This window comes from Cupressus sempervirens, chromosome 6, assembly GCF_028749045.1.
Source record: "Cupressus sempervirens isolate cs-2001-9-10 chromosome 6, ASM2874904v1, whole genome shotgun sequence".
Taxonomy (NCBI): domain Eukaryota; kingdom Viridiplantae; phylum Streptophyta; class Pinopsida; order Cupressales; family Cupressaceae; genus Cupressus; species Cupressus sempervirens.
Window position 1 is genome coordinate 306,701,931 of NC_143123.1, and position 144,179 is coordinate 306,846,109.

The 144,179-nt window shown below is 36.2% G+C and overlaps 1 protein-coding gene across 3 annotated transcripts; it reads left to right on the forward strand.

Annotated features, from left to right (window-relative positions):
* The first annotated feature begins 13,597 nt into the window (after window positions 1-13,597).
* Window positions 13,598-118,020, forward strand: TRZ1 (tRNAse Z1). Of its 3 annotated transcripts, none has more exons than XM_089787977.1 (9): window positions 13,598-13,786; window positions 13,878-14,205; window positions 50,030-50,192; window positions 50,293-50,363; window positions 50,480-50,575; window positions 50,721-50,834; window positions 108,975-109,043; window positions 117,313-117,387; window positions 117,483-118,020. In XM_089787977.1, exons 2-9 carry the CDS (start codon window positions 13,978-13,980, stop codon window positions 117,555-117,557), a joined length of 891 nt encoding a protein of 296 aa, XP_089644103.1. In that variant the 5' UTR covers window positions 13,598-13,786; window positions 13,878-13,977; the 3' UTR covers window positions 117,558-118,020. The 3 variants fall into 3 exon arrangements, with proteins under 3 accessions (XP_089644103.1, XP_089644104.1, XP_089644102.1); XM_089787978.1 differs by having other exon boundaries at window positions 13,676-13,809; window positions 13,934-14,205; XM_089787976.1 differs by having other exon boundaries at window positions 13,676-14,205.
* The last annotated feature ends 26,159 nt before the right edge of the window (window positions 118,021-144,179 follow it).

The following is a 144,179-nucleotide window of genomic DNA, read 5'->3' on the forward strand; positions in this document are numbered from 1 at the left end:
AAATAGGGTAAAAAAGTTTTAAATGATGATTCAATGCTTGAGTTTGAAATCAATCAGTGCCAAAATCTCAATGGATCAATTCGATGAATTAGGTGTTTTAGTTTGAAATTTCTTTTAGTCGAACCCACTTTAGGGTCCGACTAATTTCTTCAGATTGACAAGAGTTGGCTAAGATTGAAGTGTTCTTAAAATTGTTTTAAATGATCCTAATCATTAAAAAATTTCAGTATTGGTGCATGTCATTCCTCTTTTGCAAGATAATTTTTATGATTCCTCTGTCAAAAGGATGGGATTCAAGTGTGTGCATCATTACTTTCAATACCAAATCCCAAGTGGTAATTCACCAATGTGTTTCTTACAACTCATGTTTTAAGGGAGGAAATGAAGTTTTGTTTTAAAACACTTTTCCTTGAACATAGTTTTTGTATTATAAGTCCCTCATTAGTGGATCACAAAATGAATTTCAATAACACTTTCTTTTTCCTTTACCTAATAATCAAACCAAAGAAAGGTAGTAACATGGAAATGGAAGATGTGGAAGAGACTCCTAGTTCTAAGAAAGCTTCAGTTCAAGAGAACATGTCAAAAAACCCACAACTCCCAGTGTAACAACACTATTTATGAGAAATATTGCATTTTCTATACATGAGGAACATTGCTTTCTTCATTCTTTCTTGCAAGGGGGGTACTACTCTATTTCATATGTCTATGGCAGAGGTTGGAGGAGCAGGCACGATAGGGGAGGCAAGGGCTGATGCTACAGTCCATGGAAGAGTAGATCTCTGGCATGAAGGGGTTGCTGCTTGCAGGCAAAAATCGTTAGGAGGGAAATCATGACCAATGTGAATAGCCCACTAAGTGCTTGTGAATGGTTGAGGAAGAGCAAGCATCCATGGAATTGGAGTAGATTCCACAATAAAGACAAGGTGCAAAGCACCCACGTTAAAGGCTGGAACAACAATCAATCAGAAGGTGAAGGGCAGTTCATGGCACAACACTTCATAATATTCATATCATATAATGATACCCAAATTAATAGTAATAGACTCTTGGAGGCATGACATGTGGATAGGGCATGACAATCTGGGCTTTACCTACCTCCACAAATCATTTCCTAGTCTTTATTCATGAAAATGAAGTGACGGTTTGTTCCACAAAGTGAGAAGAGATAAAGGGCTAGGTTTAGAAATGTTGGTAGTTTGGTGTGCAATGCCTTTTCAACATGCCAATGCGGTGAGAATTAGCATTAGTTTTCAATGATGCAACTGGATGAGGAGCAAATTGTATGATCCCATATGGCTTGTGGGATAGGAGTTTTCAGTATATAAAAGACTAAAGGTGAAATGGTTAAGTGTCTTTAAGGCATGCTTATAGACAATCGCAAGCATATGTGGTGGGGTATTGGCTATCTTGACAGGTGTGAAAACCAATATTTACCACACTTGAAGGAAGAAATAAGGAGGATGATGTTAGCAGGCACCATGTGGCACTTAGTCGTGAGGCTAACTACATAGTACGAGGTTAACTATGCGACGACACGAAAAATGGAGATTTAACCATAGTTAATGGGTCACCAACAATAAATGTCAAGAAAAGTGTTGCAACCACGTGAAAAGCCTCACTTTTCCTAGTCGCAAGCGTTAACAACAATTAAGGGGATGAAGCCATGATGTCGCGAAACAAGATTAGTCACCTGGTCACCAGGGTTAAGGCAAAGTTGGTGGTTAAGGTTGCAAACTTGTGAGGAGGCAACATGTGACAAGGCATCCAACTGGGAAATGATGAGGTGGTAGGAGCTAGCAAATCAGGAGTTGCCACATGGTGATCAACAAAGGGTTGACTCAAATGCCAAAAAAAGAGGGAAAATATGAAATTAAAAAAAATCAATATTCTGTTGTTTTTTCCTCCAAAATTTGAATGTGCAAGCTCTAAAATGAAAATTTGAATTTTTTGAAAATTTAAATGTTTTAAGGATTTTTCTATAGTTTAGACTATAGACATTTTTCATTTTTTCATTTTTTATACTCTATTCATCAATGGGCCTAAATTTTCAAACAAGCACTAGAGGGGTGATTTTTATTGAAAATGTATAGTGTAGTATACCGTTGGAACCAAGAGAATATGATCTTTTCATTTTTTTAGTTAGATTTTTGACAGGTCTTCAATGACAAATGCTACAAGTAGTTTTGTGTTTCCAAGGCATCCTTAGTGTTTTTGTAGATTTGTTGTTTCAAAAGGAATAATATTAGATTATGATCCAATTTGCATAAGATTTGATCCATTGAAATGACAACCAAGAAGAATTGATTTTTTTGGAGGTAGTTGCAAATGATAATGTTTTGTCAACGGAGGCAATTGGAGATTCACAGTAAGGGCATATGAAGACAAGTGAGATCAAATTGAAGGCTCTTGTACCTTTTGATGTATATCTATTTTTTCATCAAAGAGGTTTTTTATTATTATTCTAAGGGGGTATTTCTACAAGTCAGTTGTCCATAACATTGATGAGATTTGATTCATGGTTGATGAGAGAAGAGATAGTTCTACAACAACAGAAGGAAGAGTTTCAGTTGTACACTTAGCAGTAGCAGATCCAATATGGGAGCCTCTTCCTTGTCTATATGTCTCTCTTCTTTCCTTATTGTAAGGATTCCAATTCTAGAGAAACTTTGTCATTGTTGTGATACCATAGTTGGTTCTAGTTTTATGACTATGATACCATATTTTTAGTTTTTCTCTCTATATATGAATAGCTGTAACAAAGTTTTATGTATAGTCTTGATATATTGAGTTGTTTCTCAAGCTATTTACATGCATCTTAAGTGTATTGTTTTAAAGAGATGAATACAATGAACAACTAATTTCTTAGTTTCCTTTTGATTCTTGTCTCTTTCCTCTATTATCTGCAATGTTTTGTGGTTTAGGAACAAAGAGATTAAACTTGTTTGCAACTCCTTAAAGTTGTATGTCTTGTTAGGTTTTTCTATTGGAACAAAGAGACAAGTAAATGCTTACTTACCTTGATAAGGTTGCAAGTTTCATTAGAAGGATATTGCATAAGTATGAGAGCTTTCATGAATATTGATGTCTGATTCACAAGGTGATAGGATAGATCCAAGGTCCTAATACATAATATGTGTTAATGATTTCTAGGGATGTGTATTTGTAAGTTGTTGGGTTGCCCAATAGATAAGGCATTGATCAATTGTACGATCAACAAAGATCAACTTGTTCTTGTTGTTGCATATTTGGATTTTGTTGATATCAATCTTTAATCAAATATCTTTTCCCTTTCAATTTTAGAGTTAAAAAGAAGTTTCCCTCACTTAGTTTATAGATTCATGTGTCCTATTATTAGCTATTTCATGTCCATGAATGTTTGCATAAACATAGAAGATTTAGGGGTTTTATTTGTTGTATAGATTCAGTCATATACTTTAACATTGGTACCATATAAAGAATCTAAGGTCCACCAGCCTAGGTCTTGCAAAGCCTAAAGAAGAAAGAGAGTAAATTGTCCTATAGTTGGCCCTGGTGTCTGAATAGGTGCATTGAACATGGGAATTAGCTACCCCTAGGTGTATGTGTTCTTATCACTGGGCTATTAAAAAGCTAATAATTTAGGAGCCAACAAGGTTAACATTGATGACACTAAAGATATCATTGAGGCTCTATTGAATGAGCTTGTGGATCCTAAGGCAACATATTTTGGCACTTACAAAGAGGCTAAGGCCAAAATTGAGCTTGAGATCAAGTTACCCCAAGTAGTAAGAAGAGGAAGGAAAATAATTGAGAAAATAATGAAGAATACTAAGCAATCAAGATCTCCTCTCATGCTTATTAAGAGCAAAGGAGATGATATAGCAGATGACGATGAAGAGGAAGCAAAACTTGAGGAAGAGTAGCCTCGGAAGAAGAACCAAACCTACCAAGTCTTCCCCTATTGTGTTTACAAGAAGATCTACCAAATCCAAGAGGAAACTGAGGTTGGGTGAAGAGGATGAAGCTAAACAAATTATCTTTAAAAGGTTTGGCTCTACCCTTCAAGAAAGATTAAAGAAGATGGAACAAGGAACACGTATGGCATGTTTCAAGTATCTTATGTATGAGACTAGGAACAAAGAGGAGAAAAAGAAAATTGAGGATACCCTTGTGACAAAATTGGGTAAGTGGAAGTATTCACTTGATAAGCTAACACAACAAGTTCCTGATGTACTTTTGAAACCAATCAAACCTTAATGGGATAATGCAATGAAAGTTTCTAAAGACATTAGTGAACCAACTTTGAGACATTTTATGCTGAGTCTTAGTGAAAAAGAGGCGAAGGAAGCATTGCAAGCAAATCAGAAGAAGCTCACATCCAAATTCAATACATCGAATCAGTGGTGAAGTCTACTACTACCACATGGAAAAATATCTATGGACTACACAAGCCTAGTGACTTTGTTATGCATGTTGATGACAAAGATGGTGAAGATGATGATGCTGAAGAAGTAGAAATCATAGATGGTGAGATAGACAATGTTGATCTTGATGATGAGGAAGAAGAGCAAGAAGCCAATGGAGGAAGTCATCCATAAATATAGAGTATTGAGGAAACTAATGCAGAAAAGATTGTAGCAGAAGTTATGACTTCCTTTCCTTATTCTTTGAGCAAAGTCGTAGTGCAATCAGGCTTAGAGAAGGCTTCGACCGAGTTGGTTGAGGTCAAATCTGCAATACTAAGCACACAACCAATCTCTAGAATTAGTCTGCTGAGTATTTCAATGACTAAAGTGCCTAACACTTCATCTACCAATCAACAAGCCTTGCCAGAATTGTGGTTGATTGAGCAACAAAAAGGTATTCATGTTGCCGATGTTATTTCTACTATTAGTACATTTGGTGCAATTCCTACTTTTTCCACTATTATGTCCACTATGGCTAGTGCAATGATAGTTGAGACCTAGTCTCAACCAAGCACTAAAGTTTTGATTAAGGATAAAGAAGAGGAAGACATAGATCTAGATGAGGATATTGTTATTCCAAATTGGGATATCTCTAGCCTCACTCTGGAAGAGATGGATACCATTGGAGAACTTTGGAAGAAAAGGGCTAAGAAATAGAACTTAAATAAGAGAGGAAAAAGATTAATCAAGTCCTTGAGGACATCAAGAGCATATTTTTTGATGCTTTGAATATTGAGGTTGATGGGAAACAACCTATTTTGGATCAGTTAGCTGAAATTGTCTACAAGTACAATGAAGAATTAAATGGAAAAGAAAAACTATTGTAGAGAGTTAAGATAAAATTTGAAAATAATGTTTTGAGTAGGTAGCACAAAAGATTGTTATTGATCAAGTAGAGCTGTCTACTATTCTTACTTCACTGGAAACATCTATCAATAATGTTCTTTCTTTATATGTCAAGTGACATATCTATCTTCACAAAGGAAATCAAGGATAAATTATCCAAGTTAGATGAGGATATGAAGGGAAGTGCATATCAACTGTCACTTGATTCTAGTTGTAGTCTTACACACTTTACAAAGATAAGATGCTTAACAGATTTACAAGCATAATTGTTAAGGGAATAAGCCAAAATTAGGGCTACACTTGCAAAAATTCAGGGAATGATTCTTCCAAACATGGATGCATTGCAAAAGTACATTGCACATGCAAAGACACTCATCCATGACAACAACTTCTCCATAGCTAACCACATGATGGAACTATCAACAAAGGTATAGATAGTCTTGCATGCAAGTAAGGTATTGAAAGAGAATTGGGACAAGACTATGTCAATCATTTTGAAGGTACACACTAATTTCTTGTGACATTTTGGCATTAACTTGTATATATTATACATCTTTGGAGTTTATGTCAAAAAGGGGGAGAAGAAGATTATCTGTATAAAGTATGGAGAAGATATGTTTATTAATAATAAAAATCAGAATATTATTGATAAAGGGAGAGAAGAAGACTATTTGTATAGAAAATATTATCATGCTTTAGATATATGTATAAAGGAGAGACATATGTATGGGGGAGTAGTAATATGCATATATATGTATAGCTAAGCAGGTAAATATGTTTACAAAAGCAAATTAGAAAAATTAGAAAAATAGAGTAATTTATTAAGCTACAATAGCAATTAGTCAAAATCGAGTTGAAGACACATAATGTTGATAAAGGAAGTTTTGACTTGTAATTTTGAGAATGCATATTTTGGTATGGTAAGTGAATTTGTCACTAATGCCAAAAGGGTAGATTGTTGACATTAAGGTCAATTTGTCTATTAGTAACTTAACACTTTGTCACTTGGTTACTTTGCTATCAAGCTTTACAATTGCTACCGAGCTTATCATTCATCTAGCACTGTTAACCAAGTGTTTTAGTTGCTACCGAGCTAAGTAATTAGAGTGCAGTTCATGCCAAGCTTCACAGTGTCTACCATGTATCTGAGAGAGTTTACAATATAGCTTGAGTGTAATAAAGTCTACCAAGCTATCTAATAGAAGTAATAAAGATCTTAGTGTTAACCAAGCTCTGTAGTGTTAACCAAGTTCTATAGTGTCTATTGAGCTCGTAGTGTTAAACGAAGTGAATCCAGTGCTAATCGAGTCATGCATTGTCAATCAACTGATTCTGTATCTATCGAGTTTCTCATTGTTCATTGAGTCATACAATGTTGATCGAGTTTGTGCTACTCAAAGTGATAAGTATGGATCTAGCTTCAACTTCAATCGTGTGCCAGAGTTTGTCGAGCGGTGACAATGTTTGCCAAGTGTTAGAACATCAACGAGCTTGTCTTTTGAACCTGAGTTACAACAATGGGCTGACTTTGTGAATTATGATGAATTTGGTATTGTAGCCGGCTCCAGTAAGTATTTAATTGGATTGATATATATGTAATGTATTGTATCATATCCAAAAGTAATCAAGTATGAGTATGTGAAGAAGTAAGAGAAGATGTGTGCTAATTGAAGAAGGCTACAAGTAGTATATGGTAAAGCAAAGACTTATCTATCATAGTCAAGTGATTATTACAATACAAGGAATCTCATTCAGTAAATCAAAGTTGCAGATCAGAGATCAACCACTAATTCATTCTAATAGGTTCATTAGTCAAGTCCTTTAACTAGGTGGACTTAACAACCTTTTGCTAAATCTCCTAACATAGTGCATACTTCACTATATGTTTGTAAATCTTTTAACAAGGTGGACCTAATAGTTGTTAGAATCTGAAAAGATTAATAACCCAGAAAACTAGTGCAAAGAGTAAATATCTAAACTATGAATGCAAATGATACAAAATCAAAATAGCATCATAGAGTTAGTCTCCAAGAGAGTAATGCAAATGCTGGAAGCAAAATAGCATTAAGAGGATGCAAAAACAAGAGATACAAATACAAGCCAGGTAGCATGCTTATATAGGCTAAGAAGAGGGAGGAGGTGGCAACACCAACCAATGAGGAGCAACCATCTATCGGACTAAAGATAGCAAAGTATCTTCCCAAGATAGCTAATGGATGCTCACATGTAGGAAGGTGACACCTCACAACCATTCACCTAATAAGACATGCTTTATTAACCTAAGCGAGATTATTAAAAGTGTAGGAAAAACCTAGCAAAATAGAAAAAATAAAAAAACTACACTAACACCCCCCCATAAGCGAAGCTTAGGTGGATGTAGAAATGGGTCCCGGCAAGTCAAGCCTGATGAGGTACCCATGTACATAAAATTCCCCCAAAAGAGAGAGAAAAGAGACTCCCCAAAGAAAATTAGGACTCCAAGTGAGAGGAAGAGGCCCCCCCAAAAGATGTAGCATCCCGCACCTCCAGCAAAGCTTGCAAATTTTGTCCGGTAGATCCACTTACATCGAACAATTTTTCTTCCCTTAGAAAAAGGGACAAGATCCCAAGTGTGGTTCCTCATCAAGGAACTATACTCTTCCTGCATAGCTGTATCCCACTCAAAAATACCAGAAGCCTCATGAAAGGACTGTGGATTTGAGGCAGTAGCAATGAAGATATGTAGAGCATCCTGGAATTGTGAATGAGTCTGCTTGGTGTCTGATGGATCCCCAACCCAATCACCTGCAAACTGCAAGGTCTGTCTAGCCCAAAGTGGACTAGAAGATGGAGAATCTAGAGGAGAATCATCAACCTGTGAATGATGACTAGGAGAGGAAGGAGGTGAGTCCTCTGAGTCACTCTCTGCATCAAAAGTGGAGGTAGAAGACTGCTCAAGTAAATCTGACCCATCAGGAGATCTATCATGTATTCCAAGTGACTCCAATGTCAAAGTAGAAGGCAACCCTGTGACCATGCTCTGCTGGTTAAGCTGATGCAAGTAGTGGAAGTTAAGATGGCCAAACTGCTCATGCCATAATCTTCTCACATCATTAGAGTGAGTGAGAAAAATAGTCAAAGGAGGATCATGAACAAGGTGAGAAAACATATAGAGTCTTGACTGATGATCTGCTCTCCCAACTGCAATTGTAGAATCATTGTGCAACTCACGTATCTCCACTGAATCAGGAGTGAACTCAACCCGCTTGCCTAAACCTGTGTGAGTGATCTGGTGTACCGATAGGAGATTAGTTGACAATGAGGGTACATAAGGAACATCATGGAATGTGCCATCCCCCACATCAACAGACCCTCTCCCGCACACCTCAATAGGAGCGTTGTCACCCATCAACATAGAAGGCATAGTACATTGCTCCAAGGATGCAATTTCTTCCTTAGATGAAGCCATGTGGTGTGAAGCACCCGAATCAAGAACCCAAGTGGATGGTGAGGAAGCAACTGCAAAAAGGGCCTTGCCCTTTCCTTTCCCCTTGCTGTTTTCTTTTTCTTTGTTAGACCCTTCATTAGAACTTTGTTTGATAGACTCAGGAACACTGATATTATTCTTCTCAAGAATGTATGTCAAGTGATCAAGTTGTTTCTGCAAACATTTATGTTCATCATGACCAGGTCTTTTACAATAGGCACATTTGACCTTTTCTTTCTTAGGCTTATCACCCTTGGAAGATGGTGTATCAATAGTTGCTTTTGAAGAAACCGGCATCTGATCCTTCTTCTCCTCGCTATTCTTTTGTTTCTTGTCCTTACTATTGTTGTTACTACTTTGTCCTTGTTTTTCTTTTGTGCCTTGGTTAGCAGCCAAGGCATGTGACTTAAAGGACTTAAGAATGCCCATCTGGATTAGCTTGTCCTGTTCTCGAGTGAGATTGACAGCAAAATCATCTAAAGACGGCATGGTGAATTGAGTACCAAGTGCACCCTTAGTAGCATAGAAGGTAGAAACAAACACAGAATATTCTGAACTTAGCTTAGAGAGAATACTAAGAATCAGTTGTTCATCTTTCTTTTCAATTCCACATTGTTTTAACTGCAGCCTTAGTGATTTCAATTTGGTGAAGAAATCTTGGATTGTGTTGAAATTTCCTGGACTCAAACTAATTAATTCATTTTCCAACATATGACCCCTCATTGAATCTTGTGTGCCAAATAGTGTCTCTAGCTTTGTCCATACTTCATTTGGTGTATCCAAAGACTCAATGTGAAATAGAAAGTCAGGAGAAATAGACAAACACAATGTTCCATATGCCTCATCACATTTGTTAAACCACTTAGGCTTGTCTTCATCTTTAGTAGGTTCAGTTTCAAGTCCCATAGTTATCCTATTTAATCTAGCTTTCTTTAAGTGAATTGTCATGCGTGATTTCCACTCAAATTAATTGTATGGAGTTAGGATGGGCATATTTTTTTGATCCATGATGAAGAAATGCAGAGAAGAAATGCTAAAAAGAAGAGAACCCAACCACGACAATGCCCCCCCCTCTTTACTCAATCAAAGAACCCCCCCTCAAAGAAATATGATTTGGCACTTTATTTTAGTGCATTTACAACTACCACTAGAAAGAATTACTTAGTGGTCTTGATTTCAATGCATTACAAACCCTCATGAAGAGCATATGCTAGAAGTGAAACTTGGGCACAATAATCAAGAAAACAAATAGTACCAATGTGATCTACTCAAAAAATCATGCACTTTCAAAAAAAGAATCACCTCGATACGAGGTCGTATGAGAAAGTTATGATCCTCTGAAATTTCCAAAACGAGAACTGTGCACAGTCACGGCTGAGAATCTACAATTTCTGAAGAATTCATGCATGAAAATCAAAAAACAACTCCACTAGTGGATAGAGCACAAAAAAATAGCCAAGTTCATAACAAGAATCATCAAAATCGGAGTCCGTATGAGCAAGAACGAGACATTTGAAAACTGCATTCAAATCTGCGACTGCCAACAGAGAGGGGTATGGCTGTAGCTTTGCATGCTCGATTTTGAAAAATATACAGCTTGCATGCAAAATCTAAAAGATACCCAGATGGTTTTTCGGGGCTGCGAACAAAACCCAGAAAGCGTTTTTCTTGCTGATGTACAGAAGATGTTTCCATAGTGTAAATCGGACGCCTTTAACAGTAAAAAACGGCTCCAAAAATTAAAAAACGACCCCAGCAACCAAAATATGACATGCAAATGCTGGATCAGCTTCTTAAGTCCGTCAATGGCATGCTGGAACCTGCAAAACTGATTGAAAACTCCAAATATGCAAGTTGGTTGTCAGATTTGAGATTGAAACCCCAGAGAAAAACTGTTTTTGTCAAAACTTTTCTGATTCTCAGGATCATCCAAAGATGCAAGAGAAGAGCATACTTCGTTTTTCAAAAAACTACAATAAATTTTATTTGCCCCTCCCAAATCTCTCAAATAAGGAAACTAAAATCTACTCTTGCACATAGAAAAGCTCTGATACCATGTTAGAATCTGAAAAGATTAATAACTCAGAAAACTAGTGCAAAGAGTAAATATCTAAACTATGAATGCAAATGATACAAAATCAAAATAGCATCATAGAGTTAGTCTCCAAGAGAGTAATGCAAATGCTGGAAGCAAAATAGCATTAAGAGGATGCAAAAACAAGAGATACAAATACAATCCAGGTAGCATGCTTATATAGGCTAAGAAGAGGGAGGAGGTGACAACACCAACCAATGAGGAGCAACCATCTATCGGACTAAAGATAGCAAAGTATCTTCCCAAGATAGCTAATGGATGCTCACATGTAGGAAGGTGACACCTCACAACCATTCACCTAATAAGACATGCTTTATTAACCTAAGCGAGATTATTAAAAGTGTAGGAAAAACCTAGCAAAATAGAAAAAATAAAAAAAACTACACTAACAATAGTCCTTATTGCTCCTAACAAGGAAATTCACCAAAAGTGGTCAATTGTAAGCCTTAATAGACCAACTTTATACTACAATACTAAACTTGTCAGTATCATCCCCACCCCAATTATACTTTCTAATTGAAAGGTTTCTAGGTCACCATTTCTTGTGTCAAAGTGTTACGAATGTTTTATTGCTTTCATTCTTTCATGCATGAAATTAGATCAAAACAATATATGAAGGATTAATTGGTGAAGTGAGTTAAATTTTTATTGATTTTTGATTCACCTCTCCCCTCTCAGTAACCTAGCCTACCTTACATTTCCAATAATATATATATTTCCTTTTTATGCTCATAGATGAGTTAGTTTCAAACCTATTATTCATGAACTCGGATAGTTGAAACATCCATACAATTCTTGTAACTTTTCATGCATTCTAAAATACTATTAGGTGTAAGAGTATTGGTTGTATAAATTTCTCCATGAAAATGGTTCATTGTATAAATTTCTCAATTAAGCTTTTCAAGTCATGTACTATATGTGAATATTATAGCATCTTTTGGGTCTTTTTTTTTTAATGTACTAAAGTTCTTTCAACACAATGAAATAAGAATAATTCTCATCTCATGATGTTAGGTATTGTGGTAAAGTTTTATACAACCACCAATGACATGGTTATATATTTAGTTTAAATCGAAAACTTGAAATTTCATATTTTATTCTTCAGGTTGAAACTTGCTATTCATGAACATTTATGCTATTTGTATTCCTAATTACATATTGATGACCTCTATTTTATACATTATTTCCTTGCTCCATGCTTCTCATTTTTTGTTGTTGCACGTATGGAATATTGTGTTCTTTAATTGAAGATAGTTGATAAGATGACACAAATATGCTACTGACTTTTGAATTTTCCGCTCTTACATGTAATTTGCTATTCATCAATGAAATAAAATGTTTCTTTATCTGTGAGAAATGTGTGTTAAATGATGAATTTTATCTATATCACAAATGGATAGACTATTATTTCCACAATATCCACTATCAATTGAGATTATACAAGACTCATTCTTTATTGATAAAGATCCATTCTTTATTGCACAATATTCATTCTTGCATGCCATTCTGATAAGTTTTTACGATGCATTTTTTTTTGATATAGGATTCATGGCTTTGAGAGTTATGCCAATTCATAAGCGCCCATGTGGTGTTGGGCCATGCATATTAAAAGTGTCGCATATGAAGAAAAATCCTGGGCACCAGTTTTGGTGTTGTCTTGGGAGTAAAAAGGTTATTAATGATATGTTATATATTGTATGTTTCAAATTAATAACATGTAATCTCTTTAGTATGAACTAATATATATTTTATATTTTGGGGAACAATGGTTGTGGATGTTTTAGGTGGGTTGATGAGGTTCACTCTACACTCTAGGTGGCCACGACTGATATTGCTTCATCAACCAAAGTTGAAATATATGTTGAAGGACAAAAGTGTAAAATGTGTATGGCACGAAAGGCTGAATTAATATTTTTACACTGCCTTCTATGTGTCATTATTGGCCTCTTATTCAGCTTTGTATATTGGAACCTTATGCGACAATGACCTTTACTAAAGATAAAACTTCACTACATGTTTTAAGAATGACCTCAATATGTTTATTTTGTATACCAACATTTGACAAGTTTTTTGTAATGTCATGACAATTTATATAGCAATGTAGTTTTCTTTTTTTGGAGTACATATTTCCCTCCTTTTGGCTTTTTTTTCCTTCCATTGTTTTGTCAACTTCATGTTTATTAGGTTTATACATTATCGATTGGGTATTTGTAAATTTACCATCATAATTTCATACACATCCTAAGTATTTTGACTATATTTTTCTAGATTTGAACAACAATATTATTTTAACCTTTAATTTCTTTTAACAATTCCTCTAGACTTCTCATAGACATATATGTACCATTTTTTAATAACTATTTTCTTATCAAAATTTGAAATAGATTATATAACTTTAAAATCTTATAATGTGTAAGGTACATTTTAAAGAGTTTAAATCACACTAAGATCAATGTATTAAAAACACATTTCATTTATTTTAAAAAATTATTAAAAAATAATAATTATTCATGTTGATATTCCAATTTCAAGAAACGTGCAACCAAATGGAAGAAATGCATATTCTCATAATGAATTCTTGGTGAACCCAACGGTCTTAAATCAAATTCCTAAAATCGTAATGTGAAATTCGAATTTCAGAATTCCAAATCAAAAATTCCTAATGCCAATTTTGAAATCATATTCCAAGAACCAAAGAGCCTTTAAGTCTCTTACTCAAGAGAAGGGAACCTCCAAAAGATTAAGGAGAATCTTCCTAGCATTCCATTCCCCAACCCAGATTTATGTGCATATCTTGCGAGTCCTCTCCGTACCAAAGTGAGATCGATGTTTGGAAAATTTGAAAACGGTAAAAACCGATGAATGGCTGTGACCCATTACGCCGTGTTGCAAATATCTGCGAAGTACCACACCGTTGATATCTTTAACCAGGTGGCTTGCTCTCATTAGAAAATGTGAGTAGTTCTTGCATGTAATGTTCTTTCATAGTTTATATAATTATAATGAAAAGTTGGATGGCCAGAGGAACCATATTCAAGACGTGTTGCCATCAGCCATTGCCTTTGTTGCTGTTTCCAGCAAAGAATCAGAAGTTGATCTCGAGGGGTATCAGGTTTCGCAGCATGCACAGCAATGATAATAATAAAACACAAGAAAAGAAAGAAACTAAGGTCAAGGACAAAAAAGGCCTGGAAATTGCAGGTTATTCCATTGAAGGAGTGTCTATTGGGGGTCAAGAGACCTGTGTGATTGTGCCTGCTTTGAAAATGGCGTTCGACATTGGGCGCTGTCCGCAAAGGGCCATCTCCCAAGATTTCCTCTTCATTTCCCACGGTCATATGGATCACGTTGTAAGCAATCTATTCATGTGTTTCAAATCTGATAGAATGCCTCCCTTGTGTTGCTTGCCTATAAAAATTACTTTGTTCTAATAAATTGTTTAAAGTTTATGCAGTTTAGCATTACTAAAATACGTAGAACTTTTTAAACATATATATGAGGTCAAAGGTATTTTAATGGACAGCAGTGGCTGTCACTATATTTTCGCTTCCGTTTTGAGTCAACGGTGCTGCTAGCCTAGAATTTTCCCCATAACAGACCACTGGCATTACTACTAGCTCAAATAGAGCATACCATTTGCCAATCCCATGTCTCCGCCTCTCTGATTCTATTTTGCATTGTAACATGTGCTCTCTAATTTCCCAAAAGTTTGTTTCCTACTGTAAGTTTTCGAAGAGAGCAAGCTGTCCACTTCAATTCTAGGTTATTTGTACTTTTGTTACTTCTCCTAGAATACTCCATGTAAAATAAAGTTTAAATTGATTTTTTGTAATTGGGAAAGCATGATCTTTTAGTATTGCTGGTGTTAACTTCCTTCTGTAGCCTTTGAGTGGACCTAGCAATCAAAATGAGATAATTGACGTATGAGAGTAGTCTCACAGCATTCTGTCGTAAACGAACAACATCCCCTCCTTGTAGCCTTAGCCATTTTTGAAGTTTGTTAATGTATAAGCCAAAAACGAGTAGAGGATAGATGACTTCCTTGCTTAACTTCAATATCACATCAAAAGTTTTTTGAAATCCCTGCAGGAATTCTGATTTTTTACCCGAATCTCTTCATGTTGCCTATGAACAGCCACTCTATGGTGCTCTCTTCCGTTCTGCACCATAACTTATTCCTGGGAATCTGTCGGAAACTTTCTGAAGCCAACGAAACTGCAATAAATGCCTTTTCCATTCCAAACTTTCCAATAACACGCCCCAAAGTAATTCTATGATCTATTGTTGGGTTTTATTAAATCTGAAATCTGCTTGCCTCTTGGCCTCTTATTTTTTCTCTTTGCCTTAAATGATTCTATGCTCAACCATTCTTCTAAAATATTCTGTCTAAGCAATTTTGCAAACAAAGGATTGATAATGATGGCTTCTAATGCGGAAGGATTGTTGACATTTCTACTCTTAAAGAGAAGTATTGCTTCCTTGGTAGTCCAATCTTTTGGGAAACTCCTGCAGATTGATCTTGTATATTTTCTTAACCCGATGGGTGGAGATTTTGATCACTCATTTTAGGTTATTTGCTTTCATATTTTTGATGAATTGTATTCTTATGAGTAGTCATTTATTCCGTGATCTTTCTATCATGCACACTTATAATAATCACAAATAATGAGCTTCTACAAAGCACGCAACATCCCAAGCCATGTTAAGTGCTTTGAAATTAACACAGGAACTGGGGGACTTCTGCAAAAGTTCAGCTTCATACTTTATGGAGCAAGATGGTTTACCCTCTAGGATATAGTGTTTTGATTGTAAAACAATATAAATATGTTATGGGACTTCCATGTGTTTATTGATCACAGTTGCCCATGGGCAATGTACAAATGTTTACCGGGTACCTTAGAGCATGAAAAATAAGAGCAACCACATCGCAAGTTGCGAACTTGTTCATCACATTGCTGTTCAAGTGTGTGACAATACTTGCTTAGTATATTTAATTACATATTGGGACGTGGATGGTGAAAATTTGACATTCTGACTTTATTTATATATGCTCGAGTTATCAATGCAAAATCCTGGCATTTCTGACAGTATTTATGGTTGAAGTGTTGATATGGGTTTCATAAATGGTGAAAAACTTCTGAATTTTGGGGGCAATGGGAGATTACTATTAAAAAAATATTAGAATTTTAACATAAGACAAATTTCAAATAGCAAAGTAACTTAAGCAAATCAAAGGAAGCTGAAATTCAAATTTATAAGAGTAAGTACAATAACAATTTATTAATGTCACAATTTAAGTTCATCTGATACACAATCCTGACAAACATAGACGTAATAGAAACAAAATTTACTGTGACAAATACAAGAGAAAAAAACTGTTCAATCACGCAGAGCACATAGGTAATAGGTTTATTGTGCAACAAGCTCAAAAATTGGATTCATTATCCAATTTGTTGGATAAATACCCAGAAATAAATAATAAACAGCAATAAGGAATATCCAAATAGATACAACATACATCAGAAGTTATCCCGGGAAAACCCATCAAAATTGAAGGGAAAAACCCAGGCACACAACAAAATATCACTTCATTGATCAGCTTATCGCTTGATACGATATGTATAACAAATAGAGAAACTCTTCACATTACAATTGAATGTCTCTTTAATTTTCCAAAACATGACTCTTCGTAATTCCATGTGCATTTTTCAATGCATGTAATAAGACACATGTCTCAAAATTTAATATTACAATTATTATCATAAATGTCCTCTTCAGATGAAGGTGACCACAACGATAATAATGCCCATATTTCTAGAGATAAAGATCTCTATCGGAGCTACAATCTCCAACATTGCCTCTTAGCAAGAGAGAGATCTTTAGCTAAATAGTCACAGTAGGCTTGATGTAGGAGCATCCTAGGGTAGTTGGCAATCCCACATGTTGAAGGGATTTTGGCTTTGGAGTTGAGGACTCAGTCACCAAAGGAGTGGTGCTCGGTCGTTACTGAGTGTAGTGTTGTGCTCGGTCATTGAAGGAGCTCGATATATACTGTTGCTGGTGGTTGCTGATGCTTGACAGTTTGAGCATGCCGAACAAAGTTCTTGTGGATTTGATCAATCAACTTGGTGCATTTAATGCATGAGGAGTGTGATCATGACGTGGAGCAATCATGGGAGTTTGTGTGGGCCTATTTGGGCCTTGTTTGTTTGTCCTATGTGTATTTAATGCATTGTGTAAGCGTTCTAAGGCATTTGGTATTTAATATCTGTTGTAGGCCGACTTGTGGCTTAAATATGTATTTAATGTAAAGGTTTATTTAATTTGTAACTTGCTAGGTTGACTTATGGCTTAGTTGGGTATAAGTAGAGGGTCTTGTGGAGTCTTGAAATCACTATTTATCTAGCATGGAGGAAGCAAGGAGTAGCTAAGAGAGCAAAGTTTGTGAGCAGAGCTAGTAGTTGTGGCTTGGGAAACAAGGAGTGGCTTGCGAGCATAAGTTTAGATTTTTCTTGGGGTTTCTACTAGATTGTGGGTTTGGGCTAGCTAGTGGTTGGATCGTGCAAGGTCTTGTAGAATTATTATTGTAATTTGCTTTGTATTTGGCCATAATCCGGAAGGACTTATAGCTGGGCATGTTGGATGAAAATCTTATGATAGTATTATAAGAATTGGCATTGTTGTGGATCTTAATCTCTGTGTTGTTTATATTCTGTTGTGTGGTTAATTGCTAGGGGCTAGGACATCTCCTTTGGGGATTCTCTTACTTGCATTGCGTTAGGTGATATGAAAGCAAGTTTTCCTGAGCATGTAGACATATCGCCGAAGTTGAGGCACTAGGACCTGGGGTTAGATTAAAGGTTGGATACGGTTGATCTTGTGGATTTGTTGCAGAGGGTTTGCGAAGATCTTGGAAGATTCCTCCGAGAAGATTGGACCCTTGGGTGATTGAAGATCTCTGTGATGCTGTGGAAGCAAGGATCTCAGAGAAGGTAAAACAGATTTCAGATCTGCGATGGAGTTGATGAAGAATGAGATTATGAGGTCTATTGCTGGTGTACCTAGGAATGTGGGTACTGAAGATGGTTATGAGGAAGTCGCTGAAGACTTTGAGGTTGTTGGATCTAGTGGTGAAGATAGAACTGATTGAGTTGAGAGATCTATAGAAGATAGAGCTGGTCGGCTAGATAGATCTGACACTTGGTTGAAGCTGAAGCATAAGATGGATGTTTCTAATTTCTTAGGTACTTTGAATCCTGAAGACTTGATTGATTGGATTAGTGAGATGGAAGACTACTTTGAGTTGGAGGATATTAGTGATCCGCTCATAGTGAGGTTGGCACAAACTAAGTTGAAAGGACATGCTGCTCTTTGGTGGAAAGAATTGTAAAGAGATAGAGAAGAGAAAGGTGAAATGAAGATCACTCGTTGGAGATTGATGGTGACAAAGTTGAAGGCTAAGTTCATACTTGCTGATTATGAATTTGAGAAATTGAATTGTTTAAGAGGTTACAAAACTTGAAGCAGAAGGATATGACTGTGAAGGACTATACCGAGGAATTTTACAAGTTGACCATTCGGTCTGGACATAGAGAACTTTCTAAGGAGAAGGTGGCTTGGTAAATTAATGGCTTGAGTTTCAATATTCAGGATGAGATTGGTATGCTGAATATTGCTTTGGTTGAACATGCTTATCAGTATGCTCTAAAGGCAAAAGATAATTGAAGAGGAGAAATCAACGTAGTTCTCGAGGGAAGGAGAAGTGAGATCACTTGGCAAAGGATAAACCGAGTGTAGAAGATGAACCAAAACCTATTGACCCAAGGAAGAGAATGAGTAAGGTTGCCTTTAAAGGTAATTGTTTTCGTTGTGGTGAAGGACATAGAGCTTTTGGGTGTTCACAGAAGAATGATGATGGGAGAATTGCTGTGGTGAATGAAGCTAAAGATTGTGTCGATGAACCTGAGCAGGAAGGGGAGGATGTGTTGGCTCGACGAGTACTATTTGGTAACAAGGCATTGGAACATTGTCAAAGGAGTAATTTGTGCAGGACTCGTAAGTCTGGTGGTAAAATCTGCAATGTAATTGCGGATGGTAGTAGTACGGATAACCTAGTTGCTGAGGAGATGGTTCAAAAACTTGGTTTGAAGAGAATGAGACACCCTTGTCCTTATAAGATTTGGTTGGTTACAAGATGAACATGCTTTGGAAGTGAGGGAGCAATGTCTTGTTGATTTCCAGATTGGACAGATTGGACAGTATAAGGATCAAGTGTTATATGATATTGTGGACATAAGTAGTTGTCACATATTGCTTGGTATACCTTGGCAGTATGATTGTAGGGCTATGCATGATTGTGTCAAGAATGTGATTACTGTTGAGAAAGGTGGTATGAAGCATTCTCTAATTCCTTTGCAGAATGAAGAACTTGGTAGGAGGAACCTAGGTATTGGTAGCCGACTTGAGTTGAAAGATTGTGAGAGGGTTAGAGATCAAAGTGGAAAACAAACTTGTGGAACACCAAAGAAAGATGTAAAGAAGCTGAAATGGAACAAGGGAAAGAATGTACAAGTTGAAGACTTGGAGGATATATATGTGAAGAACCAATTTGAGATTTGTGTTGAATCCCATAAGATGTTCTTCCAGATACTAAGAACATCTTTTCACACTTGGGGTGTCTGATGCAGGGGCATTCGAGGGTAGTTGGCAATCTCGCATGTTGAAGGGATTTTGGCTTTGGAGTTGAGGACTCGGTCACCAAAGGAGTGGTGCTTGGTCGTTATTGGGTGTAGTGTTGGCCGAGGTGCTCGGTCGCTGAAGGAGCTCGATACATATTGTTGCTTGGGGTATACTATGTTGCTCGGCATGTGAAGAACTCGATGATGTAGGAGCTTGCTAGTGCTTGGTTGGTGGTTGTTGATGCTCGACAGTTTGAGCTTGCCGAATAAAGTTCATGTGGATTTGATCAATCGACCTAGTGCATTTATTATGTGAGGAGTGTGTTTCTGACGTGGGGCAATCATAGGAGTTTATGTGGGCCTATTTGGGTCTTGTTTGTTTGTCCTATGTGTATTTAATGGGTTGTGTAAGCCTTCTAAGGGATTTGGTATTTAATATCTATTGTAGGTTGACTTGTGGCTTAAATATATATTTAATGTAAAGGTTTATTTAATTTGTAACTTGCTAGGCCTACTTGTGGTTTAGTTGGGTATAACTAGAGGGTCTTGTGGAGTCTTAAAATCATTGTTCATCCAGCATGGAGAAAGCAAGGAGTAGCTGAGAGAGTGAAGTTTGTGAGCAGAGCTAGTAGATGTAGCTTGGGAAACAAGGAGGTTGTTTAGTGGCTTGTGAGCACAAGTTTAGATTCTTCTTGGGGTTTCTACCAGATTGTGGGTAGGGGCTAGCCAGTGGTTGGATCGTACGAGGTGTTGCAAAATTACTATTGTAATTTGCTTTGTATTTGGCCATAACCTAAAAGGCCTTACAACCGAGCATGTTGGACGAAAATCTGATGATTCTATTATAAGAATTGGCATTGTTGTGGATCTTAATCTTTGTGTTGTTTATATTCCATTGTGTGGTCAATTGTTGGGGGCTAGGACATCTCCTTTGGGAATTCTTTTGCCTTGCACTGCGTCAAGGTTGTAACCAAAAAATGTCAATAATAATTTCTGATCACATAGATCCAAAACATAGTTCATGGAATCACTCAACATGAAAACCTTGCAAAAATCACATTCAACTTTCATCACAGACTTTCTCAACGTGATCCTATCATGGAATCTCTCAACATGACAAACCTACAAAAATCACAATGGACTTACTCAACATGATGCTGTTAGGAATCTCTCAACATGGAAAACTTGCAAGAATCACAATTAGCTCTTATCACAGATTCCTTTAGTGTGATATTGTCATTTTGAATCTCTCCACATGACAAGCCTGCAAGGCTTACAACTAACTTACATCACAGACTCTCTCAACGTGATGTTGTCATGGACTCTCTCACATGACAAGTTAGTAAATTTTACAATCACTATTCTATCACAAACTCTCTCAATGTGATGTAGTCATGGACTCTCTCAACATGACTTCCAATTCCCATTACAGAATCTCTCAATGTGATGACATCATGGACTCTCTCTACATGATGGTCACTATGTGTCTTTCATAAGTGAAAGAGTTATCAGGTTGTCCTTATAATTTTAATAATTTCACATAAATAAAAAAACACTCATAATCGACAATGAAAATTACAACTAAGGCTTGTTTCCAACTAGAGTTTCAAATTCCGCAATACCACAAACATTAAAAAACATGTATAAGAAAGGCAGGGATACTATAAAGACCCCCTCTGAATCTCATGCATATATGAATCATTAATTTAATTAAGTAACCAACATCCTCATGTAGTCTACATAAACATCTTATTGCATCCTGCAATCAAATAACTCATAAAATCAAATAGAGATCAATGCTCTAGAGTCCACACTATTTATAGTGACGAAATAAGAATTCAAGAAAATGAAAGACTTATCTCTGATTGTCTGAAAGTTATGAGCATAAAATGCAAGAATCAGAAACACCCGAAGAATAGATCCTTTCTGTTTGACATCTACTCCCAGTCAATCAAAAGCCATACTGCAAAAGTCTCAGTTCTCAATAACAAAATTGCTTACAAAACATTTGAATTACATTCACAAGGACCGTGCATATGCTCTGCAACACACACTAATACAAAATGACTCTAATAAGCAGAATAAGTGAACACCTCTATCACTGCAACTGCAAATACACAAGCTCAGCTTCTAAAAGAATGAGTCTCACAAAAACCAAAGCTGTCATATATATACACAAACACACACTTATTCACAAGGACTGTGCATATGCTCTGCAACACACACTAATACAAAATGACTCTAATAAGCAGAATAAGTAATAAGCAGAATAAGTGAACACCTCAATCACTGCAAGTGCCAATACACAAGCTTTGCTTTTAAAAGAATGAGCATCACAATAACCAAAGCTGCCATATGTATGTATGTATGTATGTGCGCACACACACACACACACATATAGACTCTTAAGATAATTAAAACATAATTCCAGAACTAGTTCTGACTACACTCTATGATATGCAAAGCACAAAGAGATTGAAATCGAACAATATCTGAGAGAATGAATGATACTCAAATCAGCAGGCTTTTAGAAGACAAATAGCACTGCAATTAAGCTATAGGAAAAATACCTTTTAGTAAACAATCGTATTAAATAAAACTGAATTCTGAATGCACGCGCTCCAAAATGATATTAGAAATAATTATACAAAACTCATACGATATCACAGATAAAGTCTGAAACCCGATGATTTCTAAATACTCACACATGGGTTGAAATTATTGAAAAACTTGAAAGCTGATAAAACATATGAATCTATTAGGCCAAGATGCTATAGATTGGAAGACCAAAAAAAGAAAAAAAATAGATACAAAATAAATTTATAAATAAATAAATCAAGAATTTGAGAAAAATGCTCAAACTGCTTGAATTAGAAATAAGTAAATCAATCCACCGAAGAATGGTAGATACAACTTGAGCAAGAGTGAACGGTAAAGTAACCGAACAATGAATGAGGAAGAGAGACGACTTATATTCACATGGACACGGAGAATTTATGAAGAAAACATGAATTCACATACAGAACATGAACAAAGCCAACAACAACACACCATGCCAAAGGGTGCGATACAAACTAGAATATGAGTGATGAAGAACAATTTTGCACCATCACTCCAACAATGAAAGACTAGACATCGATCCTGCTCCAAGTATGAATGAAGGACAACAGGCATACCTCAGATCAAAAAATAAAAATATCATCAACTTCCGATAAATTACATGAAGAATAATCTTTATGCACAGGTACTTAAATCCTGGGAAAGATGTCATAATTGTTGAAGATTGTAGTTGCAATAGAGATCTTTATCTCTGATTTTATAAAATAGAAATATGTTTGTTATGATTGTTACGGCCATCGTCAATTGAAAGGGACATTTTTGATAATAGTTAAAGATAATTTAATGTAAAAAGACATACGTCATGCAAAGATGCATGCATATGGAAATAGGAAGTGTTGCATATTTAGAAATATGAAGGGTCTTGTATTAGAAATTTGAAGAGACCTTTATGAGTAATCTGAAGAGTCTCATTTCAATCTATTTATACGATTGCTCAGTTTATTGTAGGCAATTAAGTGAAAGCATTATACTTGAACATTCTTATTATCAATAAAAGAGATATTTTGTTGGTGTGGCTGGGTTTTTCCCTTCAAGTAGAAGGGTTTTCCTAGAATAAATTTATTGAGTCCTTTGTATATTTGTTTATGCTCTTCTTTATTGCTGTTTATCTTTACTTCTGGGGTAAAAAACATTAACATAGTATCAGGGCCAAGTTAGATAATAGCAGTTAGAGTTTGGGATGATCAAATATACTTAAGAATATGACTCCTATGTTAGATATGTGTTTGAGTTGTGCGTATTTTTGGAGGATGTCTATGAATTCAAGATGATTGAAGATGTGATTTCTATTTGAAGAGGATATTATTATTTTTAGTCTTGTTGGAGTTAGTTCTTCAGCTATTTCATGCCAGCTCATGTTCATGCATTGTTATGACAGTGTTGGTTCCTTCTTTTGCCTTGTCATATGCTGAGCTATGTTCCCTCTCCATCTCAAGTGTTATGTTGTTTCTGTCCTTCTTGTGCAATTGAGAGTTCCTCCCAGGAAAGTTATCACAACTTCTTTGAAGATGTCTTATATTTAGTCATTTTGGTTTCTTGTGTGACTTATATGTAGAGATCTTTGGCGATCAACACCTATGTGTTGAGGATTGGTATTTTCGTCAATCAATTCTTGTGCCTTCTTTGGCCTCTCCAGAAAAGTTGTTATCTTTCATTCCTCCAAATTCTAGTGCCTTGCATCCCTTATTTATTTTTATGGTCTTTGCACCTGCATCATCACATTATCTCTTCAAGCTTCTGGCATTAATTGGATCATCTTTTAGAGAGACACGAGTAATCGTGTTACGTGTGTGTTGAATGGAGTATGCACGCATTTCTATCCTCAGTTGTGTTCTTATCTTGGTTCAAAATTTCTTAGCGGACTCTCGTCCAGCTCTTCATGTTTCGGAGAACTGTTTTAATTGTCGGTAGAAGCAACCTTTCATTCGCTTTCATTCTCCATGGTTTAACCTTGATATAGCACTGATGGACGTTTAAGCATCTTACTTCATCATTGTTGGGTATATGGAAAGGTATTTGCAGGCATAATTTGAAAAGCCTATGAAGAAGCGAAGCACGATCAATGTGATAAATCTATCTGTTTCTCTCGAGTGGAAAGGATGGATAAAAAAATAAAAATTGCTATGCTCCACGGGGACGCGTCCCCTGCCTCTGTACCCTAGTACCCGTACCGGGTACGAAACGGGGACGCGGGTACTGATTTTGGCCGTACCCTGCGACATCCCTTTTTTGAAAAATTCAGAAACGTCTCCGAAACAGCCAATTTTTTTGGGCAGGAAACTTGGGGACGGCCAGCAGTATCGGGGACAGTTTTGCCGTCCCCTATCCGTCCCTGAAACTGCTGGCCGTCCCCTTTTTTCCAGTCAATCTGGTAAAGGCAAACCATCCCCAAAAAATTTTTTTTTCCTAATTTTTGTTGTTCGTGTGGCCCCTAGTCATCTTAAAGACATAATAACAATATGCAACCCATATTTGGTCCATTAAAACACTAACTCTTCTACTCATTTTTCGATTTAACATACTTGATAAGAGTAAGGAAAAAAACATAAGAGCAGTAGCAGCAATGAGCAAAGATTGTGTTTAGTGAGGCAAGACTGCGTTCGGTATTTACTATTTACTAACAATTTTAGTTGGACTTCTCTTTATTTCATTCTGATTTCAGCATGATACTTGAAGCCTTTAGGCATTTTAATTTTTGCTATATATGTATGTGATATTGTTATAATGGAAGCACTTAGTATTTACCATTTGATAATATTCCATGTATTTATCTTCTAAAATGTCTATGGTGAATGGTTTATCAATGTTATGATATACATATTTGAATTTTGTCTCTATATTAAAAAAAATCCCCTATGTTTTTAATCGCCGTCCCTTGATGTCCCGTCCCCTAAATTTTGGCTTCGACCCGTACCCGTACCGGAAACACGTCCCCGTCCCCTAAAACGTCCCCGTCCCGGAAACTCTGTGGAACATAGAAAAATTGAGAAAGTGGTTGATGAACAAAATGCTAAGTATGAGTATATGATTTGGCATGACATATTTGTCATAGTCCCTTCAATGGCATTTCTTACGAAATGCAATCTCCTCTAGTGTTAACTTCAGGTTCACCTTCTAACCCTCTTAATTAGATAAAATTCCAACAATCGTCTTTTCCTTTTTATTCAATGCACAAGTGTTTGAATTGTGTTATATTGGTTTATAGCGGGGATTATTATTCTTCCGTATCCTAATGTGCAAGTGTTTGAATTTTCGTCTTTGAGAGATCATTGTTGCTATTGCCTCATAGAGATGGTGGACACCACTAGTAGTGGAAGATGGAAATGACATTCAATGGGCAGAGAATGGAATTACAATATGGAAGAAGTCAATAGAGCTACTTTGTGCAGTAGGCAAGGGGGCTTGCCTAGAAAGCTTTTACAGTTGGTAGATTGGTATCCAAAATAAATATTCTTCAGACTGGCGTTTGAAATTTCCCCATCTTCCTTTTATGATCTCTTATTTTTGGTGATCATATTTGGACAAGAGCGAAGTTTGATAAAAATTGTCTGAAATATATATATTTTTGTTGCATATTTTTTAATCTACATTTCACGCAAATGATGATTTGGTGTCATGTCTATTAGACTTACATGGAAGTCTATTTGAAAGAGATAAGTATTCTATGATTATGAATCTCTGTTATTAGGTTGACTTTAAGAGTTATTAATTTCTTTTGGTCGCAGTATGTAATGGGATGATGAGAGATTATATGCAAAGCAATACATACTATATGGGGATGTTGCTTGCAATCTTGGACTGAATTGATGTTGTGGGAAATGTTATTTAGAGGGAGACCATTTGGATTCAGAGGGAGGTTACATCTAATGCTTATGTGCCAGTATAACTGCTAAAGATCTCTATTTGGTCAAATTTGAATCAATGATCTTATTTTGGCTGTCCCTACCAAGAGAGTCTCTATTAAGAGAAAATCTCAGTTATTAATGCATTTTTCTTTGTTTGAGATGAAAGCCCTTGTTCCACCCTTTGCGAGTAGGTACGGTGGACCACCCTCTATGAGCAGGCATGATGGAAATGCATTCTTCTCTAGGCGAAGTTTGAGGTGCCAACCCTTGTTCCACCCTTTGCGAGTAGGCACGGTGGAAATGCATTCTTCTCTAGGAGAAGTTTGTAGGGAAAGCCCTTGTTCCACCCTCTACGAATAGGTATGGTGGACCACCCTCTGTGAGTAGGCATGGTGGAAATGCATTCTTTTCTGGGAGAAGTCTAAGGTGAAAACTCTTGTTCCACCATCTACGAGTAGGAATGGTGGACCATCCTCTGTGAGTAGGCATGGTGGAGGTAAACTCTTCTCGGAAAGTCATGTGTATGAACTCCAGTTTATGTACTTATGAAGTAACTATGGTGAATTATGTTATATTGAGATAACATATATTATGTGATGTGAATAAATCATCTTTGGATGCAGCTATGTGTGCCTTCTTGAGTAAATATCGCTCTCTTGCTAAGAGGGAGTATTGAAGATTGTAGCTGCGATAGAGATCTTTATCTCTAATTTTATAATATAGAAATATGTTTGTTATGACCGTTATGGTCATTGTCAGTTGAAAGAGACATTTGTGGTAATATCTAAAGATAATTTTATGTAAAAAGACATATGACATGCGAAGAGGCATGCAGATGAAAATATGAAGTGTTGAATTATTAGAAATATGAAGGGTCTTGTATAAGAAATTTGAAGAGACTATTGTATGTAATTTGTAGAGTTTCATTTCAATCTATTTATATGATTGCTCAGTTTATTGTAGGCAATCAAGTGAAAGCCTTGTACTTGAACATTCTTATTATCAATAAAAGAGATATTTGTTGGTGTGGTTGGGTATTTCCCTTCAAGTAGAAGGGTTTTATCAGGATAAATGTACTAAGTCCTTTGTATTTTTGTTTATGCTCTTCTTTATTGTTGTTTATCTTTACTTCTAGGTAAAAAACATTAACAATAATCACCAGATTGTTAATAGCACATTTCTAGAGAAACGACAAAGTCCAAGGATGAACAGCGTTGGAGAGACAGTGTCAACAGGTAGAGACGACACCTCTTGCATAGTGTCGGTAGGAAAAAATAAACGAACATTACAGATTTAGAAGGGCAAATAACAATTGGTATAAAAGGATATATGAATCGATAATTTTCAAATATACTATTAGGTGCTCAAAAAGAAATAATAAACCAAGGTTTCTGCAATACAATATGCAGAAATAATCCTAAGATTCCTCAGGACGGTATATAAAAAACTTCTCTAAATCTTTGCATCAAGATGGAGCCAAGAATAAAGAATGAACTGCTTGCTTGCCCAATACATGCCCGCACAAATTAACACACATCTCACAAAAGACAAAAGACAAAAACATCAACCATATTCAAATATATCAAACCATTAATGGCAATAGGCGAGCATCATAACTTTAAAAGAAACAAATGAATATAAGAAAAACAAAAATGATGATATGGAACACTCCTCGGCTTGAATGACAATCATTAGAGGTAGATTCCCTCATTGCTGATATAAAAGCTTGCTTTGATACCATGTTGGATAAATGCCCAAAAATAAATGATAAACAACAATAAGGAATGTCCAAATAGATACAATATAAACCAGAAGTTACCCTGGGAAACCCCTTCAAGATTGAAGAGAAAAACCCAGCCACACAACAAAGTATCACTTTATTGATCATAAAATATTCTAGTGTACAATGTTTATCACTTGATGCGATATATATAACAAATAGAGAGACTCTTCACATTACAATCAAAGGTCTCTTTAATTTACCAAAACATGACTCTTCGTATTTCTATATGCATGCCTCAACGCATGTCATAAGACACATGTCTCAAAATTTAAAATTACAATTACTATTATAAATGTCCTCTTTAGTTGAAGGGGATGACAACGATAATTTTGCTCATATTTCTAGAGATAAAGATCTCTTTCACAGCGACAATCTCTAACACAATTGACATACTGATTGCTACTAATCATCACTAAAAGTTATAGATTCAATTGCCTCTTGCAATGGACCACATCTTGGTTCTCATCGAATTGTGTCATCTACTCTAGCTGAACATTTACCATGTTGCTGGGTTCTTTGTATATTGAGGTGTTTCACACTCAATAAGACACAAAGGCACTGTTTACAACAAGAAGACTCTCCACTCTCTTAGTGGTGAACCTACAAATGCATGAAGCTATAGGTGAATTAATTCCTCTCAGCAATAAAAAGAGCCATCATATAAGGCAAATGGCACACAAACATGACTATTTTGGAGGCTCATATAGTAGCTGCAAACTGTTTATTCTCCCATGCTAAAGTAGTTTTTTCTCTTTAGTATTTGTGATCAACTCTTATAGACATTGCCTGCGCTAAATTCGATCCACTTTACTCCAATCTTTGATGCTTCATGTAGATTGCATATTTTCTTGAAGGCCTTAATGAGTGCCTTCTCAACCTCATCGACGCTGATGAGGATAACTCTACTTGGTCTTTATACATACCATTTTTGAGTTCACCACACATATGACCATGTGTAAAGGTTTGTTCAGATTCTCCCACCTCTGTTGAAAATGCTTATGATTGAATGCTAGAGGGAGATCTCTCTTAGGAACGACCTTAATCAAGGCTAGGATTGTCACAATCTCCACATTTGGTGATCCCAAATATTGGGGATATAAAGGATGTGATATGTTGTGATATGTCTCACATCCAACCAAAACACACCACTGAACACAATCTTTTTTACCCTCTTCATGTGCTCTGTCTTAGACTTCGTCTACCCCAACCAGTTCACTCCTTGTATCACATTCAGGAGTTTCTGGGGTTTCTGACTCTTAAGAATAATCTGCAGTAGAATAACATATGAAGCGAATTGGGTCTCAAGTGGATTGAGGGGTTACTTTCCGTAAAAGGATTGAAACAACATTGAGAAGGTCTGATGGTTGAATTGGGTCTCAGCTGGACAGAGGAGTTACTTTCCCAAAAGGGATTGAAACAATATTGAGAAAGGTTTGGTGTTTGTAAGTTAATATTTGCACTACTCTTGTGTTCAACATAATGTTTTGTGATCCGTTTGATGTCACATCCCTAGGGCTGACTTGCAGCTCCTAATACTTTTTAATATTAGCTTTTAATAATGAACATATATTATTAATAATAATAATTTTGGGCCAATCAGGCTGTTGAAGATTGTAGCTGTGATGGAGACCTTTATCTTTGATTTTGCTTTATGTTGAAATAGAGATAATATCTCTTTATTGTGTCAACAGCTGGAGAAGATATTTATGATAATATTATATGAAGGGACGTCTCATGAGAAGAATCATGCATTTTGAAATATGAAAAGATTTGTTTTTGGAAATTAAAGAGACCTTCAGTTGTGATATGAAGGCTCCTTCAATTGTATATGATTGCTAGGTGTGCATATGTATGGCATCAAGAGAAAGCATTGTATTTGAACATTTAATATATCAATAAAAGAGATTCTTTTGGGTGTAGTTGGGTTTTCCCTCAAAGGTGAAGGGTTTTCCTAGGATAAATTCTTGTGCCTTTTGTGCCTATTTTGTCTCTACTTTTGTTTATTGTTGTTTATCTTATGGTTGAGGATTGTAGATTAGATGTCGTATGATAGAGAGGGCTGCTACTTACAATAGTATTGTAGTGTTTTCCAATATGTTCTAAAAGCAACACAATGAGAATAATATATATTATATATGATTCAATGGTGCATGTCTCTTCAAGAGACGTGCCCTATCACAAGTGTATTGTTTCATAACACATCATGTGATTATATATATTTTATTCTCTACACAATGTATATTTAAATCTCTTATTAAATATATACGACACACACACTTATGAAGTTGTGTACATAATGAAATGAAGAATCCTTATATACATATATATTATCTCCAAGTTTTGTCGTATCCAATTAAAGCTATAAAACATGAACACTCTTAGCTAGGAAGGATAAACACATGATATATATTACACCATTGGTAATATTAGGAATGACAAATTTTAAGGATATTTTTGTTCAAAAGATCTCCACCGTTTTGTTATCACATTTGATATCATGAGTATTGGCTTCCAAAATATTTACATATGATATTTAACCAAATACTTCGAGTAATGGCCTATAGAATATGTTACAAATTAATTGGTAAAATACTTGCTTGTTATATTAATAATGATCAATAGATCAATATATACAAAAAGAACGAACAATGTTTCCTTAGGAAACAATTGTAAAGAATAGAAACATTCTATATTAGCTATAGAAAACTAACAGCTAATTACAGGCTAACTAAATATTAGAAACATTCTAATATTTACAATAGATTACAAATAGATAAACGTTAAATAATAATTGAAGCTATCTATTATCATAATACTCTCCCTTAATGGTTAATCTATCCACAACACCAAGCTGTCTTTTGAATTTGACAAACTTATCAGGACCAAGAGGCTTGGTGAGAATGTCTGCAGTTTGATCCTCTGTAGGAAAATAGTGCAAGTCTATTGTCTTGTCTTCAACTAGTTGTTGCATGTAGTGATAGTGAACATGTACAAGCTTGGTTCGTTCATGGAAGATTGGATTCCATGCTAATTTGATAACACCTTTGTTATCAACAAACAAAGTGGTCGGTCCTACTGGTGATATCTGCATATCCTCAAGCATTCAACAAAGTCAAACAGCTTCACAACCTTCCTTAACTGTCCCTCTGTATTTAGCCTTCATGGAGGAGAGAGAAATTGCTTGCTATTTCTTATTGCTCTATGTGACGACACCGGATCCCAAACTGATCAAATGTCCAGAAGTTGACTTTTTATCGTCAACAAAGCCTGCCCAATCTTAATTTGTGAATCTATTGAATCTAGGATTAGAACTCTGAGAGTAAAGAAGTTCATAATCTGTAGTGCCCTTCACATAACGAAGCACACACTTTGTTACCATCCAATGATAACCTTGGGAGCAGTCATAAAGCCTGAGATGTAGCTGACTGCGAAGCTAATATAAGACCTGGTAGCAGAGAGGTAGATGAGGCTGTCTACTAGTTTCCTGTATGTAGTATCATCAATGGGAGGAGAATTAAACTTGGCTGATAACTTGAGACCTTTCTCCATGGGTGTAGATGCAAGCTTGCAATCTTGCATACGAAATTTGTCTAACAAAGCACTAACATATTTGGATTGAGAAATGAATATACCAGAAGACTGTTGCCAAACCTCAAAACTTAGTCAATAATGCATGAGCCCAAGTTCAGTCATATCAAAAGATTGGCATGAACTTTGTTTGATTCCCTAAATCAAAGATGCCAAACTGCTAGTGATGATCAAATCATCCACATAAATAACCGAAAGGATGATGTCACCTGTAGTAGTCTTGATGCACAAATTTGAGTCTGAAGAACTCCTTTGGAAGCTTTGATCACTGAGGCACTTATCATTTTTCATGTACCATGCCCTAGGGGATTGCTTCAAGCCACAGAGAGCTTTCACTAATCTAAGAACCTAATGTTCTCTATCCACAACCTTGAAACTAGGAGGTTGCGTCATGTAGACTTGTTCGTGGAGGTCACTATTCATTAAAGCACTCTTGACGTCCATTTGATGGACCTTCCAGCCAAACCATGTTGCCATGGCTAGGACTAATTTGATTGTGCTCATCTTTGCAGTAGGACCAAAGGTCTCGTCATAGTCAATGCCCCGACATTGAGAAAAGCCTTTTGCAACTAAGCTTTGTGCTTATCCAAAGTACCATCGGATCTGTATTTGATTTTGTAAACCCATTTGCACCCAATGGGTTTCTTCCCTGGTAAAAGATTGGAAAGGACCAATGTGTTATTTTTCAGCAAGCTCTAGTGTTTAGATGTCACGGCTTGTTCCCACTCTGGAATTCCTTTAGCCTTCGAATATGTTTTGAGTTTCAAACACACTGTGAATATTGGCCATAAAAGAAAAGTTAATGGACTCGGTAGGTTTTCTCTTATTCCAAGCAACTCTCCCATCAATAAGCTCATCATCTCGAAGATCAACAAGTGTCTTAGTCCACCACTTAGGCCGGAGAGGAGAATGACCAACATCAATATCAGGAGATGCTCTATGATCAGGTTCCTCATCAGAAGATTCAAGATCAAATTTAGATGAAGCATCTGCTTATCTAGGTGATCTTGCAGGAGAAATTGGAGGTGTGTACAAGAATCACTGGTATAACAGGAGCTGTAGGAGCCCTCCCATCAAGTGGACCTAATGGAAGCTGAACTCCCAAATCATGAGCTTTCATAGGTTGGTCTATTGGATCAGGAACAAGAGAAACAAGCATGAATGGTCCTTATCATTCATCAAAGACTACATCATGTTTGTATAGGAGACAAGATGTCTCAATGTCGATCAAGTGGTAGGCTTTGTGGAGACTACTATATTTGGCAAGCACGAGTTTTTGACTCTTGGTATCCATCTTGGTGCGTGATGCATCAGGGATCTAGACAAAAGCAAGAAAGCCAAAAACCTTCAGGTGATTGATTCTGGGCTTGCGACTTGATCAAGCCACTTCTAGAGTCTCACCTTTGACCGCCACTGTGGGTGACCAGTTCAAAAGATAAACTATAGTGTTAAGTACTTCTGCCCAAAACTTCTTCAAGACATGTCTGTGTTCGAGCATGGCTTGAGCCATCTAGGTGATTGGTCTATTCCAACGTTCAACTACGCTGTTCTATTGTGATGTGTGGGATGTGGTTAATAGGCACTTGATGCCATGAGTATCACAGAAGTTAGAGAATACATTAGAACAAAATCACCCGCCCCGCCCCCCACCCCCCCCTATTGTATGACCTAAGAGCAATAATAGATTTTTGAGAAACATTTTCAACTAAAGGTTTAAGAAAATATATAGTAAAAAGTTTTGATTTCTTTTTAAGAAAATATATTCACATTTTTCTACTGAAATCATCAACAAACAATAGAAAATACCTGGACCCAAGAATAGGAGCAGCCATAAGCTATAGATATCATCATGAACAAGTTGAAGTACTTGAGAAGCTCGCCATGAATTGTCATTGGTGAAAAGGTGTGCGATGTTGCTTCCTAGTCTAGCATGCATCATGAACTCCAAGCTGTCGAGTATGATTTTTTGGCAATCTGAGGGCAAGCTCTTCCCGAGCAAGTTGAGAGAGATAATGCACATTTAAGTGCCCATACTGTTGATGCCAAAGTGTGTTGATAGAAGACTACCGAGCAACCATAGCTAAGTCCCGAGAATCACTAGAATCAGTAAGTCAAAAAAGACCATGATCCTCAAGACCTTTTGCAATAATAGATTGAGTCGCCCTATTAGTGATGGTACACTGATGTCGACTGAAGGTGACATCCAACTCTAGAGAGTGTCGCAGCAACTGACTGACTGAGAGTAGATTTAGTTCCATTCATGGAACATAGTACACATCGAGGAAAATGAGATTCCCCCCAATAGTTTGAATTTGAATGTTGCCTTTGCCGACAATGGTGTACTCTTCTTTGCCACCAAAAATAATAGAATTTGAATAAGGCTGGTAGTTAGTGAACTAGTCTTTGCAGTGGGTGAAATGATGAGAGGCACCTGAATCAATATACCAGGCAAACGACTTCACATGATCTGTAGGTCTTTTAGCCATGAAGGCATGAAAGGACTATTCGGTCTGCTCAGTGTGCTCTGCATTGTTCGCCTTGGGCAGCCAAGCATTTCCGACATTCAAACTTCATGTGACCATATTTATGGCAATAGTTGCATTGAATGGTCTTTTTCATGGTGCCTTCTGAAGCTAGAGCACATGACTTCTGCTGAGAGGATTGCTGTGAATAAGACTTGCCTTTATTCTTCTGAAAGGATTTAGTAGTAGAGGCTTGGCTGGAACTACTACCGAACTTTTGGGTCCACTGATCTTGGTGAAGCAGAAGTGTGCGGAGATCTGTGAACTTCAAATCAACACCAGTAGAAGTGATGTTGAGAATTGATAAAATGCTTGTAGGAGTTGGGTAAACACTTGAGGGTTATGACAACAATGTCCTCTTCCTCCATCTTATGTCCAATGGCAAGCAATTGATCACGGATTTCTTGAATCCTATTGAGGTGTTCTTGGAGCAATGTCAGCTCATCCATGATAATAGAAAACAAAGCTTGAGAAAGAAGGCTCTACTTTTGTTGGAAGTCTCATGAAGTTTTTAAAGATGCGTCCATATCTCGACAACCGTCATGCTAGATGGATTCTGAGGGAGCTGATCATCAGCTACAGATAATTTGAGAAGCATCACCACCTCCTAATTATTTTGATCCCATGTATTTTGATCAATATCGGCTATAGTTAGACGTTGTGCAACACCCACAACAATTTGATGAGTATTTCAATATTCAAAGATTATTAGTATTCACTGCTTCCATCTGCCATAATTACGACCATTGAATTTCAAATTACCCTCGAGCAGAATTTTACTGAGAGATGCCATAGCACATTTTTCAGTGAAAAAGCGTGAAAATCTGCGAAGGCATGTACTTCGAGGAAAAAAATAGAAAACCCAGAAAAAATGAAGCAGCACCCAAAAGAGGGCTTGAAAAACCTAGAAGGAATATGTTGTCGGATTTTGGATCCATTGGCTAAAAGATTGAGGCACAAAAATCGGGGCATCCTAAAAAAATGACAACAACCCAATTAAGCTCTCGAAAAACCCATCAAGAATTTGTAATAAAAAAATTTTTGATCCAAAAAATTAGGGTTTTCGAACAAAACCCTTGTCGGTAGCCATGGAAGGAAAAAACTTGCAAAATATTAACATTAATTATTGGCATTCACATTGTGTTACAAATCTTTGCAACATTAACATAGAAATGAACCACAATCAACCCATACCTTTAGTCGTGGTGTGTGGCTCCCTATAGTTCCAAACACATAATATGCTGTGTGCCCAACTTCTGTTCTCTTTCGACTCTCAAGCATAATATTCATGCACCGTTCTTGGTCTATTATTGTTCAGACTTGCGACTCCAAACCAACATTCTACCATGTATGGCATCTACAATATCCTCCATCTTTGATGACAATAACCTTCACAATCCCAATTGTTGGCCTCCATCTACAATTGCAAATGGCAATGTCCCTCCCCAATTTGCATTCTCTATCTTGACACTTCACCACAAGGATCGTTCATAGCCCACCGTAGAGTTCCTTCATAGCCTGACATCTCCTCTTACAGTGCAGGCTCAACTTGGTAAGTGGGTTTGCAATCCCATTGATGGAGTATATGTACATAGTAAGCCGCTATTATCAAATTTTGGGTTGTATTTAATATTAGCACATAAACATATTACATTATGAATGATCTAACAAATGCCCATACGGAGAATGGGCTCATCAGAGACACAAAATATTCTGCAACTTAAGAAATCGACCCTGATCTTCTAGTTTGGGATTATTATCACCAATTCCAATTTAAAGGAAATACTTCAATGATTAAGAATTGTTGTTCCATATACAAACTTCATCATCGTTTGATTCCTATGAGCTTACTATCAAAACAATCAAGATATCAACAAGACACAGATCGAGATAGAGGAAAACATAAACTTTCACTATTAATATTCTTCTCAAAAATACTTCTGCAGTTACACTTGATCACTTTCACTTCATACTCGATCGATACCCATTTATCAGGCTTCGTACATCCCACTTTTCTGGTTTAGTTTCATGATGATTGTCTTGAGAGAGTTATTTCTCACTTAGAGCACTTCAAATCAATTTACGACAGTTGAGGGTAGTGTCTTGTTTAGTGAATATGTTGGGTTGTTCTGTACAGTTATCGTCACCAATATTAAGGGAAGTCTACATTCTTCAAAATTAAATATTCCGTAATAATATCATTATTTCAATCCATGCGAGTACAAATGATCAATCACGTTGTCCTCAGCCCATATTGTGGAACACATAGTTTCAGTAATTTGATAAGTCTGCAGATTATGATGTTTGCTCGATGCAATTTCCTTCTTTTCCTTTGCTCTATGTTGTTCAGTTTTTGCAACTTCCTAATCTATATCTAGGGTCTTCCTTCTTGTCTTTTTCGGTTCTTTGGATGTAACAAGTCTTGACCTTTGATTTTCTCTTATATATTTATTTCATTGCATATGCAGTCTAGCTCTGATACCATGTTGAGTATTATAAGATCGTTTTCTGCAAATATAATAACATTGACATCATATTGATATGTTCCAAATACAGATCTGAATGACTTATAAATATGAGAGGAGACATGTCTCTATGGTTAATCATCATTAAATGATATATTAATAATAACATGTGTGTGTATATATATATATATATATATATATATATATATATATATATATATATATATATATATATATATATATATATATATATATATAAGAGTATTATCTAAATGATGATTTACCAATAACCACAAAAGATTTATCTCTAGGTCAATTCAATCGGATTGAAGCTACAACCTTAACACTCACTCTTAGCTAGGGACGATTGTTAGAGAACACAGTATGCTCTCAAGTATATGGACAGATATCATCTCAGTATGATATTCCTAGAATGGCATAATTAAGGATATCAACATATATCCATCAACTTAGATGTTTTCAATATAATCCGAAGTATGATTTGACAAGAAATATCAATCATATGCTATTCATCATACTTACAATATTTTGGTATGTGCATTGGCATCAAATCCTAGATGCCTACCAAAAGAATATGTTATATATGAGAAAGATGCGTGTTATCTGATCTTTGACACTCCAGGACAACAATTGAATGTAGTCTATCAAATAACAATCTTGATCTTAAGAAGAAAGAACTAAGAAAACCCAATTGGATAATCAAGTTGGGAATATTCCGAAGAAACTGAGAGAGTATGAAATGGAACTTCGGCAACTGGTCAAAGATAGTGGGAAAAAAATGGAGATGGTTACTTCTAGCTTATGCGCCATGGTTGCCAGTTTAGGGAAAAGAGAAATGAGGAGATCATGTCTCTTGAGGCTGTGGTGGCAAAGATCCCTAGTGGGCCAAGTAAAAGAACAAGACAGAGTACCAAGAAGGTGGCTAGAGAGGTTCCTGGTTTTGCTGTGGAAGAGATCATTCAGAGTACAACGAAGGCTGGCAAGGAATTAGCAAAGGTCATTAAAGAGCTAATCTAGTTGCTGGTTTGGTTTGCAAGTGTCTGGTCTTTGGTCGGTGTGCTGGTTTTGTGTTTTGTTGTTACTGTTATTTCCAGCTTTTTACAATTTACTCTAAGTTCCAGGTCCTTGTAAAACCTGGGTTAGAACTTTGTTTAATTTCTGGTTTCAGGTCCTTGTAAAACCTTGTTTTTTTTTTTGATGTATTGTTTTGAACTTCAAGTTTTAGGTCCTTGTAGAACCTAGTCATACTTCCCGTATATCTTTTGTTTTTGTAAGTGGTTTCAGGTCCTCTCAAAACCTGTTTTTGCCTCAATCTAAAACAATCATGATTTTAAGGATAACCACTTAATGTAGTCCATCATGACAAGTATCATGACCTCCGACACACTCTGGGACATCAACTTAATGTAGTCTGTCATGATATGTTTATTATCACTGATGTCTTGAATCGATGAGAGAAACTATCTCAGCATATATATTAATATATACAGCCCGATGAGGGCATGGTCTTAAAATATCGAATAGCATGAGATGTTAGTATGTGAAGTAAATCAAACAGATACATATATGTATCTATACGTATTTACATATGCATGCATATACATATACATATGTATATGTATGTTCCATATGCTGATATCAGATCCAACCGAAGCTATTACATTAACACTCTTCAAGCTGGAGGGTTTTCCCAGGATAAATTCTTGTGTCTATTGTGCCTATTTTTTTTTCTACTTTTGCTTATTGCTGTTTATTATTATCTCTGGGCTAAACATCAACATGGGCTAAATAGCAACGGTTGTATGTATTAATGCTAGCTGACCATACTTTGCCTAAGACAGAAGGCCTATGTATATAAAACAGCAAATGAAAAGCATTATTGCCAAATAAGGTTAAGTATAAAAAGGCAGCGATAAGTATGTTTTAAAGAGCTACATAAAGTACTTCATAAAAAGCAGGGATGGAAGATAAAGGGAATAGTTAATCAGCAGTGAATCATCATTAAGACTAATGCAGCAATTATTAATGAAGGGCTGCAATCAGTTTGTAGTGACAGTTATGATTATTTAGAAAGGCCGTCACTCTTTTAAGGGATGCCTCTCTTCATAAGAGATGTGATTCAAATGGTGATTGTAAATTGTGAGGAGAGGGAAGGTTGGAAGATAAATTATAAATACACCATGAGAGGTTTATGTAGATACAAAAGATATAAGCAGTTCTGAAAGAGGAATAAGCAGATTTATTCATTAAACACATCATATCTGTCTACAGTGATTTCATTTAGACATAGATAATCTGAATATTATCTGCAGATTGGTACAAAGTATCAGCTTTTGTAATAAGCAGTATAGTGGGTACTATTTATAGTTCCTTTCTTATGAATAATGTATATGAATATGCTATTATTATGTGATGTTATATTCAAAATTTTCAAGAATACATGCAGCAATATGTATCTCTTTATACGTTTTCTGTAATCAATCATGGTAGGGATTTTAGGGATCACAAGTAAGGGATGCAATTGTTTACCGCATAGGTTAATTAAGAATTGCACACAGACAATGAACCCGAACACGAACAGCAAAACTCCTTTTATTATATTCGCATATGTAGACATTACATTATGCTTGAATGATAAGATCTGATGATTACAATGCTTCCCGAAGGGGTTATAAATACTTTCCGAAGAACTTTCCTGAAGGAGTCTATCGGCCACATACAACATGTCGCTACATAACAAAAACCTTTCCGAAGGGACCCGTCGGCTACATAACAAGAACCTTTCCGAAGGGACCCGTCGGCTGATACACAGTTTCCTTTCTGAAGAGACCCGTCGGCTGATACACAATTTCTACCGACGACATCATCCCCCCCAAAAAGAAAAGTAGTCTTCTGACAACTATTACAAAATCTCTGAGACAAATTAACAACCAAAATACATTGACTGATTAACTGGTCTTCAACATTGTCACCTTAGCTAATCTGACATCTGACCCTGATAGCCACTTGTGCCGCTTTCTGCCTTCCAATTCGAGTACACTGAACCAAGTGTCATTGCACTGCCTCCAACTGGATGATCAACTCCTCCCAAGCTCTCTACGCATCCACCAAGACAGCCTCACGGCCAACACCTACTCTCAGTGCCTCTAGTACACAGACACCCATGCCTGCAACAGCTCCAAGTCTTCTCAACTGGTCAGACTCCCACGAATGATATCTGCAATGACTGGGGGTCTAGGGGGCTCCCTGTCGCAGTACAAAGCGGTGTCAAGGGGCAGCGCCCCTCGCCGCCAAGACCAAATTAGCACTTCGAAACTCACATAAAACTGCACGGAACACACCATTTCTATCATTTTTTGCCAATTCTACACTCTTTTTGGCAATCGCTGATGCTTCCCCTTCCCTGTGACATCATCCATTACTCATTCTGAGCATTCTTGATTTGTCAACTTTTTTTTTTTTTTTTTTTTAAGAAAACCTCCTGTCACCCTGCTGCGCTACCAAATAGCAGGTAGAAGCCGTACGCCAAAACCCCACTCTTCAGAATTTGTAATTTTGCAATCCAAATCCGTACACATGATATGCTTGAAAAATCCGTACAATTACCTCGCATTCCAAATTGTAATTTTCGTACGCTATCTTTACTTTCAAATTCAAAATCCACAGTGTCAATAGCTTTCTCAAAAATCTGTACAGAGATACCGTACGGTAATTTCCATAAAAGTCTGTACGGTGCATGGTTAAAATAGCTAAAAATTCGTACACTTCCAATCCCTCCAAAAATTCCGTATTGAGACTCCTAGTTTATAAGATTTTTTTAAAAAATCTGTACGCTCCAAGTCTTCATAAAATCCGTACAGTGAGTAGTGAAATCCTCTCAGTGAAAAAAATCCGTACATTCCCAGACTATTTAAAAAACCGTATGGTGGTCTCAAATTGATGTTACAATGTGCAGCTCCTGAAAATCGTACACTGTCTTCAAATATTGAAACCCGTACACCATAAAAAATCGTACACTTGTTGGAAATCCATACAACAATCTGCAAAACTGTACCCTTCCTCCAAACTCCGTACGATGAGCAGGTTAAATCCGTACGGTGCTTCAAAGTTTAATTTCAAACCGTACAGCAGCTCCCAACTTAAAAACCGTACAACTCAAAAACCAAGTGAAAACTGTATGGTGAGCAGACAAAATTTGTACGGTACTTTTTTCATTTTATTTTATTTTTAACTCTTCTTTCATTTTTCATTTTTTTTTTTCCTATTGAACAGCAGAGTCAGTTTTCCCTTCGACCGTCGGCATCGTCGATCTGCAATGACGTAGGGTTCGCCTGAAGGTCATTTTCTGACACAGAAGTCTTTCGACCGTGGTATACCTTCAGCTTCGAGCCATTCACCGCTTGAGGCACTTCCTGTCCATCCAAAGTCCATAATTTTATTGCTCCATGTTCTCCTACTTCCCGGATCTAATACGGCTCGACCCACTTAACTTTGAACTTGCCTAGTTTGATCTCATTTTGGTCGTCGTACTTCAACACCCACTGTCCGAGTTGAAACCTGCTACGCCTGTTCTGTGTCATCTCCATATCGCCCAGTTTGTTCCCGAGGCTCGCTACCATGGACTCCGTCAGCTGTCCCTTCTGTTCGTCAATAACACACACTCTGTACTGCTACAACTTTTATTGAACCCTTCCTCTTTGTTGCCTGTGCAGACCGTATCGTGTGTCTTCCTTGCTGCCGGTACCTTTCTGCTATATCTGTAGTTCGACGTAATACTTTCTTCTTGCGCAGTCGTACAGTAGAATCTTTCCTTCTTTTGGGTTCATACTGTATGTTCTATCCTTCAGCTTCAGGCATATCTGCGTTTCCTTCTTCGACTTCTCTGTATTGCTTCGAACATTCATTTCCTCCTTCGGTTTCTCCATGTTCCTTCAGACATTCATTTCCTCCGTCGGCTTCTCTGTGTTCCTTCGGACATTCATTTCCTCCTTCGGCTTCTCTGTGTTCCTTCGGACATTCATTTCCTTCTTCTATCTTACCTTTGTCGATGCTTAGCATATTACAACTTGGAAAGAGCTCGTAATCCTCTATTTGCCAGTGGTAAAGACCATTTATTGAATCCAGATCGTCATCTCCTTCCAATCGTAGGACTCCTTCCTGATCGGGTTCCATAGTCTGCCTCCTCTTATCGTCTTCTCCTTCAGAATCCGACGATAGAGCTTCTTCTCCAACCATTTGAGTGTGTAGATCGATGACATACTTGCGGCCTTTGCTTTCAAGTGATAAAGTATTTTTCTTCCAATCGTGTTTTGCCTTGGCTTGTATCAACCACCCCCGGCCCAGAATGGCATCATATCCTCTCTGCTTCAGTGGGATCACGACGAAATCCAACAAGAATGGCTGTGTTCCAATCGTCACTGGTTGTGCTGTCAGGACTCCCAATGGCTTGATTCCATGTTGATCGGCTGTTAACAATTGGAAGGTAGGTGGCCACAATGTTGGCTGTCCCAACTTTTTCCAGGTATCCTCTGGCAGCACATTGACACCAGACCCTCTGTCCACGATCGTGTTCGTTAGCACACTCCCGAGAATGCCCATTTCAACAACCGCCGGATAGCGTCCGGATGAAAGAGCTAACAGCATCGGATCTTCTGCACTTGCGCCACTTTCCTTCTCCTTTTTGTCCACTGTACTTGCTCCACTTTCCTGCTTCCTTCCATGTTCTCTTGGTAGTTGAGTAGCGGGAAGGACGTTTGTGAGTGCCGATCGGAGCTGAGGCATACTGAGCAACAGATCACTTATCCTGACGGGTATCTCAGCTTGCAATATTTGCCGTACAATGTTCTGTTCTGCACAGTTCCGTACGGAGGTACTTGCTGTGTCCTTCAGGTGTGCTGTTTTTATCTGCGTTACTTTCTGGATTTCTGCCTGTGCTTCCTCCAGTCGCTTCTTTTCCTCTGTCGGATTGGGGTATAGTCTTGCCTGCTTCCGAGTGATTGCCAGAACTTCTTCCTCGTCCATCTTGACGGTAATCAAGTTTACTCCGGACATCAGACACTTAGCATTCGTCATGATCGCCGGGTCCACACCATCGGCATAGCAACTTCGGTGTGTTCGCCGTTGTGCACTCTCGGGCAAAGTGACCCCACAGATTGCATGCGCGGCATTGAACAATTGGCCGACCATTCGCATCGTACTAAATTCGAATCCTTCCGCCATTATTGTTGTTGCCGCTATTGTTGTTGTTTTGACTGTGCCGGTTGTTTCTGTATCCGCCCGATGTGGCACCTTTTATACTGGTGTTCCCGTTCCCTCTTGATGGGGATGCCTCTTGCGTGAGGAACACTTGCTGTGGTGTTCTTGATTTTAGGTTGAAAGGACATTCCTTTACCGAGTGTCCTAGAATCTGGCAAATCTCACAAAATTGATCTTTTGGGCAGGATCCCTTCGTATGGCCTTCTTTCTTGCACTCCGTACACCATAGGTCATTGCCCTTAGTCTCCTTGTTCATGTTTTTGAACTCCTTTATCATCCGAATCATGTCCTTCTGAAGAGCACGGACTTTCTTGCTGCTGCCTTCATCGTCGCTGCTATCTTCTCCTAAAGGCTCGTCGTCATCTGAATCGGATGAGCTGGTCTTCTTCTTTTTTGTCTTCTGTTCACTTTCGAGGTTCAATGCCCGATTGTATGCTTCAATATATGTTGATGGTGGCACGATCTTCATCTTTTTCCACAGCTTCGGGTGAAGGCCTTCAATGAACCATCTTTTCTTGAGCCCATCTGCCGGCTTATTCTCCATTTTACTGATTAAGTCCTTCAACCTCTTGGCGAAGACCCGTACTGTTTCATTCTTCTTTTGTTTGGTATTGAATATCTCCGCTACAATTTCATTATCGTCGCGCAGAAGTTGAAATTCTGCGATGAACTCCTTCTTAATGTTATCCCAACTGTTTAACTTTTGTGGATCAGTATCAGTAAACCAATCAATCGCAACACCACGTAGGGTAGCGGGAAATTGTCGGATCCATTCGTTTGTATCTGTTATGCCATTTGCCCTCCAGATCGTTTCACATGTTTTACAATGTCGAATGGGATCAGCTGCTTCATCACCATCAAATTTAGGCAACTTTTATTTCGGACCTACCATTATCACTGTATGTTGAGGGTTTTGTTGTGTACTTGCATTGTTTTGCACTCACACTGTTTTGAGCACTTGCGTTGGTTTGAGCACCCGTGCTGTTCTGGACACCCGCGCTGTTCTGCACACCCGCGCTGTTTTCGGCTTCTGCGCTGTTTTCAACACCCGCGCTGTTTGGTGAAGAAGAGGGTTCGTCAACCGAAGTTGTTCGTTCCGAAAGTATATCTCGGACGAAGAGGTCACTCCACGCTCGTGCTCCTTTGGCACTTTGAGCCGTGCGAGTCGATCTCCTTCCGTCAGGATTCTCTTCCCGTGGCATATGCAGGTTCAAAAACTCCTCCCTCGCTTCTTCCACCAAATCGAGCCGCTGTTGAGTCCCTTCCAACAATGTTTCAGTGCTTTTGTGTCCGTCGGTAACTTGCTGAAATCTCCGTCTGCGTTCAGCCTATTGTGCCAAAATTAAATTTTCCTATGCTACGCGTAATTCATCCTTTTCCTTCAATTTATTCTTATTCTTGTTCAACTGATTCGGCATTTAATAGTCATTTGCCTGTCACCGTACCAGGTCCATCGGGCAACGACGCCAAATGTTTACCGCATAGGTTAATTAAGAATTGCACACAGACAATGAACCCGAACACGAACAACAGAACTCCTTTTATTAAATTTGCATATGCAGACATTACATTATGCTTGAACGATAAGATCTGATGATTACAATGCTTCCCGAAGGAGTTATAAATACTTTTCGAAGAACTTTCCCGAAGGAGTCTGTCGGCCACATACAACATGTCGCTACATAACAAAAACCTTTCTGAAGGGACCCGTCGGCTACATAACAAGAACCTTTACGAAGGGACCTGTCGGCTGATACACAATTTCTACCAACGACAGCAATTATGAGGTCCTCTGCTAAACATGCAACCTTGTAGTGATGAGGGATAGCCCCATGATGCCAAGGGAGTTCAAGGAGTGTCTGGCCCTTGGGCTTTTGGAAGGGAAGGAAGTTCCGGACACCCTATTCTAGTCTCCTTAAACCTTTACCATATTTGACCATTAAGTTGAGGAATGGAGGATAAGGGTGACAATGGAAGAGGTGCATGGCTATGGGATTCTTCACTAGGTACCCCCTCATATGGATGGGAAAAGAGCCACATGATGGCCAAGAGGGATATCTGCTCTTGGGCCTAGGGATGGTTTAAGGCACCTCCAATTAGCCTAGCTCTCCTATGGTTGAACTCCAATAAGCTAAATATATCTTATTATTAAATTAATGTTCCTAACCCTAGTAGGAAAGATCTATGCTAGTAATGTCTCTAATAAGGAAGATCTATTTTGTGGATTGTGCTTTAATGATTTCCTAACATGTTGCAGGATCTCAATGAGGTACGTGATGTTGCTAATCTATTTTTCCTTTTGTCCTACTTGGAATCTGTGATATAGGACAAAAACTAGGGCATGTACAAATAGGCACATTCAATGTGGTATCGGAACATTGATCCTGCCAGCCTGCAAGGTAAAGATACATCAATAGATGTATTCTCGTTTCTAAGGATCTATTAACACAGTCCATAAATATGAAAATTACTAAATGACTGTTGCAAGGTATGAATTTATTGTATGTCATGCCTATAAACCTCATCTTAATATAAATTCTTTTTCACATTGTTGAGAATTATTGGTACACCTAAGCAAGGAGTAAAGACAAAAGCATATCTTGCTTTAGATTTGCAAGTTGAGTTAATATCCGAGTGGCACAGCGGAAGATAGATAATGAATTAGATTTAATGATTGCTTAATCTTTGCTTGAGTATAAGTGAAATTTGAGTGGGGAGGACTGTCATGTTCCTCAGGCCAAACTGCAGCTCCTAAAATGTTTAAATATTAACATGTAATAATAAATATACTCTAATAATAACATTATTAATAATTTAATATAATTCTTCTGGGCTGACCAGGCTAAGGGCAGCAACTGTATATATTAATGCTAGCCAACAAAACATGCTGTTAGCCGACCATACTTTGCCCTAGACAAGAGGCCTATGCATATAATACAGCAAATGAAAAGGATTATCATCAGCAAATGTTAAATGTTAAGTTTAAAAAGGCAGCAATAAGGAAGCTTAAGAGAGCAACATTAATTTTTTTATCAAAGGCAGTGATGGAAGATAAAGGGAATAGTTATTAAGCAGTGAATCATCATTAAGACTAATGCAGCAATTATATTGTGAAGGGCTGCACTCAGTTGTAGGGACAGTTATGATTATTTTGAAAGGGCATCATTCTTTCAACGGATTTTTTTTTTTCATAAGAGATATATAGTATAAATGATGATTGTAAATTGTGAGAACAAGGGGGGAGATTGGAAGATAAATCATAAATACCATAATACACCATTCAAGTTATATGCAGTCCTGAAAAAGGAATAAGCAGATTTATGCATCAAACAAATCATACCTGTCTACAATGATCTCATTCAGGCATAGAGAATGTGAATATTATCGGTAAATTGACATGAAGTATCAGTTCTTCTAATAACCAGCATGGTGAGTCCTGATGCAGGAGCATCCTGCCTGCCAGTGCCAGAATGGGACTATTAAAACAGGGTATGAGCATCCATGTGCCAAGAAAATTAGATTTTGAACGTTTATGCTTGTGGAGTGGAGTCCTTTATGGATTCTATTTTAAGAAAATTTGTAAATGGCTGTGAAAATAATGGATGGAAGTGGACCAGTGCATTTAAGATTTTTAGAAGTGCTCTTTAGGAGGCTGGGCATCTCACTTATATTTCTGCTGTTAGGAATTATTTTGGAAAAAATACCATTGAACAAGGTGATTATTATAAGCAGACATAATCATATGGTTTCTTTTGGTGGAGCAAAGTGGCAAAAGAACAGATGTGGGGTTATTGTAACAGCAGAGAATTGGAATTTGGATAGCAGCAGAAAAAGATGGAGCTGTGTGGAATGGAAAATGGGTGGGGGATAGCAAGTGGAATGATTTTTGGAAGAGAGGTGTGTGGAAGATGGAGGTGGGGGCTAGAGTGGTAGGGATCTTCTTAATATTGAGAATTAAAGGAAAAAAATGGGCAAATGGGCTGTGTTAAAGTGTTTGAATGTTTTGCGATGCTACAGAGTGTGAAAAACGTATCTGAAGGAAAAGAGAGCAACGCTGAAGTAAAATAAATGAGAAGAAGAGTAGACAGGAAGAGGTCATGAATTTTGTTTGTATTTTTTGAAACGAAGAAAGTTTACTTTGAGTCTCTTTTGTTTCCATGATTGATATCTGAATTTCTGCTTGATGAAGGGTTTATGTTTTATTTACATCTGGGCCTATTTATAATTTCTTGCTTATGGATAATGAATATGAATATGATATTATTATGTGATTTTTTATTTGAAGAATACATGTAACAATGTGTAACTTTTTTAATGTTTGCTGTAATTAATCATGCTAGGGATGACAGAGGAATAAAAGGAAGGGAAACAGTTATGAGGTCATCTTCTAAGTGCACTGTGCCATGGTGGTGATGGATAGTTCCATGAGGCCAAGGGGGTGCAAGGACCGCCCTGCCCTTGGGCTCAGAAGGGGAGGATTCCAGACACCCTATTATAGTCTCCTCAAATCCTTACCATCATTGACTGTTAAGGAACTATAATCATGAGAAGGAGGATAAGGGTGACAATAGAAGAGGGAAGTGGCCATGACATGCCCCCCTAAAATGAATGGTAAAAGGACCACATGATGGTCAAGAGGAATGATGTCTGCTCTTGGGCATAGGGTAGGATTGTTTAAGGCATCCTAATATGCCCCTTATCCTAGCTCTCCTATGGTTGAACTCCATCAATAAATTAAAAATGTTTTATGATTAAATTAATGTTCCTAATCCTAGTAGGAAAGAGCCATGCTTTTCATGTCTCTAATAAGGAAGACCTATTTTATGGGTTATGTTTCAATGATTTCTTAACATGTTTTAGGATCTCAATCAGGTACATGATGTTACTAATTCTATTCTACGTCTTGTTCTACCTTGAACATGTGGTTTAGGGCAAGAACCGGGGCATTTACAAAAGGGAATATTACATTTGATTTTGCCGATGTCTTTCTATCCAGAATGGTTCATGTTCGACTCAACCAATTTATGTGCTGCTCTGTACACATTTGTTGCACCAATAACCACTTGCACTACACTTGGAAAACCAATCTTCTGAATGACATCTCTTAGTGTTAGGATTTAGAAATCTGCATCCTTGCATTTTCTCAAGTAACCACTCACTTTAAGGAAGTAAGGCATATGCTTACAGCAAGCTAACTGCAGTGAAAGGACAGGTGGTCTCTCAAGGATGCATTTTTAGCTGGCTGAGACCTGAAACTTGGTGGCTAAGGTAACAAATAGGAATGAACAATCGGAAAACACACAAAGATGGAGGCCAAGTTCAGTTTGATCAAGGGACCAGCAGACTGCATTCAGGGGAGTGACAGATGAGAGGCTGAAGAATATCTTCAAAAGACATGACCCTATGATGCTGCAGGCCACTAGATGCTTTTGTGTGATGACTATTTGAACCTAGGTTGTGATATAGCATGAACTTGGTGTTAGAGTGGGGTTGCCGTTGCACCAAAAGATCGATCTGTCAATGCAGTACAACCACTCAACTTATAGTACACAGGAGGTGGTTAAGCCCTTGTCACGAATCCCAAGGGGAGCGCTAAACAAATTTCTAACAATCTCCCCCTCAGCATTACCCGAGAGTTTGAGGATTTGAACTTGTGAACAAGCTTTGATACCACTTGTTAGAGTTGGGTTGCCGTTGCACCAAAAAACCGATCCGTTGAATCCCAAGGGGAGCGCTGAACAAATTTCTAACACTAGGAACAAAGGAGGAAGCATGATGAGCAATCACATAATCTGTTTGGGAAAAATGGAAGGGCGGAGCAGAGGCTTTCATTGCAATGGCAGAACCAAGGGCGGGTTTCAGCTCAAGAGGTGGGTGTTGGACACAGGTTTATTATCAGTACAATCCTCCTTTGCAATCAGTCATCCTATGGGGAACAAATTGGAATGAAGACCAGCATTGAGAACAAGAACTTGAGGTGTGGGAGTTTATAAAAGTTATGCTGGAGGAACCTAAGGCAATAGAAGTGGAGGAGGATGAACCAAACTCTGCAAAATGACATTCATGACCAAGCTGACCGGAATAGTTAAGGAGTTACAGTTGTTTAGTTGCAGTTTAGATATGATATTTGCAAATATAGTTGCATTGTGTCTAGCATAGATGGACAACAAGATCCTTTTTTGAAATGTTTGGTTCTATATATATTTTATGATTTTTGTTATCTGCAGAACTGAATTCAATTGTCAAATCTTTTTAAGCTAACAACAGAGTGGGTGCAAACCCCTAGTCTGCTATGTACCAATAACAAAAATTAATACAGCAATTTATTAAGCCCTTTTTATTTACATTTTGAAGCCTATTTATTAATGTAAAAACAATATTTAAAAGAATTATATTACTTGGAATTTAAAAAGAAAATTGTTCTTAAGCACATTCAACCAACAAAATTGAGTTTTGCATTTGGAAAAGGAAAAGAAGGAAAACAAAATGTCATACAATAAACAAAGTTCTTACTTGGCTTTGCAAGATCTTTCTCGGTTCCTTCCTCTTCTCTTTTTCTTTCTTCCACTTCTCCTCTTTTGGTGATTGAAAAAGAGCTAGGGGAGGTTGCCTATAAAAGTCTTAGTCAATTTAGATTTATTTTTAATTTTGTGTTTTTACATCATTGATGTAAGCTGTGCCCTGAGGTCCATGGGAATATTGCTGAATGTTAGTACATCCTCTGACTGCACTAGGTATCCTTGTTTGCTTCCCCTGCACAATCAAAACCAGGCCATGTGACCTGTCTTAAGGAACACGCTGGGGGTGCCCAAAACTCAAATATTTTAAGAGAGGTGATGGCTTTCTTCACCCTCAATAGATATTGGGGATGGGTTTCTCAGATCCAGGGATATGTTGCTAGGGAAAGCTGTATTTTCCTATCTTTTGGCTCATCTGTGATACTTCTTATTTCTGTCTCTGGTATTCCAAAGCTCTCATCTCCATTTATTTCCACTTTTCTCTTGTTTTCTGTCTGTTAGCTTACGACCTTATTTGGTCATTGTCGAATAAGGTTTTGACGTGTCTTATATCCTGGGGGCTTAGTATTCAGCTTCTTTGTCATACAAGGATTGTGATTTGTTTGTCTAGTTATAGAATTTTGATGTCCTTTTCTGTGGTCTGATAAAGGTTATAAAAAGGTTATGTTGTATTGGTCTAGTCATAGAAACTTGATATACTTTTGTCTGGTTTTGTTTTCGGTTACTGTTATTTTAATTATTACTTACATGAAAATTGTTGTTAGAAGATAAATATTTCTAGTAAACAGGTGCTGAGCCATTTTGTGATACTTTTCATTTTTTCTTGATGGTTACTCTTTCCCTGGCTTTAAATCTAAGCAAATTTTTTTGTACAATTCAGGGTGGACTTCCCATGTATGTTGCAACTCGTGGCCTATACAGAATGAGGCCTCCAACAATTTTTGTCCCAGCAGACATAAAAGAACACGTTGAAAAGTTGTTTGAAGTTCACAAAGCAATGGATCACTCAGAGCTCAATCACAATCTAATAGCTTTGAATGTGGGTATGCTCTGATGCTCTTTCCAAAATTTTCACTTTTGAATAGTAGACCAATATAGTGGCTTGTTAATGACTAGGCCTCTAATCATCTGTTCTACTTATAGGGGAGGACTATCAAATAAGGAAGGACTTGATTGTGAGGCCTTTTAAGACATATCATACTATACCAAGCCAGGTACACTTTCAGTTATTTGGAGAATAGGTTATGTGAGATGGTTTTAAATTATCTTTCCTCTGTTACAATGCAGAAAAACAAAATTTTCTGAACTCTTTCTTGTTGATTCAATTCAGGGATATATTATATATTCAGTTAAGCAGAAATTAAAGAAGGAATATCATGGTCTGCAAGCAAATGATATAAAAAAGCTGAAGTTGTCAGGTGTGGAGGTGTGTCTATGTGGTGTAGAATTCGCTAGAAAGATCTCTGTTGCATTAGATTTTGGCTTATGTGAATTTGCAATAGGTAATAATTTTTCTACTTGTTACAAGTGAAATGATATATTTTGAAAATTTTGTCTCTATATCATAACAGATCACAGACACCATAAAGTCACCAGAGATTGCATTCACAGGAGATACAATGTCCGACTTTATATTCGATCCTAGTAATATTGATGTATTGCGAGCGAAGGTTCTTATTATGGAGGTACACAGTTTCTGTTTTTCCTTCCAGATCTAAGCTAGACAATATTTTTCAAAGACTAGCTTTTCAGAATTGAAAAACACTATTGATTCTTGTGCTTCCATTCACTTTAAAATTAAGACGTACTATAGATTCTTCTGCTTGGGCTTTTTTTTATAAGTAATAATGTAAATGGAATGGTGTATTACTTGTACTATGTATCCTACTCTGTCAATAACCCCGATCTAGCAAACCATTGATACCTGACAAAGCTTCTGTAGTTTTTCGAACAGTGCCATTCTAATTCTGGTAAACAGACTGATCAGGCACAGATATTTGATCTATATGCCTTGATTTTGTATGTGGATTCAATGCTTTAGAAGGTTCATTAAGGAAACAATTACCATCAGATTGGTGTTTACAAAAAGATTTATTTTCTTCAGTGTCTAAGTAATTCCTAGTGGAATTGTAGTGTCCCCTTTTCGGGAAATTAGGAATCCTAAAGTCAAATTCATAAAATATTAATTTTTCGCTTGAGGGAGTTTAACGGAAATTTATAAAATGGATCAATTTAATATTATAAAGTGGGTTAAAGGTGACAAGAAGGAAAAAGACAAAAGGACAGGAGAAAGAAATTGAAGGGTCACCTTTTTGAACATAAAAGAGGGATGAGGAGTTCATTTTTAGCTTTCTTGGATTATTGTTTGTTCGGAGAATTTGAGTTTCTTTTGGAGAAACATTGGGAGAGTTTACATCTTTCATTTAAGACTTGAGGATGCAAACCTTTAGGCTATCTTTGGTGGATTAGACGTAGCCTTGATTCATCTTTGTGGTGAATTTGCGATGAAGTTCACACTTGCTTTTTAGGTTAATTTTTGATTATCCAATTTGACTCTTATCACTATTTATACGATTGGATTGTTATTGTATTGCTACTTTATAATGCAGTAACAAATTTTGGAGTATTTATTGGTCAATTGTGTTGGTTATTATTGTATAAATTCTTGTTTATGATTTTGATATTTATTTGAGAAAAAAATGGAGAAAATATCTACTGGGATGTTATAGGGAGTCAACATATGTGTGTGTGTGTGCATTTGTCTATTGCAAAACTGTGATCTGTATGATACTTAGTTACCGGTTCGAGTTTGATTTGATATATGGGTTCAAAGAACCGGTTCCCTAGTATGACAAAATTTTGGAAAGGGTTTTGGGTTCGTTTAGGTCCATTTGTACAAAAACATGTAAAAATTAATACATACATACATACATACACATATTTATGAAGCCTAGAAGCATGGAAGCATAGAGTATCATAAAATCATATGATCGAATCATTTAAACAACAAAAACACCACATGCATAAACTTTAAACATGAAGTTGTAATCATAGCACCATATATTTCAATTTTCAAGTTTAACATCAAAGATTCAAAACATTAAAATTAAATCATGATCCAAGAATCATAACAAGTTCAAGTATCATTGTTCAAGTTCAAGTTTCAACTAATCATAATGTATTAAATTTTAATATTCATCATATTCATCATTTTCAACTTCTTCTTCTTCTCCTAGTCCTTCCGCATTAGTTGACTCAACAATAGAGCTAAGGCCAATGGGATCAGCACCAACAACAATAGTATGGGCATCAAAATCTTCAAATTCTTCACTTGCAAGCTAAGAAGCAGAAACATCCAAGTCTGCCAACTCTGCATCTACACCCCACCTCATTGTCTCCCCTTCTTTGTATTTTTAGTCTTGTGCGAGATGAGACAAGTTGTAATGCACAAATACCAAGTTCTCTGCTCATTTTGATTGCAACCTATTGCACTTCGTTAAGTGGATGAAATAATATGTGCTCCAATTTCTCTCTGAAGCAGATGAACTAGCAACCTATGAAGACATGACCATGTAAATAATTAAAATAAAATTTAAATTATTTATCTTGTATCTTAGAATTTCTAGCAATATATGAAAACGAAGGAAACTAATAACAATTTTTTAAAAATTAAACTTAGTTGTGATATCACTTTGATTGCGAGGGGTTGCAATGGTTGGAATTTTTGGCCATGGAGGTACCACCAACTATGAGCATCCTTCCTAAACTAATGAAGAGCATCCTAAACTAATGAAGAGCATCATTACTTAAGTTTATGCATCCAAAAACTGTATGAACTCATCCATAATTAAATCCCACATTTCATCATCAAGAAAGAGTCTTTGAAATGCTGCATGGTATCCATCAGACACTTATATATCTCTATAGGGTGCTAGCCTTCCCGGTAGATCAGTTTATTGGGTGTTATAGTATTTGGGCATCAATACATAGGTAAACAAATGTAGAGGAGTGGTCATTTTGTTCCATCTTTCTACAACAATTCTTGCAATTGTTTAAAGAAGGTCTATCTTGAATCTTGCTTCTTTTCATTTACAATTTGCTTGATCTTCTCAAGCATTGAGTATATGATTATGCCATCATAGATCTCTCCAAGGCAAGGCCTATCCATGTTTGCGCACCTAAGCATGATCATAATGGGCTTGATGAGCTTAATGAGATATTCAACATGTTCCCACCATTGGTCATCCAATATCCTTTTCCTTATTTTGGTTGCCCTCTCATTGTTGCTTTACCTTTATATAGCCCAATTGTTGCTGATTACCATTTTGGTAAGTGCCTCATTCACTTGCATAAGTCGTTTCAAGACGAGTACATTTGATGCGAAACCTGTCTCAACAATCTATAACATAAAATAGAGAAAAAACAATATAATTATTAGATACATACTTGATCAAAGGATACTTTTTACATTACCAAAAAACAAAAAATTGTAACATACTATTTAAAAAAAAAACTAAATAACTAACTTGAGTTCAAGTTTACTTACCTTCAGCAACTCCAAATGTGAGAACATTCTGAATATCCCTTGAGTCGTGTAGTGGTTTGTGATGAACATTTGGATGTCCTTAGCTTCTGTACTACATGTCCTTGATCCACAAAATACTCTTCCCAATCTTTTGTAGCATAAGATTGAGTGAATGAACTGCACAAGGTGTCTAGAAAATATGTTGGTATCTCTCTTCAACCAACAAACCAGCACCTCTACAATTCTTTGCATTGTTTGTTACAATGTGGACAATGTTTCTAGCACCCACTTCTTCAATGAAAAAGATGAGAATATTAGCAGTCAACTGCCCATCTTTTAGTTGCCCCTCATAATCCACTACTTTCAAAAACATTGCCCCTTTAGGGGACACCATTGAAACATTGATCAATGGACTATTTCTAGCATCATTCCACCCGTCTGAAACAATTGTTACCCATGTCTCAATCCATGAATTCTTGATGGGCTTCAATTGCTCCTTAATCAACTTGACCTCTTCATCCAACAAGGTGGTTCGTACTCTCTCAAAACTGGGCCTAAATTGTAACAATCGGTTTTTCCGGGTCTAATTATCATTCAACATACTCAAGGAATACAGTTACTATTTCGTTTCATAGGAAGACAATTATATCATTTAGGTTCATGTGAATAAGATTTACTATTAAAATCAGTTAAACAAAATTTCTTAAATAAATACTAGAAGTACCATCAAATTAAGTTTTCTATAGAAATTGAAAACCACATACCATGGAAAACTAAGTTCGAATCAAACTAGGGATGCTTCTGCAACCACCCGGGTTAGTCCACAAATCCACTATAACAATTTCATCTAAAAACTGCTATCTTATAATCAGATGATAATTACAATTAAATACTTCTATTAATTTTAAATTAGGGCATCACATACCACGGTATCAATTAGGGCATCATTTACCATGGATTCAATTAGGGCTTTCGCGACGACGGATACAATTTAGGACTTCCGCAACGATGGATTCAATTTAGGGCTTCCGCGACCACGGATTCAACTAGGGCTTTCGATACCACGGATTCGATTAGGGCTTCCAATTCCACTGTATCTTTTAAGGTTCCAGTTGTCACACAATCAATTAGGGCTTCGGATTTCTTTTCCTTCCGATTACTTATCTGTGACAGTACTTATATTCGTTATTCATATATATGAAAGTAAAATGATGATAACAATTAAATACTTCAATTTAAGCTTATCTCCTCATAATTAAAAATGATAGTACTTGTTTTTGATAAACAATTGAATGCATGGCTTATCTTTGTTTGATGCATATCCAACATCTTTAGAGAGGTGAAACATTGTTATGGGCTTAACCACCCAACCTCAGACCACAATATATCTCCACACGATCTCTAACGAGAAAGACCCTCCCTACTCGGAATCGACAGGGAACATCATTCCATCCACTGGGCATCATGATATATAACACGCCATACGACTTGGTAGTAGTAGATCACCATAACAGGAATATGCATGAGCTATTAGTTAAATTCATTTTAATTGGTAATTATTGATTGTCATAACTGATATTGATTCATACTATTAAGGATTCTTTTCTCACACTTCATCACCCATCTTCTCGGCTACACAACCGGGTGAGTCCCAGGTATCCGGAATTCTCAGAGCGAACGGCTCCTTCATTTATTCATCCGTCATTTCATATTCTATGATTATGTTCTTAAGAGTTCTCAAAATGTCAACATTCTTGTAATTCTTTTCAACAGGTTCATTTACACCTCCTCACCATAAACAGGCCATTAGGCCGGTGACTCCTTGGTTCTTGAACAATTATCCTTACTATTATGTCTTGTACCTTATTTACCTTATTTTGGCTCTTAGCTTGGTGAATTTCCTTGATACTCTGTTTTTGATATTCAATTCAGATTTAAACAATATTCCATACTGTATTATAACTTTTATCATAGAAGAAGGTCATTCAAAGACTTACTGATTATTACATGTTCTGTTATTATGATAATAACAATCTTATATCTAAACAATATTATGGCAATTGATTAAACTTGAAAGATTAAGATAATCTTGAAAGACTACAATTGGCTCTATCCAATAATCCTGCATCAATTATAAGTATAAAGGCAAACTGAAAGAATTACGTATGGCTCTATTTACTGACTTAAACAATATCTCATCTATGTTTGATCATTAATTCCATATCTCATAGTAAATGCTATCAAGAAATTAACTCCTCCTTAAGAAAAATTCAGGGAGATTGTCCATTCGGTTATCAATCCAATTATTTGATTTGAATAGCAATTAAGACTCTAAGGTGTTTGACTGATCTTCATCAGTTTATAATGATTTTCGAAAGATTTAATATGGACGTCCTCATTCTGGTTTTACAGCAAGAAAACAAGTCAATCTAGCAATGAAAGGACAAGCTAGAAATGAAAGGACTAACTGGAAATGAAATACGATGGGTTTATGTACAGTTTGATAATGCAAAATGACAAAAATAATTGCCAAGATGTATATGAAATCCTGTACGTCTACCTACAGAGATAATTGCATATTTTAATTCAATAAAAAAAGGAAAAGTAATTGTTTCTTTTGTGGAATCCTAATGCTGTCTTATGTGACTTAATGCTGTGATGATGTGGCACGGGTTCTTGAGACAACTCTTCATCCGGCAGCAATTTCCTAGCCGTATGCTCCTTATTTACTTGCTGCTTCCTCTGTGACTGATTCTGGATGCTTGGTTGAAGGTTTCAAAATGGAAATATGGTTCGCAGGGCTGAAAACAATAATGAATGCCAAGGCTTGGAAAAGGACAAGGTACCGAGTTACGTTTGAAATTCTAATAATATAGACGTGAGCTTGTCTATACAGCTTCCATCAGTGACAAGAAAACCATCCGAATACCAATCAGTCAAATTATAAAAAGAAGAAAAATAATTAAAAGATTAGAAAAGTTGAACGATTATAAAATTCAAATTTCCAAATATTAAATTGATTGCTAAGCCAAGTGTTATCAAAGAATATTAAATTGAAAGGGAATAAGTTATAATAATTCTAAAGTTATTATAATTCGAATACTATTAAAATCTTACATGCACTTATAAACATCACTTAATTGATTATTAAATTATAATGGTGCTAAATGATTTTATATTTAAATATACGCTTTTAAATAGTTATTAAAAACAATATAACCAAAGATAAATTAAAAATCCTTTTAAAAATTAAAGTCCTTAAGATATATTTTATATTTTAACTCAATTATTGTATTTAAATAACTCATGCAATTTCACAGATGTGTCCTGTTTCAAATCGCTAGGTCCTTTACTCGTCTGCTAGTGATGGTGATGCCCTGCCTAATTCTTTTCTGACAATGCTTCCACTCCTTTGATAAGCTCCCTTCAAGGAATTTCTCTGTAATTAAATTATAAATTATAAATAATCATATCAGTTAACCTTTCATCTTAATTCCATGAATTCGCGATTAATGAATAACTAGCATGTCATTTTCACTTGAAATCATAACGGCTAACTATCTTACCATTTCGCCAGATTATATCAAATTAAATTCCCAACTGACTTCATGTGAACCTCAACGTCTATATTTCAAGCTAGGTCAAAACTTGAGATGTAACATAAATACCTTGCAGGTGCTGCAATAACACTTCTCAACATCTGCTTGAAATATGGAGAGTGAACAAGATTAAAAGACAACCCACTTGTATACAAGCATCTTGCTGCATCAATGTTGGCAATTTCCCTACTTTGATTTTGAAATGCAGTTTCAAGTGGTCCCCTTCTTTTGTGTGTAATGGGTGCTTCATTTTGAGAATCAGGGGCAGCTGAGATAGTATAGAAGGGGTGATTTTCTATCACAACATCTAGGGCGGATTTCATTCCTTTTGCTCTTTTCTTATATTTATTATCATCAATGGCATTTTGTCTAAGTTCATCTCTCTCTTCTGCTCACTCATGCTCTTTAGTATATTTTAATACTAATGAATTTGGAACAAGTGCATTTTTTTTCTAGGTGATTTCTCCACTCCTCTACCAAGGCATCCACACAAATGGCTCACCACGCGATAATATGAACTATTTCTTTCTACATCACAATCCCAAAATTGCCAACGGAAACCACCACCTCCTGGAAGAGGATGTATAATATCCACATACTTCCACAAAGGAAAATCAGATGGGGGTTCCATTCTTTGTGGGGAATTGGCATTGCCTTTTGAGGAGGATGTAGATCCCTTTGAAGTTCTTCTTCCTATGATAAGAAATTGTATACATATTGACATATTGTTATTGAGAATAAAACTTTAGGGAATAAAATAGCTAGATCTTATTGGCAAAGAAAGATAAGTGAAGAAAAAAAAAAAAAAAGCTTAATCAAAACATTGAAACAAAAGGAAAGTAGAACAAGAACTTACCTCTTCCTACCATTGTAAGCTTGCAAAGATGTAGCAATGAGACACAAACACTTCAATAGAGCTCACAACCCAATCTTCCAACTCCTCCTTGTACAAACTTACTTTTGCTCAATCACCTATTTGCTCACAAAATCACCTATTTGCACACCACAAATGATGTTAGAAGCCAAAATAATCTATTTACATTCACTTTTTAGGGCTACGAAAATTAAAACAATAGCAAAAATGTTATAAAAATCACTGGAACGCCACCTGTTGCCGGAAAATCGCCTGAGTTCGATGCAAATTCGAATTGGACTCATTGAATTCACTTGGGTTCGAACTTCCAACCTGCGGGTTATAATCACCTCCCTCAAAATAGAACCCTGCTTGAATTTTGCTCAAACTGGACCAAAACCCCATATTGGCTCGAAGTCAGATGTGGATCTGAGGACAAATTGGTAAACCTAGGTAACTAAGGTATGATATGATGCACAGCTGTACAAAAACTTCTTACCCAATCTCACTATTTTTAGTAAATAACTGACAACAAAACATGGTAAATTCTCTTAGTCAGCTGCTCTAGACTTGTTATGGAAAGTTATGATTTTATCATGTTTAGCTTTTCCATATCCTCTTTCAGTACCTTTATATTCTGTATGACAATATCAGCTTTCACTTGATTTGGGGGCCTAATATGCAATGTGTCATATATCATTGCCCATTAGTTTTCTTCATTACACTGGACATTGGAGCATGCGATGGAAGTGTAATGTCCCTTTTTTGGGAATATTAGAAATTTACAAGTCCCAATTACAAGACAATTAAAAGTGACTTTGGAGTACAAGTAAAACTATTTAAAATGTCTCTTTTAACTAAAGAAGGGGAAAAGGTGAGAAAGGAGATAAGACGAAAGTCGAAATAGGAATCTGAAGAGTCATAATTTATTAATGTTATAATTCTGTCGATAAATTATATTATATATATGAGATATATAAATAATAAATGGCAGATATTATATATGGAATTATATATATATATTGAGAATATATTACTTGTATTATAACTATAACTAATGTAGGTTAATATATTAAAGAGACATGTCTCTTCAAGAGACATGCCTCTTTATTTCATATATATATTCATTCATATAATAACTTGGAATACACGTAAATATCTATAAGTGCTATTACAAGTTATAGATAAGATTTAATGGATCCTATCACTATCATGGTATCAGAGCAGGCAACTCCCAAGCCTGTTAGTAATAAGGTCAATAAGTTGATATGAAAAATTGTCTATTCGTTGAATGGCATTGTCATTGCAGAGAGAGACCTTCAGTCTAAGATCCGCCATGTGAAGTGCACATTGATTATGGTGAGGACATTGCAGTCAATGACCAATGAAAAGGCCGTACAAGGGTGTGGTGCCGCAGTGAACAACACAAAGAAATATTGTGCCAAATTCATTGTGAACTACATTGAGGAATATATGGATAGAAGGTGAGTTGATCATGGTAGGAGCAAGTATTATCAAGACCGTTATTGTTCCTTAGAATTACTAAGAAATTTTGATGTTCTGATTGTGTGCATTTGGTATTATATTGGGCTGCGTAAGATGATAAAAGATCCTACGATAAATTAGAGCCAGCATAAGAGAAAGATCTGATTTATATAGAGACTTACCTTTGCTATAATGCTAGGTTCCGCGCTCCTTGGATTTTGAAAGGATGTTGATGGGTGTGATCATACCAGCGGTTGAGTGCGAGCAGTGGAGAACCAAAGGGAGGTCCGCTTACATGTGAGTGTATGGTGCGTTGAACCTCAAATAAGAGACCGCAGCTTGCTAATCTTATGTGTCAAGGGTGTCATGACTTGGCGGCAATGGTGGAAGACCATTGTAGGAAGTCTGATCTTCCAGATGTTGAACTACAAGTTGCACTGATTGGTGAGAATCGATTCAAATATATATTTCAGACAAGTTTATGACTGAAAAGGGGAGACGTCCATATATTTCACCATTGGAATTAGAGGACATCAAGATGAGGTGAATCTAACGAAGGATTTATACTATTTTTTCATGTTCTTGGCTTGGCATTCAAAAGAAATTAAATATAGTTTCTATGAAGGCATGTAAACTTATTAAAGATAAACAACAAATCTTCCATGTATACTTGCAGCGATGCGTGAGACAAGTCTACCATATATAACAACCATCTCAATTTAAATTATGCAAGCCAGAATTATATGCTTGGCGAAATTTCCTGATTTATACAGCCATGTCCGCAAAGACTACAGGACGTCGCTGATCACATATTACTATTGAAATAATATGAATCATAACACTATACAACTAATTGTCAATCTAAAATCATTGAATTCGCAAGTCGCCAATTTTTCGTGAATATGTGAGATCTGGTATTTCTACACAAAATAGATGTTATCACAGCTCCTTGCAATGATGGAATCTCGGTGCAAATTATTTTTCATACAAGTGTTCAATGGTAGTTATCGGTGAGCATTTCCAAGGTAAATAATTGATATTACAATCTTCAAACCATTGTGGATGTCAATCCCTTGACAGTGCCACGAGTGGTATGATATGTGTGATATCAATCGCAATTTTGAGGTACCAAGGATGAGTATTGAACATGAAATCTATGTGATGTGATGCAAAATTACTCGACGATATAAGAGTGGGAATCTAACATTCTAAGGGGGAATGATAACCAATGTTCTATTCCCATTTGAACCGTCCTTATATGGGAGTAAAAAAAAGACGTACTCAAATTGTTTGACAAATTCTTACATGGAGGCATTTCCTGATTTGATGCATATGGACCTTCATTGGAGCAACTTATATTATTATTGTAGATAAGTATTTATTATCCTCGGGTATTGCATGTATCTACTCATTGTAGTCTCTCTCTTATTTTGTATTTTTATAATTACTATAAGAGCTATTTGCCTTGATCTTTTCCTTTGTCTCTGAGGATGTTCTTGCAGGAAAAGAAGATTGGTTCATTAGGCATGCTACCAAATATTATGCAGACTCAATCTTATGATAGTAGCTTCAAAGAAGCTGTGATTTAGGATTCACGAATCATCTAATGATTAGGGTGGATAGTGGAGTTTCTTGAAGCAAATATCCTTGATTAAAATTATGAGAGGGAGTCTAACAATTCATTAGAGGCAACCTTGGAGAAAGAGAGGGAGCAAAAAATAATAAATATTTAAATCAAACTTTTGATGATCTTGGTTCAGAAGGAGTAGACCTTGATTGATGGATTCTCCACTAGTCAGAAACTATAACAGCTAAAGGACTATGATTCATGGGATAAATTCTCATGTATGTAGGCTGGAAGGCCTTATGCTATCAAGATAACTATTGAACTAAGGAAGCATGACATGACTTGCTACCAAGAGGTTAGAAGGATGATAACAGATTCAGAGGAAGTCTGATACTTCATCAGAGAGAACCTTATGCTAAGAGGTCAGAAAAGTTGATATCAAACTAAGAGGGAGAAACTTTATTCTCTGATATGTTTTTATGGTGAATGTTGTGACAACACCACATGACAGTATTCGTGGAGACCTCATGCGGACTTTCTCATATACGTATGAGTTTGTTCCCTGTGTACATCATGAAGAAGTGACGACTTCTAAATGATTATCACTTGTATTAGGAGAAGTTGTTGTAAAGTGACGTCCTTACAATAACTTGTAGCATGATTCATTTTTACGAAATTGTTTCATGTAAAGGCTTTATCTTATAAATTAGCAACTAGATGGTTGATATCATTAATTTGATTATCTACAAGTTGCTTGTATAGATATATTTTCGGTACTTGGTGTATATCTTGCCTTGATATTCTGATAGGCCAGTACCGCATTGAGTACTTGGTGGATATCATTTAGTTGATGTTCTAATAGGCCATTACTCAGAGTATTTGGTGAATATCATTTGATTGATATTCTGATAGGCCAATGCTCATGTTACCAAATATGATATCAAATAGTAATTGGTGAATATCATATGTTGATATTTTGATAGGCCAATACTTACATGATATCATATTCTAGAAATCTTCTGATCAAAGATTTCCTATATGTATTATTTTTGAAATATTACCTATGGTATAATAGCTATGTGTTTTATCCTTCTTCATTAAGAGGGAGTGTTAATGTTATAATTCTGTCGGATATATTACATTATATATATGAGATGTATAAATAATATATGATAGATATTATATATGGAATAGTTAACCTATGTTATATATATATATATATATAACCATTATAATATTGAGAATATATTACTTGTATTATAACTATAACTAATGTAAGTTAATATATTAAAGAGACATGTCTCTTCAAGAGACATGCCTCTTTATTTCATATATATATTCATTCATATAATAACTTGGAATACACATAAATATCTATAAGTGCTATTACAAGTTATAGATCAGATTTAATGGATCCTATCGCTAACATAATTGAGCTTTAAAAGAGGGAGTCTCGTTCTTTCGTAGCTATGCTTGGATATTTACTTCGTTTTAAATCTGATTATTGATCTCTCTAGGAGAGTCAATTGGAAGCTTCGGCTTCAGTCTGCTTGGAGGACGAAACCCACAAGCCAGAAGACGGTGGATGAAAACCCATCGTTGTGGAGGCATCATTTCAAGTGTCTCACTTGTACTTACATTGTATTTGGTCTAGTGTTTCCTATTTGACTGTAATATTGTATTTAAGGTTGAATTATGGTGATAATAAGTTATTGTATTGCTGATTTATAATGCAATAACAAACTTGAGGTTATAGAAAACTGTTATATTGGATGAATTGCTGGTTATTTTGTTGAAAACTGTTAGATTCAGTTCCATGCATTATTGTTCAATATTTTTTGAGTTTTCACTTGAGAGTTTGAAGATAATACCCAGCCGAGGTATTATAGTGGTATCAGAGCTAAAAGTCCTACCATCGTGTGAAGTTTATGCAAAATTATAGGAGTTTTGTTAGAGTTAAAATCCTTCCATCATTTGAAGGTGATTTGGAAAAATTGTCAGAGACAATTTCACTGGTTTTATATTATATCTTGAAACTAGATTCTGAAGTTCATGCATTAAGAGCATCGAGTGACCTTTACTGTTATTACTGTGTGAAGTAATTGCAGAGATACAATATCTATAGTTCATAGTCATTTTCTTTGAAAATTATGGTACAAATATATTTGTATCCATTTTAGAACTATTGTCTTGACTCATTTGAGTTGCACAATTTAATGGTCACATGGTATTGTTCGAAAATATATATGGAGCTTTGAAATTTCAGGATTCTCTATCTAGCGACACATATTATAAATTGGATAGTTTGAAACAAATTTCCTCCTTAACCATCAAGAGTCTAGAAGGAATTTTTGTTTTTGCAACTGGTATCAAGTTTGGCGCATAGAATTTTTAAATGTGAGTTGAATTGTCATAACACCTTCATTTGGTAAGACATCCCAGTATTACAGATATTTCTTTGTGTTGAGGACAGCTAGGGAAAAGAAATTGAGTTGATTGTCATGATTCACATGGACCTTGAGACCTCCATGGGCGTTGGCCCCTGAGAAAACAATTGTGCGTAAATAAGAGAGATGGAAATTTAAATGACAACCATTGTCGTGCATCTGGAACATGCAAGTGTTCATTGTGGTCATCTTATAGAAGCTTGAGATTAATGTTGATTCAAACATGCCCATGGGGTGATTGTAGTAGAATACCTGTCCAATTTTTTGCTCATCGATATCACAATCACACAGGGAGTTGGAACGACAAAGGTAGTAGGAAAAATTAATTGCTGGTTTTGGCAATTTAAATCTTGGCGTTACTTATCGACAGAGGTAGCAGATTGGATGTACTTGCTATTAAAAACGGTTTGGAAAAAAAGACAACTCCAGATTTTGCGATATGCTATTGGCGTGTGTCATCCAATAGTAATATTGCAGTCCCAATGTGCGAACAAGAGTAGTAGAATTTGTAATGGGCAGGGAAAAGACAAGGGTACTTCATCTTCATTCGATAATTAATGGGAATTGTGCAAGATTCCCTGAGTTTGTGGTTACAAAGGCATGAAGTATCCAACAAGAGTTGAAGAGGATTATACAAACTATTTTGACAAAGCTTGAATATTGATTCCTTGGAGTTATAAATTAAGAGGCTTATATTCTTTGTATTGAACTGTTACAAGTATTTGTTTTAATATTTGTAGATGTGTCATTAGAACATAAACTCCTTGAGCATTACATTAGCCACCTGGAACTACTGTCACTAGTTTCTCCTACATGTTACAGGCAAATATTTGAGGTTAACGGTATATTTGGCAAAGGTTCGAGGTCCTCTTCATTTGATTGACATCCTGATTGGTCGGTTCCCTGCATCAAAACTCATCTCCAGCTAAATCGCAGTTGCACACCAAAATGTGACCTAACTACTTTGATACAACCATAGCAGAACTAGCATTGCTAGTGTTGTATTTGAGCAAAGATAAAGCAAGAGACAAGATTTGTATGGCTATTCAATATGGCTCTAAGTTTATTAGCAATGGTGAGCCTGGTCCTGCACAAAATGTTGACAAAACAAGAAGCCTGGCAAGGAAAGTTTTTTGACTTTTGAATTATGTCAATGAATTGCATGCTCTTCTTTCTCCATCTCCAAAATCAACTCCTCTTTCTGTTATACTTATCGGGGAAGTCAAAAAAATGCTTTGTTGGGAACCTTTTTGTTCTTGGATCAAATTGTTTGGGCTGGAGGGACTGGCATTGTTCTACAAGAACAAGGGGCGAACTGATTTGATTTCAAAGATCGCTTTCTATTGTTTCTTTGGTGCAAACGTTTGTATTACATTGGTGGAGGTTACCAAACTTCAGAGCTTAGTCGTCTGAATGTAGCTATAAAAAAGTTGGAGAAAGAGCTTAAGAAGCAAAAAATACTGGTGAAGAAACTAAACTAGAAGAAGAGCATCTTTTACAATTGAAGCAGTCAAATGCTAGGAAGTTAAGTTTAGCAAAAGCTTCTATAGATATAACCGTTGCAAGAATCTTTAGGAGACCTATCATGGAATTTAGCTGTTGGTATTATGTTGGCAGAAACGACACAGGTTATGCTGTGTGTGGAATTTGAGAACTCTACCAAGTAATCGATTCAAAGACAGTGGAAGTTTGTGTGGGAACTTGGATGATTCTTTTGAACTGAAGGAGTGTTTGTGAATGAAGGCATGAAGAGTGGTGTGTATTGGAACTGTTGTTATTGCCAAGTTCGGGTGTTTTGGCAAAACATGCTTTTCTTAGGAGTGGCAGTAGACTTCACTATCAAACCAATACTAGCGGTTTGATATAGATAGGAGAATTTGAAATTATTGTCACTGAGCTAATAGAGATATTATAGAATTGACAAAGCATATCTTCTGCAACTATTTGGAGTTTCCTTGCAGTGATGGGTTTGAAGAAGGGTGTCTGGGTTGCCTAGCACATTCAAAAGTCATCGTCAGACCAATAAAAGTTTCCTTCTTGGTGAATCTCTGTAGAAAATTGCGTGGTGTACCACATCAGATGTAGCAGGACATTGTAACGTGGAAACAATTGAAGAGGTGCACTCAGAGTTAAGCTATTGCTTGGAACTGTGGTTATGGTAAGAAATGTTAAGGTACTCTATTGGGCACAACGAAGCAATTGCTGCTTAATAGTTGGTTGTGCAATAGGTCAGGTTTCAGATTGAATATTGTAGCCAAAAAGGGTCAGATTGAGAAGCTTGTTTTAACAAAATCATTTGTCTTGCTTAGGAAAAATTGTGCAACTGTGTATTACAATTCAATTAAAGACAGAGGATAGATATTTTGAATTTTGAGACCCAATTTGCTTCCGGGCAAATAGTCGAAGCCTACAAGCTAGCAAGAATAAATCTAAAAACCGCAATTACCCCTTCATAACAAAGTGTTTGAGAAAATGCATCAAATGGGAGAAACAATGAAAAGTCTAGTTGGCCTTGAGCAGTGTTGTTAAAGGTCTTTGCACATCGTTTTTCTACATTTTGAAAGAGCATTTATCTTGATAATTTGGGGAAAAGACTAAGGGTACCTAGCTATGGGAAGATTACATGGTCTGCAAGATATTATGAAGTTACAACAGCAGTTATTCCATAATTTTGATGACAGTTATCCCATAATTTTGAGGACAGTTATCCCATATGAAGTTACAACAGCAGTTGCTTGGAACTGTGGTTACGGTAAGAAATGTTAAGGTACTCTATTGGGCACAACAAAGCAATTGCTGCTTAATAGTTGGTTGTGCAACAGGTCAGGTTTCAGATTGAACATGTAACCAGAAAGGGTCAGACTGAGAAGCTTGTTAAAACAAAATCATTTGTCCTGCTTAAAAAAAACTGTGCAATTGTGTATTACAATTCAATTAAAGACAAAGTATAGATATTTTGAATTTTGAGACCCAATTTGCTTCTGGGCAAATAGTTGAAGCCTACAAGCTAGCAAGAATAAATCTAAAAACCACAATTACCCCTTCATAACAAAGTGTTTGAGAAAATACATCAAAGGGGAAAAACAATGAAAAGTCTAGTGAGCCTTGAGCAGTGTTGTTAAAGGTCTCCTGCACACTGTTTTTCTACATTTTGAAAGATCATTTATCTTGATAATTTGGGGAAAAGACTAGGGGTACCTAGCTCTGGGAAGATTACATGGTATGTGAGATATTAGGAAAGATATTATGAAGTTACAACAGCAGTTATCCCATAATTTTGAGCCTGATATAAGAGTTGAAATACTCAACATATATGAAGAAAATAACAAATTCCCACTTAAGGTTCAGAAAGACTTACCTTTTAATGATTATGTGGGCTTCCATCCAAAGCTTCAAAACAAGACTGATATGGCAAAGGAGAAGTACTATGAATTGGCCCAAGATCTTCTTGCAAGGATAAGTGCAACAATTTGCATGAAGAGTTTTCACTAGTCAAAATCTTGGTTACAGGCGGTTTGGACAAAGAACAACCAACTACAAGTCATTTACAACCTTCACATGATCATGGGATAGATGTTATTAGTGGCACACATTTGTTGACAAGCAGTATGGATGTACAAGAACCTTACAAGGCTGCTTGCATTAATAGCCCCTATGTAGAATTTGACCTGTCAGCTAATGACGACGACTCCCTGTCCTATGTGAGTGTGGATGCTGATTTTGATTTAGACAAAATAGTCTATATAGAAGGTATGGATTCCTTGTGTGATGAGTTTTCTTTTGAACATAATCTTGTCCCTAGTTCTTGTAAGCAGCTAAATATGAAGAATGTCATTGATGATGCCAACATGTATGATGAAACACTTGCTTCCACTGCATATCCATTTTGACTTTATCTCATACTCTTGTTAGATCACCTTATTTGGAGGGTCAATTGAAAATGACTGAAAAGAAAATTGTCACAACCCTCTCACATTTTGATAACATATATGAGATGGTTGAAAAACAATTTTGGAAGGGACAACTAGCAAAAAGACAAAAGGGATTGAAAGAGAAGCTCTCACATTTGCATGTGATTAAGGAAGGAATGAAAACATGAAATCAAACTACCTACATCTTCGTTTAGATTGTGATCATCTTCTCAATCTCACAGAGATCTATTCCGAGGCACTAAGGAAGAAGGAAGAAGAAGTAGGCACCCTTTCAGCTCAAGAATACTAAGGACATCCTAGACGCTTCCTTGATGGCATTTCATGAGGCAGAAAATCAGATTGTTGAGATTAATCAAGAATTGAATTTGGCACACTCTACCTTGGCTCAACATTCAGATGTAGGAGTTGAGGAGATTGACAAAGATGACAGTGAATGGATTGACCAACATGAAGAGAAACACGAGAATTCTGATTTTTATGATAGCAGTTATGTATCTACACCATGACATGTAGATAGAGACAAAAAAAGTAAAAATGACAAAGATTTCATTTGATGGATATCATTTCATTGATAAAGATGCTGATTTGAGTATTGGTATTTATGTTGATGCTGATAATCCCAGATAACCCATTCTGTATGCTGATAGAATCTACCGATTATGCAGAGACATATCACCTAGTCTTCATGAGATGGCAGCTATATATTTGCTAGTTGGTGATTTTATCTTTATGCACACTCCAATTGTCAATGAGTTTTATGTTTGGCTTTCTACAAATTTTCCTGATGTGGTTCAGCCTCTAGAGGTTAGCAAGTTACGGGTTGATTTGTGGAGATACCTCACCCTATGACGCACACCTTATGAGATGGTTACCCTTCCAACACATAGGCACAGTGATGGCTACGTCATCTTCTATATTATTGGTCCGATTTATGATAGCAATCTGTGGTGGACTTATGAGATGAACTTCATGCATACTCACAGTTTTGGTTGGGTGATCTATTTGTTCAGTTGGTCAATCCAGGTTGATAGGTTGATGGACATCTATTATACTTTCCAGGATCGTGTTGATAGGATGGTTTGGGATCCTGGTGTCGTTGAGGATTTTGTTGTAGTTTTACATAGTTTGAGACTGGATGCAATTAGGATCAAAGTTGCACAACCTACAGATGCTGCAATACTTCACAGATTAACATGGGATCCAGGCATTTGGTTGATGGATGGATTACATTTTGACACCTTGCTCCGTAATGTTGCAGGATTGTTTTCAGATTGGACAGAGCTACCCACACATTCATATGGGCTCTTGGTACTAATGGAGGCTTGTAATGTCCCTTTTTTGGGGACATTAGAAAATTACAAGTCCCAATTACAAGACAATTAAAAGTGACTTTAGAGGTCAAGTAAAACTATTTAAAAAGTCTCTTTTAACTAAAGAAGGGGAAAAGGTGAGAAAGGAGATAAGATGAAAGACGAAATAGGAATTTGAAAAGTCACAATTGTGCTTTAAAAGAGGGAGTTTCGTTCTTTTGCAACTATGCTTGGATATTTACTTGGTTTTTGATCTGATTATTGATCTCTCTAGGAGAGTCAATTGGAAGCTTCGGTTTTAGCCTGTAACGCCCCGCCAAGGAACCCAAAAGAAATTAACCTAAAGTTTCACTAAGTCATACATTTTTTTTAAAGGATTATAACATAACAGCAACATATATAAAATAGCAGAAGCAATAACATACACATAAACACATACCACAAAATAGATTACAATTCTTAGGGGTCCCATGATGTTGAATCACATTTAAGTTTAATTAATACTAAAACCAATATATATATAAAACACATCCGCATTAAAGAATAACTACAAGTTCAAATCCCTCTTAATAATATACAATTGTCCTGAATGCCACTTGGCAATAATTAGAATGCACAATCATCCATTGTACAGGTCATAGGGTATGAAAGGCTGAAAGAATATACATCATAAAATAAATTACATCATCTCTATAAGATCCATGAAATAAAATACATACAATAGGTATAACCATCCATCATAGTACACAAAGATAGAATGAAAGAAAATGCAGAACAAGTTACTCCAGCCATGACATCGAACTGACGAATCTCAATGGTAAAAGTAAAAAACACTACCACTCGACCCCGTGGTAACCTGAAAAGGGTCCACTCCCACTGCGCTAAGGAGATGGTCTCAAGTCCCAAACTGGATAACAATCCCAAAAGTCAAAAGTAATATCTAGGTCAAGGGAAAAACCTGAAAGCAATCTAACTGAGGGTACCAAGACACAAGTGAGATCTAAACCCAGAGGCAACAATGACTCATAGGATATCTACTATGTAAGTGGGCAAGTGTCATCCCACGAGTCAACTAAGGTTACCCTGGCAGCCTAATTGGACTCCAACCCCCTAGCAACTCTATTCGACACTAGTATCTTTTCGTATTGACAAGCCATACTAACGAAGCAAGGTTGCAACCAAGCATCCTCTCTACTCTCATCCTAGTTTGTACTAGCACTCGAGGCATGGGCGAGGAAAAATAATGACTCTTGATAATTCATTTTACTCTCATTTAATGTAATGTTATCACTTATTTAAACAACCAACAATGGGTTACCCAGGTAGCCTCTTTGGGCTCTGACCTCCATTGCAAGCCACTTCCCGACATTACATACAGATAACCTACCCTAAGCTCAATAAAGCAAAAAAGATCTCAAAAGACCACATACCATACATTAGTTCTTAAACAAGCAACTGACAAGTACTGAAATCACTAGTGAAAGTACACGTATCACTAATACGATCATCCTAACAGGATTGATCCAAGAAAGTATACATAAACGAAATCATGTCATCATATGTAATCATCAAAACAATAACTCTCAGCCTTTGGTAGACGTCCTAAATTGGTCAACACTCTAAGTCAACCCCAAACCCAAAACATAAAAAAACATACAATTAACAGTGTAGTTTCATGGTTTCATTTGATTTTGAAAACACACAGTTTGAGTTTACAGTAAGGTTTGAGTTTTTGTTTCAATGAAAGTTTTCGAACTGATGAGGTTTACAATTTTCCCCTTACAACTTAACCCATTTCCCATTTTAATTCAAATCGCACAAGTACCATTAACTCACAAAAACAACATCTCTATTAAGACTATAAGACAAAATTAAATAATAATTATTAAATAATAACCAACTTACTAATAAAATAATACAAGTTTACTAAAAAAACTTATTCATTATTTTATAATAAAACAATTTCATTTTTTTTATAACATTTTTTTTATTAAAAAATTTACCAATTAACATCCGATAACAAATTAATTAATAATAGTATTAATTAAATTCATTTCAAACAATTTAAACACTTTGAATAAAATAACTAATAAACTATTAAGATTTAATAATAAAAAAATATTAATAAAAACATTTTATTAATAATAAAATTTTAATAAAATAAAATAAATTAAAATAAAATTTTGTTTAAAAAAATAAACACAGGCATGTTTAAAGGCCCACCGGCCTGCAGCATGTCTGCTGTCACAGTAGTACTTGCTGCACACAGTAGTGCCAACACGCACCGCGCGGGGGGTTGGGGGGAACAGGTAAGGGGTGGGTGGGGGGTTGGTGGCCCCACCCACCTAAAAATATATAAATTTATTTTATTAAAAATAATAAAATTCCGCCCCTCCCCTCACAAAATTTTATAATTTATAATATTTTTTAATAAAAATTGCAAATAATACTTTGATAGGAAAAACCCAATAAACCAATCAATTTTTGCATGCTATAAATCAATTTATTTTCAAAACCCTTTGATTAAAATACCCAACTGATTAAAATTCACACGAGGGTTCTAAAAACTCAATTTTTCGAATATAAATAAATTCGATACGAATATCAATAGAAATATACAACAAAAGATTCATCTTAAATATAAATAATCCATCTAACTAACATCATGAAATAACTGTAAACAATCCTCATCATAAAGGAATAATCGTGCATAAATGAAATAACTAGTACCAAGTAATCTCATCATATAACCAATTGAGCAAGAAATAATATCCAACAATTTGGAAAGCAAATACCACTAATCATCAAACATAATCATAAAGCTGCCTAAAAGAGTTTGGCAATAATAACTGAAAAGTAAACAAGGGGTAGGCATTACATAGCCTGCTTGGAGGACGAAACCCCACAAGCTGGAAGACGGTGGACGAAAACCTATCATGGTGGAGGTGTCATTTCAGGTGTCTCACTTGTACTTACGTTGTATTTGGTCTAGTATTTCCAATCGGACTGTAATACTATATTTACAGTTGGATTATGGTGATAACAAGTTATTGTATTGCTGATGTATAACACAATAATGAACTTGAGGTTATAGAAAAATGTTGTATTGATGACTTGCTGTTTAGTTTGTTGATAAATTGTTAGATTTAGTTCCATGCATTACTATTCAATATTTTCTGAGTTTTCACTTGAGAGTTTGAAGATAATACCTAGCCAAGGTATTGCAGAAAGAGATGATTAGATAACACCTTGTAAACTATATGGAGTGCATAAGACAAAAATCAATTATGACACAATAATCCTTCTTATTGACAGCTTTCCCATAGAGAAGCAGATATATCCTAATTTGAACAACATAAACTCAACAATAAAAGATTACAAGAGCAAAAATTGGTCGAAGAACTTAGCTGCTAAAAACTGTTGCTGTTCACTTTTGATGAGCATGGTTAAATGTATTTTCACGGATAAGGACTTGTGCTGACTGGATAAGGCCAAACATAAGCAACTGCCCTAGAATTAGTCTTGCAAAATCCCCAAGCAGTATAACTTATGCAGCATGGGAGACTTCTTTGAACTGAAATAGTGTTTGGTTAGTCTAACTTACACAGAAGAAGTGAGGTTGGTGACCTGAAACTTTCCTGAGTCTGTCTAGCAAAAGGTGACATCCGCCTGGAACCTGTTACAGGATTCAAGAATTGGTAGATTAACGGATTTCCGGATGATTGATTAACAGTAGAACAAATGTGTTCCTTATAAAGAATTACAAGGACGTTGTTTCTAAAAGAAACAATGTAGATTGAAGACGGAATTAGAAACAAAACTAGAGACAGGATAGGAAACATTCCTATCTGGACTGAAGACAAAAGAGACGGGATAGGAAACATTCCTATCTAGACTGAAAGACGGACTATAGACAAGTAGTTGACTATTATAGAAAGTATAAGATATTATCTTAATACCCTCCCTTAATGGTCAACATACGGATGTTGGAACATTCTGTGATAACTGAGACCCTCCCTGGATCTACAGAATGCTGAAACCAAGAAGCTTTGCTAGAAGAGTGCTATGACTCAAAATAAGTTGCAATTACAAAACTTCGTTTTTGTGGAAAAAATGGTAAAACCCAGAACTTCACGCAACCTTGCATATTACAGACAACTTGAAATGATTTTTGAGGAGAAAATCAACAAACCCAGAAAAAACAGAAACAGATTCAGAAGGCGAAAAATGCAGCTTCGCCTTGATCAGGAAGCTCGACAACTTGTGCTGTTGGCTGGGAAGCATTTTGCCTTGCTTGGGCAGCCAAACGTTTTCGACACTCGAATTTCATATGGCCGAACTTGTGACAGTAATTACACTATACATTTTGCTTCGTAGAGCCATCCAAGGATTGAGCAGAAGGTTGATGCTGGGAAGGCTGAGAAGACTGATGGTTGCCAATGTTCTGTTGAAAGGATTTTGCAGCAAAGGCTTGCTCAGTGGAGGTGGAACTGGAGCTGCTACCAAATTGTTGTTTCCACCGATCTTGCTGAAGCAGCAGGGTGCAAAGATCAGTGAACTTTAGATCAACACCAGTAGATGTGATGTTGAGAGTCTCGATAAAATGCTCATAGGATTTTGGTAAACTCCGAAGAGTGATTACCACAATATCCTCTTCCTCCATCTTGCGACCGATGGCAAGTAACTGATCATGGATTTCCTGAATCCGATTCAAGTGTGCCTGGAGCGAGGTGCGCTCATCCATGACAATAGAAAACAGAGTGTTTTTCAGAAAGAAGGCTCTGCTCTTGTCGGAAGTCTCATGAAGACCTCTTAGATGTGTCCAGATTTCAGCAGCTATCTTGCTGGATGGAATCTGAGAAAGCTGGTCATCAGCTACGGATAGTTTGAGAAGCATTACTGCCTCTCGATTATTCAGATCCCGTGTATCTTGATCAGGACCCGGAGAAGTCGGACGTTGCGTAACACCTAGAACAAGTTGATCGGTGTTTCGATATTCGAAGATTGCGATGATGTGCTGCTTCCAGGTTCCATAATTGTGACCATTGAATTTGGAATTATGTTCGAGCAGAATATTTGTCAGAGATGCCATGGCACGTTTTTTAATGAAAACTGTGAAAATCTGTGAAGACACGTTCTTCGAGGCAAAAATACGGAAGACCCAGAAGAATTAGAGAATGACCCAGAAGAGAGCTCGAAAAACACAGAAGGAATCTGCTGTCGTTTTTTGGATCCGCTGGCTCGAAAATCGAGGCACAAAAATCGAGGCACCCAAAAAAAACGGACGACAACCCAGTTGAGCTCTCGAAAAACCCACCAAAAATCTGCAAACAAAATATTTTTTCGACCCCAAAAATTAGGGTTTCGAACAAAATATCAGGCGGCGGCTATGGAGGTCAATAGTTGTAGAAAAAATGGCAGATTTGCGAAAAAACATTGTAGAACCAGACCAAGAACTAGTCGGATTTAGGGCTACAGCTGTTGGGTGGAGGTCACAGCAAGATTGAGGCGGAAATAGGAAGCTTTGGCAGATGTTTGCGGCTCCAAACGTGAAGGAGAATTCTCGACGCAAATTTGATGAAAATCGTAGGTTGTAGACTCGATTTCCTTTGCAAATCATGTGGAAAACGCAAGCAAAACTCAGTATTCAGCAGAGTAATCACTAGTTTTTAGCAGTAAAAAAATGCAGCTTTAGACACCCAAACGAAATCGCATTTTTCAGATGGGTAGAAAAAACGACCTCCAAAAAACTTCCAGAATTTTGCTTTTTCAGTCTCTTGAAACCCTAGTCAAGAACAGGCAGCAATGAACTTCAAAAAAAAAGAGAGATAGTTTCGAAAATTTTAGAGCAAATAATTTCCAAAGAAATTATAAAATTCTCGAAAAAAATTGAAGTATTGGCTTTGATACCATGTTACAGGATTCAAGAATTGGAAGATTAACGGATTTCCGGATGATTGATTAACAGAGGAACAAATGTGTTCCTTATAAAGAATTACAAGGACGTTGTTTCTAAAAGAAACAATGTAGACTGAAGACGGAATTAGAAACAAAACTAGAGACAGGATAGGAAACATTCCTATCTGGATTGAAGATAAAAGAGACGGGATAGGAAACATTCCTATCTAGACTGAAAGACGGACTATAGACAAGTAGTTGACTATTATAGAAAGTATAAGATATTATCTTAATAGATCCAACACAATGAGTCCATGCTCCAAGTGAGATTCTTCTTCTCCATAACAATGCATGATCAAATAATGGTGTTAGAGGCTAGTGCACAATTGTGTTATCCAAAAACTCTTCATCCTAGGACAAAAAGGTGGTGTTGTTGGGGAAACTAAACAATATAATGTCCTTAAACAAGATTTCAAATGTTGCCTTGAACAACTATAAACCCATCCACAATTGATATTAGCATAATTGTTTATATTTCAATATCTTTGGCTTTGGAAATATTATGACCTGAGTTAACCGATAGAATGCCGCCTTCCCCAACATGACGATACCTATATGGCTCAACTATATATGATGCACATTCTTCAAAATGATGATGCCCATATAGGATTTGTGTGGATTCATGCAGATTGAAATAAGAATATGGGTCACTATCTGATTGTTTATGATAGAAAGGATTGATGATGATTTAAGATTTTTATTGCATCAATACATGAGTGACGCAGGCAAGGGCTAAATAACTAGGGCCAAAGGCTCACCCAGCTATCCAAACCACCTTGCAAGAGTTAACACAACGGAAGCAAACACAAAGAACAACAACCAAAGGAGAAAGAAGAGTGAAATACTTTTATTGATTCATCAAAATATCTTCATACAGGCCTAGCTGTAAGGCCTTCTGGGTTACGGCCAAATACAAATACATTCACATTCTAAGATCTAACCACAAATTCGCACTTTCCAGTTCTGCTTTGCAATCTCCTCCAAAAACTTGCCCGACTCTAAACCTGAACACTCTATATATACTTGCCAAAACGGCTTACAGATCATTCTAGAACATTACATTATAGGAAGGCCCACCCAACAACGGTCTGGACACATCCCAAGAAAAGATCTTAACATAAATATTGCGATCGAAATAAATCCCCCAAGTCAACTCGTAGAAATCATGTCCAAATGTTGACACTTGGCATAAGCAGGACACTAGGTAACTCGGCACATGAAGAGTCAATCGGCATACACTGGGTTAATTGGCACATGAAGGAACACTCAGTCACCACTAGATTGCTATAGTAACTTGGCACCAACTAAGTGCTATAGTAACTTGGCACCAACTGAGTGCTACAGTAACTCCGCACCAACTTGCATAATGAACAAAAATAAGCAGGATGACAAGGCAACCCAGGATGCTCCTGCATCAGACAACTGGGGTTGAAAGAAATGATTCTTCTGAATAATTGAGATATCGCAATCTGAGTTGAATCCAACTCAGATTGAGAAATCCATAAAGCATCTTCAATAGGCCTGTTCTTCCACTTTACCAAGTATTCATAGTAATCTTTTCCTCTTGTGCTCTTGCCAAGTCTCTGATCCAATATTTGTTTAACTTCTTCAATCTGCTTCTTAGGATAATCTTCTGATACAACAACTTCATCATCTGACTCTTGATACTTATACAAATCAACAATATTGAATATAGGAGATATATCCATGTCATCAGGTAACTTAACTTCGTATGCATTACTACTATTAAACTTCTTTAAGATCTTACAAGGTCCAAATTTCTTCATCTTCAGCTTACTGTATGTTCCAACTGGGAATCTTCCTTTCTTCAGATCAACCATCACCTTATCACTAACTTGAAAATCATGGTGTTTTCTAGATTGATCAGCATTCTCCTTATACTTCCGATTACTTTGTTCCAACCTCAACTTCACTTATGCAAAGACTCCATAAAATCAACAAATTCTTCTCCTGCAACACTTCTCTTTTCTTCACCAGCAACATCTCTCAAATCTGATACTCCTCTAGGCTTCATTCCAGTGACAATCTCAAAAGGTGTCTTCCCTGTACTCCTATTCACAGAATTATTAGATGCAAATTCAACTTGTACCAATACCGTCTCCCAATTACTTGGCTTATTCCCAACTAAACATCTCAACAAATAACTTAAGCTTCTATTCATAACCTCTGTTTGTCCATCTTTTTGTGGATGGAATGTAGAACTAAACTTTAATTTATTACCCATCTTCTTTCACAAAATCTTCCAAAAATAACCAACAAAATTTTTGTCTCTGTCAAAAATAATGCTTCTTGGTAATCCATGCAATCTCACAATCTCTTTAAAGAAAAGTTCAGCAACATGCTCAGCATTTGATGTCTTTTTACATAGTATGAAATGAGCCATCTTAGAAAATCTGTCCACTACAACAAATATGGAATCATACCCTTTCACTGTCTTAGGTAATCCAAGAACAAAATCCATACTGATGTCACTCCAAGGTTTCTCAGGAATAGTAATAGGTGTATACAAACTAGTATTTTGACTTGCTCCTTTTGCAATTTGACAAAATCGACAACTTTTTACAAATTTCTGAACATCCTTATACATTTGTGGCCAATAATATTTCTCTTTTAGCAAACTCAATGTCTCATCAATTCCAAAATGTCCAGCCAATCCACCGCTATGCTTTTTCTTAATTAGATTCAACCTCATAGAACTTCTAGGAATACACAACTGAATGCTTTTGAACAACATACCTTCTTGAATGAAATACTCATCATACTTATGTGATTTTTCAGATTTGGTGGTCTGCACTCTCTCCACGCCTCAGAAAAATCAGGATCAGCATCATACAACTCTTTCATTTCATCAAAACTAAGAACTTCAACCTTCATTTCAGTCAACAAAGAACGTCTTCTACTCAATGCATCAACGAGTCTGTTAGTAACTCCACTCTTATGCTTAATAACAAATGTGAAACTTTGCAAGTACTCAACCTAGTTCATATGTCTTTGATTCAATTTATGTTGACTTCCCAAGTATTGTAAAGCTTTATGATCAGTATATAGCACAAACTTCATAGGAATCAAATAACGTCTCCACTTCTTCAAGGCTGAAACAATAGCATAAAATTCTTGATCATACACAGAATACTTCCTTTTGGCATTATTCAACTTTTCACTAAAAAAAGCAACAGGCTTACCTTCTTGACTTAATACAACTTCTATTGCATTATTACTTGTATCACATTCAACTTGAAATACTTTATTGAAATCAGGCAAAGCCAATATAGGTAATTCAACAATCTTTTGTTTCAAAGTCTCAAAACTCATATCACCTCCATGTGTCCATTTGAATTCCTTTTTATCTCCCCTCATTGTCTCAATCATAGCATTACAAATAGAATTGAAATTCTTTATAAACTTTTTGTAAAAACTAGCCAAACCATGAAATGATCTTACCTCACCCACATTCTCAGGTGTAGGCAATTCCAAAATAGCTTTAACCTTTTCAGGATCCATCTTCAAATCAGTAGCTGAAATCACAAATCCCAAATACACAATCTCCTCTTGCATAAAAGAACACTTTTTCAGATTAAACAACAACTTTTCCTCTTTCAATCTCTGCAATACTTGTCTAATATGCTCAAGATGTTCTTCCTTAGTCTTACTGAATATCAGAATATCATCCAACTAAACAATTAAAAACTTAACTCAAGAATATTTTTAGAACTTCATTCATTAACCTCGTGAAAGCATTAGGTGTATTAGTCAAAGCAAAAGGCATAACCAATCATTCATACAAACCATCTTTTGTCTTGAAAGTAGTCTTCCATTCATCACCTTCTCTAATTCTGATATGATGATAGCCACTCTCTAAATCAATCTTTGTAAAATACTTTGCTCCACTCAAACAATCCATTATGTCATCCATCTTTGGCATAGGAAACCTATATTTCACTATGATTTTGTTAATAGCTTTGGAATCAATACACATTCTCTATTCTCTATTCTTTTTTGGTGCTAATACAACAGGTATAACACATGGACTCAAGCTTTCTTGATCAAACCTTTTTGCAACAACTCATGCACTTGTCTATTAAGTTCTTCATTCTCTGTAGGTGTCAATCTATATGGTGCTTTGTTTGGCAAACTAGCTCTAGAAATTAGGTCAATACAATGACTTATGCTTCTTACTGGAGGCAAACCATCAAGAATATTATCAGCAACAATATCCTTATATTCATTCAGCAATTCTGCAATTTCTGCTGTCATACCAACTTTTGCTGCTTGGTCATTACTACCAACACTCGGTCCTCTAGGAACTATAGCAAAACAAACTTGATTCTTTTTTACTTCCTTTTCAAATTGTTTTCCATTAACCATGTAAACTTTTATTGCAGTACAACTGACCTCATTTGGACTTTCAATCAAAGGCAACAATATTTGTTTCTTCCCACTCACCCAAAGAGTATATTGATTCAATCTTCGATCATGCATAGCATATCTATCATATTGCCAAGGTCTAACCAACAGAATATGACAACAATCCATAGGCATAATATCACACAACTTCATCAAAGTAATGTCCAATCTTAAACTTCACAAGACATTGCTCACTTACCAATATCTTATGCTCATCTTTGATCCATGAAACATGATAAGGTTTGGGATGCTTCAGCCTCTGCAATTGCAACTTTGTTACCAGCTCTTCTGATACCAAATTTGTAGAACTTCTACTGTCAATGATCACTTTGCAGCATTTTCCAGCCATCTTACATCTTGTCTTGAAAAGACTTCTCTTTAAAATAGGTTCTTCATTACTTCCCTTATTACATAAGGTTCTTCTCACCATCAAATTTTCTCCAGCCTCAGGTCCACTTGGTGAACCCTCATCATCTCCTTGAATCACAACATTTCTGTTACCTTGTCCAGTTTCAAAGGATCTACATTCAAAAGATCTATGTCCCTCTTTACCACATCTGAAACAATTACCATAGAAACTACTTCTACAATAAGAATTACCTCTTCCTTAAGATCCAGTACCTCCTCGGTATGAGCTACCACCTTTCCACTCTGTCTTGTCTTTGTCATCATTCTTCCATTCGGATTTGCCTTTATTCTGCACAAAACTTTCAGATTTGCCACCTTCACCATAAGATCTACCTCAGCCTCTCTAGAATCTACCACCTCTACCTCTTTGTCTTTGTTCATGCTTCTTTGTCAAAATCTCCTTAGCTTTCAAGGCATATTGGTATGCTTCTTCCACACTTTCCAACTTCACAAAACTTATTTCATCTTGTATTTCAGATCTCAATTCATTAATGTACCTTGCAATTTTCTCAACATCATCATCCACATGTCTAGATCTGATGTTCAATTTATAGAATTCCTCGGTATACTCTTTCACAGTCATGTCCTTTTGTTTCAAATTTTGCATCTTTCTCAACAAGCTAACTTGGTAATCAACATAAAGGAATTTGTTCTTTACCTTGTTCACCATTTTTGGCCAAGTTTTGATCTTCTCCTTTCCTCTCCTTTGTCTATCAGTTTGCAAGTGCTCCCACCATAGTGATGCATGGCCTTTCAACCTAGTGAGTGCAATCTTCACCTTTCTATTATCAAGAGTGTTTTCATACTCAAAGAACTTCTCCATATTTGAGACTCAATCCAACACAACATTGGTATCCAATTTTCCATCACAAGGAACTATTTCTACAACAGGCTTTGAATTTGCCCTAAACAACACTCGCAATAATATTTCCTCATCTTGATCTTCTTTAGGTTTTGGATTATGGTTTGGTGCTACTGCTTCATCATCACTTACATCATCAAGATGTGCTCCTCTCCTATGGGCTGTCTCCATAGCATCTAATCTGGCTGCAATTTGTCTCAACTGATCCAATATGACATTATCGACATTTCCTCTAGCACGAACCATCATTACAAATTAGGTTTTTGCAAGATCGTAACCCTCTGCAAATTATAGGTCAAACCCGCAGATCTGCCATCCTACAACCAAATCCAAATCAGGGTTCTACATGATCCAATCTCCACAAGGATGAACTGCAAGCTTTGATACGACCTGACGTAGGCAAGGGTTGAATAACTAGGGCCAAAGGCTCACCCAGCTATCCAAATCACCCTGCAAGAGTTAACACAATGAAAGCAAACACAAAGAACAACAACCAAAGGAGGAAGAAGCGTGAAATACTTTTATTGATTCATCAAAATATCTTCATACAGGCTCAGCTGTAAGGCCTTTTGGGTTACAGCCAAATACAAATACATTCACATTCCAAGATCTAACCACAAATTCGCACTTTCCAGTTCTGCTCTGCAATCTCCTCCAAAAACTTGCCTAACTCTAAGCCTAAACACTCTATATATACTTGCCAAAACGACTTATAGATCATTCTAGAACATTACATAAGAGGAAGGCCGACCCAACAACGGTTTGGACACATCCCAAGAAAAGATCTTAACATAAATGTCGCGATTGAAATAAATCCTGCAAGTCGGCTCGCAGAAATCACGTCCAAATGTTGACACTTGGCATAAGTAGGACACTAGGTAACTCGGCACATAAAGAGTCACTTGGCATACATTGGGTAACTTGGCACATGAAGGAACACTCGGTCACCACTAGATTGCTACAGTAACTCGGCACCAACTGAGTGTTGCAGTGACTCGGCATCGAGTGTTACAATAACTTGGCACCAAGTGCTAAAGTAACTCGGCACCAACTTGCAAAATGAACAAAAATGAGTAGGATAACAAGGCAACCCAAGATGCTCCTGCATCAACGAGAGAACCACGTTGATCATCATTTTCCAGTATTGTCTCAGGGTAACCAAGATCTCCATTCCTCTTGTCTAATCTTGTTCTTAATACGAGTGACAATGCGTTGTCCACATTTTCCAAGTTTAAAGCTGTATATCCAATCTATTGAAGCATAATTGAACCAGTACCATTCAATGATTCTCAAATTCGCCACTGTCAAGGGAAGATTGGTGATTAGCAATAGTTAAAGCCATAATTTGTAAGTTCAGCGATTGCTCTTGGAGTTAATGAGTGATCTTTGTTTTTTTGGTCCATGAGTTTTTACTAGTTTAACTTGCGAGCTTTTATAGACATTGGAAAAACATTGATGAAAACCTCAACAGGGTAAAGTGCTGGTTAAATTGTTTTTTCACATGTTTTTTCAGCTATAAAATCATGCATTTTCTTGTTTGATATGTCACTTTTTAATTTTATACATTTTGTAGTTGAATTTTGCAAAAATATGTTTTTAAAGAAACTTAAGGTTTTGTACACTGTTAGTTGATAAGTTTTTGCCCAAGTCAAGATTTTGGGCTTCCAGAGTATTCTCTAGGACCAAGTGTGAAAACTATGATCAAGGGTACATAGTGGAGGCAGTGAGCCTTAATACTTCACATGGAATTATAGTTTGTCTACAGGAAAAGAGTAATGTACAACTAAGAGAATTATTTAAATTCATCTGGAGAATATAGTAGCTACAGCCTACAGCTAAGAGAATCCACAGCAATTCGGGGACAGCGACAGGGGGACAGTAGGGGACATGTTTTGTGAACAACAGTCCGAGGGCCACACATACACACACATATTAGAATTTTTCAAAGAGGGCAGTACCTGATAGCAACAATATCGATATGGAAATAAATCATAAGGGCAGTATGATAACGGCACAATAAGTTCCTATAAAGCACTACAACAACAGCCTCAAACATCAAAATACCATGGTCTATCAATATCCAAGATTCTTGAATGTCAAAATTCAACACTATATGAAAGTAAGCCTCATTCAGGCTATCACTATCCTAAGACTTGTGACTCATAACCATTTGAGTTGCTATGATTCTCCACCTGAATTGGATCCCTTTCTTCCCACGTTGCTATTTTTGATGATATTATCAATCAGCAATTGGTCTTTTCAATTGTATGCCTTGTGTCTCCATATAATCCTGTATACTTAGTGTATGCTCTGTCTTCATACATTTATGTGTTTACTTTGTACCTTCATACATTCATGTGTAAACTTTGTATTCTCAAGTGTATTCTCCATGTGTGGTTCTATTTTTGGTTGATCTAGAATAATAGAAGCTAAGTGTAAACCAAAATATATGAATTTGAGGCATTGTATCATGCAAATGTTGGATTTTGCAAATTCAATTGGCACCTTAATGAGATGGCCTAGATCTTATCTCTAGAGGATGAGAGTAAACTTGTCTTAAGTTAAATTGCCTGGTTTATACTGTCAAATCACAATTCATATTCAAAGCAAGGGAGAAAACATATATGATAACATTAGAGCTGTGCAACAAAAGCTACTTGCATTCAAAGATTTGTATAAAATTGGCATTGCTTGAAGGTAAATAATTTTGGGAAGGGTGGACTGTAATGTCCTATCTGAACTAGGATTCAATAATTAATAAATTTAAAATATAAAATCAATAAATAAATAATAATAGACTATAATTCAATATAATTTAACTGAGACTAATGCTATCAGACAAACTAGTAAAAATGCACATATTACTTCTGCCATTGTGGAAAGCTAATTGGTATTAATGTTAGCTGTTTGGATTAGTCAAGCAATGACTAATGTCCAACACCAATAAATAAGAGCGACTAATATTTCTCATTGGTAATAACAGTGTCTCAAAGACCAGCTGTGTTTCATCCTGATTTTTGGCTCAATTTTAATTTTTTTTTTTAGTTGTTGAGTGGTTAAATTAGTTATTTGCTATGGTTTCATGTGAAAATAAAGTGATGATTATTTGTTATGTTTTCATGGGAAAATGGAATATTGATTAATCGTTATGACAATATATGAATTGGAAATGGATGGCTAATATGATCATATGCTATGATAATTTTTACTTCGTAAAACAATGAGCAATATGTTGTTACCATTATAAATTTTCACTTGCTGGAACGTGGCGAGGGGGGGGGGTGGGGAAGCATTGCCAGAGAAGGAATTGGGCACAGGGGCACCACCTATCATTGGGTAAACAGGTATGAGTCCTAAACCACCATGGCTAAGGGTAAATGACGACCATGGGCTAGCTAGGTCAATATGTGTATATCTGAAAATAATAAAAGAAAAACACTAAGCATTAATCAAACTAAGAACAAATTTGTTACCTTTATAATTTGGATATTTTTGGAGCCTTTTGTTGTGTAAACTGTAAAGCATGTCTTAATATAACAATGCTATGATGCCTATATACTTATACATGCACATAGATGTATATGTACGTAAATCAATTAAGATGCATACGCCTACTTAAAGTGAACATATACACAAAATACATATGTTAAGGGTTTATGCATGTATATGTGTATGTATACACTTAGACGAGTATAGGTAGGTACGATGATGCCCTTGTATTAAAACATTAAGAGGGTGAAGTTATTTTAATTATTTTTTCCAAACTTGGCTATGGACTTGATATTATTTCATGAGCTGCCATATTTCTTATTTCTTCATTGGGCTCTTATGTCTTCGGTGGCCATTGTAAAATTGCAATATTGCCACATGTGCCTGATGGCTTTGTTTTTGTAACTCGCATTTGCCACCTTTTCTTACTTTTTGCTCGTAACCGAACATGCTCAAGAGAAGCAAGTTTTAGTTGTGTGAAGGCTCTTATTGAATTCACATGCACTCCATAATAGGGAGATGCACAGTCACCATTGTTCTGATTTCACATTATCATTCTGGATTTTCATATTACCGCAGCCGCATAGTGCTCTAGTTTTTCCTGTCATCATAACCATCTGTTGTTTGAATACCATGTCATTACAACTTCAAATTGTACTGTCTTTTATACCATTGTAGTCCCTTACCATTTTGAATTGCATTTCACTGCAGCCACATAATATTCTGTGATTTGTTCCATACTATGCTACAGTTACATACCTTTCTGCAAAATCATATCGGAGGTTCTTTTGCATATTGTTTTCTGGAACCAATCATGCGAGGCATAACCGCTTTCCTTTAGTACAAAGAATTACATTTCCAAGTCGTGCATTCTCCCTATGTCTCTGTTCTTTTTAGTTATAATGAGGCTGGAAGCTTTACCCTTTAAGTTAGAAGAAAGCAAAGGAAGTTTAGTTAGAGCCTACCTCTGAATGATCTATTATTTACTTATGTCTGATCTTGAAATATGTACAAGAGTTGAAAAATTTGTTGCAACCAGTAATAACTTTCTTCCCAAAATTTAGTTTTAGTTTGAAAAAGAGATCCAGTTGGTGCAAGCTTATACAAAGGTATCTTCCATATATGCCTCTGAGATAAGAGACAATGCTCTCATTGATTAATTAGGAACAATTATAAAACACCCTAAATCTTTTATACTAATGCTAGCCATAAGCCTAGGCTGGGCAGAATGTATATGGCAGTGATTATACAATGTTTGGCAGCCACCCTAGGAATATATCAAAGATGATTTGCAAGGTTGAGATGAAGGGTGTGGCCTAATAATCAAAGAAAAACAACAGGCTATCCCTGCATGATAAAAAGAAATAACTAATAAACAAGATATGAGTATGAGCAATCTGATAATTGAGTTGGCTCATGGTGAACAAAGGGTATAATTCTTGATGTCTAGAGTGGTGGGTTGACACTAACACCAGAATGCTCAGTGGCAGGATAGGGTGTCCCATGACTATTCTCGGGTAGGGAGGGCCTTCTCAGTTGAGATTGTGCAGGAATACTTAAGGGTCCCGTGGTTCAGAGGGCAAGCCCTTGACAATGCTTCTCCTCTCCACCAGATACCAAGACTTGTACAAAACAGGGATATGATCTGCATTCAATAATTTTCTTTTAACAGGTATTTTACTTTTATGAATTTTCAATTTTAGTCAAAGATATGTTTAGATGATTAATATCGTTAAACCAATTATTTTCCTTTCAATTGTTTAGGATTTGTTGATGTCAGTTTTGTACTACTACATAACATATAGCAATTGAATACTTGATATGGAATATCAAACACTCAATCTCTCTCTTGAAAAGTAAATACTCATGAAGAATATGAGAAAAACTCCAAGGTTCCTTACACCTATGGATATTAACTCAGTTATATTAATGTGATTTGCTGGTTAATCACGTAGGCGGGCTTACGTTATTCATTCGAAGATAACTTGGACTTTTCCTGTAATGGTGATGAATCTAGCTTTGCAATATATACTAGCGCCAAATGATGTTGATGGTGACGATGATGAAGCGTATGTCTGCCAATGATGCTTCTCCTTTTCTAGCTTCCTTCTTAAATAAACTCGAACTACTGAACTACTTGCTGCTTTACCTCTACTCTTATGAATGGAAAGATTAGCAAATGGACGGAGATCAAATCTGATGAAAGCTTACTAGCGACTCTACCTCCATAGATGTAATGATTCAAGGGAAAGTTGACTAGATTATTACGCAAGACTTCCTAACTAGCCGCTAGGATGCCAGTGGCCTAGTTATAGATCCCTATCAAACATCCATTAATATCACCATACAACTATCCATCTATTCTTACTCTTGCTTAACAACTTTCTTGAAATAAAATCTACTTTAACAACTTCAATGAAATCTAACTCTAACTGTTGGAAGTAGAAACCATGCAATAGCACCAAGCATTCTTAATTACCATGCAAGTCACAACAATGATAAAGAAGTAATTTTAGTATTATCTGAAGCAACAATTTTCTTCAACCCTTTACAAATGAGAGCAAATTGCCTTATATAGGGGCCAAAATTACAACCAACGGTAGAGATTAAGAGACAAAATCAACGATCCACATTAGATCCTAGAAACCCTAATTAGGGTTGCCACCCCATCGGCCAATGAGAAGATGTCACCTCATCAATGGACAAATGAAAAAAAGAAGTGACAACCAATGAGAAGGCACCAAAATGGTAGCCAATCAGAATCAAACACCTATCCTACCCAAGAAGATGGAGAAATTGCCACTCGGGCTTACATCAAATGATCTAATATAATTCTACCCTTTTCTTTCATCTTTTTAGCCAAAGCAATGAATTTGGCTAGCTTGTCGTTGACTTCCTTCATGGGAGGGAAAAACTTATTCTTCATCTTGAGCTCACCTGAATTCATCATGTTGCTTGTAGTGTCTTCTTATGATCCTTCTCATATTCTTTTGCATGTCCAATAAAGGCATTGAGAGAGGCAAGGGTGCCTAAATGCTTCTTCTTGATGGCAACCTTCCCAAACTCATCCAATCTCGACCCAAACTCTGTCTCATTGACGTTCTCCTCTTTGATATCTTCAAAATCAAGTGCAGCCCCAACATCACTCATCATAGTTGAAAGGGAAGTGTGAACGCTTGGGCCGTGCTGTGCAATCTCATTCTGTATCTCTTCAAGTATCCTCAATCTGATAGTCAAGGCAACATACCAAGACTCCACCGTACTCATTCCTCCTCATCTACCAACTTAGTTCTCTCCAAATATATCTCTGGTAGCTTAATAAATACCTGTAGCCCGGGAATGGTTAAGTCCTTGACTGGAAGGAAATCCTTCCATTCACCTTCAAATGTTCTGAATTTGTCTCTAATAGCCACCAATGACTTGAATGTCGAGATAAAAGAAGGCAAGAAATTTTACCCATCTTGAATTATATCATTGATCCAATCTTTGACTTCGCGCAGCTGAACTGATATCTCTTCTATGTTGCTCCTGCCGTCTTGAGGAAGGGCTGCCTGGTGCAACTGTTGGATAGGCTGGCAATTTATCCAATACTTGTTTTCGGCCTCCAACTTTCCAATCCTCTCGTTTGCCTTCCTCAATCTTTCTCTAATTAAAGCCACGCCTTCCTGGAGCTCCTCATATTCCATGTCATCCGTGATTCTTCCCAAGTTATGCTCTACTGTTTCATACTCTTGGGCTACAATCTCATCTACTGCCTTGCTAATCTTTGGTATAGCAATCTAAACTTTTCAGTGACACTCATCATCACTCCTGATTACTTTTGCCACCATTTTTGCAATTTGTTTATGTTTCTCACTATCTTCCTTTTCCACTAACCCTTGAATATTTTCAACTGTTCGGACAGTCACCACCTCGTCTCTTGGCATAAGCATTTGCTTAACCATAGTGGTGCAGTGCATCTCCCCATATTTGGATTCGGTTCAACTAGCAAAACATCACTAACAGCCTCAGGCGCCTGGCTTACTTCCTCAATAGCAATTGGCCTATCCTCTTCTTCACTAGTGACTGTCATATCATCTCCATGTTGGTTCTATTGGTTCCCAAAACCGCAGATTGGAATCCTACGAGCCTTGCCTGTTCGATGCTGGGATATCCAACCGGTTGAGGCCAACTTGACGGGATTGATCAATGTGATCTAAATCCCCTGCGCTTCTGGCTTTGCAAGACCGAGGCGGGTGTACTTGATCCTGGACGAAACACTTAAAGTCCAAGATGCTTAAAGCAGATCGATTAGAACATGAATACAATAAAAGTTTTCTGAATGGCAAGAAATATAGGAAAACTTTAAACTTGCAATTTATGAACTGAGAAGAAAAGTAAATGATTGAAGTAATGTTTAAATAAAGAATAAATATAGATTAATACAACATATGAATATATTAATTCCTCTAATGGAAAGAAATGAAACAATTGCCAGCATATGGATTATGAATCAGGAGTAAAAGACCAGTGCCTAATTAAATGGGCAATTAGAGTCAACATTATAAGCTGAGATGTACAACTTTATAAAGTTCAATATATTAAACTATAAACAATTTTAATAATTCAAATGCGATGGATCAATTATATAAACACAATTTTAAATAACTCTAAAATGCACTTTAACTCCTGTGGAGACAAATTAGACATAAATACGGAAACAATAAAATATTTCACAATATTTACATTTATCAAATTCAAAATGCAATAATGATCCAATCCACTTATCCGAATATTAAAATATTTATAGAAAATAAATAAAAAACATTTACAAAGGACACAACTTAATAATAATTTAAAACTCCGAAATATAAAATAAATAATAATGCTGAAAATAAAATCACAATAGAGACATTCCTTACAGAAGATCCATCTATTGCGAACATATCCGGATCGCACAAAATCCAGTTGCTAACTCAAATCCATGGGCTTAGTTCAAAAGTTCATTTCTCCGCCAATTGGAAAAATATAATATATCATAAAGCATAGGCAAGGAAAATAGTTAAAGTATGAATATGAATATGTATTGTCTCTCCTACTTGGTTTTTTATATCTATATTTACAAACAACGAAAAGGTGCGTGAGTGAACAGACACACCCATTCGGCACCTAATCATATAATTTTTGAAGATTACAAATTTTATTTATCCAATAATGCTAACGGCTTCAGGACTAAATAAATTTAATAGGCAATCAAAATTATTAGAGGAAAACCTCAGAGCCTTCCATACTATAACGGAAACAATGATGATACATCTCCCATTTAAAAAAAAATCACATTAATTCAGAATGTGCCTCAAGCCTCCATTTTCCAAACTCGTGCAATCCTTCTCCTTAATCACACAGCACACAGACCTGTGATCAAAAGAAAACAACATTAGACATATATAACACTAATCAAAACTCCTCAATCATCGATGAAGATCTCCATGCTTTAGCGGCTTTGTCCTTTTAGTTGTTGACGACATCTTTCATCGCACAAATCACCTCTTCCTTAAGCACGACTTCTTAGAATCGTCTCTGACTTTTACTTCAACCGAGCGTATCCAGGTGTACATAGTAACTGCATGTATATTTGCATTTGCGAAGGTACATAGTGTTGTTCCATTGCCTTCAAATTATTCTCACAGGCACACAGATGGTGATAAAACCCTCGGCCCTAGATCTTTCCTCACTTACAGAAGATGCATCCTGCCGTTGGATAGCAGATACCGATGCTATATGCTCCAGAAATGAATCAACAAGCTTTTGTAACAGAGTGTCTAGTAAATCAGGATCCTTCCTTACAGAAATCACCCAACTTGCCAAAGTTCGGATCTGCTCCTACAAATTGCCTTAGGGCAGAAATTGCCCAATCAAGGAGGAAAAAATCACCGCCAAAGAAGGAAAAATCAGGCTACAAAAAAATCACCATAGCTGGAAATTTGCTCCCTAGAAGAAAATTGCACATCCAAGGAGGAGGAAAAAGGAATGAGGAAATAAGAGGAGGGGAGGTCCTCTTATATCAAACTTTTTGCCTCTCCAAGTGGGCTGACCTGCCCGGAGGGAAAACAAAATTAAGTTAGTCCCTTAATTAGTGGCCCAAATTTAAATGCAACATTTAAAATTATTTAGCCCTATAGTGAAATTGGCCCATTTAATTGTTAGTTTTGATCAGAAATTGCAAAATAGAAACAAGGTAAGCCTAGGAGATGTCAAAATTTTCATTTAATAATATTTTGGCAATTAAAATATCATTAACATTGAATTTAGCAAGCCAAAATTAATTTTCAATTCCAAATTACTAATTTCCTTTAACATTTCTAAAATCCTCTAGGCAAAATTTCAACCAAATTAATGTAATTTAGCAATTTAATCCAATTTCAATTTTGCAATACACTTACAATTTTTATAAACAAAATAAATCATTTTCCAAGCAATTGAAATTCAAACTCCAATTTCAATTTCACTATCAAAAAAATTTCCTTTTCAACGAAAAATTCAAGATTTTCTAAAATGACTAAATCTAACAAATTCATTTTGAAAATGCTCAAGCTTATACAATTATGTCAAAATTTGAAAAATCTGTGTAAGTCCAAAATTTGCAATTTTATCCTGCCAGATATCGTTTTAACCATCGAAAAAAATGTTGTTGAATTTTGTTTGGCCTAAGGACAAAATTACATGTTCTAGAAAAATCAAGTTTCGCATTGGGTGAAAACAAATCAAATCCCCTCCTGGCCCGAAGGCGTCCAAGGTGTAAAATTACCAATTCGAAAATAAACCTTTGGACCACTCCAAATTTGCTAAGGCAACTGAAAAAAAGGGGGTCCCCAAATTTTTTGGGGCGATGGTGTGAAAACCTCACAACAAGGTTTGGTTATTCTATTATAGCCGTTGATTCTCTTTTGTCTGAATATGTAAAGTAGCTGTGTAACTGCCTTCTCATGCTCATGAATATGAAAATAAACTATGTTCAATGATACAATAGTTGTTATCTAAGGCTGGGGAAAACGGGTTGTTACAGACTGTGTCGTAAGGACAATTGGCTAAGGCATATGTAGATATCATGAAGAAAAACAAACAACAATTTGTTAATAAGACAAAGGTTAATCAATTATATAATTAAAGAAGGTAAGACTAATCAATGGTTAGTTAGCAATCAGCAACGTACACTAATATCGTTGAGAAAGGATTGGATGTCATCAAATGGTTAGAAATTTGCTCTCTATTTTGACTACTGAAATGCAAATCAGAAAGACACAGTGAATCAAATTCATGGCTAAACTAATGAGGCCCGACAATAATTGCATTATCATCAATCAACTAACTGCTCATGAATAAAATGGTCATTGAGATTAATGACAATCAGCAGATATTAACAACAATCAACATATATCTATTGGTATAAGGGCAGCAGATAATAGAAGTCTAATTACTGATATTCATAGCAAAGATCACATCAATTAGAAAAGATAACTACATTTATCATTAGTGGTGCGATCATTTTGAAAATGCTCAAGCTTATACAATTATGTCAAAATTTGAAAAATCTGTGTAAGTCCAAAATTTGCAATTTTATCCTGCCAGATATCGTTTTAACCATCGAAAAAAATGTTGTTGAATTTTGTTTGGCCTAAGGACAAAATTACATGTTCTAGAAAAATCAAGTTTCGCATTGGGTGAAAACAAATCAAATCCCCTCCTGGCCCGAAGGCGTCCAAGGTGTAAAATTACCAATTCGAAAATAAACCTTTGGACCACTCCAAATTTGCTAAGGCAACTGAAAAAAAGGGGGTCCCCAAATTTTTTGGGGCGATGGTGTGAAAACCTCACAACAGGGTTTGGTTATTCTATTATAGCCGTTGATTCTCTTTCGTCTGAATATGTAAAGTAGCTGTGTAACTGCCTTCTCATGCTCATGAATATGAAAATAAACTATGTTCAATGATACAATAGTTGTTATCTAAGGCTGGGGAAAACGGGTTGTTACAGACTATGTCGTAAGGACAATTGGCTAAGGCATATGTAGATATCATGAAGAAAAACAAACAGCAATTTGTTAATAAGACAAAGGTTAATCAATTATATAATTAAAGAAGGTAAGACTAATCAATGGTTAGTTAGCAATCAGCAATGTACACTAATATCGTTGAGAAAGGATTGGATGTCATCAAATGGTTAGAAATTTGCTCTCTATTTTGACTATTGAAATGCAAATCAGAAAGACACAGTGAATCAAATTCATGGCTAAACTAACGAGGCCCGACAATAATTGCATTATCATCAATCAACTAACTGCTCATGAATAAAATGGTCATTGAGATTAATGACAATCAGCAGATATCAACAACAATCAACATATATCTATTGGTATAAGGGTAGCAGATAATAGAAGTCTAATTACTGATATTCATAGCAAAGATCACATCAATTAGGAAAGATAACTACATTTATCATTAGTGGTGCGATCATTTAAGGAGGGCTATTTTGGACAGCCATGACTCATGTCTCTTGACACATGGCTTGTCATTCTTATTAAAACATTTAAAGACATCCCCAAATCTTTTAAACAGGATTTTAGAATCAGGGATTACAGATGATAGTCATCAGATCGATAAGTCCATATTGATCGACTGGCAACAAGGTGAAGCAGCAAGCTGGTAAGCTGTAACACATTTATTCATAAATATGATTGAGAGAAGCTACATCTGAATGCTATTAAGAATCTGGGATCAATCTATGTTGTAGTATATATACTGTAACTTCAATATCAATTTATAACATAGTTCCACCAAGTTTCTTGATGGGGCGACGTTGGGATGGGTTTCAGAGATGAGGGGACCAAGGGCCTAAATTTAGGGACAGCAAGGGGTTGCTGGGGGGATGGCGGCAGAACAATGATGTATGGTTTTGCATTGATATGCAAAAAGAGGTATATTGAAATCTTCAAGGCAAAATCTGCAATATAACATCTTTGCAAGTGCCCAATGAACGAGAAGCTGCTTTTCTGAAGTTAAAGGTTGCATTTGTATGTAATGGCATGTGCCATATAGCAAGTGACTTGGGGGCATCCTTGGTGCAGGTGGTAGAGGTGGTGTGGTTTTGTGGGGGAATGTTTCCACCAAGTCCCCAAGTCTCCCAACAAGGGATGTGGGTTCTTTCGGAAGAACATGTCCCCATGGAACACTGGTTGAGGAACATATATATATTTGTAACTATTTATAATCTATGGAAGTTAGTACACTCCTAGCCATTCATTAATCACTCATAATTTCCCCTTAGAGGAGAGGTTGGTGTTGAGTAGGTGATCCCAAGATGGGAGAGGGACAATGTAATGTTCCCAGCTAGGGACTGCCTTTTTAACATGCATCATTACACGCTATTATGCAATACTATGCCTTAATTAAAATACTAGGCTAAAGATAGTTAACTTGTTCATTATATAAACCACAATTATTATATTTAAACCTCATCCTTACTTCTTTCCTAACTCTAAATAGTCTCAAGGGTTTCATGGATGCTTGTCAATACCATGACTTGGCCCAAGGGTTTCATGAGCACCTGTCGATACTGCCACTTGGAAGTCGCCTAACTTGGGCTGGAATTAGTCTGCCTCTCCCTCCACAAACCAACCTATCCTTCCGAAGGCATTAGCAAAAGATCTAAGGCTAGGCTTTTATAATAGTCTTTCATGTATAATAAATGTACTTGATATATGTATATATATACACACACACATATACACACAATTCTTATTTCATTATTATTCACAGATATTAATTCTATATATACTAGACCATATATTGGCCATTTAACTTTTCTTATCAATTAGATATAATATTCTGTAAATCAGTATTGCTTTATAGATGAGTTACAGCATACACAGATTGTGGGTCTGAGCTGGAATCTGCTTTTACTTATTATCCCCTTACTTTACATTCCCACAGTGAGAACCAAATATACTTTTCCCCGTCCCCTGAGTCCATCCCTCTTCAATCATATATATCTTTATTCATTCAATCACATATATCATTATTCATCAGGTCAGGTCTCTTCACACGTGAAGAGTCACTTCTTTTGGTAAGTGGGCGCTCTTTTAAGAATAAACATAATCAAGTCAGTCTTGTAACTTAATCATTTGTTACCTAATCTCTTATATTGACTAGTCTTTGCCATCAAGGACCACAATCTCTATTCTCAATCTGCAATATGGCCATTGTTAATGGAACTGATAATAATGATATCAGAATTGCTATTTACATGATTAATATTTTTTTCCCCTTTTATTAATTGCAAGTCAAGTGTTACCTTAGTTAATCTCTAACATAGTTAATAATTAGTTTCCCTTTTGCTTAGTTGTATGTGTTAAGTTAAAGTGCTCCCTTAGTCTTTGGTCATCGCATTATACTCAATTGATAATAAATAATTTCTTCAACTGATCATTACTTCATCAATTTGTTAATGCCTACGTTACCGACTTTGCACCTTGGACCCTCGAACCAGGTCTAGGTAGAAATTGGATCTAGATTCACAAACCCATGATGGATCCAACCATGGTTTGTGATACGGATCCGGACTCCAAACACAGACCCTGCCCGGATCTAGCATGGACCCGAGGGTTCCCGTGTGGACCCCAGGGAATCCTATGGGGATCGACAAGGACCCCCAAGGACCCATATGCCAAACTAAGGAAAACTGGGATCAAACTCTGTTACATCCCAATTTTCCAACCTTAACTAACAACTATCATATCATTGAAGACAATTACTTTTTCATATTCATGAGCACGAGAAGGTAGTTTTACTAGCTATTTAGACGTTCATATAAAAGAGTTTAACAACTATAGCATATTAAAGAAGCATTCAATCAACAATGCAATATATATAACTACCATCATAGCTAACCATTACTGTAACAAGCTATTTTCCACAACAATTTAAATATAAATAAAAGATACATTACTTTTTATAATCATATGAAAGACAATTATAACAACTACTTCATATGAAAGAGATCGACAGTTATAACAAATTATTTGAATCCTAGTCAATTGAAAAGAGAGTAACTACTTTAACCATATTAACCATCTAGAAACATATCTTCAACTGAATTTGCAAGTACATAAAAGTAAAATACTTGTTAAAAGAAGATAACTTGAGTGTAGATCATATCTTTGTCTTGCGCAAATCTTGGCATATGGTGGAGAGGAGAAGCATTGTCAGGGGCTTAACCTCTCAACTGTGGACCCTTAAGTATCCCCATACAATCTCAACTAAGAAAGGCCCTCCCTACCTGGGATTACACATGGGACACCCTTGTCCTGCAACTGAGCATCTTGGTGTGAGAGTGTTGGCTAGGTAGCCAGCTAGGATATGGAGTCCATCTCATCAGCCCTTATATCCAACTACTAGCAACTTTGACCTCTAGTGATCACAAGCAGCGTGCCACTAACCTACCCTTGACTTGACAACAAGAATAGTACCACTTGATCACCATGAGATGACTCAGTCTATAATTATTTGTTTAAATTCATCAATTGTTTTATTTTGTTTTTGATTTCTTCTCTAATCTTGCAGGTATCCACTAATCATTTGATATTAGTCCCCAGTCTTCATCTCGACCTTGTTAAACATCCTTGATGAAACTCATTGTGGCTGTCTATATCCTTGAACAATCATTGTTTATCATAGTCAATTACTTTCTGCCCAACCTAGGCTTTGACAGATATTTGCATAATGATATCATGTTATTTCTTATCAGTTTCCTTAACTCATTGAGAGTGCCTTCTCTTCTCTCAGAGGCATATTGAAGATGCCCCTATATAAGCATTGCATGATGTTTGATTTCCTTCGAATTTTAATTTAAGTTTTGAAAGAACAATGTAACAGTATGCAATTGATAACTTCGATCGTTATGCATGTTTATTGCAAATAGACTTATGTAAGCAAGGCATTCAATTCGGAGCTAGTCTGTTTGGCTCTATCTATAATATCAATGTTTCTTCCAAAATTCAATCTAGAAGCCTTTTGATATAATGAAAATGGCAAAGAAAAATGTAGAAAGAATGCATGCTTGATAGAGGTATTATCACCCTCAAGTGCTAATGAAAAATGGAATGCATGGTATGGCTCCTTGCTTACAGATTTTGGCAAACATTGGTACAAATGAATCATAGTTGAGGAACAAGATGATTATGTTAGAGAATATAGGTACGAACCCACGACATAGTAGGTGCAATCTTAGAAGAGAGCCACTGAAATATGAAATGCTAATTTGCAATGTGGAGCAAGAAACTGATTATGTAGTTTGCACTAGAGAGCTTATGTAACATGAAAAATGCTGTTGCAATTATGGAGCACAACACTACATGTGCAAATCACAACAGAGTAATATGAAAATGCTATTGTTAATATGGAGCACGAGACTATGAATGGAGTCTATAGATGGTAAAAGAAATTGCCAAAACTAGCATATGTGAATGCCCCCACTGATATATAATGAATCACATAAAAGAGATTGTCTGCTTGTCTCACGAGCATGCTTGGTTACGAGCAAGATAAAGAAAGGTGGCAACGTCATGAGTTACGCTCAAGAGTCATCCAAAGAGTGACAATATATATGGCTAATATAACAAATAGGCCGCTTGGCAAAGAAAATAGAAGGCTGATAATATGAGTTAATAATATTAAAACACTTGCTAAGGTCGGGAATAATAATGGTTCAAATCTCATGTGTTGACCATCATGTATCTACCTATACTTGTATAGGCTTGTACACATACACCTATGTATACGCAGTACTCTAAGCATATGTATCTTGTGTATACACCATATTTTAAGTAGGCATATACATTCTTCTACATCTTATTTGAATATATACCTGTTTATGTATATGCAAGAGAAAGTACATATAGGTAACCATGGTATCATTATATTAAGACATGCCTGACACGAGGAAGTTTCGAGATCATCCAAATGATAAAGGTAACAATTTGTTCTTAGTTTGATTTTATGTTTAGAATTTTTTTTATTGTTTAATTATATATGTTGACCTTGGTTAGCTCATGGTGATTACTTGGTATACCTTTGCTTTCCTCATCCGGTTTTCCTTGACCAAGGTGGTTTAGGACCCATACCGGTGAGCTCAATGCTAGATGTTGCCCTCATGCCCTTCCCTTTTTAGGCAATGCTTTCCCCTCTTTCGTTGTGTTTTGCAAAAGAAGTTTATCATGGTAATAACATATTTCCCAAATCATTTTAATGAAATCAAATACCCATGTTAACTAACCATTTCCTATTCGCATGACATAACGATTTACCAATATTTCTTATTCTCATGAAATCATAACGAATAACCAATACTTCAATTTCACATGAAACCATAATGAACAACCAATTTTCACCAATCAACTCAAGTTTGGATGAAGTCTCAACGGCTATATAGAATTTAAAATTGAGAAAAATAGGGGATGCAACAAACTCACTTATTATTGGTTTGTTTATTATTAATTTTGCTCCAAACCCTAAATCGACCCTAATATAGAGCCTCAAAACACATTTAATTTCATTTTTGCTCCCTCATGTTGCTCTCTCTCCATCTTGCGTGTTTGAAGTGAGGTGATTGTATTCAATTTAGATTGATTGTAGAGTGGCAAATACCTTCCAAAAAGCAGATTTGATTGTTTAAGGTACACATTTCAGTCACCTTCTTTAGTTTTGTAATAGATTGTATCAATTTAAAAAAAAAAAAGTTTATGTAGAAGTTTTGAAGTATGTTTTTATTTTATTTTTGTTATAGATTGCAACAATGAGTAGTCAAAGTTGAGTGGGCGGGGAGGGTTTTCAAAAATTTGAAACTAATAAAGGATCTCCTTTTTGGAGACACCCTACAAGAATTTCTTAATGTCCTAGAGGTGGGGGGTTTATTTGGAAATGTAATTTCTACAACACACAATATAGAAGCTTCTACTCTCGAGTCAAACTTAAGTATTTGGGCGCTAAGAGTAAAGGGATTAATAAGTGTGAGGGCCCAGGGCTAGATAAGAAGGGGTTGACAGTTAGGTAAATAGCAACATTCTTAAAAGAACAAGAAGATGCTAACAAATTTGTAGCAAAAGGGAAACAAGGTACTTATAATGGGAACCAAAAAACAACACCACCCACTCTACCAACCTCTAGACATCCCTTCTTGCCTACATCTTCTAGGGAGATTGAAGAACCACAAATCTCCATCCACAAGAGAGGCCCATTAGAAAAGGCATTTCATAATAAGTTTAAGAGATATTGCTGATGAAAAAACCGGATGTTCCCTCTATGCGAATGGTCTTCCATTCAACTTAGTGAGATCACCTTAGCGGAGGGAGATGGTGCAAACGATAAATGGTGCATCTTCTAGTTACTAAGGCCCTGAATATTAAAGTGTACACACCACCTTATTGCATAATGAGAGAAAGTATGTTGAGGCCCAACTAAAACCAATAAGAGATTCTTGGATTCAAATATGCGTGTCTATTATTTTTGATGAATAGAAAGATTGCAAAAATTGTCTATTAATCAGTATAATTGTTGTATCTCCCAAGGGGGCAATGTTTTTGGGGGCAGTTGATTGAGAAGGGGAAGTTAAAGATGCATAGTTCATTGCCATGCTTCTAATTGATTCCATAGAGTTTGTGGGTCATGACAATTTTGCCTAAGCAATATCGGATGGTGCAAAAGTTTGCAGGGTTGCATGTGCTTTGGTAGAGACTAGATATGATCTCATCTTTTAAACATTGTGCATTGTCCACTCCCTCAATTTGGTGATGCAACTATTTACCACCCAAGTAGAATGGGTGAAAAAAATATACGAGGGTGAGGAGATTCAGATGTTTGTGATAAACCATCATATGTCACAAGCAATTTTCAAAAGTTTCTCCATAATAGAATTATTGAAGGTAAATAATAAAATTTAATTTATTTAGTTTCATTTATCATTTTATGTCATGTTTTACATAATTGAATAAAATATTTTTTGTGTTGTTTACATATTTTAAATGTGTTCTTAGTGTTGAAGATTTTAGCTGCGATATAAATCTTTATCTCTGATTTTATAAAATTAAATATCATCGTTAGAGTCATCTTCAGCTGTGTTAAAGATTGTAGCTGCTACAGAGATCTTTATCTCTGATTTTATGAAATTAAATATGACTATTATAGTCATCTTCAGCTGAAGAAGACACATATGATAATATTCAAGTTTATATTATATTTAGAGACATGTCATGCGAAGAGGCATGCGTTTGGAAATATGAAGACTTGTTTTTGGAAATTGAAGAGACTTTCAGTTGTGAGATGAAGAGTCTCTCAATTCTTTATATATATTGTATTCAGTGGAAAGCATTGTACTCGAATATTTTATATTATTAACAAAAGTGATATCTTTGTGGTGTGGTTGGGTTTCTCCCTTCAAGTGGAAGGGTTTTACCAGGATAATCTCTTGTGTTTTTTGTAGCTGTTTTTGTTATTCCTTATTGTTGTTTATCTTTATTTTTGGGCAAAACTTAACATCGTATCTGGAGTCAAATTTTTTAGTCTCCATTTTGTGCAAAATTGCTACAAATCAATACCAAGTATTTGATGATATTTCTATATACCTCCACATTCTCACATTCAATGAATATACTATATTCTTGTTAAGGATGATGAAAAGACTTGGGGACTGTGAGATTGAAATGATTGTACAAGTGGTAATATATATACAGATTTCATGTACATATGACAGTCAAGTACATGAAGACAAGGATGCCAACATGAGAAGTTTATTGATTGGATTTCATTCACCAAACCAATATGCATAAAATAACAAAATTACTTTGCAGAAGCCAATAGGTGTTTGAAGTAGTGAAGCATTCTCTAAGTCTGTCTTGCTAGAGGAAACAACTGCAACAGAAAAATTGAAGTGACTATCTATGGCACACAGCAGGTATCCAAGTCGGTGATAATGAAGCATATTTGAGGGTTTCTATAGCAGGTCTGAAAATGCTCATTGATAGCAATATCTGCTGCTATAATGGTGAATTCGGGGCAGAATATATTGCTTTTGGAAGGCCTTCTCATCTTCTTGGTGCTAGGTTATTTCTTACTCTCCAGTACTGCTGCTAATGCACTTTCGGACAAGCTCCTTGCTAGTTTTTACACCAGATCAAAACTATGCGCTTTACATCATCCATGCCATTGATGGACAGATTTGGTGGTGCTGCAATCTATATTGAAATACGAAGTCAAGATTTTGAGATAGAGCGTCCAAACATTGGAGAAGGTTTGGGAATTGATTATTATCATACTGGTGCATTCCTTCCTACCTGTTGGTTCCCAAAACCGCAGATGAATAACTTTTATGACACATGAAAGATCATGCTGCAGTAGTGCTTCAATTCATCATTGATGGACATGTATATTGCTCCATGATTGAGCCCAGGTAAGTTAAGTAGACATTCACTGCAAGGATATATGAAATCAGTAACATTTTGTCATTAAACTATCTCTGTCCAGTGAGCCCTGCATATGAACATAAATCTCCAAATCCCTTATTTCTCTGGATTGATATTTGCTCATTCTTCAAGATCGAAATTGAAGACTAGAATTTTGGGCTCCATCACTACCCACATGGATATCAACATATTTGATGCGTACAGACCTGAATAACGGTAGTACCAATTGCAATAGAAGAAAACACAGCCATAGCAAAGTAGTAGAAAATAATTTAATGTTATTTGGGAGTTTGCTGAAGAAAGTGTCTTCATGTGGCATGCAAATAATGCATATCTCATGTCCACAAACAGGAGTCTTCATCTAACAATAGCAATCAAGCATATGCAGTTACAGGCAGGGGAAAGATCAGCCCATGAATCGATTACCATCATAGTCTGCACTGGAAGGAATAAAGCTATGAGCAGAGGAGTTATACAATTTAGTGATCAATCATTTCTCTCAGGAATTCATATCTAACTAATGCCTTGCTTTTGATGCAGGTCCATGGGGTTATATGTTGACAAAAAAGTGGTTCATACAAAATACAAATAAAGATTGTCAGATAAGCCTGGTGGACATTTGAAACGCAGAGAGGAAAGGTGTTATTTATTTTAAGTTGGACTGTTACATCCAAGTTTAAGAGTGTGCGTGAAAGAGGGAGGAGCTTGTGCACTGTGGAACGACTGAGGAAACCAGTTATTAGATGAAATCTGAAGTTGAAATCAGCCATATTCATCCATTGAGAGATCCTTCCCAAAGAGTTTTTAACACAGTTGTAAAATATTAAACCATCCCGATAACAGTTGTGGTCTATAAAATATATGTAGGAGGAAAGTACTCGTTAGAGGTCTGATATTCATCCTGAATGTGGCAATTATAGAAGACAAACAAATCAGTCTGAATGGTGCTGCTAACACAGGTAAAGACAAGCATTTGTGTCCGAAGAGAGTATGCACAGGTGGAAATATAGAATGCTTACCCTGAATTTCACATAAGTATCTTCATGTCATATCAAATGAATAGTGAAACCGGTGACCATTTCATAAGGAGTAGTGATTAAGTTTTCTATGTTATAAATAATTAAATTAATATTTGTCCACAACCAACTGGGATTAGTTGGTATAATGAAGCGACATGACTTGTGATTGCACTTCTCCATCCTTTATAAATATGGGAGATGCAAATCAGAACAAGGAGGCTATTCATACAATTCCTAAAATTTTGGATACTATATGTCCATGCTGGATATGTTATTTTCCATTACAAAAGAAATTGAATGATTGAACAAAGCTCATGGATTTGAATTATTGGATAAAATTTTATGCGATTGTGAGATAAATTTGCAGTGGATGGATTATTTCTAAGGAGTGTCTTCATGTCAATTTTTGTTTCCGGCATAATCTGTAAGCGCATTTATTTTATTTATTTGCATTAGAGTTTAAAATATTATTAAGTTTTGTCTAATAAAAATATTTTAATTAATTTCTATGAATATTTTAATATTCGGACAAGTGGATTGGATCATTATTGCATTTAAAACTCAATAAACATAAATATTGTGAAATATCTAATTGTTTTTGTATTTATGTCTAGTTTGTGTCCATATCATAGGAGTTAAAATGCATTCTAGACTAGTTTAAAATTGCGTTCATATAATTGATCCGTTGCATCTAGATTATTAATCTGTTTATAATTTAAGTACATTGAACTTTATAAAGTTGTACATTTCAACTTATAATATTGACTCTATTTGCCCATTTAATTAGGCACTCGTCTTTATATTATTCACGATTCATAATTCATACACTGGCAATTATTTCATATCTTTCCTTTGAAGAATTGATATATTAATTTGTTGCATTAATCCATAATTATTATTTTTACTTAAAACACTATCATATTCATATAATCATTCATTTTTATTTTCAATTCATAATTTAAGCAATTTTTCGCATTTTTATGCAAGTTTAAAATTTTCTACAATTCTTGCCATTTAGGAAACTTCCATTTGAAATCAATCTGCTCATCTTGGATCTAAATGGTTGTCTAGGATCAGATGCACCTTCCTTGGTCTTGCAGAGCCAGAAGTGCAGGGAACTCGAACTACACTGTTTAGTTTCGTCAAGTTGGCCATAACCGGTTGAATATCCCAACATCAAGTTGGCAAGACTCATAGGATTCCAATTTGTGGGTTTGGGAACCAACAGTATCAAAGCAAGATTTGATAACAACAATATAGGAGTGTTGATTTTTGAGGGTAGCTATGTCAGATCCTACCTTGTAAATATCTTTGCAGTGATAAAATTATTTTCATACTATCATCAATGTTCATCCTTCATCATTTAGTTGCTCCATTAAGTTTTGTGTTATAACTCTATCTTCTGGAAATTACAATAGATCATGCCAGTATCTTCTGTATTAATTCCAGCAATAGATTCTTCATCCTTTGATTAGCGAGATGTTTCATCGTGCACTCTCATGTTTATGAATGGTTAGTAGGGGCAACCATAACTAACCAAGCCATTGTGAGTGCCATTGTGAATACTAATTATTGAGGAAGGACAATGAGAGTGAGAGACTTGAGATCTGTTTCTAGATTTATTTGTTCATATTAAGCTTAAGCTTTTGGACATGCCAGTGCTTAAAATATGACATTAGAGCTTTCTTTTAGGCTTTTGTGTTATTTGTAATGGTCGATAACAAGAATATGGATCTGAATTTGAATTCGAGCTTGCCATCGATGTCTCTGCTATTGCCACCACATTTGGGTTTAGCACTAGGGTTGGGAGGAGTTGGTGTCGACTCCAATGACGAGCTTATCAAAGATTTGTTTCAAAGGGAAGCGGGCAAGAAGTTGATGTGTCCTCAACTAGAATTATTTTTCATCCTTGTTGTGCATATAATATGTAGCGTCAAACACCTATTGTTTTCTAGTAGTTTGTTGTGCCATGTGTTTCTTTCTTGGCGCCTATTTGGTGTTGTATATGTTGCCTTCAAAATTGTGCTCATTTCCTTGGTGGTTCATTTTTTGAGATGTCTCAATGGTTACTCATGTTGCCGATATTTGTAATGACAACGATTTTCTTCACATCAATTCTCGACACTCGTTTTGAGTTGTCGCTTCATTTTATTATGGCCACAATATATTTTTCCTTTCCTTTTATAACTGTTAAGAGACTTGTTCTTTAGGGGAGATGATTGGCGGGTTACAGATAATAGTTAGCAGGGGCAACCATAACTAACCAAGCCATTGCGATTGTCATTGTGAATACGAATTATTGAGGAAGAAGGACAATGAGAGTGAGAGACTCGAGATTTGTTTCTAGATTTATTTGTTCATATTAAGCTTAAGCTTTTGGACATGTCAGTGCTTAAAATATGACATTAGATCTTTCTTTTAGGCATCTGCGTTATTTGTAATGGTCGATGACAAGAATATGGATCTAAATTTGAATCTGAGCTTGCCATCGATGTCTTTGCTGTTGCCACCACATTTGGGTTTAGCACTTGGGTTGGGAGTTGTTGGTGTCGACTCTAATGACGAGCTTATCAAAGATTTGTTTCAAAGGAAAGCGGGCAAGAAGTTGATGTGTCAACTAGAATTATTTTTCATCCCTGTTGTGCATATAATATGTAGCGTCAAACACCTTTTGTTTTCTAGCAGTTTGTTGTGCCATGTGTTTCTTTCTTGGCGCCTATTTGGTGTTGTCTATGTTGCATTCAAAATTGTGCTCATTTCCTTGGTGGTTCATTTTTTGAGATGTCTCAGTGGTTACTCATTTTGCCAATATTCGTAATGGAGACAACGATTTGCTTCACATTAATTCTCAACATTTGTTCTGAGTTGTCGCTTCATTTTATTATGGCCACAATGTATTTTTCCTTTTCTTTTATAACTGCTAAGAGACTTCTTCTTTAGGAGAGATGATTGGCGGGTTACAGATAATAGTTGTGCAAAGTAAGAAAGAGACAATATTTGGTGAAGCATTAATCATATTTTGCAAATTGTTGATTTTTGTTTGACGACACATGTATCGTGGTCTTGAGACTTCGGCTTGTATTCAAGTTGGTTGCCCTTGCAGTGTGGGATATCAAGGTGAGCAATTGTGGAGTAACCGTTAGGAGTGTGGTGGACACATCTCCATCTTAGTAGTTGTATTCAAACAGAGTGACCCACACATTCACTAGGAAGTCTGAGTTAGTGTGTGTACATATGTATAGTTGATACAATTGAGGCACTTCGGTTTGCTGTAGTTTAGACTTGCAATTTATTGGGCGACAATCTTTCTACTAGTTGTGAACATTTATCTGATTCATCGCATTATCACTATGTGAATTTTTAAAATGATATACTGAGACTGTAATTGTTGGGTGATCAATTTCTAGTTGAGTGGTTGTTTGTTAACAGTTTATTGTGATGTAGGTGACAAGGATCACTCTTTGAGCTTGTGTCTAGCTTTTGGGAGTTTCCTGAGAGAAAGAGAGAGAGAGAGAGAGAGAGAGAGAGAGAGAGAGAGAGAGAGAGAGAGAGATTGTAGACAATAGAAACGAGCTCTTCAACATCTTAGATCTTTTTTCTATCAATATTGAGGCATCGATATTTGATGAGATAAGTTTTATTTTCTCTGTGTGTATTTACCTTTTTTTATGCATACTAAGATTAGACTACAAATAAATAAGTATTTCATGAGTAAAATTCTTGACTTTCTTGACTTTTTTATTGGGAATAGTGTAAATCTCCATATTTGATTTGTTGAGCTATTGCTAACCTCACCTCATCTATAGACACATCAAGAAGCAATAACATGATGAGAGATTATTGAACATAAAAATGTTGGTTGTAGTCTTGGATTGAATTGATGTTGCATATTTTCATAATAGAGCAATATCAGATACTAGTGGAGATTTTTCAATTTCAGAGGGAGGTTACGTGACAGAGGGAGATGTTTAATTCTTTGCAAGCGTATAGCAATTGGGATCAACTATCTTATTGTGGTGATAAAAGTTGTCTTTGTTGAAAATGAGTCTCTATTGAGAGAGAGTCTCAACCATTCTTACACATGCTAATAATGCATTCTTCTCTAGGAGAAGTATGAGGTGAAAGCTCTCGTTCCACCGATCGACCACCCTCTATAAGTAGGCATGGTGGAAATGCATTATTCTTTGGGAGACATCTCAGGTGAAAGCCCATTTTCCACCCTGTATGAGTAGGCATGGTAGAAGTCATGTGCGTGATTAATTTTATGTACTTATGAAATAACTATGGTAAATTATGTTATGCTAAGATAACATGTTTAATGTGATCGACATATTTGGTTGCAACTATATGTGCCTACCATACTAAAGATCTCTCTTTTGCTAAGAGGGAGTCTTGAAGATTGTAGCTGTGATAAAGATCTTTATCTCTGTTTTTATGAAATTAAATATGACCATTATAGTCATCTTGAACTATGTCAAAAATTGTAGCTGCAATAAAGATCTTTATCTCTGATTTTATGAAATGAAATATGACTATTATAGTCATCTTCAGCTCAAGAACATACTTATGATAATATTTAAGATATTATTATATGTAGAGACATGTGTCATGCGAAGAGGCCTGCGTTGGGAAATATGAAGAAATTTGTTTTTGGAAATTCAGTAATTCAATGTGCTCATTTTCTTTAGAACAGTGAGCATAGAACAATGGTCAAGTATTTAAATTTCTAATGTTTTGAGTCTTGACATTTTGGCATTGATCAATGATCAAGCATCATAGGTTCAAACCATGAAATGATTTAGTTTTACAATTATGTATGTTTCTCTTATTTTTTCATAGATATAATGCATATACAACTATATACACACATGAACCAATACGAATAATAATGGAAAAACAAAATCACGAATCCAGTGACCAGGTTCTCGTATTCGAATCTGTCCCCGAATCCAAACCAGTAACTTAGGAACTTTTGCACACTGTTTGTGTCGATACTCTTAGTAGCCATTGATGATTATCAAAGTGCTTTATCGATATTGCGCAATACCTCAATAGTTCTTTTTGTAATCAACATATTGCTTCATGATATCTTCAAATACCAATCAATGTATATTAAACATAGTATATCAGCTAGTATCTTAGGAACTTAAAGTGTACTGTTTGTATTGATACTCTTAGTAGCCATCGATGATTATTGATGTGCTTTGTTGATATTGCTCAATGCCTTAATAGTTCTTTTTGTAATCAACATATATCTTTCATGATATCTTCAAAGACCGATCGATGTATATTAATCATAGTATATCGGCCTCCTTAAATCTGATCAAGAAAATGCTTGTGATCTATTCAAATGATAATGGATGACTGATTGTTGGTAGCATATCTTATTATTTCTTTCCGTATGATCGATGTTGATTGGTATTGCCCATACTCAATTATCTCTTATCTGCGAATCATGTTTATGTTGTTATATGGTTTTTATATGTGATTATATGGTTATCCTTATCATCGAATATTCATGTTTATGTTATTTATGTCATTATAATTCATTAATATTATTTAATATTAAATCCTATCTCAAAAAAGTTGGCATCACAGACAAGATCCTGAAGTCTTGGTGTCAAGTGCTCTATGATAAGTAAATCCACATTTTCCTCAGGTTTGATGATTAGGAGAGAAGGAACTGGGCTTTAGTTTGTTAACTGTCAAATACCTTATGAATTCTTATTTATATAATTATTTAATCTGATTCAAATGCATAGTGATATATGCTAATCACTGGAAATTGACAACCTCCTAGTAGGGAACATTAAACCTCCACATCTAATACTGTTCCTGTATCATAGTCCAGTGATGTAGAAGAAGATTGATGCCACAGATTATTTGTTCTGATTTAAATGCATAGCGATATATGCTAATCATTGGAAATTGACAACCTCTGATCCAATTGAGATAAAACTCTGCAAACGTCTTACCTCAAAAACAAGAAAATTGTCTAGCTCTAACTATTTATTTTCGTGCACTTCAAAAGGCACAAATATGCTGCAATCTACACCAGCATATACTTGTCTTAGAAACTGTACCTGATATATCATCGTATAAACAATATGTGACTCCCAAAATGCACCCCTCTTTCTATATGGAAACTTTATCAACTGGCAGAGATAGTTCTTTATGTTCAAATTTCAGGCCTTTTTCCTTCCATCTCTGATGTGAAATCATCAGCTTAGAGATGCCCTGGGTAATGAATGCATTAGAATTGAATATGGTCGAAATTTAAACAGCTCCTATTTGAGTCAGGTAGATGTAGGCCGATAAATTATAATTCATGCTTAACATTCCTCTAAAAATACTGATTTGGTCAAAGATATCATGAATTTTAATACATCCTTGAAGTCTGTCATAAATTTCATTCAAAGCCTTATTAATGGCAACTACATTGTTGTTCTGTACTGCAACAATGTATATGGAGTGGCATTCTCCAACCCTGTGTATCGGAGAGGCTTGTTTGATCTAAAATAAAACTTCGTTAGTTGTCTCTTTATCATCTTTGTATCCTAATTTTGTCATACTTCATGGAAGGCAGAAAAACCCATTCTGGAATATGTTGAGTATTCCGGGGCAAAAACTTTTAGACTAACTGCAATGAATACCATAAATGCTTGGTCATTGACATTCAGCATACAATAGGTAGTGTTCAGTGGCCTTCTATTACGATGTCTCATGTACTTGTTCTGATAATAATTTGGCCAGTTTTTGAGAAGAAGTTTTGAAATGGGGTAGGTTTAAAAAAATTGGTAACAATAATAAAATAATAATATTAAGATTAATAATAATGCCCTTAATAGCAGGTAAGGAATGGATGAACTAACATTGAAACTTTTGAAAAGAGCCTTTGGCATCTGTTGCAACAAAACTAGCACATTGCCTTGTAATAATTGCTGAGCACATTGCAATATAGAAGCTAAACAATGTATAACATTTGTATAGAAGCAGTGAATATCAGAGCCAGAGAAGAACTCCATTAATAGGCTTCCTAGAAAAAAATTGAAATTGCAATGTACATCCGGGATCCACTGCATGGATTGATTTTGCTTTGATATTTTGTGTCTCCCTGCTGGACCTATTGTCAGGGAAATGATTAAAGTCAATGCTTGAGAAATCAAATAGCACATGAACAATTAAATAGAGATGATGCTTGATTATTTAAGCAATAATCTAGAGCTCTGCCTTATCGACATGCAAAACAAGTTATTTTGTAACATGAGTAATTTGCATTAATTGTTTACATCCAATGCCATTCATTTCTATCGCTTTTAATTTTAACTTCAAATTCAAATTTCATTTGATATAATGTTTTGTGGAGTGCAAATTTCAGTTTAGAATGGCAATTTGGCGTAGTACACATAATGGCATAGTTTTCAACTATTATTTCCTGTTATGTTGTATTGTTGCAGGCTACATTTGTAGATGATGCAATGAGCGTTGAGCATGCACGAGAATATGGTCATATCCATTTGTCCGAGGTAAGGATTTATTTTGTGCAATTGCATATGTTTAGTTTTGAGAATTAGCAGTAACATCTTTTTGCTGCTCCCTAGAGGTGCCTGTCATTTTTTATCCTTTTCCTTAGACTAGGGATAAGATTTAATATTGTGGAAAGTAAAACTAAGTTTGAACTATTAATATATTTGACTATGGTGGTCCTTCATTGGGTGTTGGAATGCTTAAGAGTTCTTTCTCGGTAGAGATAATGTACAGAGAAAACATGTGTAACCCTATGTCTTTATTTGTAGTTTTACCATGTATATTTTGGGCCCATTCTTTCCTCTAGGGATTTTTTCTTTAGAAGAGAATGAAGGATGTCAGCATGGAAATTTTGTAATGTCCCCTCTTTAGTTCGACATGGCATTGATAATGGATTTGCCTATTCCAGACTCTCGTAGGCAAATGGTGTGGAGAGAGAGTCAATTCTGCGGATCAGATGGTCATATCTTGCTCTTGAAGAAGTGTTAAGTGGTTATATTTTATTATTATGTGTTATTGGGGCCTACATGTTATAATTTTAAGTTGAGTTGCACTTTTTATTTTATAAAATTACTTTATTATAAAAAGTGCATTATAATGAGATTTTATGAAGGATGTTTCTAGAAGTTCTAGCAACTTCTTAGAAAAGTGAATAAATAGAGGGCTGGGCCTCTCATTTGGACATGCTTGGATTTGAGATTTCTTCTACTTCTTCCATTGTGGAGCAAATTTGTAGTCTCTTGGGCCTGCAAATTATTATTTGATCTTTGGGAACGAATCATTCCCTTGGATTGGCGACTTTGAGGGTGTGAAATATCACCTGAATTGTTGCATTTGAGGAGTTGGTAATGCAGCCATCTCATTTGGACTTCATTGAGATTCCGTTATAAGGGTTTACTTTGGTTGGAATAAGGGTTTCAGTTGTGCCCTAGCATTTGTGGATTGATTAACAGGGTTTGAAGACACAGTTGTGCATTATTTTCAGACTGCCAGTCCAGGGTTTGGACCCACGTTTTTGCTCATAACTCCTAATTGGCTTGATGGATGAATTTCATATTTAAGGGGGTTATTCAGCAACCCTAGGCGCCCAGATTTATTGCTTTTGGAGTGACAAAAAACGTTGCAATATTTTTATCTAGCAGCCGTACCAGGCCGTACTTGTACGGCCCTGTCAGTTGGGCAGCAACAGCAATTTTGTGAGTCGGTTTGGGGCAGATTGTGAGGTCTTCGTGTGGCATTAATCCAGCATTCATATCCGGCAAAATTGGAGCTATTCTAGGTGCACAAAATATTGATTGCCAAAATATTGCATGTTAAGGATTAGAACAGTCAGCACTGTCATTGGATAAATAGTTATTTCCAGTCATTAATAACTGTTGTAAAAGTTTCGTCATTTGCATTCCAAATCTGAACTGGGTTATTGTTCATGTCATAACATGGCATTGTCAAGAGCTTGATGTATTAGAAGTGCATAGTTGTGACAGTCTCTCATTGTAATCAGTTCTATTTGCTGTCATAAAATCAGAATTGCATTGAACTTCATATTTGAGTTTCATTTTGTCATCTATCTCTTAGATTGGTAGTGTTATAATCTGGAATTGTTGTTCATACATTATTGGCATCATATATTGAGGTTTCGTTGTACAACAATTAATAATATTGCAGCCTTATTCGGTTACATGCCAATTGTTTGACAAAATTCCTAAGTTCAGTTTGAGGGTTTTAGTGGCCTTTATAGTAAGGGTCATTACAGTGGTATCAGAGCTATAAGTCCTGCCATCCTGTGGAGGTCTTATAGGGAATTTGGAACAACTGGATAGAAGGGAAAGTGTTTGACGAAATGTCAAAACACTAAAATCAGAACATTTATGAGCATGCGACAGAGGCTTTATAATTTCCGCAATACCAAAGCAAGACAAGATAGGATTTCAGACCTGCAGAGTGAACAGTCTAGCTCATCTGTACAGGTGGACATAGAATCCAGTCGTACAGACACAGGGGAGGTATTCTTTGATCAAGATTACGACTACAATATGGATAGAGGCGGGAATGCCGGTCCAGATCAGCAAGAGGAAAGATTTTTACAGTTATTAAACACCTTGGCACAGGGACAGCGATTAGCCGAACAAAGAGCACAGGAACAGAATCAGAGAATGGAGCTTATGATGCAGATGATGGCTCGTCAAATGGGGTTGAACGCTAACATAGGTGGAGGAAATAATCAGAATGGTAACAATCAGAATGGGAATAATCAGGATGGGATACATAATGGAGGCGAACAAATTGGGAACAATTTCGGTCATGCACCCCAGCAAGCTAGGACAGTGAGTTCGAGACCTATGATTCCCACGTTCCTTCCTAGAGCTCCAGAGCAGCCAGTACCAGAACCCCAGATCACTGACATACAGGATCAGCTGAGGAGAGATTGGGAAGCAGGAGGTCCAGATTTTACAGTTGCAATCACCTTTAGAGAGTATATGGATGTGCGGATGAAGCATATGCCCCGTGGACATGACAGGACTCAGAGCTATGAGCTACGAAAGAAAGTAGGGAAACTTCAGTTACCATATTATGATGGCTCGGGGAAGTCTACAGCAAGAGCTTGGGTTCAAAAACTTGACACATACTTTCAATTGAACCCTATGTCTGAGGAAGAAGCTATTAAGTATGCAACAATTCACCTGGATGGGTTAGCACACGAGTGGTGGCATCATGGTATGATCACTATGGGTCATGCACACATTACCTCATATGTGGAGTTTACGGAGAGACTGATTGAACGTTTTGATAAGAAGGATCCAGAACTCCATTTCAAGGAGTTAGCTCAGCTTAAACAATGGGGATCATTGGAAACATACATTTCAGAGTTTCAGAAACTTGCAGTGTTAGTAACAGATGTATCTGAACGGAGGCTATTGGTTTTATTTATGGATGGGCTAGTTGATCCGTTGAGAGGGTGGATTAAAGCTCTCAACCCTCCCACTTTGCAGGAAGCCATTAAGAAAGCTCGTGACATGGATTCCTCTTCGGCTTCTAAAAATAAATTCCAGGCAAAGAGTTTCCCTTCAGGAAAAGATAGGGACAGGAAACCCTTTCATAGAGAGGCACAGCTACCTAAGGAGGAAAGTAAGAGGTTGGACAAGGAGACACTTAATGACTTGCCTAGGAAGAAGCTATGCTTCTATTGCAAAGGCCCGTATGAGTATGGCCATGACTGTCCTATGAGGCCAAAAGGGAAGGCCAACCGAGCAATGTGGGCTTATTACGAAGGCTCAGATTCAGATAGTTCAGAACATCATGATGAGGATCTTGATGAAGCATAGGGAGAGCAGGAGATAGACAGTGCAGGGCAACAGCAGGGAACAGAGCTACATTTACAGGAAGCACGACTGTCTAGTATCCAGAGAGAGGGATCTTTCAGACTTCGGGGAGTTTTGGCTGGGTAGAAGGTTATTACATTATTGGACACAGGTGCCACACATAATTTCATTGATGCACGATTCGTGGAGAAGCGTGGACTCATTACTGAGGAGTTCGTGGGACTAAGAGTCAAGGTAGCTGATGGATACACTCTTCGTTGTGACAGGATGGTACGAGACCTACCTTTGCGCCTGAACAACTATGAGTTTAAGGCGGACTATCATGTGGTCAACATGGGTGACATGGATATAGTACTTGGAATGCAGTGGCTACATTCATTGAAGGTGGTTACCCTGAGACTAGAGGATATGGAGATACAATTCGAAGTGAATGGTAGGACTCATGTGCTTAAGGCTATCCGTAATGGAGACATCAGGACTATCTCATTTAGGCGGCTGGAGAGATTAACTAGGCATAATGATATAGAGTGGGCAGCAATTTGTACTTTGACACCTACACAGGAGGAGCAACATAAGACGGAATATCATCCTGATATTTAGAAATTGAGGATTAAGTACGAAAGGGTATTCAGTGAGATTCCACCAGGCAGGCCACCGGACAGAGGCATTGAGCATGTTATTGAGCTGGAGGAAGGTGCTAAGCCTATCATGATCACACCATATCGACACCCAAAGCGACTCAAGGATGAGATCCAAAGGACCATCGAGGAGTTGCTAGCTATGGGGCACATCCGACCAAGTAAGTCACCTTTTGCATCTTTTGTTGTTTTGGTAAAAAAGGATGGAACTCTTCGGATGTGTGTTGATTACAGGGAATTAAATAAGAGAACCATTAAGAACAGGTATCCCATTCCTCGCATTGATGAGTTGATAGATGAATTGCATGGGGCTTGTTATTTCACGAAAATTGATTTGAGAACAGGATATCACCAGATCAGAGTCCGTGAACAGGATATTGAGAAAACTGCTTTCAGATGTCATTGTGGGCACTTTGAGTTTGTAGTCATGCCTTTCGGTCTGACCAATGCACCTTCCACTTTCCAGTCCACTATGAACAGAGTTTTCCACCATCAGTTGAGGAAATTCGTGCTGGTGTTTTTTGATGACATTTTGATCTATAGTCGATCATGGCAGGAGCATCTAGAGCATTTGGAGACAGTGTTGAGCATTTTACAGAAGGAGTCCTTGTATGCAAAAGAGTCCAAATGTGACTTAGGGATGACCGAGCTGTTATATTTGGGATACATTATTAGTGCAGATGGAGTGCGGATGGATCCTGAAAAGATTCGCGCTATTGTTGATTGGCCTCCACCAGAGAACCTTACACAGTTGAGGGGGTTCCTTGGGTTATGTGGTTTCTATCGCAGGTTTGTCAGTGGCTACTCACGACATGCAGCTCCCATGACAGATCTACTGAAAAAAGGGGAATTTGTGTGGACTCAGAAGGCACAGGACTGTTTTATGAGATTTAAGGAGATAATGACTACATGCCCAGTTCTAGCATTACCTGATTTCACAAAGCCATTTGAGCTTCAATGTGATGCATCTGGAGGGGGAGTAGGTGCTGTACTTATGCAGAATAAGCACCCCATAGCTTATGAGAGCAAGAAGCTCAGAGGCCCCGAGTGTTCATTCAGTATATATGATAAGGAGATGTTGGCCATCATGCATGCTTTGGCCAAATTCAGACAATATCTTGTGGGTAGCAAGTTTTGTATTAAAACTGATCATAACAGTTTGAGGCATTTCTTGGGACAGCGGGACCTGAATGATCGCCAGCAAAAGTGGGTAAGTAAGTTGTAGGCATATGATTTTGACATCTCATATGTCAAGGGAACTCAGAATGTTGTTGCAGATGCTCTATCTCGAAGGCCACACCTCACTCTTATGGTTCAGATATCAGAGGATTGGCGACACTTGATTATAGCAGAGTATGCTAGGGATACATGGGCCTTCGATATAGTGGAGGGAACAGTGATTGATACCAGATACACACTTGTAGATGATTTAATCATTTACAAGAACAGGATTTACCTAGTCCCAGGATCGAAGGTTAAGCAACTGATTTTGAGAGCATTTCACGACTCATCGACAGCAGGCCATCCCGGGTACTTCAAGACTTACAGGTCAGTTCGAGAGCGGTTCACTTGGAAGGGGCTGAAAGCTGATGTTTTGCAGTACGTTCGAGAGTGTCTTGTTTGCCAGCAAAACAAACAAGAACACACCTATCCGGCAGGGTTTCTACAGCCACTTCCGATCCCTGACAAGAAGTGGGAGTGCATCTCCATGGACTTTATCACAGGTTTGCCCAAGGTACAAGGACGAGATTGTATTTATGTGGTGGTAGATAGATTAACAAAATATGCTCATTTCTTTCCTATCACCACTACCCACTCAGCAGCTCAGGTGGCAGAGGTTTTCTTTCGGGAGGTTTTCAGATTGCACGGATTGCCTCGGAACATTGTGAGTGACAGGGATAGCCGTTTCATGAGTCATTTTTGGCAGGAGGTATTCCGATTATGTGGCACGGAGCTTACACCCAGCACTAGCTATCACCCACAAACCGATGGTCAGACGGAGATTGTGAACAAATGGGTGGAAGGGTATTTAAGGAATTATGTGGCAGCTCAGCAGCGAGCTTGGGTCAGATGGATATATCTCTGTGAGTATTGTTACAATACTACATATCACATCACTATACAGATGACACCCTTCATGGCACTTTACGGTTATGAAGCACCTAGTTTCTTGGATTTGTTGTTGGGCGACAGCCGGGTACCCAGTGCAGGAGAATTATTACAGGAGAGTAAGGATATAGTTGCTACTCTCAAAGATAATATTGCGAGAGCTCAGAATCAGCAGAAGCAGTATGCAGACCAGAAGAGGACTGAGCGTAGTTTTGAGGTGGATGATATGGTTTACCTCATGTTGCAGCCATACAGGCAATCTACTCTTAAGAAGAGTGGTGCAGAGAAACTCAAGCCACGCTATTACGGACCATTCAGGGTTATCAGGCGAGTTGGTGAGGTGGCTTATGAGTTGGAGCTTCCGGCAGACAGCAGGGTGCACGATGTGTTTCATGTGTCCCGCCTCAAGAAGGCGTTGGATCAGAATGTGGTGCCTTCCGCAGTATTACCTCCTTTAGACGATGAGGGAAAATTGATTTTAGTGCCAGAATCCATCCTGGAGAGCAGAGAAAAGCAGCTTCGTAGAAGAGTGATCAGAGAATACTTGGTTAAGTGGAAAGATCTACCTGTTGAGGATGCAACTTGGGAGGGGGAAGCTATTTTGCAGCACTCGGAGTTGAGATTGCTTGAGGCCAAGCAATTTCAGGAGGGGTGGACTGTAATGTCCCCTCTTTAGTTTGACATGGCATTGATCATGGATTTGCCTATTCCAAACTCTCATAGGCAAATGGTGTGGAGAGAGAGTCAATTCTGCGGATCAGATGGTCATATCTTGCTCTTGAAGAAGTGTTAAGTGGTTATATTTTATTATTATGTGTTATTGGGGCCTACATGTTATAATTTTAAGTTGAGTTGCACTTTTTATTTTATAAAATTACTTTATTATAAAAAGTGCATTATAATGAGATTTTATAAAGGATGTTTCTAGAAGTTCTAGCAACTTCTTAGAAAAGTGAATAAATAGAGGGTTGAGCCTCTCATTTGGACATGCTTGGATTTGAGATTTCTTCTACTTCTTCCATTGTGGAGCAAATTTGTAGTCTCTTGGGCCTGCAAATTATTATTTGATCTTTGGGAACGAATCATTCCCTTGGATTGGCGACTTTGAGGGTGTGAAATATCACCTGAATTGTTGCATTTGAGGAGTTGGTAATGCAGCCATCTCATTTGGACTTCATTGAGATTCCATTATAAGGGTTTACTTTGGTTGGAATAAGGGTTTCAGTTGTGCCCTAGCATTTGTGGATTGATTAACAGGGTTTGAAGACACAGTTGTGCATTATTTTCAGACTGCCAGTCCAGGGTTTGGACCCACGTTTTTGCTCATAACTCCTAATTGGCTTGACGGATGAATTTCATATTTTAGGGGGTTATTCAGCAACCCCAGGCGCCCAGATTTATTGCTTTTGGAGTGACAAAAAACATTGCAATATTTTTATCTAGCAACCGTACCAGGCCGTACCTGTACGACCCTGTCAGTTGGGCAGCAGCAGCAATTTTGTGAGTCGGTTTGGGGCAGATTGTGAGGTCTTCGTGTGGCATTAATCCAACATTCATATCCGGCAAAATTGGAGCTATTCTAGGTGCACAAAATATTGATTGCCAAAATATTGCATGTTAAGGATTAGAACAGTCAGCACTGTCATTGCATAAATAGTTATTTCCAGTCATTAATAACTGTTGTAAAAGTTTCGACATTTGCATTCCAAATCTGAACTGGGTTATTGTTCATGTCATAACATGGCATTGTCAAGAGCTTGATGTATTAGAAGTGCATAGTTGTGACAGTCTCTCATTGTAATCAGTTCTATTTGCTGTCATAAAATCATAATTGCATTGAACTTCATATTTGAGTTTCATTTTGTCATCTATCTCTTAGATTGGTAGTGTTATAATCTGGAATTGTTGTTCATACATTATTGGCATCATATATTGAGGTTTCGTTGTACAACAATTAGTAATATTGCAGCCTTATTCGGTTACATGCCAACTGTTTGACAAAATTCCTAAGTTCAGTTTGAGGGTTTCAGTGGCCTTTATAGTAAGGGTCATTACAAATTTAGATACAAATTTAAAGCATTTCAAAGGGTGCTTGAAGTTTTTGTACTTCAACCTAGGCAGTAGTGTGATAATATTCATTGCTTCAAGCTCAGTTCATAGGTTTATTCTTACCAGCTGATTTCTGATGTTTGGTATTGTAGGTAGCAAATCATGCAGATCTATTTCAAAATCAGGCAATCCTATTCATCCATTTCTCAGCACGCTACACAACTGACGTACGTTTTTAACTTTATACAATCACATTGGATCACTCTTTACTTTTCTTTGATAGCCCAATTCTTTATTATCACTAACATTGAATATATTGTAGGAAATTGAGGCAGCAATGGCAAACTTACCTTCATCTTTAGTGGGAAGAGTTTTTGCACTTACTGAAGGATTCTGATTTGAGAATTTGAGAAGCCATAATATTTTTATTCATCTTTGTAATAAAAAACTATAACACTAGAGTTCCATCATCTGAGTTAATTATTAGATATATTCATAAATGAAATTGAATTGCAATTAGCTGATCTGATCTCAAGGGGAAGTTAATGATAAATGTTAAATACATAGGTAAACTGCCAATATAGAATCTTTCCAGCCTAAAATATGGTTTTATCTTCTTCAAATCTATCCACAAGGCTGTAAGAAATTACTCACATTGAAGGCTGCCTTTGGTGCCTTAGGCAACCCATACTTCTGAGTAGTGATTTTCTCAATATACATGTTCCTTATCTCTAATGTACTTGATTACATGAAAAAGGGGCATCCGTTGCATGGTTTTAACATCTGATTTGTTCAGGAGTATATATTATGTTACACAATGTTTTATGCAATAAATTTGAAGATGTACAACTTTTCCTCAATGACATATTACATACGATACCTGATTATGTAAAATGTTCAACATATATCAAAACCTAAATTCAAATATCGTTTTTTAAAATTACAGTGTAATCCAGAAAAGTGCTTAAAAAATTATTACGTACAGTGCAAATTTCATATATTCGATATACCAAAACTGCTCAAGAAAGTGTGAGATTTTCATTACCAATATTTTAAACCTGTAAAAGAATACATGTGCATAAAATCTGTTACTGACATAGTGCTTGGAATGTACGACTTTATGTTTTGGTAATGAGAATGGTAACTTACATTTGTTTTTGTGTATCGATATTGTATTTCTAATACATCTGAAATGCTTACATAATTGCATGCTAGTTTTCTTTCTGTGTACTGCAGTCTTTAAGATTGTTGAGCACAGGCATTTCTATTATCAAAGTGCGTCACAAAAAGCAACTAATGAAAACAAAGAGTCAACTAATGGTAATGCAAAATATATCGAGTAGACGTCATATTGGAAAGGGTTCTAGGGACATTGCCCATCCCGGTTGATGTGGAAGTTATTATAAGATTTTGCAAATAAGGGATGCAATGATCACCTTTCTGTGGGGTCATTAGAAAACCATAAATAAATACAATTAAATTTTATCTCTTGCCTATTAAAAAAAGGTTTTGCAATGTGGCTTCTTTTCAATTGAACATGTCACTTACCACACGGTTATACATGTTTGATTAGATCAATATTTCATCATAATCAGGATTTAAATTAATCATGATAAATGCTACTATAAAAAGTCTCGGATGTTTGCAAATCCACAAATCCATCTTCGTCCATATGGTGTCCTGACACTTACTATCTCTTGATATAAAAATGAATTTATGTACATATTAATATATGCAAGCACATAATCTTGAGTATGTTGTACTCAAACAAACGATAATGGTGCTACCACCCTAATCAGGAGAGGCGTAGGACTGTATACCTTGTTTGCAAAATCCTCTGATTACTATTGGGTTAGGACTATGATGCTTTGGCTAAAGACAAATTAGATTTCAGATCCAAGTTCGTTGAAGAACGATACTTTCTAATTTTATATTATTTTGATCCATAGGCTAGGTACAAGAGTCGTGCCCCATGAAAATTAACTTTGAAATATTATTATTGCATGTTAAATGGATGTGAGTAATTATGTTTTTATAATGCTTAAAAGTATTGCTCTTTAGGATAAAACTTGAGAATAATAATGTGATTCTCATGTTTGACTTAGTCTTGCTACTGAAGTAAAAGCAATAGAATCATTTACTTGCAATTTTGTAAGTCATAGGGGAATCGATTTGTTTTAATAATAAAAAAAGTTTTGTTAATCATGCTTATAAAGAGGTGGAGATTAAAGTTTTCATATTGTTATTATTTATTAATTCATTTTTAAGAGATTGTGCATTGTCTTTTATTCTATGTTATATAAAAACAATTATTATAGGGAGATTTTGTTATGTGATTTTTATTTTTGATTGGCCATTGCTGATTTCTTGCTGGTCTTTTTGTTTTTCTAATTAGAAAAATAGGAAAATTGATTTAGGAACATTTGGACATCTATTCAACATTATACATAGCGAGAATCATTTGATAGATGGTGGCTTTATACTAATTCATTTGTTTGATAATTATCTAATTTTTAAAAAACAATCCACACAGTTGAGCATCATGAACACCTGGCAACCTTATAACACTTCATGTGGCTACCGTGCTCTTCCACATTTTGCATGACAATCATAACATTGGAACCTTGTAAAGTATAACCCTTTCCCATTAATTAGATTGATCCCAGGTTTAGCTCAACAATATTGTAGAAGTGTAAGTTGAGAGGAATTCTCAACTAGGTATGGTTCTACCATGAAATTCTCAACCAAGTATGGTTCTACCATGAAAATGAATCCATTTCAATGCAAGTAGCTTTTAGGAAAAATTGCATCCTGCCAAAAAGTTGAATTTAAATGTCTAAGGCCCACCCAACGGTCACTCCCAATATTTGAATATTTAAATGCTGTGGAAATACGAGATAAATAAATGAATACGGTCACTTTCCCACATTTTGGAATAGCGTAGTGTTTAACAAATGTAGGGAAGCGACCTTTTGCCACACATCCAGGATGAGGTCTAGCTTTTTGTTTGTGGGCCACCTTTTGACCATGCTGACATATTGGTGTTTGTTGGCATTTTGATTGGCCATTGCTTTCCCACATTTTGTATTTTGTTAGAGTTTTTGACAATGCAGGGAAGTGATATTTTATCATGTGGACATGTGGGTCTGTTCTTCCGTGTGGGCTGCCAGGGCTGAAAAGGAGTGCCAGGCCGTGCTGAGGTGGATGTTGAGTATTCAGTGGGCCTGAACATATTAATGCGGTAGGCACAGTAATAACGCAGATTTTTCCACGATCGTCGATCTTTCGTAGATCAATGATCAACACTTTCCTGCATTATGGAATTGCAAGGACTTTAAGTGATGTGGGGAAGTGCCTTAAGGAAACGTGTCCTTGCGGGCCCGGGTGGTAGCAATGATGGTTAAGTCGCGATTTCTTGGGCAGTCACGGTTAGGGTTTTAAAGGATGGCATAGTAATGATTGGTAAGATGGTCAAACACATGAAGACTTTGCAGGGTGGTAGAAAGATAAAAGAATATTGGTCCACATAGTGCTTTTGGTTGTAGGACTTAGTTGACCTGCTGACTTCGTTGACTCATGAACTAGAAACAAAGGGCATCAAGTTTTCTTGTGCGATCCGATCTTCATGATCGATTCCAACCACTCGAATAAATGCCATCCTTGGTAAATAAAGGAAACACTCCACCACCCTTGGTTTTACTCATCTACTTGGTCGAAATGATTAAATGGTGTCGTTTTTGTCTTCTCAAGGGTCTGTTTTGGCAAAATATTGGATTTCATTGCATTTGAATTTGTGCCAAGATCAGATTGTCTCCAAATTTGTATGATTGTTCTCTGCAATCTTAATGGCAGTGGTTGTGGAGTAACTTGAGTCAGAAATATCTCAGTTATGCCTAAGCTATAAAGGCAAATTTTGTAATCTTTGTAAGGGTTGATCTTTCTCTGATTCTCTAGTGCTACTTCTATGCATACTAAAATAATTTCTCATGCCTCTAAGCCATTGTAATCCTCTATCGAGTCTCTTTTAGCCATTAACACACTGTGCAAGATTTCTTTGCCTCTGGTTAATGTTTTTGTCTATATTCTACAATTTGCATGATTGTATCTACTTTTGACATTTGAATGGTATTAAGTGAAGACTCTTTCTATAACATTCTTTTGTTGGTTGTTGAATTAAGCAAAGTTTGAAACTATATTCTTTGAGGTTATAACTGGTTAACTATGCATTCATGGGCAGAGATAAGGTCAAACACTTTATTTTAGTGCATCACCCCTTAGGTTAGAATAGGTAGATTTTCTTTCTATGCATTCCTTCTCCCTTTTCCTCTCTAAGTGTAGTTAGGCGCACCTTGATAGAAAAAGAAGCCAACCCTTTGCGAAAACTCAACCTCATAGTTCAAGTCCCATAACTTGGAGGTTGTTTCCATGTTTCACAAGGTTGTCCTTAGGTAAAACTTTGGATGAGGGTGCAAACTTTTGTGACAACAGTAGCTTCAATTCAACTTAGATGATATACAATGCATAAGTCAATGCTTTCTTTCAAGATTTCATAATTGTTTTGTCATTTGTACTATTCTTGTAAAAGCACCTGCTAACTCTTTTTTCCTTTTTAACCAATTATTCTTGGCACGAGTTTTCCCTATAGCTTAGATCCAAGTTGTATGACCAACATTGAGTGCACATCAACAATTTCCTTGATTCGACATGCCATCAATTCATATCATAAATTTTGCCATTCTCTCAGTTGTTGAACTCTATAGATACTATTGAGCATTACAAATCCCTCTAAGTTGGTTGCATTCATAGTAATATGCATTCCCTCAAAGCACTAGAGGCTACATTAGTAGGAGTGATTAGGTCTGTGATGTTGAACAACAATGGTTATGCCAGTATTGCTCATTTTGCCCATATTCTTGAGGATGTTCTTTGTCCCTTTTTTGTTTTTTATTTCTAGATTATAAAAATGAGGGGTTATTTTCCTTAATTACAATAAAATTTAAGATTCTCTCTGAATTTGATCTAAAATTATGGTTGTGTCTTTGTATTTGAACAAAACATAGGGTTTCTTTCATATTATGCAGCTCTTCACTATCATTGTCAATCATCTTTCCACCACAAATGCTTCAAATCCAAAAAAAGTTGTAGCAACTTTGCTCTTTACATACTAACATTTGAAATATTTATCATGAAGAAACCACAAATTTCACCAATTTACTGATTTTCTTTCTATTTTATGTGCAAATTAGTGTGAGAAAGAACAATGCCTACTAGCACATAAATGAGGTTTTGGAGTAGTGATTCCACCTCAATAATGTCTTTTAAAAAGAATGAAATATTTGCATTACCAGATTAGTATGTAATCTATCTTTGTTCAAGTCAAATACTATATTCTACTGCCCCATTCATGATTACTAGAGATTATTTTTCAAGAATGTTTTTTAAAATTTTGTGGATCTAATTTTATGTCGAATTATATAACTTCTCAAAGGTTTTTTCAAAGATGAGTGCATGGAAATGGCATAATAAAGTGTTCATAGAGTGCTTTTAAATTTTTTATTATCTAAATTTAAATTTAGACGAGTGATTTGAGTTTATCCACTAAATAGTTAAGAATGTGATAAATTGTGATACTGCTTTTTTAAAACCATTTTTGTTATTAGAAAATTTAAGGAATCATTATGAAGCTTGTGTTTGAAAGAAAATAGTAAATATGGAAACATATTTAGAGATAATAATAAATTTTTTACTGATTATTAAGATTCAACAATAACTTTTGTAAATCACAAACTTGAGGATTTTACTTTCTCTTGAGAGCATTCTGCAATAACTTGACGAATTTGGGAAGGAAGGATAAATCATGAGATATTGTCTCGTACATTCTCTTTACAATTTTGAATTGTTTTTAAACCTTGTTTTCCATAATCAATTGTTTGATTTCTTTTCATTTTGAAGATTTCTTTTGCTATGAAGAAATTAAACACTTCGAAATTACAAAAGCTTTCTACTAATTCATCTACACAGAAAATCATATTTGTTCAATTCAAAAAGTATTTCTTTATCATACTATATACACTGTATTTTTCTTATAGGGGCATTGGCCTCACTAGAATAAATGATGCAACATCAACAAATATGATCCTAACACGAATTGAATAAATTAAATGATTATATTGTCTTTCTTTTGTACCCTAGGGCTCAAATAGTTTACTCAGATTTATTTTGTTATTATTATTATATCTGCTTATAAGTCTTATAAAATATTGTTGTGAATAAAGTTTGATTTTGTTAAAATAAAAAATAAAAAATCATATAATTGAATTTTATATTGATTTTTTTGATTATTTGAAAAATGGTGAGCAGAGCAGTCAGTAAATTAGCGAATGATCTAAAGAACGTGACAAAAGGAAAATGTTCATACAAAAATTCATGGATAGTCAAGAAGCCAGGAAACCCTAAGGAAAATGTAAAATCCAATACATGCTTAGTGATGAATCCCTTACTAAAATCCTCTAACCCTGACAAAGTTAGGAATAAGCCAAGGAGAACCCACAACGCTTCTTCTCCTCTCAAATCCAACCCTCAAACCAAGTATTCAGTAGCAATTTTAAATATGTTCGATGTTCTTAATGGGAAAAACGAGCAAGAACATCTAAATATAAAGTAGGTGAACCAAAATAAATTAGGGGCCACTCCAGCTAAGACCTTAGCTACACCAACGATTTTTTCAGAAAGAAGAGGAGGCAAAATTTTTGCGGCTGGGAATGGTAGAAAGCAAGTCATGAAGATTCCTAACCAGATAACCCCGTGCCATGTCCACTAGGAGGTAAATTACATTTCTCAAAATAATTATCAATCTGATTATGTTGAATCCCCCTGGCCCTCCATTTCAATGGGTACCCTCAGTTCTCGCCCTATCATTTTTTCTATGACAAGCTTGGATAACTAGATTAGGTTTTTTAATCTCACCATATACTCAAGATTCAATAAAAATGAGCTATTCTCTCAGCAAATAGGATTTATTTCTGACAATACTGTGGATCATCTACACCTTTGTTAGGTCCAACCTAAGAGGAATGAGCTCTCAAATTTTTCATCTCCTTATGTCTCACCTAATTCATATGTTCTGCCTCACCATAGAAATCCTATTGTTAATCCATCTGGCCTCACTAACTAGCAACCTAGATCTTCTCTTGACTCATACCCTCCCATCTCAGATGACAAAACCCTCATCATTAGTAACCAGGAAAGTGAAGATCACTGGAAAGAGTGCCAAAAGGTTGGCATATTTGCATTCTGAAATGGTCCAAAGTGCAAATTGCTCAACCTCACTAATTGATTAGAGGAATTATGCAAGAACTAGGTAAGTATTTCTTACCACTCAGATATATTAGTATATATTCACTGCAGAGATGAATTCGTTAAAAAAGATTTACTTTACGTTTCTAATTATTTTCTTAAAGGCTATCCTGTAAATTTTTTTTAATGGATTCTGGATGGTAAGGAAGGGATATTAGATTTCTTGATTCCAACTTGGTTTAACCTTCAATCCCTCCCTCTAGAACTTTTACATTTGGAAATTATTAAGAAAATAGGGTCATCTATGGGGGATTTGATAGGTATGGATTCTTCCTTCCATTTGTGCAGTAATATCAAACTACTAATTAAATGCAAGGATAATAATCTAGAATCTAATCAGATTAAAGTGATAACTAATAGAGCTTTACATAGACTAAACTTTCACAAATACAAAGGCAAAATCTTAGAAACCATAAGATTAGACAATGATAGGAAAATTATATTCAAAACACTGCAACTAACTGTGGATCTCAAAAGCACTTTCCCTATGTTGAACATAAGGAACCAAAAAGAGCACCAAAGGGATTCCTAACATAAGAAGGATTTGTTACAAATTCATCAAGACACTATAAACAATTCAGAATTAATTCATGAAAAGGGTACACCCAAAATAGATAAGATCACAAAGGCAGTTCTAGTATTTGAGGTCAGATATAGTCTCCCCTCAGATCCCAAGGAAGTACAAAAGAAAGCTCCAGAGACTTCGCAAGTAGATAAGACAATAGATAGTTAGAGTACAGTAAAGGAAAAACACGCAGCATCAGACATGGGTGAGTGCAAAGGAATCTGTCCTTTCTCAAATCTGTAGACTTCAAGTGAAAATTAAAGCTCCAAAGATGTCGGTATGGATAATAGAATCAGTAACCAAGATATGGTTAACACAAGGCTACAAGGATTAACCATTAACAATAGAAAAAACAAGGAAAATCCAAAAAAGTCAAGAAGAATAAGAAATTAAGCACTTCAATTGAAGAGGAAGAGTTATCAGAGACTATAGAGAAACAACAAATTAAGAAGCCACTAGATAATGGGGTAAAAAACATAGAAGAAAAAGAAAATAACCTTTTATTTGCAGGGTAAGAGGCAGAAAATGGGGAAGTCAACAATACAAAAGAGCATTTGGGATCTCTACAGTATTAGATAATAGATAATGGGAAAGAAACCATAACTATCAACAAAGAGTCAATCAGTAGGTTTTCTAAATTTTGGCAGATGCCTCTACTAAATCTGAATCCCCACTTCCCTTTGGTAATAATCATAAGGATAAGAGCAGTGAACAGAGTAGAACAAAAAGATCGCTGACACAAGATTTTCAAGAATTCCTACATAGGGATCCAATATGGGATGAAGACTTGGAAAGACCGAACCTTAACAAGATTGAAGTAGACAATCTAGATTCTTTGATTGAGGAATTAATCTAAGTTTTTAGCTTTGAGAATATAGATAGGAGTAGTGATGCATAGAAAGAGAATTTGATTCAGAGAGTCGTAAAATTAGGAGGAGATAACTATACTTGTGAAGACTTGAAAAGAGATTTGTTAGAGATAGAAGGTGATGACAAAGGCAAGGAAGCTATACAATTATTCGAAGACATACCAATGATAGTGCAAGGCAAGGATTTTGAGGGGAATGATACCAAGAAGCTACAGTCTTTAGAGGATAGATCTATAAAAAACCAGTTAAACATTGCAGAGCAATTATTACAAGAATTGAAAAGTGAAGACATGGAAGAAAAAGAAGTCATCCAGTTTGAAATTACCTTAAATGTGCAAAAGAATATTGAACAGCTAGGTATGTAGATGAATCAAGAAGGAATAAACTCTCCTAAGTACGACAAGGTGAAATCTAAAAGGGGAAGAAAATCCCTCAAGGAACTTAGAGAAGTAGATGGGCAGGCTAAGAGCAACAAAAGATCAGTCAGTTATTTAATGCAGGGAAGGGGAAGATCCTTCCCAAGGAAGCATGAAAATCACTACTTGGAACACTAGGGGCTTAAATGTCCCTAGCAAAAAAAGATTACTAAAACAAAATTTAAAACTATTTGAATATGAAATTATTCTATTACAAGAAACAAAGTTAAATAAGGAAGAAGGAGCTAGGCTAGGAAAGAAATTAGGTAGCTGGAGAATTACTTTGCAAGAATCTAGAGGAGCATCGGGAGGTTTAGGCCTCATATGGAACCCTAGGAAAGTATCTTTGGATATTTTAAACTCAAATAACAATTGGATCAGTAGTATATTCAAAAGCTCTAAAACCAATCTTCAATTTAACTTAGTAAACATATATGGGCCAATATATAATTCAGATAAAAAACTGATATGGGATGGAATTAGTTTATTCATCAAAAATCATAAAAATAATCTCATCCTATTAGGTGGAAACTTTAACACTATATTAAACATAAATGAAAAATTTGGAGGTATCCAGCAAGCCTCTCAAGCAAGCAAAGATTTTAAAAATTGGTGTGATCTTAACAACTTGATCAACATCCTATTTAATAATGGGAATTACACATGGAATAATAAAAGGAAGGATTTCAATTTTATAGCTGAGAAACTGGATAGGTTTTTCCTTAAAGGAGACTTGGGTGAAATCAATATTAATATTCAATTTTCTATTCTCCCAATAGCTGGTTCTGATAATTTCCAAGTCAGAATTGAATTCTCCGAACCTTGTAAACCAGTGAGAAATCCTGTCAACTACAAAAAAATGTGGTTTTTGGACTCAATTTTTTTAGAATGCATTAAAGAGTGGTGGAATCAAGGTAATTTTAAAGGATCTAGAATGTTTATTTTTGTCTCAAAAATGAAAATGCTTAAAGAAAACATTCTCAAATGGAACAAGGAACACTTCAATACTATATTCAAAGAAAAATTGGAAATTGAGAAAAGATTAAAGAAACTAAATCTAGAAGTAATTAAGAAGGGTATGAATAATGATAGTTTTCTTTTAGAAAAAGAACTACTTGCTAAACAAGAGAATATATCAGCTAAAGAAGAAGTCTTTTGGAGACAAAAGTCAAGAGAGAAATGGCTAGATGAGGGAGATCAGAATACAAAATTTTTCCACAACTTCACCCTCCAAAATTGAGTTAAAAGAAAAATAGTTAAAATTAAAGACCATTTGGGCACTACCACTGAAAATCCAGATAAAATATCTGAGATTTTTGTGAGTCATTTTTAGAATACATTAAATAACTATGATGGTTCGAACAGGGTAGCTTAGTCTAAAATGCTTGATGTTATTCCCAAAATAGTCTCAATAGAAGATAATAAATCTCTAAATAAACCTATCACCTTAGAAGAAGTCAAATTGGTGTTATTCAATATGAACCCTGACAAGTCTCCAGGTCCAGACATAATCTAGACATTTTTTTACCAAAAGTGTTGGGACACTATAGGTATAGATCTTTGGAAAGTGATTGAAGCATCAATAAATGGTGGTTCATTGTTATCTGAAATCAACTACACCTTTCTCTCTTTGATCCCTAAAAAGGATGATCCTAAAAATCCAGGGGATTTCAGGCCCATAGCTTTGTGTAACACTATTTATAAAATCTTTTCTAAAATTTTAGCAAATAGACTTAAGCTAATCCTCCCAAAAATTATATCTGAAGAACAAACTGGTTTTGTTCTAGGTAGATCAATTCTAGATGGAATACTTATTATTCAAGAAACAATGCATTTAGCTTACAAGAACAAAGGGGCAAGTATGTTCATGAAATTAGACATCCAAAAAGAATATGACATAGTTGATTGGAGGTTCCTATGCAAAACCTTAGAATCTTTTGGTTTTTCCTATCAATGGATCAACCTCATATATCAATGTATTTCTACAACAAAAATTTCAGTACTTATTAATGGGAACCCCAAGGGCTTCTTCAAAACATCAAGATGTATTAGACAAGGAGACCCCTTATCCTCATTTCTTTATATCATTATGGAAAAAGCCTTCATGAGGGCACTTACTGAGGCTCACAATAAAAGGAAAATAAAAGGTATAACTGTAACAGAAAACATCCCTAACATTACTCACCAACAATATTTAGATGACACCATTTTGCCTAGTGAAAGTACAACTAATGAGGCACTAAACATCAGGACCATCATCCAACAATATATGGTAGCATCGGGTCAAAAAGTGAATGCAACAAAATCTGAGATCTTTTTTATCAACACTAAATCAGAGATAGAAAAGCAGATCTGTCATATCATGGGGTACAATAAGGGGACATTTCCATGTAAATACCTTGGTATCGAGATAGAAAAAGGTAGTAAATCCAACAAGGCATGGCAGAGTATTCTGGATAGATTGGAGGCTAGGATTGGCAGTTGTAAAGATAAATGGCTCACAAAAGCTAGTAAAATCACCAAGATAAGTTCAATATTGTTTGCTATTCCAATTTATCTACTTTCCTGCCTTCCCCTATCCAAGCATATCAATAAGAAGCTTGAGGCAGAACTCAAAAAATTCCTCTAGAATGATTGTGAGGATTCCAAAAAATTGGCCCTCATAAGATGGGAAAATATTTGTAAACCTAAGGACTCTGGAGGATTAGGTATGAAAAACTTATACTGGAAAAACAAAGGATTAGGGGTTAATTAATATGGCATCTCTTTGTCGAAAGCAATAAAAAATGGGCTAAAATTATGTATAACAAGTACCTTAATGCTAAGAATCCTTTCTCCATTTTTAGGATGTAGACTCTTCCCAAAGGTTTAGAGAACTAGAATTTTATGGTTAGATGTTGTTCCCTCATCAGTAAATATCTTACTTGGGATATTGGTAAGGGTAATGCAACCTTATTCTGGGAAGATTCATGAGATGGGCACCCCCCAATAGATAACGTGGAGATTCCTAGGGATCTCAAAGAGAAATTAGTCAAACTATGGGGCGACAAGGTTAGCAACTATAAAACAAAGGTAATATTGAATGGAAGCACCAGATGGGTATGGAAACCTCTGAATGATATAGAAGTGGAACCAACAACAAAAAAGGTATATGAAAAGATAATTTAGAATATGAGAATTAAGCAGCTAGAAAGGAACGATAAGCTCATTTGGGCTACATCAAATGATGGCAAGTATAGTGTGAAAAATGGATACAAAGCTCTCATTCATTCTCAAAGATGGTATGAAGTGGAAATTCCACTTAAACTTTTTTGGGATCCTTCTTTCATACCAAAGGAAGGTTTCTTTTTATGGCTGGCATTTCAAAACAAGATCCTCACAACTGACAAATTCTGTAAATTAGGTTTTAAAGGCGCCTCTAGATGTGTGTTATGCAAACAAAATAGTGAAGATACTGATCACATCTTATATAGATGTCCCTATTCTCAATACTGTTGGGATTAGCTCAGACATATGTTAGGCTAGAACTCCACCATGCATAAATCATTAGCTAATCTCCTCAAAAGCTGGTCCACAAATATTTGTAAGAGTATCTATAGTAGAATTTGGATCATTTCTCCATCTATCCTCACGTGGGAAGTTTGGAAAGAAAGGAATAGAAGAATATTCCATGACCAGGCTATGCAGCCAAAAGAGATTGTTAAAAAAATAGAAGCAAGTATAGTCGAGACTTTAAACTCCCACCTTAGGAATTTGAAGAAAGAAGAAGGATCATTCTCAAGCTAGGATGGATATATTAAAAAGAAATGGAGTAACTTGATTAATCATCCACTTACCTATATTAAGAGGAATAAAGAGGCAAGGGAAAGCTATAGATGGACCCCCCCACCCCAAAGGGATGGGCTAAGCTAATCTTTGACAGAGCAGCCAGAGGCAATCTAGGCATGGTAGGTATCAGTTGCATCATCACCAATGAGTCAAGTAATTGGATTGCTAAAAGAGCTAAATCTATCAATCCAACAACTAATAATTTGGTGAAGCTTGAAGCCTGGGAAGGACTTCAGCTTTTCCTAAATATAGGATTATCCAAAATCATCATCAAAGGAGACCCTTAGATTGTATTAAACACAATAAGAAAAAGAGCAATTCATAACTAGGTTCTAAACTCAAAGTTAGAAGAAGTCCTCAATATCCTAGACTGGTTTGCGAATACCCAAGTTTGTCATATTTTTTGGGAAGGTAACCAAAAGGTAGATAAGCTAGCAAATGAGGGGGCTAATGACAAAAATTCTTTGGTTATTAATGATCATTAGTCATGAATAGAGCTCCAACATTTATAATATATATCATTAATTTAACAAAGTTTTTAAAATCAATTCTATTAAGCTCTGGTTATTACTAAGATTTGTTTTATACCCATCCTTAGGAAGTCTAGGTCACCTAGATCCTATTTTAAGTAATATTGGATTATGGTAAAATGAAATAGTTTGTCAGAATGTAATATATCCTAATATTTATTCAGCTATTACTAGATTTCATAAAGTATAGTTATTTCGTAAATTAATAGATCTTGATACAGTCATAATGCATATTTGTAATTAAAAAGTGGCATAGTCATAAAATAATATATTTGGGATCCTTCATTTTAGATGTCTTTATCAGTGAGAGAGTAATAGTGGAAAGGCTTATAAGTTAGCTATCTTATATCTTTCGTATAGTCATCATTGGCTCTAATATCAAAACTCTAAGTTTGATCACCCTTGTTTTCCAAGTACGGAGTCACTCTTTCCCTCATCATGAAAGTTACAAGGTGGCATTGAGTTGATGATTTTAAATGATTTAGGCATTCATCTCAGATCTTCTAGATCCTTCACAGGAAGTGCCTTCCCCTTTTAAATTCATTCTGAGATCTGTCTCTATCATTTTGTACCTTTCTTTTTAGCAATGGATACCTTTATCTATTTTTTCCATGCTTCAAAAGTACGTACCATGCCTTTCTACGGTAATGTGAAGCTAGAAAGGTGGAACCATTTGTTAAAACTAGTAGATGGTATGACGAATTGTGGTAAGTAGGGCCTTAGGTGAAGGTTTTTTCAAATATGATTTTACATGGAGGACAAACAATGATATCATAGGATCATTTATTGGGTGTATGGCTAAAACTAGAATAGACAAATGGGATATGGTGAGACTCTGCCAAAATATATTTGATCCTATCTAGTGCAGAGGCCTAGAAGAAGCCATCACGAGCTTAGACAAGAAGCTTAGAGTCCCCCTCCTTGAAATGTATATGGATTATGCCTTGGGGAGCTTTGATCTGGCTAGAGTACCAAGGCAACCTTCATTGGTAATTCATGATCTTGTTGCTTTTAACCGGGTGTGGCAAAAAATGGAATTGAGCATATAATTCCTCCTTAGATGGAGAGGGATAGTGGTGGACAATGGCAAGGAATGGCTCAAAAGTTATCTCAAACTACTCAATTCCTACATCCATCTGGGTGTGGAACTAGGAAATTTGAATGCTCTGGACTTTTGTACATCCAACATCGAAAAGTCAAGTAAGGAAAAGAATTCTTTTTAATTCCCTCCACACTTCCAGTATGAAAACCCCATTGATATTTCCAAGGTCATCATGGTCTTCTGGAAATAGCTGGGTGAGTTAGGCTCTCATATTTTGTTTTCCTACAGTCTAGCTAATGTTTTCCCTTGTTCTGTCCAAGACCTAGTGTCCTGGTTCATGCTTTTCCTTTCTCTTGCTTTGGTTGATAAGCTATGATGGCTATTGTCAGGTAGTTGGCCTTCTATAGAATTAGTATGGCATACATATTATAAATCTTGAAGGGAAGTTTTGTATAGTACTTAGATGGTAGTAATCCTCAAATGGAAGTTATTTTAGAGGCTAATTAGTAAGTTAGCATTATGTAAATAAGCTTTGAGATCTCCTTTTTGAATATATGTAATCTTATGACACCACTATATATAAAGCTTATATTAGTATTAAGCTTGATTGGTTCTCTATTTTCTTTGAGTGGTAATTTTGGTTTCTTTCAGTTTACTTAAAGATACATTTGTAAATGGATACTAGTTGGGATTTCCTATAGCTATGATCATAGAATTGTCTGATCAATTTTAAGAAATAAACCCTAATCGAAATAAGTAGATGAGGTATTAAATTTTTAGATCCATAGAAGGATAGTCCAGCTATTTTAAAATTAGATACAAATACTAGTCCATTTATAATAAACACTTAAAGGCTTAAGGCATGATCTTAAGATAGGTATCAATATTCATATTGAAAAATCAATGGTAAGCTTTTATCCTTATAGCTTAATTCTTAATCTCAATTAACCTAGATGTATTTCTTGAGAATGGGGTATATTTTAAGCTTCCAGAGTATCATAGAAAGGAATCAGGTTACCATCACAGAGCAATATGTAGAGTTAGTCATAATTAGATCAAATTTTCTACTTGTAATGTATTTTGGTACTAGTTATCCTTTCGCATTAATATAGGTTTAATATAAGGAATCTTGTTTAATATAATATAACTCATGCCGGTAAGATTCAAACTATTGTAATGCCCTTTGTTTTATCTCTAATCTGATGGTTTAGTTAATTTAATTAAACTTTACCTTTTACTTGGTGTCTTCCAACATTCTATCCTTTCGAGATAGTCAAAGCATTTGCATGTCATTCTCTCAGGGTCTCTCGTTAGCATATGGTTTAAACTTATTATCCTAATATTTTCTTTGAGTTGTTTATCTGAGTAGCAAGTTATTAAAGGGAAAACATTCTTTAAAATGGACAAGAAAAGGATCATATCGATAATATTAAAGCTTTGGACTATCTATTCAGTTTTGATACTGGTTTAGATGGAAATAGTGATTGAAGTTACAAAGCTAAACTCAGAAGAGGCTATGTATTCTACCTTTGTATTGAGAAAAAAAGATCTGTAATTGATAACTGGGGTATGCCCCTTTTATAGTTGTTAAAAAATAGGACTAAGGTCTCGGGCAAGACTAGATGTTTTCTTTTCCATTCTTTCCTACCAGTGCCCGTTTGAATAGAGTTACTATGATGTAATTTTTAATTTAATATAATATAATCAAACGCTTCAACCGTTTACATATTTTTTTTAAAAAAAAATTATTTAAAAAATAAATAAATTAATAATTATGTGAGATTATAAAAATATATCATTTTCTTTAAAATCAAAGCACAGGGGAGAGGAGAAAGAAGGCTCTGCAACTTGGTCTATAAAGCCCTCGAACTAATCCTTGGTATGGGGCATTTATGGCCTCGACCTCGTTTGGGAAAACAACTTGTCTCCAACATTTAATTCTGGTAGTGTTTATTAACTCCAATGATGACAATCCCTCTACATTTCATTTGGCATCAACTAAAGGAGGTAGTTATCATGGTGAACATGGGAAAATATCCACTCACAGAGTAGGTGGTAGCTGTAATCACCTAAAAATGGTCATCTAGACTATTAGCCCCCTTCTCAGCATTTTGGCTAAATTAATTTAATCATTTACCTAGACCAAATTGCTAATAATCAATTTATTTGATTATAACCTATAGTTTGACTATGCTATCCTAAGTTCATTATTTGATTAAAAGAACATGTCCCCTTTTAATTAAATAAAAGACCCCATTCTTCTAACCCACTTAAAGTGCACACATAAAGTCTTTTTTCTATTTTGCAATTAAAAGAAAAGGCTTTGTGACTTTTGTCTTATATGACAAGTCAACTTATATTCTATTGGTTGATTTGTGTGTGCACATGGATCACTCCTCTTTTCGAATTCCACCGTTGATCATCCACCATCTTCATCTTGATCTCCACCGTCCATACATCTTTAAAAGGGAGAGAGCTTTCCCCCCCAATCCATCTTTTGAACATTGTTATGCTGCAGGTTTTCTAACAGGTTTTCTTTGGAGCTTTGTGGAGAACTTCTCTTCCTTGTCTACATTCTCTCATCCATAGCATCTTAGCTTAGCTTTCATTTTTACATGTAGCTTAATCTCACATAGCTTAATAATGGTATTGTAACACTCTCATCCATTCTTAGAATAGCTGCACTTTTCATATTCATTCTAGCTTAATCTTTAGTTGCATTGCATTCTTGAGGAACTCCTTGAGACATTTGCATTCTTGCATCTTGTCTTTGGAACCTCCCATTGCATGGTTTACTAGCAAGAAGAGTATCTCTAAGGCATATCTGAGAGCCTTTTTATTCTTGAAATATACTCTCTTGCACTCCATGGATAGGGAGCTCTAAGCCGGCATCCAAGCATTCCGAACTCATGGAATCGTTTGGATAGAAGGGTTTAGAGTGTGACACTTTCGAGTGTACATTTCAGAGAATTTTGACGTGATTTTCGAAAGTTATGATTTTTTCTTTATTTTTCATAAAAAGCCGTTTTTGATCGCAAATCAGCGCATTTTTAGGAAAAACTTACATTTTCAGAAAGATTTTTGAATTCTAATGGGGGTTTTTTCTTTGTGTTTTGAATTTTGAGATTGTATTAAGGATAAAAAATTCGATTTGATAAATTTGGCCTGTTTTGACAAAATCAATCTCTAGGGAGCAAATGAAGAGATTTTTTAAAATTTCTTGCATTTTTGGAAAGCTCTCTGATTTTTAACAAGGGTCTCTTCTTTTCATTTTCATTTTTGGATACGAAATCATAGCAAAAAAGTCTAATCTTGTTGACTAGGTCAAAACCAAAGAGTAAAAATGAAAGCATTTGTGATTAACTTGCACTTTCTTTGCATGTACTTGGTTGGAGGATAAATTAGATTTTTGAAGCAACTCACCACTTTTTATTGCAGATTTTTATATTATTTCACACTAACTTTTGTTGCTAACAAGTTGTGATTTCAGGTTGCCATCCTTGTGAAAAAAATTGAAACATTGCATAAAAAGAATGCATGTCAAAGCTTCAAATGCACAAGGGCTACTAACGATTGTTTGCAGGGCTGCCCAAAGCATAAAAACTCAAATTTCTTGCTTTTTTGTTTTCATGTGTGGCATTGAATAATTGTTCATTTTTCATAGGCACATAAAACTTGTGATTGGAGTCTTTTGGTAATAGGAGAGTATGCTCTTCACCCTTGTGGTGAATCAGAAATCTTGACTTGCCATTTGGTTTCAAAAGCAAGGGGTAACTGAATCTTCTTGGCGTGTTTGGGAGAAAATGATTGGAATAGGAGAGTATGCTCTTCACCCTTGTGGTGAACCAGAAATCTTGACTTCCAAAATTTGATCCACTTTGTGTAGTTAGAATCCTTTAGAGGGCCTGCTCTCGGACAACCTGAGAGGAACGACCCAAGTGGGGACAAGCAGATTACCCGGCTCTTCCAACCCACTATAAACTCAAGGCTACCAAGGACACAAAACTTTGGTAGACGTAGTGTTTGTCTTCGCCTAGTGTGATTGCTTATGGGATTTTGACCATAGGGAGATCACTAGGCAAGAATGCTTAAGGTACTCTTGTGATCGCGAGATCGGTTACTCATCGCAAGGTGAGGTGTCCCGTAATTGGGAGCAAGAGGAACACTATGAACGGAAGCCCTATCTAAAAACCCTAAGTTAGTAACTACCTTTTTTAGCCGCTCAACTTCTTGGTGCAAGGATTGATCCTAGTGGACTACCCGGATCACCCCAAGATTTACACTCACCATATGTGTTCCCTTGGTTATGCTTATGGCATTTCCATGACAAAGCCAATATCTCTTGTGGGAAACCACTTGGTGTGAGGCAAAGGAGCATCAAGCGTGGGCCAAGTTGTTGAGTAATGAACCATGACTTCTAGGTAGATATTGCTTGATGTGTTCTCGAATGTGGTATACTTGTGAAAATCTTTTGAACATACACATGACGATAATTCTAGGGAATTCTTTTGAGACGTCACATATGCTTGTATCATGCAAGGTTGCTTTGTCCCTTGCTTGATTGTTTGAAGACTACTCCATGTGTCACTATCTTGCTTGGAAAGAAATTGCTTTTGAACATCAAACTTGCTATGCTATCAACTATTGTCAAACTTTATCAACCAAGTCAAAACATCAAATGCAAACATTTTCTTGTGTTGCTTGCTAAGAGGAGTCTCATCATTTGACTTTTCTTTTATATGTCTCTAGTGCTTGAACATGCTTAAAGTGAATCTTTGGTCTTAGTGCTCATGGTCTTCCTATCTTCATGGTCTATGTTTTCTTGTTAGTTATCCTTTTGCTAAAATGGTTACCTTGATTTCTTGACTACACTCTTGGGTTGGAGAGTTGTTCACTTGTCACCCCACTTGCTCTATCTATTTGGCTATTTGGGCATCTTGCCTAGCTATTGACTTGAGTCATTCATGTTGTAAATTTCTTGGACATATTGTTTGACAAGTCACTTTAATCTCTCTCTAATATCTTGGCAAGTGAACACTCTACCTCCTATAGTTTCAACATCAAGTTATCGTCTAGACTATTTTATGCTTGGCTTTGCATCTAAAACTATGGGATCTAAACCTTATGCTACCAAACTTCAACCAAATCTAGATGATCATGATATCCTCCATGTCACTAAAGAGTTTCAAGATCTATATGCACAATACAAAGAACTAGAAGAGACAAATGATCTTTCTTACCTTCATTTCTCTAAGCGCATGACAAAAATGAAGTCTAAACTTGAGAAAAGGTTAGAGGAGAAGATTGCATCATTACATGAATCTTCCTTAAGGTCTTTACATGCATGTGAGTCACCTTATTTGAGGTCATCCTCTTCTTCTAAGTCTACATGCTCTACTTCAAGACATCAAATGTCTTCATCTTCTAGATCTAAAGACCTCTTTCGAGGACAAGCAAGTGATACCTACTTTGAGCCTATTCCAAAATTTCATGATGGACCTATCTTTGACCAAGATAATGATGAAGACATGAATGCATTCTATTCACTTGAGAAACAACAAGAAGATCCTAGACATGCTTCTAATAGAACTTTTGCTCCCTTGGAAGATTCTTATGATGACACTTTGCAAAAACTTCTTGGCAATAAGATCATCATGTTACCTAAGTCTAGCTTATATGGAAACCCATTCTTGGATATCTATTGTGCTTATCATCAACATAATGAGCATAGTACTTCAGATTGCATTGAGCTAAAACATAAAATCCAAGATCTTATTGATAATGGAATTATTGATACCTCTAATGATTCATGCAATGAGGATACTTTTCTTGACCAAGATTACATTAATGAACCTATGTCTAGTAGTGGCTCCATTACATCTTCCACTTCTTCCAACACTCATGCATCTCTTAACACTTCAAAGCTTTCCAACATGCCTCCATCAAATAAAGAACCTAATGCTTTCCACATTGACTATGTGTATCCTCAAGGGCTATCTCTAAAAGAAACTCAAGCTAACCTTCACTTGGTTGCAAACCTTTTCCATGCTACTAATCCTAAACATCCTCAACATTCATGCACTACTATACCTAATCCAAGCACTACTCTATTCACTCTTCATTCTCCCTTGTCCTTAGAAGTGGCTCCATGTCAAGAGTACTCTCAAAAAGAAAAAGCTATAAATGTCAAGAAAGATCAAGATCAAGCACCCTTTCATCTCTTTCAAGATTTTCCCCCTCCATATCCTATATCTTGTCCACCTCCTAAGTATGATGAAGATAGCACTTCCATTATCTCCCTTGAGCTTACTGAAAATTATGAGAAAAGTTCTCTTCCTATGCTATCGAAAGCTACTTGTCAAGATCAAAGCATCCCCTCATGTTCTACTTCTCCATATCCACTTCAAAATTGTGCTCAAGCTTCAAGTGCTTCTATTAAAAATGTTGTTCCTATCAAAGGTACTTATGAGTCTATTGATGGCTTTGACCATGTTGCTCATTCTAAAGATGTTGATATCCCTTCCCACTATCCTTTTGCATCTTCTAAATCTATCCTTGGTCCTTATCCATCTAAGCTAAAGCATTCAAACCTTCCATCCATTTTGGGGCCTTATGTTCCTCCATCTCCTACATTCACTCCTACCTCATTCCCTAGCTCTCCCATCATACCTAAAGATCAACAAAGACACTCATCCTTGATGACTTTTCACCCATCTATACATCTAAACCAGTCATATCATCCTTATTCATCCACAAATCCCAATTCCTTTGGAAGTGAGAATAAACATAAGAATCCATTAAAAAATGAAGATCACTATGTCCCATCTAATCGACATGTGAATGCTAAGAAGGAGAATGCACAAAAGAGACCGCAAAGGTCCACTACTCAAAGAGCTAAACCAAAAAAAATATGGGTTCCTAAATCCATCATTATACAAATGCAATCTCAAGCACCCAAAGAACAAGGAAAATCTAAAGCTATATGGATTCCCAAGTCTCTTTTAAAAGACTTGAATATTGAAAATACTTCAAAGTTGACATTCAAGCTTCCAAAGGCTTCCATTCCATCTTCTTTCAAAAATCTTTCTAAAAATATTCCAAAGCCTTCCACTCCACTTTTTTCCAAATCTCTTCTACCACCTCATACATCTAAATCTGAAGCTATTTCATCCATGATTCCTCCATTGTTCCAATACCCTTCAAGGTGTGTGTCAATGTTGATCTTGTCCAATATTTCAACTACCCACATGAAATCCTCTAAAGCTTACACTTACCTTCTATACATGAACTATTATCCTCAATATATTCTTCCTACTACCATTTCTCTTTCATCACCCTATCAACATCTTTGAGTATACCTTTCTATGGTCTTGGCTTATCATGACTTATCTTTCCTATAGGAGCACTATCTACATTAAAAAATCTTGAGCTCTTTCTAAAATTTTAAAATTCCAAAAAAATGGAAAAAAAAAAAAAAAAAAAAAAAAAAAAAAAGAAAAAAAAAAAAAAAATGAAAAAAATTGAAAATGTGCCTTGGTGAAAACCACTTCTTGTGGCACCTTGGTAGCAAAAGTAAAGAGAAATAAATCCATCCTATGGTGAAAACTACTTCTTGTGGCACCTTGGATAAGTACCATGATGAAAACCTAGCAAACAGGCATCATGCGTAATTCTTCCATCATCCATCTATCCCTTCTTCTCTCTTTGATCTTGACAATGTTGAGCTATCTTTGCATATTGGTTGTCTTATCCACCAGATTTTCTATTGTGCTCTCCCATTCACTCATAGCCTCCATCTTGAGCTTTATTTTTATTGCTCTATCCCATTGCTATACTATCTCGTTGACCCCTTGGTATTGATCATAATAAATGAAACATGGTTCTCATAGGTCTCTTGACATGGCTACTCTTTTGGACTACACACTTCATGCTATCTCACTTTTTGGCTTCATTGCTTATCCTACATGCTATCTTTCTCATTACTTCCATTGCTTATCCAAAATATGATTCATATGACTATTTGACCTCTTTCCCTAGCTTGGGTACTCTTGAGGAGTCAGTCCTTGAGGATCACTTTCACTTGCTTCACATTCCTTTCTTATGCATTATTGCTTATCCACTAGCTTGTTTCTCCATCATGTCCTATACCTTGCTAGACATTAGGAGAAAATGATGTGATCTTGCTCGAGAACTAGCAATCTCTAAAACCTTCTAAAAAATTCCAAAAAAAATCATATATGATCCTGAAAATAAATCCTAAAAATCAGAAAATGTCCTGAAAAAATGATCATCTTAGTGAAAACCTAGCAATAGGCACTTTGATGTATCACCAAAAAAATTCAAAAATCCAAAAAAAATAAAAAAATGGAAAAAGTCCTGAAAAAATCTGTCAAGTGGTGAAAATCTGGAAACAGGTGCTACTTGAGACCCTTGCACCTCTATCTATCAGTCTCAATCATCCACTTTGCTACACATTTCCTGGCTTGGAATTGTTTATTGTCCTCATCTTGGGGGCATAGCTACTTAGCCTTTTTGAGGTATTCTTGTGGATTAGGGTTTCTTTGACAACTCACAAAATAGTGTTTCTCAACACTTCCCCCACTTTTACATCAAGTGTTTTTTAACACTTTATAGATAGTTTACCTACGGTCTCTGATGTCGCGATATCTCACTATCAGAATCAAGTCTGGAAGAAATGGCCAAGTGACTTACACACACGCACTTTAACACTTAAATGACTGAGCTATGCTGACATTTATCTACTTTGTGTGCTGTCTATGATGATTTCTTTTCCATGTATTCCCTCCCTAATAGTCTTTCAAGGATGTCATTGACTAGAAGACTGGGGGCATGGGACATATTTTCTTGATTTCTGCTTGTGGGTATACTTTTGTTTGTCTATAGTGTTGTAAGCATTCATGCTTGTCCTATTCAACACTTTGACTTATAAATGTATCATCTTTGATTGTTTTGCAAGACCGCACTCAGGGTTTATCCTAGCGCTTATGCCTTGATACAGGTGTAATCTTGCTAAATTAAACTTAGGGAATCTAATCGTGTAGTTATCTTGACTTACATGTCTCTGATGCTTAGATTGGATTTCCACATACCTATCTAATATCGATCATATTCATATCCTCATAGTTATACTAGTGATGGTTGTATGATCTCATGATGTCCCTAATAAATGCTCAATGATGAAATTAAGAGTCTAAATGTTATGCGCTTCTTGCTGGTAAACCACTTTGCATATTAGCTTGCATTTTAGGTTCATTTTCTAGCTTAGTCTTGCATTCTTGCATATGGGGAGAGCTCTCTCTTCATCTTTTTGTGGACATATCAGCTAACTCCTTTCATATATTTCTTTACTTTCTTCTTGTTCATGTCTTTTCACCTTCTTAATCTTTCGCTTCATCTCTTTTCTATCTTGTCATCACATTATCTAAATTTTTGACCTCTTAAATAATTTTGACATCCTAGATTCATTTTCGAGATCGAAATCCAAATTCGAGTTCATCTTGATGGTCAAAATTGTCTTTTAAAATTCTACTTTCTTCTGAGCAGTTAGCTGACCTTTTGAGGTCTAATCTCTGAATCATCACTGGGGCATCTTCATTTCTTCATGTCTTCATCATTTCTATGCTTCATCTCTACTTCTAGTCACCTTTTCACATCTAAATCATCTTTCTACTAGATTTGACCTAATTTTACGCTATATCCTTCAAGATCAACTCTAGTGAAACTGGGGCATTTTATCAATTTCTTATAGTCATTCTTGGGTTCTAATCATCTATTTGTAATCTTGGACATTGCTATATTCTAATTTTCTCATTTCTAGCCAGTTTTTGCATCCCCTTACCTCATTTCAATTTCGATCCCGAGGGGGCATAAATACTCTATCACTACTTAGGAGCATTTGTTTGATCTTCTCACTTGCTCTCACTCTATCTGCTTTTCTAAGTGTTAGTATTCTTCTTGAATTCTAACATCATCTCTTCCTAGTGTTCAGTACTACTGCTATCAGGCTGTGCATTCAGGACTTGCTATCTATTTCTGCATTTCACTCTTCGGAATTAGACATCTATATCTATCATCGCCTACTTGGCTTTGATTTTCTTTGACATAATGTGTTCCTAGATCGATCACGCATTAGTCAAAGAGGGGCAAATGTAATCACCTAAAAATGGTCATCTAGACTATTAGCCCCCTTCTCAGCATTTTGGCTAAATTAATTTAATCATTTACCTAGACCAAATTGCTAATAATCAATTTATTTGATTATAACCTATAGTTTGACTATGCTATCCTAAGTTCATTATTTGATTAAAAGAACATGTCCCCTTTTAATTAAATAAAAGACGCCATTCTTCTAACCCACTTAAAGTGCACACATAAAGTCTTTTTTCTATTTTGCAATTAAAAGAAAAGGCTTTGTGACTTTTGTCTTATATGACAAGTCAACTTATATTCTATTGGTTGATTTGTGTGTGCACATGGATCACTCCTCTTTTCGAATTCCACCGTTGATCATCCACCATCTTCATCTTGATCTCCACTGTCCATACATCTTTAAAAGGGAGAGAGCTTTCCCCCCCAATCCATCTTTTGAACATTGTTATGCTGTAGGTTTTCTAACAGGTTTTCTTTGGAGCTTTGTGGAGAACTTCTCTTCCTTGTCTACATTCTCTCATCCATAGCATCTTAGCTTAGCTTTCATTTTTACATGTAGCTTAATCTCACATAGCTTAATAATGGTATTGTAACACTCTCATCCATTCTTAGAATAGCTGCACTTTTCATATTCATTCTAGCTTAATCTTTAGTTGCATTGCATTCTTGAGGAACTCCTTGAGACATTTGCATTCTTGCATCTTGTCTTTGGAACCTCCCATTGCATGGTTTACTAGCAAGAAGAGTATCTCTAAGGCATATCTGAGAGCCTTTTTATTCTTGAAATATACTCTCTTGCACTCCATGGATAGGGAGCTCTAAGCCGGCATCCAAGCATTCCGAACTCATGGAATCGTTTGGATAGAAGGGTTTAGAGTGTGACACTTTCGAGTGTACAGTAGCAACAAGCGCTCCTTCAAACAATCCCTATAGGGAGCCCTAACTGTGCCTGTAGAGGCAAAATTCATTAGAGGTGTCGACCACATATCCCTTAAAGGAAATAGAGGTAAGAATCTATCATTACTTGACTTTTTTATTAAGCCTAATAAACATATGAAACTAGAAATTAACAAGTAAAAGAGAAAATTAAAGAACACTGCGATCTTTTTTGTTGTCACAAATCCATCTAACATGCCATCAACGAATTTTTTGAGTAGTTGGTTCCATAATATTTGGGGGAAAATGATAGTGCATTCTTTCTCCTTTTTTTGCATGCTATAGAAAGGTTTATATATTCTTGTTTTCTGTAATTTTGAATCACAAAAAGCAATGGCCGATAAACAATTTTGGAGGGTTGGGTATGCTGAGTTAAGAGCCCTACCATGGTCTCTAGATTCCACCAATGCTGAGGTTCTTTCTCTTTCCAACCCTAGGTGGATTACACTTAGGAATCTCCCTCCATATGCCTAGAATTTTATCCCTCAATTGCTAGAACCTATTGGAAGGGTTCTCAGGGTGGACCACTATAATACCTTAATACCCAATGTGGATATTAGAGTGCTCATATCCATCTACATGGAAGTAGTTAGACCAGATAGTATTTTCCTTGATCTTGAGGATTCTTCCATTAGGTGTCGTATTATTTACATGGGTGACCTCAATGCTTGCTATCTCTGTAGGAAAGAAGCACATGCAAGGAAAGATTTTCCTTTAATTCCTAAGAAACCTAACCCTAAGAAGAGTGCTAAAGCTGCAAGAAAACCACCTAAAGTCAAGTCAGTTATTATGCCTAGGCCTCCTAAAAAAATCTATATTGACCCCAATGCTTCCCTATGGCTAAAGGATGCAAATATTATTAGAGCCTCTCTAGTTATTCTGAAAGGTAAATTTGGTAAGCCTTCTATTGAGTGGGGATCTACTGATCCCTCTTCTCCCTTGGAAGAATTGCAATCTCTGCTTAAGGTTAACACCATTAATTTTGGGCTTGAGACTAATCCCCCTACTAATAGGGCCTTTCCTTTGAATTCCCAACAACTGGTACTAAGATCTATTAATGAAAAAGATGCCAAGATGAAGAAATCAGAATTGCACCATGAAGAGAAATCCTTTTGCATCCCCATTTGGGGTAGTCGAGAGCCTACGTCCCATTTTCCTATTTCCCCCATTGAGCTTAGTATCCCAAAGAAAGATTAGGAGCTTGCTTCCCTTAATGAGCCCATATTGGATTGTCTTAAGTACGAGGTAATTAGATGGAATGTGAGATGTCATCTATTGGCACCCTTGAAAATGGTGGTGGGGAAGGC

Coding starts and splice junctions, on each gene's coding strand:
- TRZ1 (XM_089787976.1), top strand. CDS start 13,858: ATGAAAAGTTGGATGGCCAGAGGAACCATATTCAAGACGTGTTGCCAT. Junction 14,206..50,029: donor ACGGTCATATGGATCACGTT/GTAAGCAATCTA, acceptor TGTACAATTCAG/GGTGGACTTCCCATGTATGT. Junction 50,193..50,292: donor TCTAATAGCTTTGAATGTGG/GTATGCTCTGAT, acceptor TTCTACTTATAG/GGGAGGACTATCAAATAAGG.